At 46.1% G+C, this 142,248-nt stretch overlaps 4 protein-coding genes and 1 non-coding gene across 7 annotated transcripts in view; 3 read left to right on the forward strand and 2 right to left on the reverse strand.

The window, feature by feature from the left end:
* Positions 1 to 1,370: 1,370 nt before the first annotated feature.
* PSMA3 (proteasome 20S subunit alpha 3) lies at positions 1,371 to 13,087 on the reverse strand. The gene is made up of 11 exons (XM_058806846.1): positions 13,035 to 13,087; positions 12,107 to 12,189; positions 11,556 to 11,679; positions 8,429 to 8,530; positions 8,261 to 8,334; positions 7,635 to 7,707; positions 6,648 to 6,713; positions 3,704 to 3,750; positions 2,120 to 2,187; positions 1,910 to 1,974; positions 1,371 to 1,559 (listed from the first exon to the last, which is right to left on the reverse strand). The coding sequence occupies exons 1-11, from the start codon at positions 13,053 to 13,055 to the stop codon at positions 1,515 to 1,517; spliced, it is 768 nt and encodes a 255-aa protein (XP_058662829.1). The 5' UTR covers positions 13,056 to 13,087; the 3' UTR covers positions 1,371 to 1,514.
* A 103-nt stretch (positions 13,088 to 13,190) lies between these two features.
* Positions 13,191 to 13,263, forward strand: TRNAK-CUU (transfer RNA lysine (anticodon CUU)). The gene has a single exon. It is a non-coding gene; the product is annotated as a tRNA-Lys (tRNA).
* A 1,953-nt stretch (positions 13,264 to 15,216) lies between these two features.
* ACTR10 (actin related protein 10) lies at positions 15,217 to 28,101 on the reverse strand. The gene is made up of 13 exons (XM_058806947.1): positions 27,992 to 28,101; positions 26,484 to 26,556; positions 25,143 to 25,225; positions 24,147 to 24,255; positions 22,320 to 22,427; positions 22,075 to 22,142; positions 21,722 to 21,801; positions 20,212 to 20,247; positions 18,862 to 18,941; positions 18,690 to 18,763; positions 17,419 to 17,500; positions 16,614 to 16,815; positions 15,217 to 16,097 (listed from the first exon to the last, which is right to left on the reverse strand). Exons 1-13 carry the CDS (start codon positions 28,066 to 28,068, stop codon positions 15,916 to 15,918), a joined length of 1,254 nt encoding a protein of 417 aa, XP_058662930.1. The 5' UTR covers positions 28,069 to 28,101; the 3' UTR covers positions 15,217 to 15,915.
* A 10,204-nt stretch (positions 28,102 to 38,305) lies between these two features.
* On the forward strand, positions 38,306 to 102,266 carry ARMH4 (armadillo like helical domain containing 4). 2 transcript variants are annotated; one of them, XM_058807496.1, is made up of 8 exons: positions 38,965 to 39,011; positions 44,736 to 46,209; positions 47,018 to 47,230; positions 48,916 to 49,134; positions 62,761 to 63,015; positions 94,615 to 94,646; positions 100,437 to 100,571; positions 101,352 to 102,266. In XM_058807496.1, the coding sequence occupies exons 2-8, from the start codon at positions 44,787 to 44,789 to the stop codon at positions 101,418 to 101,420; spliced, it is 2,346 nt and encodes a 781-aa protein (XP_058663479.1). In that variant the 5' UTR covers positions 38,965 to 39,011; positions 44,736 to 44,786; the 3' UTR covers positions 101,421 to 102,266. The 2 variants fall into 2 exon arrangements, with proteins under 2 accessions (XP_058663480.1, XP_058663479.1); XM_058807497.1 differs by lacking the exons at positions 38,965 to 39,011; positions 62,761 to 63,015; positions 94,615 to 94,646; positions 100,437 to 100,571; positions 101,352 to 102,266 and adding an exon at positions 38,306 to 38,367 and having other exon boundaries at positions 48,916 to 49,249.
* Positions 102,267 to 131,615: 29,349 nt separating this feature from the next.
* Positions 131,616 to 142,248, forward strand: part of SLC35F4 (solute carrier family 35 member F4) — a 120,873-nt gene continuing 110,240 nt past the window's right edge. For both annotated transcript variants that reach the window (XM_058807486.1, XM_058807487.1), the window contains exon 1: positions 131,616 to 131,718. In XM_058807486.1, the coding sequence (XP_058663469.1) occupies positions 131,616 to 131,718 (103 nt within the window). The remainder of the gene's footprint in view (positions 131,719 to 142,248) is intronic.

The raw sequence follows: 142,248 nt of genomic DNA on the forward strand, positions 1-142,248 counted from the left end.
TCAGGAACTTCCCTGCTGCCATTGCCAGGAGTAGCAGGTCCCCTCAGCTGATGCTTTAAGGTGCTGAGGAGTTTCCTGACTGGCCCTGGCCTGTGACTCCAGGAGCTGAGTCAGCAGGAAGCTGCAGTAGTAAATTCATTCTGGAGCCCTGGAATTCCAGGAATTCCACTGCTGACTCAGTGCAGCAGCTGCTCTGCTGCCTCAGGAGGTGGCACTGACAGAGGCTGCCTGTCCTGCCCCCTTCTGTCCCACAGGAGCTCAGGGAGCCTGAACTGACACAGTCAGAGCCACCTCCCTCTGCTGCCCTTTCCGTGTCACAAAAAGGAAATAGAAGCTGCTCTGTAATCCTGGTACAAAGGAGACTGGAGAAGGACAGGTATTTTCCAAATTAACTCTGTAAAAATCAACCTGTAAGGGAAAGCTTCTGTTTTTAGGGCTGGTGAATATGAGTGTGCAGTCCTAAACTGAGGAGTTTGATTCATTACACAAGTATGCATTTTAGATTAGCAGGGCCATTAGAATTTTAACTGCATGTGCAAACAAGACTTCAAAATTTAACTGAGTTGTGAGGTGGTGAACAGAGCAGTGTATTACCTTATAGAATCATATGGGTCAGAATGGACCTGAGAAATCATCTCATTGCTCTCCCTTGCCATGGGCAGGGTCCCCCTCCACCCACCAGACCAGGCTGTTTCAAAAGTTTGAAGTGACTAGAACAGGCAGCCTGTTTTCCTAGGAGGTGGGGAATGACAGCAGCAAAGCTTGTTTTTCTCTTCTGGAAAGGTCAACAATTGATGAAGCTGATTCAGAAGTGTGTTAAGATTAACTACAGCTGAATAAAAGAGTTTAAAAATAGTTTGCCTCTTCAAGCATTAATTCCAATTACATTGCTTAATAGATCTCACAGCTTTAGAACTTAACACAAGCACTGTTTTAAATTGAATTAGTTTTTAATTCCTCCTACTCCTCCACTAAGCCTAGGCTGAGTACTTCAGATTAACATTCCTTTAGCTGCACTCCTGTTGTTGCATAGGCTGTTAGGGGCTGTGAGCTGTGCACATCACCCTAAACTGGGACCTGCTGCTGGAGCTGGCCCTGTCCTCATCTCTGCCAAGAGCAGGCACAGACTGGCTGTGAACAACCTGCACATTGTGCTGCTGGTTAATCAAGGAAGAGCAGAGTGCTAATTTTTAATATTAAACTATGCAGCATTAACAAGAGACTTGGCTGGTGTATAAACAGATTGTTTTTCTGTGCATTGCCTGGCTCAAATGGAGTGCTTAGGAAGCAACAGCAGCCTGATAATGTCTTTCCTTTTTTTCTCCTTAGATACAGTTGCTGGCCTATACATTTTGAAATAAAAGCTAACAGACAGTAAAATGGAAAATTTATTAGTGCAAGTTGGTCGGTTGGTTTCTTCCAACAAGAACACAACAGCATCCCATGCATAATGCATTATAAACAAACCTGCTCTAAGATAAGAAAAGTTGGACTTGTTTTGGAGTAACAATGTGTTACATATTGTCATCATCTGACTCATCTTCCTCTTTCAAAGATTCCTGTTTAAAAAAAGAAAGTATAATTATAGTCTAACAGTTGTTTTATAATTCAGCCTGCAATAAACACAATGAGTTTGCTGCAGCCTCACACCCCTCTCACAGACCCAAACCCTTGCAGGCAGCAGGACAATTCCCATCAGTACAGACCTTTAAAGGAGAAAGACCCCACTTGTGGCAGGCTGTGAATGAACAGTTTCTGAGAGCAGAACCATCCTGGGTTACACTGTAGCCTCCCCTCCTGTCCCTTCCCATAACCCAGCTCACACTGAGGGACGTGGGATGATACATTTTCCAGGCAGCTCGGCAGTTTGACACTGAAGCACTGCAACAACACCAAAGTCATAACTCACCTTGGCATATTTTTCTGCTTCTTCTCTGATGTCTTTGGGAACAATTTCATGTTTTCCATTGGTTACTGCCAATAAAAAGAATATGTCTGAATTACAATTCACACAAGGACCTGACATACAGAGCGAATTTTAAGAAGCAATGTTTTTGCTTTAGTTACAAAAAGTTATAAATTTTCTGGAGTGCTTATAGAAATTATAGAAATGCATTACTTTCTCCAACCCAGCTGAGTTCCAGCTCAAAAGCTTTATCCTTTACTTCATCGTGAACTATGTAGATTCTGAAAGGAACAGACAAAGAACAGATTAGAACAGACTGACCAACAGGCTAAATATACTTTGTTCCTGTCCCAGATTTCTTCTGTTCAAGTATTCTCATGATTAATAGAAACTCTCCCTGTGCCTCCTCCCCCACCAAAAACCATCAGAGAATTTTCCAAGCTTAACTGCTAATCTAACAACACCTTAAATCATTACAGCAAGATGCAGGTTGAGATGTCCAAGTTGCTCTAACTGGAACAAACATGAAGATTTAGATGCTGCAGAACCAAGGCTGCATCATCACTGCCTGCTTCTGCTAGACCAGTTCTAATGCAGCCTGGAGTGTCCTGCATTTCCCCTGCAAATCCTACTGCACTTTACACTTAACACTAAATCCCAAATCAGGCACAGTATCTTGTGTCTAATCAGAAGTCTGTACAGAAGATTTCCAATGTGGTGCTCATGGCAAACATGGAAATGGGAATTGAAACTCCCAAGTGGTATCACAGCACACACAGTGCCAGCCAGAGCAGTGATCACTGCTTAGCCTGTGGGACAGAAGTGGTAACACTGCAATAACAAAACTGATTTGATTCATCCTGTGGCAGAACATGCAAACAAACTGGAACAATTCTGGGCTGAGACACTCCAAACAGCAGGACTCACAATAACCTGTGGCTTCACTGTTTAAGAAGCCTGTATTTTGTATTTCGTAGTTTGCTTCAGGAAGCACTAAGTCAGAAGTTGAAAAATACCAGCAATTCCTATCCAATGTGGAAACCCTGGAGACAGTGGAGGAAGGCAGGACACCTTCAGCAGCACTTTCAGTGGAATTATTGTGAAACAAATGTAAAGACTGAAGTGAAACTGGTGTCCAGGAAAATGCCCCTCTGTGCTTACAGAACCCCCTGTCTGCTAGCTGAGGTGATCTCCAGGCCTTTCTCACGTTTCAGCTGGTTACAAACCTTTTGCCACCTTCACAGGCTCCTGAAGAAATCACTGCTCTGGACTGTGCCTACTATTTTAGGTTTAAAAGTTATTAAAATCTTTGCTATCTTGCTCAGTGCTAATAGGGAGCTGAATTTGAGCTGTGAAACAGGACCCTGTCTAGAGCCGCTGCTGAGTTTGAGCTGAAGCAGAACTAGAACAGAAGTATTCTCATTATCAGAAATTATTTTTATATGTCTAATGATAATAAATCTATACTGAATATAGTCCTTTTAAAAAGTTCTAGTTTGCTTCTGTCCAAAGCATTTGAGTCTTTTTTTCAGGCTGGGTCCAAGATCTCAGCATCACTTGTGGGCAGCTCCTCTCTGAAGCACCAGGTCATTGTTCAAACAAGTCCTACTTCAGAAGCAGCACACCAAGAAGTTGCCCTTCATCTGTCACTTGGTTTAAATATTTTAAAACCAGGGATTAGAGTCAGACATTTCAACACACAACACCCAATTGAAAAGGAACAGCCTCAGTTTGAAACCAAAGCAAGCTCACCAGGCTGGATTTTTGTCAAGTTGGAAAAACAGGTTGCAGACTTACATTTTTGCAACTTCTTTAACAACATCACGGCACGTCATCTCCTTCATCTGCAGGCCAAAGACATACAGAGATGAGATGTTTAATAAAAAAATATAAATCTTCCACAGAGTCAGAACAGGAGAGGCTGTGCATGTGCCTGATGAGCTTTTTTTCATGTTCAGTAGTCAAAGGAACAGAAAAAGCCAAAACTAAATTTCTTCTCTACAATGCATCTTCCAGCCTGCTCTATGCAAGTCATTCTTCCTGGGAAGAATCTTACAACTGAAAGATTCTAGGAAAATAAAACTACTTGGAAATTTCCCAGTTTAAAGCACTCATCAGCTGAAATCTTAGCAGCTACACTGGTGATTCTGGCATCCTCAAAGCTTGGCTTGTTCCTGGATGCTTTATGCTCAACTGATATAAAATAGCCACATATATTCACATGGAATATGGGCATTCCTTCTAGGCAGCACAGGAATACTTGTGGTCTTACCAACATTTTATGCAAGTCATTTTGGGTTTTAAGTAATGCCCCAAGAGGAGAATATTGTTTTACAACCAACTGCCTGCCTGAGCAAGGCATCAGCATCTCATTTCACATTTTCTCAGTTTTTTGGCAGCTTCACAGTTCATCAGAACAAAGGCTGGTGCAAATTTCCAGGACATAATAAACTTGTGTTTTATAGCTCAACTTTTCTGGTCTATGAAGCAGTAATATATTTTCCTATATTTCATTAATGCAATTTACCATCTCTTCCCATTCCCAAAACATTTTCAAACTCTCTGTGTGGCAGGCAGTTGTAAGGCACTGGTGAAGGGATTAAGATGACAAGAGTTCATGTGGAATGTCACAGCCCTTTCTGGGGTGAAGCAACAGGCACAGAAGAAATGCCCATGCCTGGTTAGACAAATGTGCCATCACAATCTCATCTGGAGAATTCCCTGAACAGAGAGCCACTGCCTTTGTGACACTCAGTCCAGAACAGAAATGTAACTTGTGTCACACAAACATTTAAATGATGAATATTCATGCATATAAAGTGAGCAGTCAAACAGGAAACCCAAAGCTCTACTACTGTCATGCATATTTACAAGAAAGAAAACTGAAGTCAATTTAATTTCTGCCATTATCCTTTTCCCATCCCAGGTATGTTAATTCTGCAGACAATGAAAGCAAACAATGTGAGCAGTTTTATCCCAGGAGTTAATCATGATCTTGTCCATGTATCAAAAACCTATAACAGTATCAGAGCTGCAGAGATGAAGAGATTAAAGCAGTCTCTGCACAACTACAAGTTTTCCCACAGCTGAGTTTGCAGACATGAAATGCAAAGGATGTGATCAATGCAGGGTTGTCACCCTGGTTTTCTAGGATTTTCTAAGCCTTCTGATGTTGACATTCTTGTAGTGAACTTTCCCACACACTTTTTCTGTAAACAACTCATTGTTTTTCATTCCTTTTGGAGGAAGAGAGATTTGATGGACTGTTGGTTTGACCTGTGGCATTGCAGAGGTGGTACTGTCACCTTCCAATCCACTGTCACCCTTGTAAAACTATAAATAGTGGAGTCAGAGAATAAAACTGCCCTTTTTTCCTTTCACCTGAGAGCGGTGTGTGCCTGTGTCCCTTCGTGTCGATCTGCGACATCTGGATCAGAAGGCTGCGTGTTCGAATCACGTCGGGGTCACCAGATGTCACCAGAAAACCAGGGTGTTCTTCTTGCCCCCTCAGAGTTTCACAGAGTGTATCCTCCCCAGCCAGAGCTGCTCTGCAGCCCCCCAAGGCAGGGATGAAGTCCTGACTCCCTGCTTGCCTCTCCCTTTCCACCTGCACTCATCTCTCCCAACAAACAAATCCTAGCTGGCCATCAGCTGGATCACCCCACAAAACCTTCTGTACTTCTGGTATTCCCACCTTAGCTTTGACAAATTCACCTTGTCAAAATCAGCTGTGACCTGCAAACCTGCCCAGTCCACAGTGGACAAAATTTATGGGCAGGTGGGGCTGGACTGAGCCCACAGAGCTGGGGCAGGATCCCACACTTCATTACTGGGGACCCCCTAAATGATCACCTCAGCAGGGCCTGTGCCACACCTCTGTTACAGTGTGCATTTACAGCTCTGCTGTCCAGCTCCAGGAATTCACATCAGAAACTGCAGAAGTTTTGGAAAATTTCAGCACTGCACAAACAGAAAATGAACTATTTGGAGTAATTTGTGTGTTACCAATGTGCACACACAGGAACTGAAATGATGATTTCCCAGGTGCCACAATTCCAGTATAAAGATCAAATGATCATGCAGGCCTCTCACCTTTCATTTGGTGTTCAAAACTGAGTGAATCAAGTCTAGAACATTCTCATTTTTCCTGTAGTTTTTCAGTCATGATGCTAAAGCACCATAAATAGGCTATTCTTAAAATTATAACAATCATATAAAGTCTGAACCTTTCCTTGAACAGCTGTGACATCCCTCTGCAGGCCAAAAATATATTTATATTTTATCACATAACTTCATGAGACAGACCAGGAGAAGGATTTGGTTCCATGTTGTTTCCAAGGGTGTCAGATATTAAAACACATGAGGAAAACAGAAATCTTTCAAGATTCTAAAATAATTTCAATCAGCTAAAAGCACACTTCAATACTTTTTGGTTGTCTTCTCTCCACAGACCAGTTTGTCCTTAGCAAGAGCAGCCTTTGTGAACTTGTTAAACAGAAGAATCATCTAAAACCTTTGGGAAAAAATAAATACAGCACCCTGCACAATGCTGCCATATGGTTTTCATTCAGAATTAAAAACTCATTTATACTTTTATATTGACTCACTTGGCTCACTGGCAAATGTACAAGAAAATATTTCACCTGCTTCTCCTGCATTTTATGTATTTCAGGCACCCAAAAGGTAACATGGTAAGGCAGGAATATTTGTCTTGAGACAGCACAACACTGTTACACCATACCTGGAGTTTTTCAATCTCTGTTTTTGCAGCCTGCCTGGCTTTACCAATGGCACAACCCCAATAACCCTAAAAAAAAAAGAAATAAACAATATTAAAATCTAATTAAGTACCAGACCCTCTACACCTCTTACTGTCACTTAGCACATGACAACCCCACCTTACTCATAATGAGAGGCCAAAAAAACCTTGGTATTGTTCTGTCTTGGGGCACATGCCCAAATTGTTGAATAGAGTCCAATTACTACATCAGTACCACCACTATTGATAAAAAAGTGTTCAGTAATTCCTGGAAAGAAATTTATCAGCTCAAAATGTTGTAATAGGTTTTTTAAATTGCTGTTACAAAAATGTACGAATAAACTAGAATTAGTTTGAAGAGAGAAGTTAAATATGAGCTACAGAAGTTCTACAGGATCCAAGCAAACCCCAAGCTAAACCCACCTAAATGTATTTGAGTGTAAACACATAAAAATTAAACATTTCTATTTCTCTCAACAGCCATGGTACTGGATATACTGCAAGAAAATTTTAGGAAATCCAGCAGTAAGAGTGTGCATTGACTTTGTGTAACACACAGCTGAAAATGCAGCACTAACAACAGTTAATAACAATTCTGTTTTGCTTTGGTTTGCTGCTGGCAGGCAGTGCCAGAGGAGCAGCCCTCTCTTAGCTGAAGCATTTAGAGAAGGGGGCATCACTGCAGTTCTTGCCTTTCTGGAGCAGTGCATGGGAATTCTCACTGGACACAGCCACGTGCATGAACTCCCAATTTCTGACAGACAAGCTTTAAACTCATTTCCCAGCTGCACTTGTAAGAAATACACAATGTTTGTTTAGCAAGGATGGGCAAAGGGGCAGCAGTGATTCAGCAGAGATCTCCCCAGGCAAAAGGAGAAAACAACAGCAGCTCTTTGGGACCAACACTCACTATTTTCCCAACTAGAAAAGGAATTTATGCTAAGATGGAAATGTTTTTGACACACTCACGTATGAAACTCCTGATGGATCAATCATGTACAGTTGTGCACCATCATCACTGTCATAGGACCCCAACATGAAACTGGAGGAGAAAAGAGAAATTAAAACCTTTCCTTGCACCAACACACACAGAACTAGAGAGACTACACCAGCTTGGATTTCCTACACCCTTCCTGGAGCAGAACTCCTCCTGTCCTCCTACACTGTTGAGCAATTTGCCTCACAACAGCACCTGCACGTTGCCAGAAGCATTTTCCTGATCAGTGGCCTGGCAGCAGGTCTCTGTTTATCAGCCCTTTGCACCAGAGTCACACAGGAGCTGTACCCTGCTCTTTGTCAGGGCAAGCAGGGGGATTGCACAGGGAAGTTCAGCACAGACTGACTGGCACAAGCTCTCAAACTTTAAAAACCTGGGACAAATAACCAGCTCTGTAGAAGGCTGGCAGAGCCTTATGGGAATATAAATTTCTCACCTGAGGTGTCAGACACACACAAAAAGAAAGGGAAGGGATTCTTTAGGACAGGAACTGTAGGTTACTAATTCCAGGTTCCAAAAAGAACTCAGACAACTGAAGCAGCTCCAGCAACTGTGAAGCAAAAGCTATTTACAAACAGAGTGTGTGTGCAAGACTCACCTGCAGCCAAAGGGCCTGACAGCACTGTACAGGGTGTAGGCATGCACGTACATGGCCACTCTGTCTGCAAGGTGCTGTGTGCAAAAAAAAGGAAAAATAAAACAAGGAATAAAATTTCATTCTCATGTCAAGAATAAAAGGCAAAAGCCCTGAGAGCTGCCCTCTCACCTTCAGGGGGATGTCATAGCCATAGTTAGACCTGAAGTTGGAAGCCTCTTCACGGGCAATGTCTGCCAAGGAACGCGCGTCAGCCAGGAGCCCGGCCACGGCCTGCGGGGAGAGAACAGCTGCTCTGACACACAGACAGACAGACAGACACACAGACAGACATGGCCTGCGGGGAGAGAACAGCTGCTCTGACACACACACAGACAGACAGACACACAGACAGACATGGCCCGCAGGGAGAGAACAGCTGCTCTGACACACAGACAGACAGACACACAGACAGACATGGCCTGCGGGGAGAGAACAGCTGCTCTGACACACAGACAGACAGACAGACACACAGACAGACATGGCCTGCGGGGAGAGAACAGCTGCTCTGACACACAGACAGACAGACAGACACACAGACAGACATGGCCTGCGGGGAGAGAACAGCTGCTCTGACACACACACAGACAGACAGACACACAGACAGACACACGGCCTGCAGGGAGAGAACAGCTGCTCTGACACACAGACAGACAGACACACAGACACACAGACAGACATGGCCTGCAGGGAGAGAACAGCTGCTCTGACACACAGACAGACAGACAGAGAGACACACAGACAGACACACGGCCTGCAGGGAGAGAACAGCTGCTCTGACACACAGACAGACAGACAGATACACAGACAGACATGGCCTGCAGGGAGAGAACAGCTGCTCTGACACACAGACAGACAGACAGACACACAGACAGACATGGCCCGCAGGGAGAGAACAGCTGCTCTGACACACAGACAGACAGACACACAGACAGACAGACATGGCCCGCAGGGAGAGAACAGCTGCTCTGACACACAGACAGACAGACAGACAGACAGACAGACATGGCCCGCAGGGAGAGAACAGCTGCTCTGACACACAGACAGACAGACAGACAGACAGACATGGCCTGCAGGGAGAGAACAGCTGCTCTGACACACAGACAGACAGACAGACAGACATGGCCTGCAGGGACAGAGCACAGCTGCTTACACAGACAGACAGACACAGACACACAGACAGACACACAGCCTGCAGGGAGAGAACAGCTGCTCTGACACACAGACAGACACACAGACACAGACACACAGACATGGCCTGCAGGGAGAGAACAGCTCAGCACACACACAGACACACAGACACGGCCTGCAGGGAGAGAGCACAACTGCTTACACACCCAGAATTGCTCACACACACAGAGCTGCTCACACACACACAGCACACACCCACAATACACACACAGCACACACACACACACAGAGCACACACACACACAGAGCACACACACACACAGAGCACACACACAAAGCACACACACACACATAGCACACACACACACATAGCACACACACACACAAAGCACACACACACATAGCACACACACACACATACACATAGCACACACACACACACAGAGCACACACACACAGAGCACACACACACACACACAGAGCACACACACACAGAGCACACACACACACAGCACACACACACACAGCACACACACACACAGCACACACACACACACAAAGCACACAAAGCACACACACACACAAAGCACACACACACACAGCACACACACACACAGCACACACACACACAAAGCACACACACACACATAGCACACACACACATAGCACACACACACAAAGCACACACACACACATAGCACACACACACAAAGCACACAGCACACAAAGCACACACACACACAAAGCACACACACACACATAGCACGCACACACACAGAGCACACACACACAAAGCACACACACACAAAGCACACACACACACATAGCACACACACACACAGAGCACACACACACATAGCACGCACACACACAGAGCACACACACACATAGCACGCACACACACAGAGCACACACACACACATAGCACACACACACACAGAGCACACACACACACATAGCACACACACACACACAGAGCACACACACACACACAGAGCACACACACACACATAGCACACACACACACACAGAGCACACACACACACATAGCACACACACACACACAGAGCACACACACACACACAGAGCACACACACACAAAGCACACACACACACATAGCACACACACACACACAGAGCACACACACACACATAGCACACACACACACAGAGCACACACACACAGAGCACACACACACACATAGCACACACACACACACAGCACACACACACACACACACACAGAGCACACACACACAGAGCACACACACACACACAGCACACACACACACACAGCACACACACACACACACAGAGCACACACACACAGAGCACACACACACACACAGCACACACACACACACATAGCACACACACACACACACACACAGAGCACACACACACACATAGCACACACACACACACACACACATAGCACACACACACACACACAGAGCACACACTCACACAGCTGGCAGGGGCTCAGCCATGCCCTGCCATGGAGCAACCCACACTGCCCATCTCCCCGCAGCCTCTGAAGGTGCCAATGCCATCATGTATTGAGTTTTCCTCTAGGAACACCAATAACCAAAGTTATCTTCATTAATTATCATCTCCTGATTGACCAGACTGCACCAACCCAAGCAAGGCTGCACATCCCCTGCAGTCACAGCTCCTCTCACACCGCAGCACTCCCTGGCACCACTCACACCTACTGTGGACAGCCCTGTCCTCCATACACAACCTGTAGGGAATTCAGGTGATTTCCACACTGTTGAGAAGAAACCACCACAACCTCACGTGCAGCATGTTTTCCCTAAACACCTTATCTGGTAACTGTGTCAAAAAGCACCATTTTAACACTTGTGTTTATACTTACATACAAGTCTGAACAACTGGAAAAACATTCCTAAAAATTTCAAACAGCCTCCGTCTTCTACTTTAAGTTTGGATTTTACTTATGTATGTTTAAAAGAATAAATAACAAAAAACAGTAAAACCCACTGGCATTTCTGACTTTATACACAGACACATTAACATTACCTTCTTAATCTACTTATTTTTGATTCTCTGATTGATAAATTGATCCTTTTGAGGGGGTCACCTCACAATTTCTGCAGTGCCTTACCATCCCCACGTGTCTGTCGACATTGAAGAGGCGTTTATTGGAGCCCTCCTCGTAGAGCTTGGACAGCACCAATTTTTCTACTCCAAACACAACTCCATCTTTGCATCTTATCCCAATTGCTGTACTGGAAAACAAGAAAAATGTCAGTTCCTCACAAGGTAAAATACTTCACAGACAATTATCAAGACAGAAGAAATAAGATTTCTCCCAAGGTAGGTTGGTCACAACTCCAGCACTGAAAACAAGGGGGTGCAAAATGGTCTTAAAGGTCCCTTTCAACCCAAAAATCATCCTGGGATTGTGATTCTAATCCTGATCTGGAGCAGACAGAGCCCTGGGTGACCCTGGCAATCCATCTCACTGCCTTTCCAGTTCCCAACATTCCTTCCCACACACTCCAGGGAGCAGAGACACTCCCATCCCTAAAATGGGTTTTTAGATCAGAACTCATTTTACCACCCCAATTTTACCCTCATGTTTCTCTAGCCCAACAGCACTGCTGTAAAAGAGGCCAAAAGAGCAAATATTTGATACAGACATTTGTATTTTACCTGCTATTCTCCACAGCTTTCATAGCATATTCCACTTGGAACACTCTGCCATCTGGAGAAAACGTGGAGGCTGACAGGTCATACTGAAGAAAAAGACACAATTTTCAGGAAGAAAAACCCACAAATTATCACAACATTTTCAGATTCATTTAAACCTATTCATTTAAAAAATTAAGCCTATTCATTTAAAAAATTCAAGACTGTCACTGCCAGAGATGGTGGTAAATACCCAAAGCAGGCTGAGCTCTCACATAAGATACAGAAACAGAAGAACACAGGGAAAAAAAGCCAGGAGAGGCCATTTCACAGTGCTGGATGTGAAATCACTGAGCATTACACAACACTCCAAACCCACGGGAGATTTGTCTGCCTTTACATTTCACAGAATCCCAGCGTGGTTTGGTTGGAAGGAACCCTCGGGATCATCCAGTTCCACCCCTGCCACGGCAGGGACACCTTCCACCATCCCAGGGAGCCCAAGCCCCATCCAAGCTGGCCTTGGGCACTGCCAGGGCCCCGCGCCCTCATGGTGTGAATTATTTGCCAATATCCAACCTCACTTTGCCCTGTGTACCCGCATTGCTCTCTGCCACATCACTGCAGCTCCCGATCCACAGTCCCTCCCCTGCTTCCCTGCAAGTCCCCACTTAATTCAAACGCATGGATCACAGGAATATATTAGAAATGCACAATGTAGATTATATAGAGGAGTATAAGCAGTGCATTATCCCCGCCCCGCCCCGCCGCCGGTTCCCCGGGCCTGCCGGGCCGCAGTGACTCAGCCGCCCGCAGCGCCCCGGAGCCGCCGCGCCGCGCTCGCCGCGGGCCCGGTGAGGCCGCGGGTGGGGCGGGGGCCGGCGGGGGCGGCCGGGCGGGCGCGCTGTGCCCGTGGCGGCCCCGGCCCCGCCGCCCCTCACGCCGCACTCACCCCGGTGCCGATGGAGCTCATGGCGGCGCCGCTGCCAGCCCGTCCCGCGCCCACCGCCCAGCAACGCGCGCTCCCATTGGCCGCCGCGCTGCTCGCACGGGGTGACGTCATCATACGCTACATTAAATTATGTGTAACGAGATGAGCCTCCACAGCGCCCGGCTAGCTCAGTCGGTAGAGCATGGGACTCTTAATCCCAGGGTCGTGGGTTCGAGCCCCACGTTGGGCGCATTAATTTTGAACTTCTTAAAACGTTCCAGGCGGGAAACGCCGACTCCTGAGGGAAAATCGTCGGTAAATACCTATGAAAATCAGTTTTTGTAAGTGACCTACATGCAACAATGTCACGTGCATAACAAAATAGAAGCCGTGAGGAGCTGGGTAGTGACCACTAAACACCGCATCCCATAACACTTTATTTTTTAATAGACAATGCAGAAAACAGGTGTTCATCAAGTAGGAACTCTGGGCTCCCCCACAGACAAAAGAGGAATTACAGAGATACCTGGATAAGGAACGGAGCTGGAAATGTAACAAGAGCCAGGGTGGGATTCTCCATCTGGGATGTGGCAACCCTGGTTAAACACAGGAACTACAGGAGAGCAGCCCCAGGGGAAGGGAGCTGGGGGGTTTTAGGGCAGCAGGAAATTCACCCCTGTGAGTGTGTGGGGCCCTGGCACAGGGTGCCCAGAGCAGCTGGGGCTGCTCCTGGATCCCTGGAAGTGCCCAAGGCCAGGCTGGATGGGGCTTGGAGCAGCCTGGGATAGTGGAAGGTGTCCCTGCCCATGGCAGGGGTGGAACTGGGTAAGGTTTAAGGTCCCTTCCAACCCAACCATTCTGGGATTCTGTGGTTTGTGTTGGTCCATCACTGAACAGGATCTCCGGGGAAGTGCTCCCAGCCAGCCAGAGCTCAAGGAGCATCTCTACAATGCTCTCAGCCATGGGATTTACTGCATGTACTCCTGCAAGGAGCAGGGAGTTGCACTCCAGGAGCCTCAGGGGTCCCTTCTGACTTGAGACAATCTGATTCCACCAAAAGGGAGAGGGAACGAGACAAAGCCACTTTCCCCAGGGAGATGCAGACCACAACGGGCTCATGAATATTCCAAAATCCTCCTCCAGTCAGGACTCACCTGGAGCTGTCTGCAATTGGCCAAACCAGGCTGCTGGAATGAGGAACCTCAGAGGGAAATCCTCCAGTCACTGCAGGGGTTTGTGTCTGTCACTGTCCTCCTGCTAAACCAGGCACACACTGTCAGTTTGTCTGCTGGGAGGATCCACAGATCCCACAGCTGTGCCAGGGACAGAACTACAACAGCCAGGGTGAAAACCCAGCCATTTCTACACCATTACACATTTAGGGTGTGATCTCTGAGGGCACACCATTAAGAGAGTTTCTCGCTCCTTCAATGAAATAAAAATCTGCCTTAGCAGGTCCTGGGACTCTGCACTTGACCCAGCAGGAAATGGGAGTTAGGAATTCTGTCCCTGCCACGTGGAACAGAAGCAGCTGAGGCTGTCAGTGATGCAGAAAGCCCACAGGAGGAGATGTGAGTGGGCAGGAGGAGGATGAGGTGGCAGAACACGCCGGGAGAGGTCCCAGGGTACGTGCACAGAGCAGCACAGAAATACCCCTGAAAAGGAAGGGCTAAGAATATCCTGAATTTCCTCAGCTGCAGTCTGCTGCAGTTCAGGAAAATGACATCATTGCACCACCACAGGCTCTGTAGGAGTTCCAGCTCCTGAGAAGGGAAGGAGCTCCCAGCTCCATGGGACTCGTGCTGATGGCAAATTCCTCTCTCAGGAAGCTCTGCTTCAGCTCTTATTGAGGTAAAATAAAACCTGCACCCCAAATTTCCCAGATTGTGACTGAAAATGAGCAGCACAGCCAAGGCTGCATGCTCTGTACACCTCTCTGTGCCTGGCAACAAGACTCTGTCTGTTTATCCAGCCTGGAGATGATCCCTGAAACACCAACCTCACCCCACAGCTATAAAAACTAACAGCACCTGTTAAGGAAAAACACAATGACAAAGCCATGCAGGAGTTACTGGAGTGCTGTAGCACATTCCCTGTGCCAGGGTTCACCAGAAGAGGATTTATTTAAATATCTGTTTGACTTGCAGAGTCGTGCTTCAGGCACAGAGCAGGTGGGCAGCAGGGGGAGATCTGTCACAAAAAGCATGTTTGTGCCAATGAAAGGCTTCACCACCCCAAAAAATGTTATATTTATTTCCCAAATTTGAGACAAAAATTGCTCTTCAGAGTAGGATTTACACCTCAGTCACCGTGAGTCAAGTATGACTTCAAACCTGTTTATAATTCATTTATAATCTTACACTGCTGGAATTTTTCTTGGAGGTTTTAGCTCAGCACTATGAGAGGATTACAGGCAGAATTCTCTACTAAAACTCTTAAAACAAGGGAAATAATGTTCCACTACCCTTGCTAAACAGCCCCAAACCATTTCTTCACATGTGACTCAAGGGTAGAATATTTTAATACAGAAGTTGGCACTAAAAATTCCCACAGATGTTTCCCTAGTGCTGTTCATTCTTCTCAACATGCTTGAAATAAAATATCTTAAACCAAATTCTCTCAGCAATGCCATTTACTATACAGATAAATAATAAACAACTCAGTAGGGAACAGCTCGTGAGGGGACAGAATTTCTCCAAAACAAGACAAAAGAGCAGAGGAGCTGCCAGAGTTAAGTCTGTAAACTATAACTGGACAGGGTTTTAAATAGTGTTAGTGCCTATACCCTGACAACACCCACACTGTTCATATTTAATAGTGTTACACACAAATTCATGAACAAAAACCAAAGCACATGGATGCAGCTGAAATGAGGCAGAATCCTTGTGTGGAATTTAAGTGCTTATTTTTCTGTGGAAAAAGCTCTTTTCATCAGTGGTGGGGGTGCTTTCCCAACATCAAACATCATTTCCAGGGGGGGGTTGTTGAGGCAGCACCAGTCGGGAATGCGGCCGGTCTGGCTGTAATATTCCTTGGACACAGAGCGGCTCCCAAGGATGTCCTGGAGAGCTCCAAAAATTGCTCCTGCCAAAGAAAAAGAAAATCTGCATTAATTCCATGGAGAATTTCTCTTTCTGCTTCTTCCCATCAAGAATCTTAACTGGGATATTTCAGCTCTGCCCCTAAATTTAAAGGGATGAATGGATATTGCTGCTTTCCTCCTCAGCAGCCCAGCTAGTCCCAAACTGCTTTATTTATATCCCAGGAAATTAACTGAGAACAAGGAATCATCTGCTCTCTGCTGACAGCAAACCTGGCCTGGCTGACCCACTTCTTAAAACAAAGTTGATATTTGAAGCACTTCAACCAAACCCCATTGTGTTCAGGGCAATTTTTACCCCCAAAAAGTTGCACCACAAATTCCCACCAGCTGTGAGAAGATCCAGCCCACAGCAGCTGACCAGGGAAGAAAAGCACCACAGAATTTGGTGCACATAAATTGTTCTGGTTTGTTAACCCTAAAAATACAAGGTTTTACTCACAAATCCCACTTGGAAGGGTTTTTTTTCACCCCCTCTTCCCAGTTGTTCCCATTCTTACCTCCAAGCCAGGCCACACAGTTGGATTTGGCAGGGGGAGTGTGAATCCTGAAGGTTTTGGTGGCAAGAGCTTCCTTGTACTTGGGTTTCTCCACCAGGTGTCTGATCTCAGCCATGAGCCTGTGCAGGAAGCCCGGCAGCATTGCAGTGCCCCCGATCACCACCAGGTTCTCTGCCAGCTGCTTCCTGGTGTCTATGGGGCACTAAGGCACACAGGGACACAAAAAAACCAAAATAAATCAAACTGCCTGAGCTGGAAGCCATTCAGAGGTCTCTCAGAAAGTCAGCCCATTTCTATGCCCACCATATTTAGCTGGAAAATAACCAACATAACAAGAGAAATGCAAAGGAAATGCCTGGAGGTGCAGAGGTGAAGGCTCCAGGCACAGAACTTCTTAAACAATTTGTTTTCATAAAGGATTCTAATTGAAATGTTTGTCATATCAGCCAAGTCCATGGCTCTCCAATAAATTGCATCTCAGCAAACTTATTTAAATGGCATCAATAGCTACAGGGAGCCAATTTTAATTAACATATATACACCACCACATAATGAAAATTTCCATTTATAGTGGTTTTCTAATGCATTTTTTTCCTAAATATAATAAGAAGTGAAGCATTTGTATACACCAAGAAAATATTCTGCACTAAATTTAATATACTGCCTGCAATAAAGATGTCCAAATTAATTTTCTTCTAGCAAAGGTAAACCAGCAGCCTGCAGGACTCAAAGTCTGGAGTCATTTTTAACTGCAGGTTGTCTAAGGCTGGAGGCATTCCCTAAACTGTTTCTAATATAAAAGTACCTGAACCAGTGAATCCAAGATCAAAGTGGCAACAGATGTCTCCTCATTATCCTGCTCAAAGAGGATTTCCACCACGGAGTCTCTGTGGCACAGACAGAGGGGAGTGAGTGTTAATGAGTGAGTGTTAATGAGTGAGTGTTAACTGGGCTGAACTGGGCACAGCAGAGCTGCAGATAACTCCAGCCCTCTGCTCCAACATTTGTCACTCCTGTCACACAGCAGTGCCAGCAGGGAGGGGACAATCATGGGCTCCTTGGGACAGTCATGGAATCTTTGGAAAAGAGCTTTAAGGTCATTACATTCAGCCCTCAACCCAGCATCAGCACCTTGCTCACCCCTAAGCCACGTCCCCAAGTGCCACATCCACACTTGGTGTGTTATGAACACCTCCAGGGATGGTGACTCCACCACTGCCCTGGGCAGGCCCAGTGCTTTACAACCTTTCAGTGAAGACATTCTCCCCAATACCCCATCTAAACCTCCCCAAGTCAACCTGAGACCCTTCACCCTTGTCCTGCCCCTTGTTCCCTGGCTGCATCCTCCTGGCAGGAGCTGCAGAGTGAGGCTTCCTCTGAGCCTCCTTTTGTCCAGGTTCAAATGCCCTGTTCACATCACTAAACCTGTCCCTCTTATCAGGCTTTGACACACATTTCTCTTCCTCCATCCTGCCAACCTCTCTGTTCTCACCCTCTCTAGGGGCTCTGGAGAAGCCACCCCCTCCCCTGGTGGGTTTGCACTGTGCCCAGCACACAGCTTTCACTTTAGAGGCATTAAAAGCATATGCAAGCGTCTCATTAAAATCCAATTTTATGAAAACTTATGTGTGATGGTGTTCACAGGGGTCTGAGGATGAGGGAAGAGGCAAGAATGTTGCAACTCCATGTTTCAGAAGGCTGATTTATTATTTTATTATATATATTCTATTAAGACTATACTAAAAGAATAGAAGAAAGGATTTAATCAGAAGGCTGGCTAAGAATAGAAAAGGAATGATAACAAAGGTTTGTGGCTGACTGAGACAGTCTGGACAGCTGGGCTGTGATTGGCCATTAATTAGAAACAACCACATGAGACCAATCACAGATGCACCTGTTGCATTCCACAGCAGCAGATAATCATTGTTTACATTTTGTTCCTGAGGCCTCTCAGATTCTCAGGAGGAAAAATCCTAAAAAAAGGATTTTTCAGAAAGTATCATAGCTACATTTATGTGCTTTTGGAGTTGAAATATATCCTTGTTATGACAAATACTCTGCCATGGCATTTCTCACCTGATGGGCCCAACTACATGGAGAATCTTTTCTCCATCCAAGGGATAGTCCACGTCTGGAGGTGGTGAGGGACGCTGGAACATAACCAAACTTGTATTATTATTATTATTTCAGAGCCCAAAAAGGCTGCAGCCACCTCAAAGGAGCAGGAAGAGCTTCCTCCTCCACTCACCTGAGCACTGCCATCAATGTTGAACTTGGCTGCCTGGATTTTCAGCCCCCTCTGGAGATCACTGACAAAGCAAGTGCGGACTGAGCAGAAGGGAAGGAACAGAGGGGCAGAGTGAGGCCCTGGATCCTTTCATCACCAGCAAAACCAATAATTTTCTTAATTTAGAGAAGAACACACACTCCAGGCCCTTGCTGGTCCAAGGTATTATCAAATAAATGCAAAGAGAAGCAATCTCTACACCCCAGCAGAGTTCAGGTGCTCTCTAGATCACAAGTTAAACAAAGCTGACACTAAAATCATGTTGGAAATCCTGCCTGTCCTTTCTCACACAAGATTTAAAGCCAGAGGGATGCTCTTAATGGTGCCTCAAGGTGCCAGGGGCTGTATCCTGCCTTCACTGCAGCCTTTGCACCACAGCTTCAAATGAGGCATTGCTCATTTCCTAAACAAACTCCTGCCATGCAACATTTTCCTTCCTGCAACTCTTCAACACCCTGAGAACTCCAGAGGGGTTTTCTGTTCCAGACAACACTGACAGAGCCCAGCCTCATTTGTATCCCACTGTTATTGTACACTTCATTATTGCATTTGGCACAGGTGAGCATCTTCCCCATGACATGCTGTCACAAAGGAACAACCCTTCAACACAGACAGCAACAATTTCATCCCCAGCCTGGGGACTCTGCTTCCAAAAGACTGCACAGAAAACACAACTTATCAGAAAAAGTGTGCAAGTCCAGGAATCAGAAAAGCAACTTCCATTTCCAAAGCACCAGCTGCATTTATTTTGCATTTGACTGAAGGATTTCTTCCTAATTTGACCCAAGGGATACACACTAGTTACAGTTTTCTTGAAAACACATCTTTTTCTCTCTGTTGCACACGTAACAATCACATAGGAATTCACCCAAGTTCTCCCAAAGAAAGAATCTACTTTTTCTGGTGTAGTAAATGTAGTTCTTGTCTCCTCTTGCCTGCCTGAACACCCCAAAACATCTTTATAAATACTTTTTTTTGAAAAATTTACTTTAAAGCAAACTGAGCCTTTCTAGTTAATCTATAAACAACACTACACAACAGTGCAATCCTCTTTCTGTGCCCACCTATCAAATATATCTAAAAGTTGCAACTCAACAACACAGAGGTTAAAGTGAAAGAGGAATTCAAAACCTGGTTTTGGTTTTGCTTTCAAAGAGGAAGAACAACACAAGTTCATCTAAGGTAATAAATACAGCAGAGAAGAGAAATAAATTCCTAAATGTAAAATATTTTTAATTCCTAAATGTAAAATATTGCACACTTGTTATTATCACACTCCACTATAGAGATATACAAAGCAAACAAATTTACCTTTTATATCCTCTACTATGTCTTCTGGGACTGAACCTGAAATAAGAAAAAAAAAACTTAGTTTCATTCTTAAATTCTCTTCCTGCTTAAAAAAAACTTTTGTTCTAAGATTGAATTACATTTAATAGATTAAACTTTCACTCTGACAGCAGCTTTCAAAGATTTCCAAAGTAGAAAAGATATTAAGAACAGAAATAAGTTTGCCTTTGCTCAAAACTGACTGAAAAATTGCTGCAGAACTTTTATCTCAGCTTTTATTCAAAACTGCTGGGAGAAGAGGCTTGTCATAAAAATAATACACTTGTGAAATTACAGAATTATAAGGTTGGAAGAGACCTTCAGGATCATGGAGTCCAACCCAGCCCCAACAGCTCAGCCCCGGCACCCAGTGCCACATCCAGGCTTTGTTAAACACACCCAGGGATGGGGACTGCACCACCTCCCTGGGCAGCCATTCCACAACTTTCTCACCCTTTCTGTAAAACACTTTTCCCTGCTATCCAGCCTGTATTTCCCTTGGTGCAGCTGGAGGCTGTGTGCTCTGGCTGTGTCAGTGCTGCTGCAGACAGAGCCCAGCCCCAGCTGAGTGCAGCCACCTTCACCTTTCAGGGAGTTGTAGATAAAATCAAATAACCCAAAGTCAGCTGAAGGTTGGATAAGCTCAAGACACGGAACTTTTTAAGGAAGCTGATGCAGATTTGGGTCTGAACTGGGAACTGCAGCACTCACTGAGGAGTGTCAGAGCTGCCTTTCACCTGCTGAGGATGGGATTTGTTGCATTCCTGATCCAGGAGCTTTTTGTGCTCCTGCCTTTGTAAAGCAGAGCTGGCAGAGGGTGCCTGGGTGTCCGGGAGGGAGGTGCTGCTGCACCTTGGCTGCCCTGGGAGGCTGCTCCTGCTCAGCTCCAGCACCCAGGCTCATTCCCTGGGCTTCCTCATGGGCTGACACCAAAGAAATGCAGGCAAGGTGCTGGAATTGTGAATTATTCTAACCCTCCTTGGGAGGCTGCTCCTCCAGAACTTTCTCACCCTGTCTGCAAAACACTTTTCCCTGCTATCCAACCTGTATTTCCCCTGGTGCAGCTGGAGGCTGTGTGCTCTGGGTGTGTCAGTGCTGCTGCAGACAGAGCCCAGCCCCAGCTGAGCACAGGCACCTTTCAGGGGCTGTGCAGAGTGATGGGGGCAGCCCTGAGTCTCCTTTTCTCCAGGCTGAGCACCCCCAGCTCCCTCAGGGCTTCCTCACAGGGTTTGTGTTCCCAGCCCCTCTCCAGCCTTGTTGTCCCCTCTGGACATGTTCCATTGTCCCAATGTCCTTCCCAAAGTGAGGGCCCAGAGCTGGGCACAGCACTCCAGGTGTGGCCTCAAGTGCTGAGTACAGGGGAACAACAACCTCCTGCTCCAGGCCAGGATGCCAAGACAGAACTCATGCAGGCAGGCCACAGCAGACACAGAGAATCCTAAACCCATTTTATTTTCTGTTCCCAGCACAGATTGCCCACCCCAGTCCTTACCCATCACAGAGGGAAGGCTTTGTCCCTTGGCCAGTCCTGTATCCACTGTGCACTGCTCCAGCAGCTGATACTCCAGCTCCCTGAAACAGAGCACAGGAGGGTGGGAGAGACATCCATGAACCCAGGGACAGGATTTATTCCTTGCAGTTACATCCTTGTAAATATAATCCTAAGGACACCCCATTCCCACAGATTTTACCACATCAGCTACAGCTGCACAGTTTTAATTTAAAAAATTTACAGCACGATGTTATAGCAAGTTATGATTTAGAAAAGGAATTTTTGCTCATGGTCAAAGAGGAACTTTGACATGTAAATAATTTGTAATCTGGAATGGGTAACTATGAACTTACTTGTGGATGGCCTTTCCTCCCAGGGGAAGGGAACCCCAGCAACTTAGGATTGGAATTCCCTCATAGATCTACAGAAAGTTCAGGAAAATCTCTTTTACATTAGCTTTCAATCTGCTGGAATAAAATGCCTTTTCCCTTCTACAATCCCTTGCATCTGCCACCTTCTAACTGCTTTTGTCCAAAGTGAATTTCTAATCAATAAAAATCTCATGTTTCATGGCAGCCCCACTGAAAAGAAAGGATACAGGCAGCACCAAGCTTTCTGCATATCCACAGTCCAGCACCATGGCAGAGTTGATCCCCAGTGTCAGGAGAGACATCAGGTGGCTTGGAGCAAACAAAACAGAAGGTACCTGCACAGAAACCAAAAGCAAAGTTGACAGAAGAGGGGAAAAAGGAAACAAAAAAGAAACAAAGCACTGATGCCTTTCCTGAATGGCATTTTAAAAGCAAAACCAAAACAACTTGAATTATTCCAGTAGTAATCTAATGAACAAATACAACAGGATTCCAGATTCTGTGTCCATCTTCTTTGTGGTGCACACCAGGTACTTCAGTAATGATGGATTGCAAGAAAAGCAAGTGTTGGCTATAAAACTCATGTCCACTTTCTTATTGTTATTGAAAAAATGAAAGAAGCTGAAATATAGCCACTTCAAAAGCTGTAAAAACTTGAAGATGTGAATAAAAGAGCTAAAAAAACCATAAAAGTGTGCTTTATTATAAACACTGCTGCATCCAAACAGAAGAGGCTGTTTGAAACATTCTCATAAAAACAATGTGGAAACTCAAGTTGAAATTACATGAGAATTACTTCCTTCTCCCAGAATTCCATCAATCAAGTTTTCTAGAAGCAACAGTTCCATTAAAAGAACACTTTGAAGTGTGAATTAAATGAGAAATTTCAATAAATCCTGCACTTACAGGAACCATACTGACCCTTAACCCAGAGCCAGAAGGCAAAATATTGACCCTGTATTAATAAACCACTCTTTGCACCAAGCAGAAAATAGAAACCAGAGAGAATTCAATTTGTATCAGTGTTAACTGGCTTCTCAACATTACAAAGTCTCTCCATCAAAATATGACTGAATACCTGAGCCGTTTTCAATAAACCATGTTGCATGGGATGTGCTTTAGCTGAGACATTTTATTGCTGCAAAAGGGATTAGGAAAAAAACCACAAAAAACCAACTGAAATCTTTCAGCAAGGTGAAGTGATCAGAAAATTTTACCAATATTCTGTAAATATTGGTAAAATTCTGTAAGAAAGAATTATACAGGAGTTTGAGCTCAGTTGGTAACTGTGCTGTGGAAGGACAGTGAAGTCAAACTGCTTTCATTAATTTTATAGAAAAACCTTGAACTTTTTCCTGTCTGAACTGAAGAAGCATGGAGTCACCTTTTAAAGCATTTTATGTTACAACTACACAAGAATTAGGTTCAGACTTTTCACAGCATCCTTGACTGGTTGGGTGGGATGGAACCTTAAGGACCATCCAGTTCCACCTTTCACTGTCCCAGGCTGCTCCAAGCCCCATCCAGCCTGGCCTTGGACACCTCCAGGGCAGCCACAGGTTTTATTACCCACAACTTTTCTTCACAAAGGCTGATTAGGCAGAGCACTATTTGATTTCAGGTAAGTTCCTCTCCAAATGGGCTCAGCCATGTGCTGGGCAGATATTGACTGTGGCAGAAATCAGGAGATTTGCTGACAGGGCACTAAGAAGTGTTTAAATAGAAATCCTGGCTGCAGGCAGGGCTCAGTGGGGATTATTGGATCTGTCTGGGACAGTGCACTGTGAGCTGTGTTATCCACAAGGCAGGGAAACCTTGCAGAGCCTTGTTAATTGCTGCTGCTGCTTTGTGGCCTCATGAAGAGTCAGAAAGGAACAAAATGGTCTTCAATTCAACTTCCATGCCCTACTTCCTCACACCATCATCTGAATTTTCTTTTTTATGCCTCTCACTCTTTTGCCACTATTTCCATTTTTATTTCCCACATCTGGTACTGACAGCAAAATTCTTCCTGGCAAGTGGAGCAAATGTGCAAATTTCTGTGCAAGACTCACCTCAAAATGCTTGAAAAGGACCCTGGTGAGGGTGTCCCTGAAGTGTGAGGGGCACAGCACTGACTCTATGATCACAACACGCCTGTCCCTGGGATTCACCAGCAGGTGCCTAAAAACAGACAAAGATGTGCAAAATAAAATTGGGAAGTTTAAGTAGATATTATGAGATCTGTTCTACAGTCATATTCCATTTTCCTCAAAAATCCTAAAGATTTGCACTTAGATACATTTGCTACAGCAGACCCAAAGATTTTCACAAACCTAAAAACCTCAGTGCTTTCCTAAAAGGAAGTCAGGGAATTCATTATACATTTCTAAATCAATATAAAATAACACAAGAATAAGACATCAATGGCTTGTCCAGTGTCATAAAGCACATAAGAATGATGATACTCTGATGCTCTGATTTCAGTGGAAGAGGATGAAATTGTCCAGATTCCAATTGCAAAGTGTTGGTCCAGGACAGGAGAAGAAAACAACCCAGCCCACAGCAGATCTGAGGCACAGAAATTAAATCCTGGTTTCCCTGTGATGGTTTTCACTGTGGAAAAATATGGATTGGAAGCAAAGAGAAAAGACCAAGCTCAATTTCATTATTCACTAAGGGTACTAAAAACAGAATAAAGGGATGTACTGCTGAGGTAAAAACATTCCACAGGTAAAGATTCCTCCTTCCAAACCACTGTGGGGAGAGTTCTGCACTGACAGGAGCTTCAGCCCTCCCAAAATCAATGCAAGTCCTGAGGGAATGCCTTCCCCTCCTCAGGCCCTTTATAACCCCTCAGCTCAAAGGTCATTTATCAAACACCTCCTGCTTCAGCAGAGCAACTGCTGCTGCAGGACAGGAACTCTCTGCGAGATAACCTGGATCTCAGCACCACCACAGCCTGGCAGCCCCTTGCACAGCCTTATCTCAGTGTTCTTATCAAAGCAGGCAGTGCCCATCCCCTGCTCACAGCCTGGAAGTGCTCAGGGAAGGCCTGGAAGGTCTCTTACCTGAAATACAGCATGTGGATAAACTCCTTCAGGTAGGAATAGAGCTCCTCTGTGTTGATGTTGTACTGAACCACCTTGACAGGCTGGGAAGGGAAAATACGCACAGTCAGCTCCAATGCTGGGCAGTAATTATTTATATTTCTATATAAATAATTATATAGAAATAAATAATTATTCTATATAATAATATACATTATTATAAGATATTATTATAAAATTAGGTTTATGTATGTATATAAAATAATTTTAAATATAAATATATTATATATAACATATATTGTATATAATATATAAATACATTTATAAATTTATAAATATATATTTATATACTTATAGAAATATATAAATTGTATATAAAATAAATATATATATATTTATAAAATAAATATTTATAATATATAAATATAGAATATGTATATAATATATAAATATACAATATATATTGTATACAATACATATATTTTTATATAATATAAATATATAATAATTTATATAAATATATATGTTTATATAAATATAAATATATTTATATATTATAGACAATATAAATATAATATAAATATATGATATGATATGATATGATATTATATATATTGTATATAATATAAATATCGTGCATATAATATATAATATTTAATAATACAATATTAAATATTTAATATATATATTATATATTTATATATTATATATAATATATAAATATATTATATATATGAAATATTTAATATTGTAATAAATATAAATATATACTATATAAATATAGTGTATATAATATATAAATATTTATATATTTTATATATTTATAATATATAAATATTTAAATAAATATATTATGTATATAAAAATATATATTATATATATGTATGTCTATATATATTCATATATTCACAGGATATATAAAGAAATATATAAAATACATAATATATATTTTATCTGAAATTATATATAAATATTCACTCCTGCCTGATTTGCTCTTTGTCCTTAAAACACCACATAAACCCACCCTATAACTGAATTCCAGTTAATTAATGCTATTTTTTCATACAGGCAGCTTAGAATTAGTTTTCCAACCTCTACTAAATGAAAAGAATTATTATTATTATTATTATTATTATTTCTCAATAAATGCCCCAAAACACAAGCTCCATGGTCAGTGAGCACTGGCATCACACTTACCTGCACCTACCCACAGTTTTTAAATGCAGCAGTTAAAATAATGAAAAATGTAATAATAAAGTTTCAGAATATTTTATTCAGGCAGTGAAAAATGGCTTGTGATGGACAGAAAAAGCACCTGCAAATTCTTTCTATGCCATAACAAACAGCATAAAACCAGCTCACCTTTGAGGCATCAGGTTTCTTGATTTCACTGGGGATGATGCACCTGGGTCCTGTTTCTCCTGCAAACCCACACCTGAAAGAAAATGTTGATTTTATTAAATTATTTAAAGTCATCACTTGACCCCCTGGGCCTGGGGACCATCACAGAGTAATGAATTAGGGAATTCTCCTACTGCAGAGAGGGGTTTTGCACACAGTTTTCCTATCCAACCACTTGAAGATAAATTTAAAAATTTAAATTTAAAAGTTTTGTATCTTTTTTATTGACTCTCTCAACAAAAGGATTAAAAACAGCAGCAACCCCAAATCAAACTTTCCAGAAACCCACCTGGTCTTCCTCAAACACACAAGAACTCTGTACTGAAGAAAGGAAGTTAAAAGCAAAATAAATTCAAAGTTTGTTCTAGCCACAGTGCCTGATATTTGTTTCACCCCTGTCCCTCCCAGTAACTACAAATCTCTGAGGAAAAATACAGTTTTCTGCAAAGATGCTGGACTTGGAGCACTTTTAATGTAAAAAGTCAATTAATGCTTGACTGGGATTTGGCAAGTGTAAACATGTTGGACCATTTCAGAAAAATAAAATCTTGAAGCAGAATTTTGAATTTCTTGAATTCAGAATTTAATTTTCTTCTTCTGTCTCAAACAGAAGCTTGTGCAGTCCCAGTGTTTTCCTTGAACTTTCAGCTAATTTCAGCCTTATTTGCAACAGAACAAACATTTCTCATACAATTCAGCTCCTGTTACTTCTATCAGAATGAAGGCTGGAAACAGATCCTAGAAACACACTATTCAGGGAAAAGGCATTTCCAAAAGAGGGTTTTATTGGATAAACAATGGCCAAGGAATAAAAGCTCACAAGCACTACAAACTTGGGAAAAGCTGTCAATGTGAATCCACCCATGGGAATCACCTGTCCCCATCCATGTAGGCTCTGTTAAATCCTCCCATTCCCATGTAACAAAGCTTTTGGCCCACGAGGTGAAATACTAAAAAAATAGCGAGAATTCCTGCTTCAGCACTAGAGCTAAATCTTGTTTTAATCTAAACCACAACATTAAAAACGTAGGCTGTTCATTACCAGCTCCACACCACACAGATCAAGACAGAAAGGGGAAAACCTCACATAATTATTCTTGGGATGGGAAGGGGACTTAGAAACCATGGTCAGGGACACCTTCCACCATCCCAGGGTGTTCCGAGCCCTGTCCATCCCTGGTCCTGGACATTTCCAGGGATCCAGGGGCAGCCACAGCTTCTCTGGGCATCCTGTGCCAGGGCCTCACGCCCTCACAGGGAATTATTTTTTCCAATATCCCATCTAAGCCTGTCCTCTGTCAGCGTGAAGCCATTCCCCATGTCCTGTCACTCCAGCTCCTTGTCCAAATCCCCCTCCAGGACTCTCAGAGTCCCTTTAAAGCACTCGAAGGAGCTCTGAGGTCTCCCTGAATGTTTCCCTTCCGCAGACCGGACACCCCCAAATCGCGGCCTCAGCGCGGGGCACTCACTTGGTGAAGGCCTGTCCCAGGTCGATCACCACGGCGGTTTTCTCCCCGCCGCTGCCGAGCCCCTCGTACAGCGGCATCGCGGCCCGGCCTCCCTTTCTCCCTCCCTTCCTCCGTTCCCTTCCCCGCTTCCCTCCCGTTCCCCTCCCTCAGCCGCCGCTACCGGGCCCTTCCTGCTCCCGGCGCGCCGGGCTGCCCGCAGCGCCTGTCCGCCCCTCCACGGCCCCGCTGCCTCTCTTGGGCCAGCACCGCCGCTCCCGCCTCATCCTGCAGGGCTCCAGCACAGCCGGGAGCGCCGTGGTGCCGGCGGCGGGCGCGGTGCGGGGCGGGCTCCCCTCAGCTCCGCTCCGGCAGCACTACGGGCAGCTTGGGCAGCCGCCATGAGGGGCCGGAGGGGCGGGCCCTACCTGAGGGCGGCGGGGGAAGCGCGGCCGGGGCTGCTCCGGCTGGAGCAAAATCGTGAAAATAACAGAATCATTTAGGCTGGAAAGGCAGCCCAAGGTTATCGAGTCCGTGAAAAACGCCAGTCACTTGTTTTTAAATTTGTTTAAAGTTTAGTAATAATAAAATGGTTATTAAAAATAGTAATACAATTAAAGTAATAATAATTTGGACAAATTGAATTAGGACAATATGAGATAATAAATACAAAGAGTTACGGACGTCCGGGTACCTTTTCTGGGCAGCACGATCCCGAAAAAGGACACCTGTTAACAAAGCATTAACCCTTAAAAACAATAACCTGTTGCATATTCATACACCTCATGCATGACGCATAAATTCCATTCAAACACAGGATTCTGTCTGGTCATCGTCAACTTCTTCCTTCGACTCCTATCAGCGCCTTCGAGGCGAGAAGTTCCTTTCTTCTGATAAGAGAGCAATAAATTCTTTTTCTCTGAAAGATTTAGGTGTCCTGTGGCTGCTATCTCGCTGTGAGTCCTTTCTTTGAAAAAAAAGTATCCTACATAGCATAGTTTCTATTTTAACATTTTTTTATAACCTAAAACTATATTTAACACAGTACTTAAGAGAATTAATACAGCATTACTTTCTAACACAACACATATAATATTCATTTTAATATTTGCGAAAAGCCAATCATAAAATACATGCATTTTTCACAATCCAGCCATTGCACCATTAAACCATGTCCCCAAGTGCTACATCCACATGGCTTTTAAATTCAGCCAGGGATGGGAACTCCATCAGTTCCCTGGGCAGCCGGTGCTGGGACTGCGCAGCCCTTTCTGTGAGAAAATTTTCCCCAATTTTTCAACCTAAACTGCCCATGGGACAGCTTGAGGCCATTTCCCCTTGTCCTGTCCCTGTTCCCTGGGGACAGGACAAGGGGACTGCACAACCCTTTCTGTGAAGAAATTTTTCCCAATTTTTCAAGCTGTGAAAAATGCATATTTTATGATAGGCTTTTTGCAAATATTAAAATGAATATTATATGTGTTGTGTTAGAAAGTGAAAAGTGCTGTATTAATTCTCTTAAGTACTGTGTTAAATATAGTTTTAGGTTATAACATAATGTTAAAATAGAAACTATGCTATGTAGGATACTTTTTTTAAAGACAGGACTTGCACCCAGATAGCAGCCACAGGACACCTGAATCTTTCAGAGAAAAAGAATTTATTGCTCCATTATCAGAAGAAATTAACTTCCCGCCTCAAAGGCGCTATTAGGATTCAGAGGAAGAAGCTGACACTGACCAGACAGAATCCTGGGTTTGAGTGGAATTTATGCATCATGTATGAGGTGCATGAATATGCAACAGGCTGTTGTTTTTAAGGGTTAATCCTCTGTTAATGGGTGTCCTTTTTTGGGCTTATTTTGCCCAGAAAAGGTACCTGGACTATCCATAATTCTTTATTTTTATTGTCTTATATTGTCCTAACCCTAACTGTCCAAATTTTTACTAGTCCAATTATATTACTATTTTTATAACCATTTTATTACTATTAAATTTTTAAAAATTTAAAAAACAAGTGATTGGCGTTTTTCACACTTTCAGCTCAGGACCTTCTAGGAATCCATGCTTTCAAGACTGGGTGGCCTGAGACAGGGGATCAGAGAGGCAGGAGATCAGCTGGGCTCAGTAGAAAGAACCTAATCAATAAAAAGTGTTCTGATGAATATTGTTTCTGGTATGTGTCTCCCTGTGACTGGATCCCCTGGCTGGGAAAAAGGAATTTCTAACAGATTTTGCTCAGTGTAATGCAAATTTGGGATAATTTGTGGAAGAGATTCCAAAGGTAGCACTTGCCCCACTCCCAACAACCATCTTCTCTCCCCTGCCAATCCTGCCCTTCCCCACAATGAGCACACCTGTAAAAGCTGCTGCTCTTCAGGCCGTTGTCATGTCCAGGAGTGTGACTGTGGCCCTGCTCACACCCCCAAAAGACGAATCCTGGGTATTTATTTCAGCCAAGTGCACAAGACCCATTTCTTCTTCAGGGAAGAAAAACAAGCATTGAAAAAGCAATTAACTGGGGAGTTGGGTCTAGAGATTTGCTCATTGCCAGCCAGGCCAGGCTGAGAGCCTGAGGGTTTGTGCAGAGGAGGAAAAGGGTGCTAATGAAGGCAGAGGATTTCAGGGAAGGCTGAGGTGACACTGCTGTGCTCTGTTGTCACTGAACACAACCCCCCTGACCCGTGAGCTGCTCAGCAGCTTGTGGAGCTGTGCTTTTTGCTGTGTCCCACATCCACACTTCCTATTTGCAGCCCCTGAAGGTGGAGGTGTGTGGGAGCTGGGTGATGAGTGGGAGTGATGTGAGACACCAAAAGCTGTCACTGCCACCATCTGCTGTGTTGCCTGGGCCAGCCCCCTCACTAGCCCATGGGCTAGCAGCTCTGCACAAATGCTTTCTCTGCTGCTCCTGTCACAGCTTTGTCATGTTCCTCCCTTCTGGTCACCCTAAAGTCACCAAGGCAAGGTCAAGAGGCAGCATTGAGAAGAGAAGGTCCTGGTGTGTGTGGAGCAGAAGTGCAGACTGGGGGAGCTGAAGCAGATCCTGGAAGGGATCTTGGAGGACACATGAGGAATCCAGGCACTGCAGAGGGAATGCAGGAAGGGTGTGAAGAAGGGGAACTTTGCAGTGACAAACTCAGGGAGACTTCTCTCAAAGCAGAGATCATAATAAACCACAATCCCTCAGAAATCCCTGCTATCTCTCCTTCAGGCACCATCCCACAGCTCCACAGGAGCCCAGGCACTCTTAAACAACCCATCAGCAGCTTCCCATCCTCTCCTAGGAGAGGAAACTGAGGAGCAAGGACAAGGCTGTAGCGCTGATGTGAGACACAGAAACAGTGATGGGACCAGCACACACCCAGTGGATTCTGGAGGAGGAGGGATCATTGCCAAGGCAGCAGTGGAGGATGCTGATACGTGAAAAAATAAACAAACAAACCTCTGCAGTGATTTAACATTGTGACACCGACTTCAACTTGCCTTATGATTTCGTGTGGTGTTATGTTTTAATGGCTTTTTAAATTTTTTTTTTATGGTTAGTATTTTATGGCCTTGCAGAACATGGAAATGTACCTGAACTTTAAAGGATATGCAAACAACAAGGCATGAAAATATGTTCAAATGTCATTTCCACAACAGAACCTTAATTCTGCCCTGTTTGAGCAATTCCCCAGTGCACCAAGAACATGCACGCAGTGGTAATTACACCTGGCTGAATTATATTCAAGAAACTTTTCTGTATTTGGTTTTTCTGTCAGGGAAACAATCCCAGAATTTCCCAAGTGCTCCTGGAGAGATTCTGTTCAGACATAAGGTAAATTTTTCACAATGAGAACAATCAGCCATTGGAATAATCTCCACAGGGAAGTGGTGGATCCCTCAACACTAGACACTTTAGGATTCAGATGCAGAGCGCTGGACTATCTTATTTCAACTGTGATTTTGCCAAGAAAAGTTGTGTCAGATAATCCTTGAGATCCTTTCCAACCTGGTATTCCATGATTCTGGGATAAGTTACTACCTGGAATGCTGTCTGCCCTCTCTGTTCAAGGACAGCACAGGGAAGCTCTGCAGTCACTGCCTGGTGAGAATGTGCTCTCACTGGAGTGTGAATATTCCTCCTCTCAAATTCTGTAAAATCCTCCTGAGAACCTGTGTTATAGGGGTCCTATAAAGACATAATATACTACTATACTTCATGTTGTTGCTCTTGAAATACTTTAGGTGTAAAAATTGGGGTAATTTAGTTAATATATGACTAAAGTCTAAGCGTGATGTTTGCATGATCTGTTTTCATCCCCAGATCTCACCCATTTAAATCTTTCTGTGCTATAATTACGTATTTATGTCACTATGCTTATGTTTTAAATAGAATGTTTTATATAAAATGACTGCTTAGATATGTTGTGCAAAAATCAGGGGCCCTAGTTGAATCCACAGCCCATGGCTTCCTCCTGAACATATTATCCCTGGGTTAGGAATGATCAGAGTTTCCTGCTAATCACATCACCGTCTTTATAGTCCATTGGAAATCTCCTCTTAAATTACGTTAATCAATCACAGTTAACACGAGTTCTGAAATGCAAGCTGCAGCTTAAAAGTGGCTTAATTTAATGGATGGGCTTTTCAGAGTTATTGATAATAGGAGCCTGAGAGTTAGAGATGTGCCAGGGTTTCATAACAAAATCCATCCACGCCGGGCTGGTTTAATCAAGAAAGCTGCTTGCATAATGTGAAGAGCACTCGCTCTCCCCCGAATATGTGACTGTTGAGGAAACAGATGGTGATGCTAACCCAAAAGAATCGGGTTATAAATACATTCAGGATAACAATATAAATGGAGATAATTATTCACAGTCTAAGGAGACAGTGGGACAAATTAAGCCAGCTCGTAAGCAGAATGTCCAGCAAAGTGAAAAGCAGGATTTCCATAATATAATAAGAAATTATTCCCTGAGTGCAGCCAGTTCATGAAACTCTTGGGAGCGGTGCTACCTCTGACAGGCAAGGAAGAGGTTGCATAAGGACATGAAAATACAAGAAATTAACAGTAGCCCATTGAAATCAGTGAAAATTCTTATATCATAAAATCATAGACTGGTCTGGGTTGGAAGGGAGCTTAAAATTCATTTAGTTCCACTCCCTGCCATGGGCCGGGATGCCTTCCACGATCCCAGGTTGCTCCAAGCTCCATCCAGCCTGGCCTGGAACACTTCCAGAGAAGCAGGGCAGCCACAGCTTCTCTGGGCACCCTGTGCCAGGGCCTCACCTCCCTCACAGCCTGGAATTTCTTCCTAATAACCCACCTAAACCTACTCCCTTTCAGTCTGCAGCCATTCCCCCTTGTCCCATCACTCCATGCCCTTGTAAAAAGTCCCTCTCCAACTTTCTCTCAGCTACCTTGAAGCAGTGGAAGGCCACAATTAGGTCACCCCAAAGCCTTCTCCTTTCTTTCCTGGCTGAACAATCCCAATTATCCCAGCCCTTCCTCGCAGCAGATCTGCTCCATCCACCCCTCTGCTCATCTCGGCGGCCTCCTCTAGACTCGCTCCAACAAAACCAAATTTGCGGGACAGTTCCTTTTGCCTAACGCTGTCCTTTTTTTCTCCCTTTTTTCGGGATTCTGTCGGTATTGAAGCCTCTGGCAGAAGAAAATCCCATTTTCGGATGTCCTGCGGCCCCGGCATTGTCACAGCGAGCGCAGCGCTGCGCTCTCCTCCGCGCCGCCGCCTCGAGGTGGCAGCTGCACAACCCGCCCGGAGGCTTAAAAGGGAAAATTTCTCATAAAGAAAATCACTTTTCTGTGCTCGCCCCGAAACGGGCAGCTCTCCGCTGAATTAATCCCCGCGGAGCGCTTGGGAACATTGCGAACATAAAGGAATGTGTCCTGCAGCACAAACACGGCACGGAGCAGCACGCCCAGATAATGCTGCGCTCTCTGGAAGCCAAAATGCCTGCCCGGACCCCTGCAGGGACTCGGATTTCAGCTGGACCCAGGCAGAGCTCAGAAGCACAGCATTATTATTTTTAATTGGTCATAAAATAAGCGCTCTTTTGTGTCCTTGCGTTGGCTGGCTTAGCCTGTGTACTTGCCTTTAGCTCTCCCTAATCTCTAACTCTCTCCCTTTTAACTGAGGCATGGACCCATCCCCTCCTCACAAAATCAGGGAATTGCTTACTTAGAGCCAGATTTAGACCTTCTGGAGATCACAGAGTGCTTCCCACCCCTTCCCAGCTCAGGCATTGAAGGATATCCACATATCAGCTCTCTGAAGGGAGAAAAAAGATGAAAACCCCCTGCTTGGGGTTCTGCTAACAGCTGGATCTGGTTCCTGCTGTAGCATTTTGGCTTAATTAATTTCAATGTTTCCAAAACAAAAAAGTGTATTTCTCTGCTCTTAACCATCCTCAAGGGGAAAAATGAAAACACTGGTGTTTTCTGGTGCGTTGCTGTTTCACTCTAAAAGTCAGTGGGATCCCAATTCCATATGTTATCCATGGGACGACCCCAAAAGTCTCTGTGGTGGGAGTTTTCAGCCCCTCTTTGCTATTTTAGAATGGGTAGGGATGGACTGGCAGTACTGACACTGCACTTGTTTAAAACCTGTGGATTTGGGGGTTTAGTTTAACCTCAAGTTTTGAAAAGCAAAAGAAAGCTGCAGTTTCCGAAGTCCCTCTGGGTATATTATGTGTGTGAACAACCATATTTCAAGTTGGACTCAATGATCTTGGAGATCTGTGTTTGATTCTCTCTTTCTGTGAATCTGTGAGGCTGAGGTTTTAATGTCAGAGCAGGGCTTAGGGGCATCCTGCTTTGGGGTGGTGGGTCCAGTGCCTTTTTTTATTGTCAGCCTAATTTTATAGTGGAATTTTTAGAATGGTGGGGAAATGTCCAAGGGAACTGACAGATGGTTCATGTTTTAGCTGAGACTCCAATATGCTCGTGGAGGGTTTCCTCAGCACTTTACCTCTGGGAAATTGTAATATGTGGTGCACCTTGGCATTACAGCATCGATTTTGTTGAAGGATATGAAGAAGAGCGAGGGCTGTGCTGTGATTCTGTTATGGATGTGAGCTCTGGCCCTCCTGGGCTGCATTCCCAGAGCAACTGCAGCAGATTCCAGCGACCTTGGGCCAGTCAGCAGGAGCCTGGTTCCACTCTGAAGAGTGAGCGTGTAAAAATGGCATTTCCTACTCAGCAGATCTGGGCTCTGTGTGCTCTCCAAGTCACATCTGCTGACTTTGGTGACAAAAATAAGTTCTCATGGCTTTCCTGCTCTGTGAGCACTTCAGGAACACGAGAGCTGGGAAGCAGATGCTGGATCCTGTGCCTGCTGGTAGGATTGATTACTGTAAATCCTAGCCAGCAGTGGGGCTGCACTGGCACCACTTGGCCTTGCCCAGCTTTCCTGTTAGTGCCAGCAGTGAGATACATGGAAGAAAGGAATCCAAATAGATTCTCCTGACTGAGTTTCAATTGCAGTTGACATTTACCAGGTTTGCAGATGGAGGAAGAAGAAATCTGTTCATCCATAACATGGTTACATTCAAAATAATTCATTGGTCACAAAACTTTTTCAATTGGAGTTGTTTTAAACAAACTTCCCTCTCTGTGGCAGGGGATGCTGCTTTCACTCCCTGAATTACTCATGGCTACTCCATTCCAGTGACTGCTGTTTATTAGGAAGAGAGGGCCCCCTTAAAACAGATGCTACCAGCTGGTGCAAAGGTGAGTCTTGTGATGGAGGTGTGCACTGATTTGTGTGCTGGATGTCCCCAATATTCAATTTGGGAAAGTCATTCAGCAGCAAAATTAACGGCAACTATTTTAAAATTGCCTTTACCTTCTGTGGCATGTCCTGACATACTTAGGAGAGCTGCTACATCTCCTCACAGGTGCCAGCAGTAGCAGCATAAGGTGCAGCATTCTGCTGTCAGGACAGTGATTTTTTAGTTCATTTTATACAGGCAAAATATATCTTCATATAAATTTTTATGTGACCTAGTCTCTTAATTAGGATGTGCTGTTGGTACTTTTTGGGTTCTGCAATAAGGCGGTGACAGGAATATCACCTGCGAAAGAAATCTGATGTATCATTACTGTGTACAACAGAGCCAGCTGCTGTAATAATACACAGATTTTACAAGAGGCTCTTACAAAAATTAGGTATTGTTATTTTACAGAAGAAGTGGAGGCTGAAAGCAGTGAAATTCAGTTTGAAAATCCTCTAAAAAGGCAGAGCTGGGAATGGCACGAGTCCCACTCTTTCCCAGCTACGCTACCTGCATGGAAGAACGAGCCTGCTTACATCCAAATTTAGACTCTGACTTCATCTCAGGTGAGAAGTTCTGAAGCACAAGACCAATAGAGGATTGTACTGAAATGTCTCAACCCAGAGCAAGGGTGACAGGGGAGAGGAATGGATGTTTCTTAACTTGCTGTGGAAGTGGGGCCTGTTTTGCTTGGTTACGAAACAAATGCTGCATGGCATACTGATCTGAGTTAAAAATCAGTATTTCCAACTAACAAGCCATACAAAGGAATAACAAGAGAGTGCTCTCTGATGATTTCTGATTTCTGCCTCTTTCATCATGCCTCTTTCTTACAGCAGCAGATATTTTTGTTGATAACGCAGAAGCCTCTGATTTTGGCAGGTTATGCGGGGAAGAGAAACTTGCAGCGTACAGGGAATGTGCAATTTTAGGCAGGGAAAAAACCACAGATAACCAGCTATTTTGGTTCCAGTGCTTAGGAGTGAAATATTTAACCTTGAGAGGACACAGTGCCAGTCTGGGTTGGGAGTCGATGGCAAAGGGGGAAGTGAAAACCTCTCCAGTCTATTAAGTGCTCTGCATCCTTGGAGAACATTAAATCATCCCTTCCACATGCTTTACATTTTAAGTAACTTTCCCAATAATTATAAAGGTTAGATAGAAATGGGGGCTGAAAACAGTCAAAGAATCACAAAGTGGTTTGTGTAGGAAGGAACCTTGAAAATCACCTCATTCCAACCCCCTGCCATGGGCAGGGACACCTTCTTCTGGAAAATCCCTTGTTCTGAATTCCAGGGGAGAAATGTGCAGCTGCTGAAGCCCAGCCCTGGATTCATCCCTGGGCTCTGATTTCTGCTGGAGTGGTCCCTGTTTTCCTGCCCCTTTCCCCACACAGGAGTGACTGAACAGCTTGGGAAGCAATCCCAGAGCCACCACAAGGTGCAGTGCTGCTCTTGAGAATGGATTTTGGTCTGGAAAATCTGGCTGCACCTTTATCTTGGGAGGTGGCACCTCCTGCATGGCTGAGCCACCCTCTCTTCTCAGCCAGAGCCCTTGGCCAAAATGAATTGGCCAGGACAGAAGTTTAACCTGTGAAGAGTTCTGAGTCCCTGTTCTGGGAGTTAATGGTGTTTAAAACACATGAAAAATGCAGCTTTTACCTCTTCCTTGCATCACACCCCATCTCCCCTAGAGGAGAGAGGGAACATCCTTTCTTGTCACAATGATAGCAGTAGTAATATTGATTAATGAATAATTTGCCCGGATTTTACAGTTCAGAGAGGCAAAGCCAAAAGGGACTTTCCCCATTGTTTTAAGTGACCATTTTCTCTCCCAAGCCTAACTCCGAAGTTCTTTCTCATGCCTTTTGTCACTGACTGTGTTTATTGCTGACACAGGCACTTTGACACTTTATTTTCAACTCATGCAGGGGTTAGCAATATTTCCCTGAAAAAAACCTGCCCTAACTTGCAACAAATCTGTCTTTTGAAAGTTTTAATATTGGATGCACAGTGCTACAACCAAATGAATTGGGTTGGATCCAGTTTGGTTGGAATACAGTGGAAAACACACTGTTTCTCTAAAATTTAACAGGTAACACTTTGAGGTGTGTTTAGAGACACTAATATAAATGTTATTACCAGTAGCACAGTGAACAGAAAGAAATAATGAACAATTTGTTGATAAGGAATAGCTCATTTTCTTCCACCAGTTCTGTTGTTTATTTTAAGAGCTGAGTGACAGCAGGTTACATGTGTAGAAAAAAAATTCATTTTGTAGTTTGTTATCATAACTGGAAGATTCCCTGATTTCCTTCGTGGTGGTAGAGTATGTTCATTAGGAAGCCAAGATTTTAACTCACCTGTCCCACACCTTCCCTATAGTCCTTCCTAGCAATTTCTCTCCCAAAATGCCCCCACCCCAGCCATTGCCTCCTGTGAGAGATCATTATTTTTGGTCTGTCCTCACCTGTCCCTGCCCAGCTCAAACTCCTTGCACCTGTGCAGCCCTGCCTGGCAGGGTGTATAAAACCCTCTGTGAGCAGCAGGGAGCCCGTGCTGCCCCTGGCACTGGGGTTAGGGGAGCAAGAGGAAGCTGAACTCATCTTTTGGGTTTGGAGTCAAGGTAAGGGCTTCTGAGTTGCTTTTTGGTGAAATGATTTGATGTGTGAGTCAGGACCTGATGGCGTAAAGGTTTTCTTCTCTTGTTAGTTATGGGGGTTTTATAAGAAAAAAATAGGTGGGAAGAGGAAAGCACAAGTAAAGCTGATTACCCTTCTCTGTACTGGCCAAATAGATTCTTAAAACAAAGCACCAAAAAAAAGGGTAACTGACTAAAGCTCTTCTAATTCGGCTGTTGTTATTGAAGAAGTTTTCCCCTTTGCGGAGGACGTATTAGGGGAAGGTGACCTCTGCAGCTGAAAGCACTGGAGGACAATCTGTAATAGATGGAAAACTACTCAAGGGTGCCTTAGGCCTTGTTTTGGAGCAAAGAGCGGCATCTCCTCGGGTCAGGCGCTGAGGCGGAGCTGGCTGCGCGGCCCCGGCGCTTGGGATGCTCCAAGTTCCCCTTGCAGGAGCAGCAAACGCCAGGGGCGGCTGCGGGCGGCGGCTGCGGGTGCCGGGGAGCCCCCGGAGGCAGGCGGGGTCGGGCGGAGCGGGCCGGCCCCCGACACCGCCCGCCGGTGGGCGGCCCGCTCCGCTCCGCCCGTGCGGCCGCGGGGCTGGGGGAGCGCGGCGCCGGCACCGGGCGGCGGCGGCGGGAGCCAGGTGAGGCCGGGACACACACACGCACACAGCCGGCATCGCGCCCCACCCCGGGCAGCGTTCACCCCGGCGGTTCGCGTTTTCCATCGATTCGTGGCTTTTCCCAGCGATGCTCGGCTGCCCGCGGGGCAGCGCATCCTCGGCGCGGCTCTTTGTTCCCGGCCGGTCCCTGCAGCCCCGGGGGATGGGGAAGGGGCAGCGGGGAGAGCGGGCGGTGCTGTCCTGCCGGGATGGGGGTCCTGCTGGGGTCCCTCGGGAAGTCTTTGGGGGTGCGGGTGTGTTTGTCGTGCGGGTGGTTTGGGGGTGACCGCCGCTGTCCGTCTGTCCTGCTGCGGGCCTGGGCAGGAGGAACCCCCGGCGGGTGCTCGCACTTGATCCCTGCCCGGTGGGGAGAGAATGCAGTTCTGGGGTGTAAAGTCACCTGTAAATATGACTAAGGAGGGCATCAGGGGAGATGGAGCTGTGCTGGCTGTAATCAAGCCTTGAGCCAGCCCTAATCCCCTTCTCTGGACCCCAAGGCAGAAGGGCCGGACAAGGTGCGTTTAATCTGCTCTTAAACCTTCACCTGCAGGGACTCGCGATCCTCCCGCTCTCCTGTGCGGTGTTTCCGTCAGCCTTAGGTGAGGCGCTGGAATTGCGGAGCGTTTCTTGCTGCTTGGCATCCCAGTGCCGTCCCTGTGCTCCCAGGCAGGCTGGGGAGCGGCGTTTCTGTCCTTCTGCTGCCTGGAAACTGCTGCACCCTTTGGCCTCATTCTTCAGCACCCCCTCCTCCCTGGCTTAATCCCTCAGGAATTCGGTAGACCTTAGACTTTTGTGATGCCGGGGACCTGGCACGGGTCAGAAGCCACGGGGAACTATGCAGCTTTTACTGGCAAATCCAAGCAGGGATTTCCATAGGTGGTCCGTGTGCCGTTCCGAACAAAGCTCGGTGGCTGGGGGAATAATGCCTAAAACATGTCGTGTCTGTGGCTCTTCAAAGAACTCCGGCTGGAATGCCGAGGCTGGAAGTGGAGGTGATGTTTTATGTATTAAGGTGCCTCACTGGGACTGGCGGGAAGCTGGCCATACAGAATATTAATACCTCATTTGTTTGCTTTTAAGGATGCATCCTCAAGGGTAGGCGAGGATGTGCCCCTCTGCTGTGTGCTTGTCTCGACGTAATTTTTCTCACCTGACTTTGTGTTGGTGGCTGGTGTGGAGTTGTGTCACTGCTGGGATTTCACTGGGGTGGTCGAGCTGGTCGAGGTTTGCTTACCTGAAGTGTGTGCTGGAAGGGCATCAGCCTCCCAGTTCACTCGGTTGAACTGGGCAAGGACATAAATGATGGCATTTTTCTCGGCTTGTGCACAAAAGTAGGAGCTCTGCAGTGTATTATCTGCTGCCTTTTGTATTCAGCACAAGTAATGAGGCTTGGATGGCATACATTAGCACCCTGTAACAGAGCACTTGACGGCTGGCAGTTGTTTGACTTGTATGTTTTGGCTAAATCTTCACATTAAAAGATTTGCTGCTTTTTTTTTTTTTTTTTTTTGGTCCGGTTCCCCTACGAATTGTGGGTGAATTTCAATTCTCAGTGAATTCCGGAGCTGAGCACACCCAGGACTGTTCGGGCAGCCCGGGCTGGCACCACGCTTGTGCTTGGAGGTGTGAGGAGCTCTTTCCAAAGGCGAGGCAGGTTTGGCTGGGGCTGACCTGCTCGTCTCCTGCTCTCCGCTTTATGATGCGTGCAGAGTGTCCTCCCTGTGTCAGAGGGATTGTTAGAGCAGAGTTATCAATTCGAGGGAGTTTAAAACTTGGTACTTGTTTTTATCATACTGTTTCAACAATTTGGGTGAAAACATAGCCATAACTTGTGAAAGATGGAAAATAACAGCTAATTATTTTTTGGGGGGAGGAGGGAAGGGAGTTGTTTTCTCTAAGTGAGCTGGCTGGATGAAGCTCTTAAAAAGCTCTCAGAAGGAGTAGCTGCACACAGCTGGGACAGAGGGGGAGCTTAATCCTTTGCAGCATGTCTCCACAAACCACTGGTCCATGCAAGGAGCAGCTATTGAAGGAGAGACATCTGCTCTGCCCTGTGCTGCTCCCCTGCAAGCCTGCCCTGCTGGAGTGGCCATAACAGGCTGGGGCTCCTCCTGAGCTGCCTTTTGTTGGGCCCCCCAAGAGCTGATCTCAAAGAAGCCTCCAGAATTCAGAGGGGTTAATGGTTTAATAACTGCTGCAAGGGCTAATTGTATGGAGCAGGCAAGCAGCCCGGCTCAGAAAGATCCAACCGAGTCTGAGACTGCCTCAGCTGGTGACCAATTTATATTTATTGTCCCTCAGCTTCCTGACTTCCCCACGGAGGTAGATGGTTCTTATTCTTGTGGGTAGCTCCTGGAGATGTCCAGTTTTGGCCTGTTTTCAGCCTAGCAGTTCTTTGTGTGGTTTTTTTCCCAGCCTCCCAGGTGTTAAAAGGAAAGTTATTATTTTCCATGCTGAAGATAAAGCTCCCTGGCTGCCTGCAGTCGTGCTGCCTTTGCGGCTGGAGGAGCTGCATCTCCTGGGATTTGCTGTTATTGAGTGCAGGGGAAGTAGCTGGCACTGCCTCTTGCCCTCAGTGTGTGCTTCCTATTGGAAGCAAGGATTAGTTTTTTCCACAGAGAGCTTGGCCAGTGCTTGGCAGCTGCCTCCAGGGCTCTAGCTCTGAGGATGCCAGGTGAAACGTGGGATCAGGGAGTTCCTGCAGTATGAAATATTGAGTTACTGCCTTGGAGCTGCTCACAGGAGAGCTCAGCCTTACTACAGAGGAGGTGCTTGGTCAGGGCAGGGTGCTCCAGCCTGGCTATAAAACAGCCAGATGGGAGGAGGAGAAATGTGGCTCGGTGCAGCTTTGCTCTGCAGCTTCTGCATTCAGGGGAAGCGCTTCAGCAAGGTGTCAAACTCTGCTTAAGGAGATAGCCAGGTCACTGCTGTTCATACACTCTCTAATCCAGCCTCTTCCTAAAGCTAAGCAGCTCTTAAGCCCTGACTAATCTTCTTTGAAGTGTGAACCTGTGCCATTATCCTGCAGCAAGCTCTGGGCCGCTATCTCCTGCTTTCACTGAGTGTGAAGGTCTAGGTTAGGTTGCATCTGCCTGTTGTGGATTTCCTGAGCAAATAACTCTCCAATATGGGTTTTTGCCCTATAGAAATGTAGGATTATTACCAGCAGGGCTTTTCAGAAACAATATGAAGCTGCTCTGAATGAACCCAGGAACTCTTATCAGGCTGGTATTGTGCCCATGTTATCTACCCTCCAGAAGGAGGAAAGCTTCTAGTAAATATGGAGTAACCTTGTTGAGATATGAGCATTTTGGTGGTTCTGCTAACCACATCCTGAATATCGTGGGCTATTGGAGAGCCTAGAGCTAGAAAGCTACAAACTATCTGTCCAGATGTGTATATACATATGTATAATGTATATGACTGCAGGAGAAGTGCTTTTCAAGTGCAGCTGGAGTTCTGTTTGTGTTTAAGCACTGCTGAAAGCATTTGTGCCACCTAAATGCTCCTGACTTCTTCAGAAGCTGTATTTAAAGCCAAACTATCTTTTAAATAGAGAAAACCCAACTTCTTGATGTTTCAATAAGCTTGCTCTTAACAGGCACTTGCTGAAGGGGTATTGAGGTGAACATGATTTATATTCCTCTGCATGGTGAGGCAGATGCATGGAGTTAGGCACTAACAATTTAACTTGCATAATGCATTCTTAGTGCTTTTTAATTACAGAAGTGCATCAAGAATTAGCCTGGGAAAAGAGCTAAATATTGTCAGTTTTCAGCTATTTTTTTTTAGGGAGGGGATATGGAAAATGGATGGGTAGCCACCCATCCTTCAGAGATGCTAAAAATAAAGGGGAAGGTGTCTGGGTTGGTGAAGAGTTTTTGGTGGCTTCTGCTTGTCCCTGAGCACCTGGTGCATGTGTGTGGCCTGTGATGGGGAATTATTCCAGCAGCTCAAACTGCTGGGATGAGGCTTCAGGGAGCATGGAAAAAGTGACTCAGTGTGCCCTGAAGGCTCAGCCAGATGCTGGAGCCTGCAGTGGTTAATTCTGAGCTCTGTTGCTGCAGTCTGTGGGTACAAATGTGAGTGATACTTCTGAATGTGCAGTCTGGGTGGGGAAATGAGGAGTGTGGATAAATTTAGGGATTTATCTTGGTGCCCATGAGCAGTGGCACTGCACAGAGTGACCATTGCTGTCCTATGGAAGGCTGAGGGTGGGTGGTTCTGACAACCCCAACCTCTTTCCTTACTGATATTTGTTATTCCTGCAGCCCAAAGGGACAAGCAGTTCACTTGGGAATGATAAAATCTCACCTCATTCCACACCCTGCCATGGCACGAACACCTTCCTCTATCCCAGGCTGCTCCAAGCCAATCCAGCCTGGCCTTGGACACTTCCAGGGATCCAGGGGCAGCCACAGCTTCTCTGGGCAACCTGTATGAGGGCCTCATCACCCTCAGTCAATAAATTATTCCTAATATCTAATCTAAACCTAGGTGAAAAGCCATTCCTCCTTGCTCTGTCTCTCCATGCCCTTGTCCAAAGCTCCTCTCCAGCTCTCCTGGAACTACTTTAGGCACTGGAGGATGCTCCAGTGTGGCCCTGGAGCCTTCTCTTCCTCCACCTTCCAACTCTCCCAGCCTGTAACAGAGGTGCTCCAGCCCTGTGATCTACTTGGTTGCTCTTCTTTGGATTCATCCTAAGTCTTTCTCACATTGGGGGCCCCAGAACTGGAGGAACACATGAGGGAAGGAACTTGAAGCTGCTGGTGCCTGGAGACCCTTGCATGGGGCTTGTCTGTGCCCTTGAGTAGCTGCCAGGTCTGCTGTGACAGAGATGTTTGTGTCATGGCACTGAGTGGGGCTTGAATGGGATGGTTCTTTGCTCTGGGATGGTGGCACTGGAGAAGCAAGGCCAGGGCTGGGGCACGTGCCCAGGAAGGAGGCTGGGAGCTGGAGCTGTGTGCCTTGAGGCAGCAGAGCTTGCCAAGGGCAGGCTGTCAGCTGGCTGCATCCCTGCTGGCCTCAGGTTCAGTGCTCTCTTGGAAACCCTGGGTGATTGTGGACATGAGGCTTTCTGGAAGTGCCTCCATGGTGCAGTGCAGCGTGGGCACTGTGCTAGTGCTGCAGTGCTGCTCTCTGGGCTGGAGCTTCCTCTGTGGGGCCAGGGAGCTCAGCCAGGACCTGATGCAGCCCTAAAGCCTCTTGGTGTGGCTCTGGTGCTGTGCTGTCCCCCACAGACCCATCTTGTTCTCTGTGCAGGTTCCTTGGCCTCCTCCTGTGCCAGTGCACAGAACAGGGCTGGTCAGGACAAGCCTGAGACTTCATGGCCCTGACAAGCATCATTTTTGGAGTTGGTTCAGGACCAACATGTTGATCCAAACCATTCCTTGCAGGTCTGATGCTTGCTGGGTAGAGCATAGCACTCTTACTGGGGAGGAACTGGGTGGGAGCTGGGCAGGGTCTTGGGGCTTCAGATCCTTGAAGCTCCCAAGTCCTGGGCTTCAGATCAACATTTGGTTTTTGTCTGGCACCTTCAGGTAGGGTAGGCTGAGAAGAGTAAAACAGATGGGGGAATTCATTGCTTGGAATGTGTGGTGGGGGTCTTCTCACAGCTGGCCATAGTTTTGGTCTCCCATGGTTTAAGGCCCTGGGTGTGTGGTTGGTTATGGGTTGTGTAATCTTGGTTCTTTTTTCACCTTCTAGGTCTCTGGATTTGTTAGCCTTGCAGGCTTCTGGCCACATCTCCTCTCAGCCATGAGGGGATCAGAAGGATTTAATCTCTGTGTGCTCACCTGCAGCATCCTGCTCTTGTCCTCCAGCCTGCCATGCCTGGCCCAGCCTCTGGAGGAGGAGGAGGATGTCACAAAGGTCCAGCATGGCCCCTGGGCAGGGAATGGGCTGCAAGATGAAAGGACAGCCATGGTGGGCTTGAAAAACAACCTGGGCCCTTCTGAGCAGACAGCTTCTGAGGAGCCCTGTGCGGTGTCAGCACAGCCATCTGGGACACCCTTGGGTGGAGGTTTCACTGCAGGAGGAGCAGCCCTCCCTGAAGGTTTCACTGCAGGAGGAGCAGCCCTCCCTGAAGGTTTCACTGCAGGAGGAGCAGCCCTCCCTGAAGGTTTCACTGCAGGAGGAGCAGCCCTCCCTGCCAGCCCCAGCCATGCTGTACCCCACAGCCAGGGCCTGCGGGGTCCCCCCTCTGCTGGGGCACTGCCTGCCGGCCATGAGGAGGAGCTGGCTCCCACTGAGCCTCAGCTGCGTGAGGATGAAGCCCTCAAGGCCATGCTGACCACAGCTGTGACCACGCTGAGCCCTCCAGGCCAGGAGGAGTCTGGTGGCCCCGTTGGTGAGGCCACAACCGAGGGTGGGGTGGCAGTGGAGCCCAGCTCTGCTGGCCCCTCAGCAAATCCCCTTGCTGGGACCACTGAGGAGGAGGAAGCAGAGAGCAGCTCCCACCCCTCAGCTGTGCCCCAGCCCACACTGAGCCCCAGCTCTCCCAGCTGGGAAGCAGCAAGTGACCTCCCTGTCATCATCCCGAGTCCCCAGGCTGCAGGTGTCACCTCTGGGTTGGGAATGCTGAGAGCCCACACAGGGAGCCCCCTGAAAGCCCTGGCTCCGCCAACATCTGTGGCTGCCAAACCTCCCATTGTGGCAACTGAGGCCTTCCTTCAGCCAGAAGCTGGGACAGGTGTCACCCAACAGGAGCTGCCCTCTACGGCTGGCACTGCCACCATCCCCCCCATGGACACTGTACCACCTGACTGGGATGACACCAAGCTGGGGGACATCACTCAAGGGAGAAGCACATCTCATGAGGAGCTGGGGACAACAGAACCATCCCAGACCAGCCAGGGAGGTGTGGGGGAGGAAGAGGATGCCACCAGAGCGGTGCCCTCCCCAGTGTCCCCTCCTGCAGCGCCTGAGCTTGCCAAGGAGAGCAACTGTACAGAGCCAGTGCAAGGGGAGGAGCTGCCAGCACCTTCCCCAGGCAGCAGCAGCTCTGCTTCCCACCCTGGGAGCCTGTCAGAGGCAGGCACAGCTGATCTTGGCTTGCTGGAAAACATCAGTGCAGTCACAGCAGAGGAGGAGAAGAGCGTCCCTCCGTCACAGCCAGAGGCTGCTGTGCTGACAGATACCCAGCCTGAGCTCTCTCCTACTCTGCAGAGTTCATGGAAAGGTAAAACTTGCTTTTACAGACACTTACCTCTCATTTCTGGGATTTCAAGTGAGCTGTGCCAGCAGCCTGTGAGCCACTGCTGCCTTAAATGCCTTTCCAAGGGTGCTCAGAGAGCAAACAAACTCCTGGGGCTGTCTCCTCACCCCATGGTGGAGCTGGGGCTGCCCAGTGTTTGTCCCCACTCTCACCTGCAGGCAGAACTTTGTCCTCACTCTTACCTGCAGGCAGAACTCCTGGACAGCCTGAAGGTGTCACCTTGCCCTGCACATACCCCCAGAGATGCCACCTTCAGCCTCATGACAGCATTCCTACTTGGTGTTTAAAATATAAAGGAAATGCTAAAAAAAAGGCAGGTCAGGTGTTGGGCGTGTTTCAAGGTTGATGAGGAGTTGTTAATTGCTGGGCATCTTTATTCTTCCCTCTTTGGCTGCAGATGTAAAAGGATGAATTCCCTTCGCTGCACCCACAAGACCTATTTTTTTTGCAGTGAAAGAAAGGAAGCTAATTGCAGGCTGGTGCTGCAACCTGACTGATTAATTTCTAGATTAATTTTTAAGCACTTGACTTGTCAGCAGGCTGCCTCTCTGCTGTTTCCCAGATGCTGGGGAAACAACACTGTCTATTAAGGCTTGTGCCACAAAAATCAACCCTTGTGCATGGCTGAGGCTTCAGTGGGACAGGCCCTGCTGCTGGCCCTGTGGTTCTGGAATTAATTCCTGGAGTTCTGTTCTTTCATACTGCTTCAGATGTGTGCTCTGCTGCTGTCAGCTGTCCTGTGAGCCTGCCCTGACCTGTGTTCTTGCTGTAGGTGCTGCTGAGGAGGTGACAGCAGCTGCCCAGGAGGCTGCTGCTGCTGTGCCAGCTGTGCCAGAGGTGCCAGGTGCCACCCAGGGAGCGGGGGCTGCCAGCTTCCCTCAGGAGAACAGTGGGGAGGACACCCAGATGCTGACAGCTCCCAGTGCCACCCAGGTGCTGCTGGCAACTGGGGCTTCCTCCACAGGGAGCCCTGTGGATGCAGAAGGTAGGATTCTGCTTCAAGGGCACAGGGTGGGGTGGTACCTCTGGAACCAGTGTCACACTCCAGTCTCAATGCAACATCCTTGTTTAAGTGACTCTTTTTATGCTAAACTTCTGTCCTCCCCTCTAAACCTGGGCTGCCACTGCTTTCTGCCCATGCCATGAGATCCACCACACTGGAATTTGCCAGCATGTCGATTTTTTGCCCCAAATAAGTGGAGTAGAGATTAAAAAAATGCCCCAAACCAAACAAGCCCCCTGTCTATCCTTGCTAGCAAGCTGCCTTTGGCTTTAGACACTTGAGCAATTTTTTTTATTTATGGAGGGAGAATTTTTACTTCTGGAACCCAAGGCAGTCACAGATTGGTGATGCTCAGTCCAGAGGACGGAAATGTTTCACCAGGGTTCCATGGGAGTCAGTGGTGAGGGAAAGACCCTCCTGCAGGAGCCTGGCAAGCCCTTGGGTGTGAAGGCTGCAGTGATATTCACTGAGAAATGGGGGATTGTTCTCAGGCTGCTGTAGCTCACACAGAAATGCTCCAAGCAGTCCTGTTCCTGGAGCTGCTGCCTGCTGGTTTGGTGTCACCTTGGCAGGTGAGTGTTGGAGCCTGTTTTCCTGACAGGAGTGTAGCAAGGGCTCCCTCAGCACCAGGCTGGCTTTGAGCTGGAGTTTCTGTAGTACTGGGGACCATTGTAGTGAAAATGCTGCTGGGCAGCTTTTCTGGCTGTCCTTGTGTTGCAGGGCATCAGAAGAAGAAAAGCTGTTTGCATTGTAACTCTGAATTTAGGGTCTGTTTGTAAGGGGGAGAAGGTTCTTCTGGCAGGTTCCGCTAATTGAATTTGCTTCTGGGATTTAATTATAAATTCAACCAATTTTTATCTTTGTAGTGAGCTGCTAGATCTGTCACTTGGCTGATTTCTCAGCTGGTGGCTTGGTGCTCTGATCATGCCAGGGTGTGGTGATGAGTAGCCCTTAAAGCAATGAAATTAAAACCTTTAAGGGTTCCCCCCTCATCAAGGGGACCCTCCATTGCTGGCTGCCCTTGAGGAGAAAGTTTCACTGCAGCAGAGTCACTTCTCAAAGGAAACAAAAGTTTAGTGACTTCCTTTGAGTTAAATTTTCATTAAGGAGTTTCTTGGGGTTTTTATAAAATCTTGTTATGCTGAATGGTTGCTGTGTGGTATTTTCAGGGTGGCGGGAAGGAAATGATGACTCTGACTCCATGTTCTTAGAAGGCTAACTTATTATTTTATGCTATTATTTTAAAGAATACTATACTAAATAGTGTAGTATACTATACTAAATAGTATATATTTAATGTAGTATACTATACTAATTATATACTATATATACTAAATAGTATGTATTAGTATACTATACTAAATAGTATAGAAAAAATAAATAGTAAAGAATAGAGAGAGGCTATTTACAGAAGACTTAACAAGATACTAATGAAAAACTTGTGACTCTCTCCAGAGTCCTGACACAGCTGGATTGTGGTTGGTCATTAAGTCAAAACAATTCACATGTTGGATAAGCAATCTCCAACCACATTCCAAAGCAGCAAAACACAGGAGAAGCAAATGAGATAATTGTTTTCCTTTTTCTCTGAGGCCTCTTAGCTTCCCAGGAGAAAGGATTTTTCAGAAAATGTGACAGTGACAGCTGCTCTTTCCTGTCTCCTGTAGATCTCACCGATGGGATCCTGGTCACCAGTGAGAAAGCTCTCCCAGCCCCTGGTGCGATGTCTTCTACCCCAGCTGGACAGACAGAGGAGCCAGCCAGCAGAACTGTGGTCCTGGTGACCCCAGCATCAGTGTCCCCCTCTGCCAGGAGGACAGCTGTCCCCTCTGCCAGGAGGACCAGCACAGCTGGCACCTATGGGCTGGAGCGCCTGGAGTCTGAAGGTACCCCTGGGCCCCAGGGGCAGGGGGGCTCCTGTGGGGTGCCAGCCCTGCCCTGACAGCCCCAGTCTGTCTGTTTGTCTGTGTGCACATCTCACTGTTCCAAATAAAGGTGTTGGATGGCCTGTGCTCTCCCAGGAGGCACAGGAAGCAAGCAATGAGCAGTGTCCTGGAGGATGCCTGAAATTCCAGTGCCTCTGGTGGATGGGGTGGGTTTTTCCTGGCTGGGGAGCAGCAGTGGTGTTGCTGTTGCAGCAGGGTCTGGCTCTGCACACCTGTAATGCACCCACCAAGGGGTGCTGAGGCAAAGCAGATCCTGGGCTGCAGTCCTGATCTGGCTTCTGTTCACCTCACCCACAGTTTTCCTGCAGAGGAACTGTTCCTTGCTCCTTTTCCTACTTCTGCTTGCTCATCCATCCAGTTCTGTGCTCCAGTCTCTGGCCTGATAGCACCTGGCAGGAATTAATCTCCCTGCCTGTTTTTGCTCCCCTTCCTTTATCTTGACCTTCTCTTGCCTTAGTGTTTTACTGCAAAGGTTGGCAGCTCTCCAGGGGTGGCACTGCCAGATGGTTTTTCTCCTCTGAGTAGAGGTGGGGTGCTCCAGACAACAGCTCATCAGCATCTTTTCTCTGCAGGAAGCAATAACTCGCTCTCCTGTGGAGTTTAGAGGGCAGCAGAAGCTGGGAGCCTTCCCCACTGCATGTTCCTGGCTTGCTGCTGGCTTTGAAGCCTTCCCTGAGCTCTCTGGGGCTCCAATTGCAGCATTTTGCCCTTGCCAGGATGAATTTTGGATGTCTCTGGCAAGGCAGGGATGTGGTGCTGATGGGAGAGTGGCAGCAGGGGAGGGAAAGGTTGTGTGTGTAGGGAAAAGCTGATCCTCCAGGCTGGGAAACAAGGTCTGTGCTTAGCAAGAGCAGTGTGATTCAGGAGGCTAAAGTGTTTTATAGCCCTCTGGGACCTCCTTTAGAAGCCTGGGTTTCTGCATGGGAAGATAAGAGGGATTTCAGTTTCAGCTGAGCATTGGTCTCTCAGTTTAATGAGACCTGCACAGATATTTTAAAAAAAAATCTTTCTGCTCCAATACAGGACTGATGCAACTTTCTTGGATTCCTTCTGCACTCTTTTCTCTGCTCTGGGCTCCTCTAAAGGCAGATGTGGGCTGTAGCTGAGGGCTCAAGTGGAAATCTGGGTTTCTTGGCTCTGTTCTCCAAGGGACATGGGGCTCTTTGTGCATTTGACAACTGGCACAGCTCTTGTGGTGTAAATCTCTTCTGCTCAGCCCAGACCTCTGTGCAGGGAGCCAGGAGGTTCCCTGGTGCTGGGGATGATGAATCCACATCTTGTAAAATGGGACAATTACAATTATCATTTGGGGAAAGGCTTTCTGCCTGGGGATGCTGCTGCCCCAGTTAAGCACAAAGGAACATTTTTGAGCCACAACTCTGCTCTCTCAACATCTTTTTTTGCTTAAAGGCAATTGGGGGGTATCACATCCTCATGGTGGAGTGGCATTTAGGAGCTTAGCTCCCAAAATTACAGTTCCTGCTGTTTACTCTCAGAATATCTTGATGCTGCCAGATCCAGGATGTTTGGGGGTGCTTTCCTTTAAAGCTCCATGGAGCTCCAGCCCAGGACACTCAGGTTTTTGGGGGATGCTGTTGCAGGCACATGACTGGGTCCCCAGTGAGGTATCTTGGCCCTTTGGGGAGGGGCTCACTGTTGGAAGAAGTGCAAGGAGCTGAGTGAGCTCTGCTGCCCTCAGTGGGGCCCTGCTGCCTTGCCTCACTGAAGGGCTGGCTCATCATTAAATACCAACCCCTGCTGCTCAGCTCCCTCTGTTTCTTGGGGACCATCTGTGCCAAACTGCCTGTGGTTAATTGCATCTCTGCATTCACCTGCCTGGCTTGGATGCAAAAGTGTTTTAAAAATCAAATTGCATGGGTAAAATGAAAATAATCCTCCTCTCTGGTGGACTCTGGAGGGATGAGCTGGGGAACAAATTTCTTCCTGCCTTGACTCCTTGGTGAGCTTGGTTCTGCTTTGCCCTTCCTAGTCAGAGAAATCCCATAAAGGGATTATAGGATATGGGGACAGGACACAGCAGAGGATAAGGCTTGCTTGTCTGGGGGAATTGATTATGTGTTTTTGTCTCTGTGCCTGGAATTTGTATGTCTCTCTAGCAAGCTGAGCACTGCAGCTTTCTCTGTAGGGTACAAAGAGCTACTGGTGTTGAGGTGGTGAGGTCTGCAGGACGAAGTGAGAGATGAGATTCTGACTCCATGTTCTCAGAAGGCTGATTTATTATTTTAGGATACTAGATTATATTAAATAATGCTATACTAAAACTATGCTAAAGAAAAAGATACAGAAGGCTTAACAAGAATGGTGATGAAAATTTGTGATTGACTCCTTAGTCTAACACAGCTGATGGTGATTGGTCATTAAGTAAAAACAATTTACTTGAAACCAATCAAACATGCTCCTGTTGGTAAACAATCTCCAACCACATTCCAAAGCAGCAAAACACAGGAGAAGCAATCAGATAATTGTTGTTTTCATTTCTCTCTGAGGCTTCTAATCTTCCCAGGAGAAGAAATCCTGGCAAAGGGATTTTCCAGAAAATATGACAGTGACACTACTGGCTCAGCTGGCTTAGGACCACTGTGGGAGCCTCCCAACATCCTTCAAAAAGTGACTTTTTGGAAAGAAACCACATTGCTTTTCAGCTTGGTTCCTGTGCTGTAGCATCTGCCATGCTGTTGGCAGAGGTGGCTGCACATCCCCAGCCTGGCAGCCTTTGGCAGGTGGCACTTTCTGAGGCGGCAGAATATGTGCCATGCTCCATCTTCTGCAAAATCTGTGCAGCTTCCAGCTGGAACCTGCTGGGTAGAGCTCACCAAACTCTGGTCCTGCCACTGTGGGTGAGGCTGAGTCTGTATCTAACCCTGCAGGCTCAAGGTTTGCTTCTCTTGACTCTCTGTTTCCAGCCCCTGCCATGGCAGGGACACCTTCCACTACCCCAGGCTGCTCCAAGCCCCATCTAACCTGGCCTGGAACACTTCCAGGGATGCAGGGGCAGCCCCAGCTGCTCTGGGCACCTGTGCCAGGATCTCCCACCCTCCCAGGGAGCAATTCCCTCTGCTGTCTTGCTGGGAGTGAGCTGCTCACACAGCTCAGGGGTCAGGAGAGCTGTGCAGGCTGTGGAGGGTGCTCTGAGCTCTGATTAAAGCAGGAGCTGCTGTGCCTGTTGTGTGGTGTCAGGAGAGCCAGCAGCTCTGAAAATGGCAACTTAAAATCAGTTGCTCCAGAGGAGGAGGCTTTAACCAAGTAGCTCTTGAGCATGGAGTGTTCCCAATTAATTAGGATGGCTCTCAGCTGGCAGAATTTGGAGTTTCATGTGCATTTGCAGCCTGCTTTGAGCTGTTTTGTGTACCACAGAACAGCTGAGGTTGGAAAAAACCTTCAGGACTGAGTCCAACTTTTGACCAAACACCTCTGTGTCAACCAGACCACATCCAGTCTTGTCTTAAACACCTCCAGCCATGGTGACTCCACCACCTCCCTGGGCAGCCCCTTCCAATGTTTAATCACCTTTTCTGTGTAGAAATTCCTCCTGAATACTTCACAACTTATAGCCATTTAACCATTTACATAAATTTATAAAAGATGTTTCAACTTTCAACTCCCCATTTTTCTTTTCATCTGTGGCACAGTACAAGGAGCTTTTTTTTTTTCTTTTTTTGGATGTGAAGGGTATTTTTCCCAGGAATTAAGGCTGTGAAGGGGATTATTTGGACCTTGACTGTATGGATTAAGATCTGCCTCATTAAATCTCTACAACCCTGTTAAAAATTTAAATTAGGATGCAGAGGTGTAAATAAAACAGGCACTTAACCCAGCATGGTTAACTAGCCTGATATTATAGTTCCTCACCAGCTCTTTGGCTATCAATTAAACTGGCAAGGAGCAGAAGGCTTAAAGCATGTGCAGAATGAATTATTAAATGGTTTTGGTCCACACTTTCCTCTTGTATCTTGTTTATTGCTCCCACTGAAATGGAAGCTGCTCTCTGTTGACCTCTATCATCTTCTCAGCAGGTGCTGGCTCATCCCTCCTTTTCCTTTGTAGCAAGAAATGATGAAAAAGTGACAATTTTTTGTATCAAACCCACCTTTTTTTTTTTTTTTTTTTTCCCCTTCTCTCTCTTCTGGAAGTGTTTGATACATCCACAGTTTTTCTGTACAGCCTCAGCCTCACTCCACTCATGGGCAAGAATAATCTCCAATCTTACCCTGCCCTCTGTCAGGTTGGAGCCATCCCTCTTACCCTGTCATGCATTGATCCAAATTCCCTCTCCAGCTCTCTGGGACCCTTTTTAGGCACTGGAAGGGTCCCTAAAGTTTCTCTGGAGCCTTCCCTTTTTCAGGCTCTCTGTTCTTTGTGATGTTCTGCCACTCTTCTGCCTCCAGCAGGTATTTCTTAGTCTGACCCACCTTGATCCTGTTCTTTTGTGTGAATTATGTGATTTTTTTGGGGGGTGAATTTTGAACTGTATGTGAATTTTGAACTGTATTAGATGTTTCCAATACAGTTTTAGATGTTTAGATTTGCCCCCCCAAAAAAATGAGAGTTCACTTAAATATCCCTTCAGTGCTGTAGCTTATCTCCAAGCTTGGACAAAAATAACAGATAAACCCCCACAGCTGCTATTATTGCAGTGTAACAGGCTGTGTGAGTGAAAGTTTTTAATGAGTTTCTGTTTGTTTTAATCTGAGGATTAAGCAGTTTGCCCTCCTGGCCCCAGGGAGGTGGGTGCAAAGAAGCAGGAACATTTTCTGCTGGAGCTGCTCATGCCTGGTGTTGCTCATGGGGATTTTTGGCAGCTTTTGGGGTGCTGCAAGAGGGGGATCAGGATGGGGAAGGAGCAGGAAATTAGACAGAAATGAGCTGAATGAACACTCAGTCATTTTCCCTCTGGCTCCTCTTATTCCTCACAGGATCTGAGTTAAAACCCAGAGACTGTAGCCTATAATGACAGACCTGCTCCCCAGTATTCATCATCTGTGATGGTCCAGCCTGGGCTTGTCTAGAAAATAAAGCTGAAATTAAATGTTTTCTTATCTCTTGGCCTGTTGGTTGTTCTGTTCCCAGGCAGTGGGGTTGAATTGAATGCTTTTCTGGAAGAAAACACCAACAGCTTTTCCCAATGAAAATGGCATTAGTGTCTCTGCTGGTGTTTTTTGGGTTTTTTTTTTTTTTTTTGATTGTTTGGGGACTTTTTCTGTGGTTTAGAAAAAAAAGCCCTATGCCCACAGCCCTTTTCCTGGGGAAGCATTTTGTTACAAGATGATGTAAACTCTTTATCTGCCTTCATCTCTCTTGTTCTGCCCTGTCCACTCTCAGGTCATGGTCATTAAATCTGCACTGATTTGGGTGCCCCTCACTTGATAAATCACCACTTTTTGTCTTCATTTTTATCCTGATTGGTCCAACAGCATCAAGCCAGGGAGCAAACTGGTTATTGCACATGCAGTGTGTTCTGCAGCATTTTGGGTGGTTTTTCCCCCTTTAAAATAGTCTTGTGTTGCTGAGCTGAGTCTTTAGCCTGGCTCAGTGTGAGAGCAATCTTGAGGTGAATGCTGCTGGAGAAACAGTTTGGTTTTGTTTTAGGCAGAAATCCTTCAGTTTGGATAAGAGAAAACAACCTTAAGTTTGCCCAATGAAGATTTAGATTGGGTATTGTAAAACCCCTGTCCCAGGGAAGTTTTTCAGAGATAAAAATCCAATGCCTATTTTCTCTTGGCTGCTTTTCCCACCCAGTCTAAGGAAAAGCTCTGTTCATGTTCCTCTTTGGTGCTCTGGTTGTTCAGAGTGTCTGCTGGTATTTTTTGGGATTGTGCAGCATTTTGGGTGGGTTTTTTTTTTCCCCTTTAAATTAGTTTTGTGTTGCTGAGCTGACTCTCTAGCCTGGTTCAGTGTGAGAGCAATCTTGAGGTGAATGCTGCTGGAGAAAGAGTTTGGTTTTGTTTTAGGAGGAAATCCTTGATTTTGGACCAGAGAAAATAATCTGAAGTCCACCAGGGAAGGTTTAGGCTGGGTAATAGGGCAAAATTTAATCACTGAAAGGTGGTGGTGGAGTCAGCAGCCCTGGAGGGATTTAAGGGATGTTTGGATGTGGCACTTGGGGACATGGGTTAGGGTGGCCTTGGTAGTGCTGGGGCAGTGTTGGACTCAGTGATTTGAGAGCTTTTCCAACTTTAATCTGTGATGTGTAATTCTCTCCTATAGGTAAGGTTATGTCGTCCTGCTTTGTGTGCAGGGTCTGACCCACCAGGTTTCCTCCCAACATCCTTCCCCTGTCTCTGTGCATTGTCCAGATGCTGAAACATCCCAAAAGATTGATTTTTCCAGAGCACAGACAACACCACACCCTGCAAATCCCTTGTGTGGTTTTGCAGTGCAGGTGACTGGGCTTGCAGAACCCATCCCAGGGGGGTTTATTCTGATTTTTGGCAGAGTTTCTGTGCCTGGGTTGTTGCCCCACCATTGTCGCAGACATCTTTTTGTGAAAATCCTGTTCTAGGGATTTTTTTTCTTCCTGAGAAGCTGAGAGGCTTCAGGAACAAAATGTAAACATTGATTATCTGCTGCTGTGGAATGCAACAGGTGCATCTGTGATTGGTCTCGTGTGGTTGTTTCTAATTAATGGCCAATCACAGCTGGCTTGGACAAAGAGCCTGAGGCAGCTGCCTTTGTCATCATTCTTGTCTTTTCTATTCTTAGCTTAGCTAGCCTTCTGAGATGAAACTTTTTCTTCTGTTTTTTTTTACTATAATTTTAGCGTGATGTGCATCATAAAATAATAAATCAAGCCTTCTGAACATGACATCAACATTCTCATCTCTTCCCTCACCTGAAAACCCCTGTGAACGCCATCACACACCATGGCCCAGCTCAGGAGCACTGCTTGGTGAGATCCTCTCCACCTTCCCAGCAGCTCTGTCCTTCCAGGCTGCCAAAGGGGCTGCTGGATGGTGACATTGACTGATCACATGCAGGCAGCACATTAATAATGAAGGATTTGTCCTAGAAAGGCCTCCCTGCCTTGACAATCAGCTGGGATCACAGAAGCAGTGCAGAAAGTGAAGCTCAGTGGAGAAAACCCTTGGCAGAGGCTGCTTAGTGCCACAGACCGCCCCATCCCTGATCCTGTTGGTATTTACACAGCATTATTTACACATTTACATGGTGTATTAGCACACAGGGTCACCCTGCAGCACTGAGCACCACATAAAAACACAGCTAAAACTGGCAGGGATCTCTGCAATCCTCTGTGGTGCCTTTGAACACCTTCATCCCCTGAGTTTGGTGTGAGGGAGGGAAAGGACAGAGCAAATGACAACTGCAGGTTTTGTCCTGCAGCTTCTTCCCTTTTTAGTTTGGGTTAGGTTGGTTGTTTGGGGGTTTTTTGGGATGTTTTTGTTTTGTTTGGTTGGTTTTGGGGGTATTTTTGGTAGGTTTTTTGGGGGGATTTGTTTTGGGGTTTTTTTTGTGGGTTTTTTTTCTTGTTTTTTAGGGGTTTTTTTGAGTTTTCTTTTTGTTGGTTTGTTTTTGGTTTTTTAGGGTTGTTTGTTTCTTTGGGGTTTTTTTGAGCTTTTTTGGGGGGTTTTGGGGATTTTTTTGGGTTTTTTGGTTTTTTTGGTAGGGTTTTTGGGGGGATTTTTTGTTGTTTTTTTTTTGGGTTTTTTTTGGTTGAGTTTTTTGGGTTTTTTTTGAGGTTTTTTTGGATTTTTTTGAGGTTTTTTGTGTAGTTTTTTTGTCTTTTTAAAAATTTATTTGGGGTTTTTTGTAGGCTTTTTTGGGGGGTTTTTTTGTTTGGTTTTTTTTTTGTTGTTTTTGTTTCTTTGGTGTTTTTTTTGGTGGGGTGGGGGTTTTTTGTACTTTGAATTCACTTTGTGCCTCTGAGTGAATCTGTCACCTTCCACTGAGAGCTTCTGGCTGCTCAGGGCACAGCAAGATCTTTGTGCTGCTGTGTGCTCAGCCCGACAGAACGATGCTTTCCTGCCTCTCCTGAGCAATCCAAGTGTTTGCAAACATTAATGGAAAATACCTAAATATAGAAACATCACTCTCCAGTGAAGGTTTCTCCAGCTGCAAACCTGCTGTAGCTCCATTGCCTTCAGCAAGGTTATGAGCACAGTGGCTTCAGCTCCACCTTCTTCCAAGCCATCACATGCCCAAAAATTGATTTTTGAGGCTTTTACCTGCTGGATGCTGCTGGTTTGCTTCAGATTCCACAGGGTGTGGGTTCCTGCTGGGTCAGGGAAATGCCTCACAAGGGAGGTGTGAGGGGGTCTCAGTTCTGCCTAAACCACAGAAATCATTGTGGATTTGTAGCCTCACTTTTGGAGCAAGCACAAGGTGAAAAAGCAAATCCCATCCTCTGGATCTCACCTGTGTCAATAATGGATCCATTCAGAGTTGCATGATAAACCCACTGGTGGCTGTTTCTATTAATAAAGCTGGAAAAACTCTGCTTAAAATGTGTTATTTTATATCAGATCTTTCCTTGGGGCTCCCCTGCAGCTTCCCCAGGTAACAAATGACAGGACAAGGAGAAAGAGCCTCAAGCTCTGCACCAGGGGAGGTTTAGGTTGGATATCAGGGAAAATTTCCTTAATAAAAGGATGGTCAGGCATTGTGCCAGGCTGCCCAGTCCCCATCCCTGGAGAGGTTTAAAAGATGTGTGGATGTGGCACTTGGGGCTTAGTGCAGGATTAACAGTTGGACTCTAATCTCAGAGTAAAAATCATTCCATGTCACACAAAAATAGTTCACACTGAGCTGCAAATGAAACTCTGGGTTCCTTCTGAATCTGCTGGGCTTTGCACTTTCACTCCTTGTTGCATTCAGTCTTTCCCAACTGAAAGGGGAAAGTTTTCTTCAATCTGCTGCTGAGGCCTTTTGCAGGCCAAAAGGTGCCAGTTTAGGAGGAAAAATGTGGCTTTTGTAGGAGTGTGAAGCACAAACCTCCAGCCTGAGCTTTGGCTCCGTGCTGCTCACTCCCATTTCCCACCTTATGAGTATGCCCAGCCTTCTGCACTCTGAGTTGTGCCTCCTCTGCTGAAATCCCACATTTGGGAAGTCTGTGGGTTTTTTTTTTTTTTGGAAGTGCAGCTTCCTCCTTGTGACCACCGAGTGGTGCTCTGCACTGCACCTTGCAGCAAGGCAAGCTGCTGGCATTTCGGGATGGGGCTTAAAAAGCTGATTTCAGATGCAGGAATGAGGCAGGGAGGAGAAGGGAGCCAGCTCAGAGCCTTCTCCTTCCCCCTTTGCAGGGGCTGTGCTGCAAGGATCTCATTACTCACAGCTCTCTGCTGTGCCTGCCTGCTGACTGATGGAGCTTGGTGATCATCACGTGTGATAAGTGGTCTCAGCACTTTCAATTCGGGCGTTCAGCTTGGCTGCCTGCAGGCTCTGGAGACAGGGAGATGGCTATCTGTGCCTTCAGCACTTCATCCTGGCAGGTGTGTGTCGCTGGGATTGCTAAAATCACAAGGGGCTTCTAAAACCCTTGTCTCAGAGCGGTTTTTCAGAGATGAAAACCCAGTGCCTGATCTCTCTTGGCTGCTTTTCCCACCCCGTCTAAGGAAAAGCTCCCTTCATATTCCTCTTCTGTGGTTCTGGTTGTTCAGAGTGTCTGGTGATAAGTATTTGGATTGTGCAGCATTTTGGGTGGTTTTCCCCCCTTTAAAATAGTTTTGTGTTGCTAAACAGATCTCTAGCTTGGCTCAGTGTGAGAGCAATTTTAAAGTGAATGCTGCTGGAGAAACAGTTTGGTTTTGTTTTAGGAGAAAATCCTTGAATTTGGATTAAGAGAAAGAAACCTGAAGTTCCACCAAGCAAAATTTAGTTTGGGTATTCTAAAACCCTTTTAGAAGTTTTTCACAGATAAAAACCCAATGCCTGTTCTCTCTTGGCTGCTTTTCCCACCCAGTCTAGGGAAAAGCTCTGTTCCTGTTCCTCTTCTTAGGTTTTCTGGCTGTTCAGAGTCTCTGCTGGTATTTTTTGGGATTCTGCAACATTTTGGGTGTTTTTTCCCGCTTTAAAATAGTTTTGTGTTTCTAAACTGAGTGCCTGGCATGGCTCAGTGTGAGAGCAGTTTTGAGGTGAATGCTGCTGGAGATACAGTTTGGTTTTGTTTTAGGAGGCAATCCTTGAATTTGGATAAGAGGAAACAACCTGAAGTTCTACCAATGAAGATTTAGATTGGATATCCTAAACCCCTTGTCCCAGAGCAGTTTTTCAGAGATAAAAATCCAATGCCTGTTCTCTCTTGGCTGCTTTTCCCACCCAGTCTAAGGAAAAGCTCTGTTCATGTTCCTCTTTGGTGTTCTGGTTGTTCAAAGTCTCTAGTGGTAAATTCTGGGATTGTGCAGCATTTTGGGTGGTTTTTCCCCTTTAAAATAGTTTTGTGTTGCTAAACAGAGTCTCTAGCCTGGCTCTTGAGGCGAATGCTACTGGAGATAGATACAATTTGATTTTGTTTTAGGAGAAAATCCTTGAAATTGGATAAGAGAAAACAACCTTAAGTTCTACCAATGAAGATTTAGATTTGGTATTCTAAAACCCTTGTCCCAGGGAAGTTTTTCAGAGATAAAAATCCAGTGCCTGTTCTCTCTTGGCTGCTTTTCCCACCCAGTGTAGGGAAAAGCTCTGTTCATGTTCCTCTTCTCTGGTGTTCTGGCTGTTTACATCTCTGCTGGTAAATTCTGGGATTGTGCAACATTTTGGGTGTTTTTTCCCCCTTTAAAATAGTTTTATGTTTCTAAACTGAGTGCCTGGCATGGCTCAGTGTGAGAGCAATTTTGAGGTGAATGCTGCTGGAGATACAGTTTGGTTTTGTTTTAGGAGGAAATCTGTGAATTAGACAAGAGGAAACAACCTTAAGTTCCACCATGGAAGATTTAGATTGGGTATTTTAAAACCCTTGTCCCAGGGAAGTTTTTCAGAGGTAAAAATCCAGTGTCTGTTCTCTCTTGGCTGCTTTTCCCACCCAGTCTAAGGAAAAGCTCTGTTCATGTTCCTCTTCTCTGGTGTTCTGGTTGTTCAAAGTCTCTAGTGGTAAATTCTGGGATTGTGCAGCATTTTGGGTGGTTTTTCCCCCTTTAAAATAGTTTTGTGTTTCTAAACTGAGTCTCTAGCCTGGCTCTTGAGGTGAATGCTGCTGGAGAAAGAGTTTGGTTTTGTTTTAGGAGAAAATCCTTGAATTTAGACAAGAGAAAACAACCTTAAGTTCCATCAAAGAAAATTTACATTGGGTATTCTAAACCCCTTGTCCCAGAGCAGTTTTTCAGAGATAAAAACCCAATGCCTGTTCTCTCTTGGCTGATTTTCCCAGTCTAGGGGAAAGCTCTGTTCATATTTTGGTTTTCTGGCTGTTCAGGGTCTCTGCTGGTAGTTTTTGGGATTGTTGATAGCTGTGCTTCTCTCAGCAGAGGGAAAAGACCTGTTTTCAGTTGTCTTTGCAGTGAGCACTCTCCAGGTGCCACTCTCAGCTTCACAGCTGTGTGGTTTGTATGACAACATTCATTTTGACAGAGAATTCCGATTTGATTCTAAATGCTGGGCACATTACAATACAGAAACTGCCTCTAAAATGCAATGGGAATTTAAGGGGCTGGCTAGCTGTGTCCCTGGGAGCTCCATTAGATGCTGTAGGAATGATCTTTCCAGGCACCAAAAGCCAGTCTCTAGCAGGGTGATGCAGCTGAATCCCAGCAGCAGCAGCTCATTTGTATGGAATACAGGAATGAAAGGCAGCACTGGGATTGTCTTGTCTGGTGAGCTGAGGAAAACATGCAGTGGTTGGGAGCAAATCCTTGAATTCCAGGGCAGGGAGATGCCCTGGCACAGCACAGTGGGTTTATAGCAGCCACTGATTTCTCATATTCCCATCTCATGTGATATCCCAAATTTTGGAAGCCATTTAATCCAGGTTGGATTGCCACCAACCTATAGGAGCTACAACTACAGCAGAAATATTTGGGTGACAAATATAACAAATAAAGGATTTGGTTAACAAAGGGTGGTTTGTTAGTTTTTAATGCCTGCATGCAGGGTGACTACAATAGGATCAGGGCTGAGCAGAGTTGGTGTAAATTAGATAAAAGTGCATAAATACTGTGTTTCAATTCTCAGCCTTGAAAAAGGAACTGTGAGAAATTCAAAGCATGCCATTGTTCCAGATATTATCTTCCCCTGGTGGGTGGCTCCATCAGCAGCTATTAAATTGCTCCAATGCAAATTCTGGCAGAGGATGTCCCTGAGACTTTGGTAACTATAACTTGGGAAAAAAACCCCAAAACTGTGGGAAGACTGGCTCTGTATTTGCCCTGCTCTAGACTTCCTTCAGCATCTGCAGCCAGTTGTGGTTGGAAATAGGAAAAAATAGAAAAAAAATAGGAAAAAGCCTTTGGTTTGATCCCGTAGAGTGGTTCCTGTGTTGCCATTTTAGTGATGAAATACTGACTTAAATATTTATTTTTCCATATGTTAACAGTACAGACAGTTTTGGAATAAATGGGTATCTGCTGTAGCAGAGAATTCATGGAATCACAGAATGGTTTTGGTTGCAAGGGACCCTAAAGATCATCTTGTTTCTACCCCCACCTTCCATGGGCAGGGAGACCTTGCACTGAATTCACAAGAATTTCATCAAAGTCTCATTTATCAGCTCTCCTGTGAAGTGTTGGCTATGATGCCTTCTTCCCAGCCCTTTCCAAAGCCAGATGGGATCTTGGAGCAACCTGGTCCTGAAAGCTGTGCCCTTTCCAGAGCTGGGAAAGACTCAGTCAATCAGTTAAACACTGAACCAACTCATTGCTGCGTCCAAGATCAGAATTCAGGGGAAGAGCATCTCTCTGTGATGGGTTAAGCAGGGAGCTCTGCAGTTACAGAAACCCAGGTGTTGTGCACATGCACATCCTTGTTTGCACCCTGCTGCTAGGAACTAAAAATTTACCATATTTCCCACTAATTTGAGAGTCTGAGACGACATCTCGTTGTTCCCCAGCGAGCTCCAGTGGTGATGAGCTCCTCCAGATGAAGCCCTGTGGGTGTTTTTGCTGCCAGAGAACAGGGACAGGTTCCTGCAGCTGCTCTGCTCTGGAGGAGCTCAGCCTGGTGCTCCCCACAGAGATCTGTGACCCTTCTGCTTCCCACTCCCACAGAAACTGTTGTCCAGTTCAGAAATAAAATGATCAGCCACAAGATTTCATTTAAAGCTTTGAACATCAATGCCAAGGAATCCAAACAATTCTGTTTCAAGATTTTGTTTCTCCAGGGTAAAAAATTGCTTCTAGGTTTGGACTCTTGTCCTTGCACGTTGTCGTGCTGAATTACAGGGAGATGCTGTGGGGCTGAAGTTTCCCCATGTTAAGATGTGAAATCATCTCCTGTGAATTGCAACTTCAGTTTAAACTGCAATTGCATAAACTCTTAACCATAAGGAGAATATATAGTACAGTTACTACTACTGCAGTGTGTCTGCTGACTCAAGTTTGCTCTCCTGTTTTGAGCTCTAGTTCAATATGTTCCCTGACATTTCTTTTCTGTCTCCCTGGCCAGAGGGTGAGGAAGAGGAAGAGGATGAAGAGGAGGAGGAGGAAGAAGAGGAGGAGGAAGAGGAAGACGAGGAGGACAAAGACCTAGACCTGATGGATGAAAGCATGGAGGGTGACACGGACCTGCCAGGCTTCACAATTCCAGGAGAGACCTCCCAGGAGCCCCTGGCTGGCCTGGAGAACCCTGTGGCCCAGCTGGCTGGGGTGTCCTACCAGGTTCCTGACACCATTGAGTGGGAGCAGCAGAACCAGGGGCTGGGTAAGAGAAAATCCCTTTCCTCCTTCCTTTACCCTTCACCCCTCCTGCTCTTCACTCTGCGTGAGACAATCCCTCATGCCAGCCATGGGTTGGCTCTCGAGCTGAACACAGAGCAGGGTCATTCCTGAGGAATCCCAGTTCACCAGTGACAACTGGGAAAAACTGGGATGTGTCCCAGACAGCGTGACCTGACTTGTCATTTTGGGGAAAATATGGATATTCCAATCCTGCTCGTTCATTCCCAGAGCCTAGTATTGTCTTGCTCCAAGGTTGGACAATAAAAGACTTCTCAGGTGAGATTCCTGGGCAGATTTCAGTTCCCTTTGCCCAGGATGGGTTGGTGCAGGGATGTTTGTCCTGTGGAGACAAAGGAGTTGTGTATTTGCTCATCATCCTCTTTGCTACTTCAGAACATTTGTCTGACTTTTCTGACATTTTAAGAGGTCCATTTATGGTCCAGCCATGGGAAGCTGTGCTGGCAGTGTAAAGACAAACATGCAAAGCCTCTGTAAAGCTTTATAAATTTATTCCTGCTGTACCTGCAGGCCCTGTGTTTAATTTCTAGCCTTACTCCCCCTAGGAGTCAGTGTTTGTATGTGTGAAGTCCTTGAGATGCAGGTCAGAGCTGCTGTGGGACAAGGGAGATCTGAGAAAGGAACTTCTCCAGCTTGGCAAAAGCTCTGGAATAATTTCCCAGCATACTCAATTCCCAAGCCAAACCCTCTCAAACACAGTGGGAACATTCCAGGTGAATTTGTGGGAGCTGAACCACATCTAGACAGAAGGTCTTTGTGTGTGACTGTTAGAGTTAGCTGTTCTGAGATGCCCATCCAATAAAAAAACCTCCGTCTTTTATATATTGTCCATCATGTCTACCTATGTGATTTCTATCACTTCCCTGGAAGCATAATTCTGATTTTACCTGGATGTTCTCCTCAGTGATGCTGTTTCCAGCCTGCTTTAGTGATCTTGGCTTCCTTGGAATCAAAGATTGTGTTTCAAAAACTGTGTGGGAGGTTTGATTTCCAGAGCTCTGTGGGAGGGTTGGCCTTTGAAGGGGAGATTGAGTTTGCAGCAGGACTGATCCCTCCCTGTCACACTAAATCCTGCTTGAAAAGCACTCTGTTGGGTGGTGGCTGTGTCAGGGCTGTCTCACATGTCCTGCTGTCCCCCCAGGAGTTGTGTGAGAGGAATAATTTGTGTCCTTAAGGGTTTCTGGTTGTCTTTGGCAAGCTCAGTGAAAGAGATGTGTGGTGCTGCTGTATGTGACAATGTTTGCCATCAACATGCAAAGAGTTGTATGTGACAATGTTTGCCATCAACTCTGGGGTTACAGAGGAGGTTCTGTGCCAGACACAGCTCATGGTTTGTGTCTGGGCTGCAGTCACAGCTGCATTTCCAGCTGCTGGAGGAAGAGGCTCAGGGCAGGAGCTGCAGATCTGGTGCAGCAGGCAGGGGAGAAAGCAGTGACCAGGTGTCACAGACATCTTTTCTGAAAAATCCTTTCCTTAGGATTTTTCCTCCTGAGAAACTGAGAGGCCTCAGGAACAAAATGTAAACAATGATTATCTGCTGCTGTGGAATGCAACAGGTCTGTGATTGTTTGGTCTCATGTGGATGTTTGTAATTAATGGCCAATCACAGTCAGCTGGCTTGGACAGAGAGCCGAGACACAAACCTTTGTTATCATTCTTTGCTATTCTATTCTTAGCTAGCCTTCTGATAAAATCCTTTCTTCTATTCTTTTAGTATAGTTTGAATGTAATATATATCATAAAATAATAAATCAAGCCTTCTGAAACATGGAGTCAGATCCTCATCTCTTCCCTCATCCTAAAACCCCTGTGAACACGGTCACAACCAGGGGCTGGTGCTGTTCCTCAGACCCCTGAAAGGGCTTCTTTGCAGAAGTTTGAGACAAGGAATAAACAGACTAGGTGGTAAAAGGCAGGATTAGTCCCCCCACCTTATGTTTTATTGACTTCCCTGTGCAGTGTGAGCTGGGTCAGCATCACAGTGATGGCTCTGAGCACCTGCAGCACTGGGCAGATGAGGATTTTGGTCTTCTCTGGAGCTCACTAGATCCAAGTGGTTGGGATTTCCTTTTGTTTTTAGGCTGCTCCAGCCAGTACAACACCCATGAGGGCGAGGATGAGGCTGTGGCTGAGCTGAGGTCATTTTTAAGAGTTAGGTGGGACTTTTGTGCAGTGCTGTGCTGGCAAAAAAGGAGGGGACACAGTGGGATCAGCCTGTCTGCTTCTGACTCAGCCCTCTGATTCCAGCAGGCAGGCACTTCTGTAAAAAGCTATTTATTCTTTTCCTGTCCAGGTGACCTCAGTGCCTCAGTGTCACAGGAGAGTGACCCTGCTCCTTCCCCATCTGCAGTGTGCTGCTGCTCACCAGTACTCCTAAGAGAAAGGGAAATTATTTATGCTTTAGAGGCACAAAGGAAATGGAACTAGATGAGGAGATGGGAGCTAAATGATCTTTAAGACCCCTTCCAACCCAAGCCATGCATGATTCTGTGATTCTGTGAAAACCAAAGGCTTGCATGGGCTCACACTGATAACCTAAATCCATGGAAGGAGCTGAACCCAGGGGGGGAGAGCTGATTTCCTGGCAGTGAGTGAGCAATGGGAGATGATTCTGCAGGGCTGCAGCCCTTGCCCTCTCCAGCTTGTGCCAGGTGAGGATTTCTGCCCTGGATCCCAGCTCTGGACTCGTGGCACACATCAGGCTGCCTCTGTGTCCATGCCTGCTCCTTGATGGAGAGGGTTTGGGAGAACAGGAAAGATGGGAAAAGTCACACAGCTTGTGTCAGCACAAAGTGGGTGGTTAAGAACAGAAGAAATCCCCCCAAAACCTGGCAGGAAGCTGGAGGAGCTGCTCCCATTGTTCTGCTGGAGCACCTGGAGACACCAGACTCACTGTAAAAGACTTGTTAAGCTTTAGATCTGCTGGCTGGGCTGTTTTTTCATTGAAACCCTTTTTCTTCAGGTGATTTTCATCTTTGAAGATCCAGTTCTTTTAATTTGGGGACTGCTTGGTAACTGCTGGACATGCCCAGAAGAGCTCTGTGTGTCTCTTCCTTCCCTAAACAGCACTGGGATGTGAAGAATTTCCCTTTTTGTGTAAATTAAGCAGGGTTTGGAAGGGGAATTTGTTCTGTTTCACCTGGGATACAGCATTGGAAAGGGAGACCTGAGGGAAGGTGACAGCACGCAACAGAGGGGACAACATCCAAGCACCAAACTTTTACAGCTGCCATTTTCCATTCTTAAAACACTTTGCACACGTTTCTTCCTCCTGGGGATGCTTCTGTCCTCTAGCCTTCAGAAATTTGACATTTAATGCTAAAATCTGTGGTGCAGAAGAGCCCAGAAGTGTTGGAATAGCTGTTCTCAGGCCAGTTATTATCCAGGCTGCTTGCTCTGATGGCTGACACAACTGCAAATCCCTGGAGAACGAGGAGCTTGATCCACAAAACAGCTTGGCAGAGCAAGAGACAGCTTGGATTTTTGTAGTGGTCAATAAGAAGGCACTGGAGGAACAAAATCATTAAAAATGTCAGTTCTGGGCAGTCAGATGGTCCCACATTAATTCCAGCTGAGCAAAAGCCATTTATTAGTGCCAGTAATGAGACTGACAGTTTTACAGCCCATCAACTGGCTCTCTAACCAGCAGTATAAAGGCAAAGAGTAAAGCAGAAAATGAGAAAATCTGTGCATTTATAAAATAGAATTTCACCCTCCAAAAGCCATCCTGGCACCCTGCAGCTCTGGGGGAGAAAGGTCTGAATGTGATTTGGGATCTGGTTTGGTGTCACAGGTTACCAGTGAAGGGCAGAGCAGCACTTTTGGACCTCTCTGCATTCCCTGTGAAGTGGCTTTGGTGTCTCTGTACTTGTTTCTTTATTTATATGTAGGTGGTGTGTGGTAGGCAAACACTGAACACCTGGAGAGCATCAGAAGAACCAGGTGGATTAATGTGAATTTTCAGGGAATAAATAAAAATACCTGATCTTCCCCTGCTCCCTCTTTTGTGATGCATTACCAGAGAACTGCAGTTGGCTGAGGTGGGTTCAGACCTGGTGAGAAGTTTATGGTCGTTTAGTTTAGTTTAGTTTAGTTTAGTTTAGTTTAGTTTAGTTTAGTTTAGTTTAGTTTATGGTCCTCCTGCATCTCAGAGCAGGTGGATTTTGCTGTGCAGCTCCAAGGAGCTCAAACCCCTCTGCTCTGTTGGTGGTGGCTTCTTCCCCCCCTTCTCAAGAGTGTTTATTCCCTCAGTTCTGTGAGAATTCCTAATTTAACAAGAATGAGCCAAGAGGAAAATGGCCTCAGACTCCCAAGCTATTTCCTGATGCCTCAGTGCTGCCTGTCCTCCACATCCCAAGGGGAATAACTCCTGCCATCCACAGTAGGTAATGTAGGAGATCTAGGGCAATTTACCAAGCCTTTAATTTTACCCCATTGGGGCATGCAGTAGTTTGCTTTGTGCATTTAATATGTATGGAGTTGGTGGTTTATTCTTTCTCCATTTAGGGTGCACTTGATGTAATATTTCTATGTTTGCTAACTTGGCTTTACACCTTTGTCTTCATCAACCTGCAGTTCCATTTTACATCTGGATTTACTCTCTGTGGTGGCTTGTGTGTATGCTAGGTGCTATTTTGTATTTTCTCTTTCAACCTAAATTAATTTTTATCCAGGTCTGCCATTCTTTAGCTGACCCTTTGGGGTTTTCTTTGCATCCACCTGTTCATGGCAATTCCACATTACAAGGTTGTAGCTTGTGAGAAGGTGCCTGGTTCCACAACATTTATTTTTGATTTCCATCTTCCCGTGGAGGAATTGCACACAGGGGAGTTTGGACCATCCCTGTGGATAGGATTTGGAGATTAAACAACAAAAAAAAAACCAAAAAAACAAAAAAAAAAACCACAAAAACAACCCAAAAACAAACAAAAAAAAACCCCCAAACAAAACAAACCAGCAATTTAGGAAGAAGTTATGAAGTGTGACAATGTAATCCTCAACGTGTAGTTTCCAAAATAGAAGCCACGTCTGTGTTTCATGTACTGCTGTGGGTAGGACATCAGTTCTCACTATAATGGAAGGTTGTATAACTCTCTCAGGTAATGACAAGGCACTTGCATAATAAACACACTTTTGGAATGTGAAATTTTATATATTTTTTTATATAAGGGATAAAAAATATTTGCAGCTCTGAGCAGCTCCTAACAGAGAAAATAGCTCTCATTGTGTTGCAGATCTGTGGTCACAAATTACACTGCATAAACCATATAACAGATGCCTCTGGTTAATGATGGGGAGGCAGAGGAGCAGAAGGACAGTAGTGGAAGATGATGAATGTTTGAAATGTCATTTTTTACAGGAAGATAGGATTAATGCTTTTATGGGCAAAAATAACCAGCATTAGGAAGGCAGGAGCTGAGACTCAGAAATTAGTAATATGTTCTTTAATTGCTGCCCCAAATGGATCTATTTTAAGTACTCTTACAGCTCATGGCAGTGGAACATTGGAGTGCCTTTTAATCTTTAATGCATTTATCTCCTTAATCACCCTGGGAAGGCTCATCTGTGCTTTAAAGGAGGTGAGAAAACCACAGAGAGCCCCAGTGACCCCTCTGGTTTCACAGGGGAGCCTTTGCAGAGTGGGGATTTGAAGGAGGGGAATTAAATGAGTGCTTGGGCATTGCCTTTCCCTTCTGGGGGCAGGATGTGCACACCTGCATTTCTCCTGGGATGGACCCTCAGAGTCACCATCCTGACAACCCACAGAAATGCCAGGTGGGAGAGGCTGGCAGGAGCCAGGATGAGCAGTGTAACCAGCAAATTTCCCTTCCCCACATGCTCCAAGGGCAGCTGCCTGCAGCAATCCTCTGTCCAGGTATCTATGGCAGTTCTGCGGCCGTGCAGGCCCTGGGTTCCACATGGCTGCAGACAGAAATGAGCAGTCTCACGAACAGAGATGATTATTCTTCCTGTCTTTTCTGGGTGCTCCAAATAATTTATACAGTTCCATATGTTCCTTGCTAGCTCCCTTTTCCTCTCCCAAGCAGCAGGGAAGCTCCCACCATCAATCTGTGCCTAACTCAGGTTTCTGTCCCTCGTGAGGGATGTGCACTCCATTTGGAATTGCTTCTTTTTTACTTAAGAGATTGGTCATGGCTGCATCTTAATCCTGGAGCAGGCTCATATTTAATCAGGTTTGTCTTGTCCAGGGGAATTGCGCATGCTGTGTGTGAGCAGTGAGGATCCTCTCTGCCAGCTCAGGGTGACATTTGCTGTTACAACAATAAAGCAGCTCCCAGGAGGGGACAATTCACATCTGAGATGGCTTTTGCTCCTTGTCAGATCTAATTCCAAGGTGGTTTGGGGAGTGTGTCTCTCTAATATTCCTTATTTCTTCAGCCTGCACAGCCCTGTGCTGGGATCTTGGTCAGTGGGACCCTAGAGGAGACACAAAACTTGGACAGTTCTGAGCCCTGTGGTCCTGACCCACCACCCTTTGGTGCTCTTCCCTTTTTCCATCCAGCACAAGACTGTTGTGCCCTTGGGAATGAGGCCAGTGTGTGTCAGAGGGAATGTGATGGTGTTCACAGGGGTCTCAGGTTGAGGGATGAGACGAGGGCATGTTTCAGAGGGCTTGATTTATTATTTTATGATATATATTACATTAAAACTATACTAAAAGGATAGAAGAAAGGATTTCATCAGAAGGCTAGCTAAGAATAGAATAGCAAAGAACGATAACAAAGGTTTGTGGCTCAGAGAGTCCGAGCCAGCTGACTGTGATTGGCCATTAATTAGAAACAACCACATGAGACCAATCACAGATGCACCTGTTGCATTCCACAGCAGCAGATAATCATTGTTTACATTTTGTTCCTGAGGCCTTCTCATCTTCTCAGGAGGAAAAATCCTAAGGAAAGGATTTTCCATAAAAGATGTCTGCGACGGGGAAGACAGGAGCAGTGTGTCTGCTCTGTGAGCTGGGATGGGGAGATTCCAACCCCAGAGTGTGGTATTTGCTGGGTCCCCAGGAGGAATTGGGAATTGAGAATCTGACTCCAGGTTCTTAGAAGGCTAATTTATTATTTTATGGTATTATATTATATTAAAGAATGCTATACTAAACTATACTAAAGAATAGAGAAAGGATACAGACAGAAGGCTTAACAAGATACCAATGAAAATCTTGTAACTCTCCAGAGTCCTGACACAGCTGGACTGTGGTCGGTCATTAAATAAAAACAATTCGCCTGTTGGATAAACAATCTCCAACCACATTCCAAAGCAGCAAAACACAGGAGAAGCAATCAGATAATTATTGTTTTCATTTTTTTCTCTGAGGCTTCTCAGCTTCCCAGGAGAAGAAATTCTGGTGAAGGGATTTTTCAGAAAATGTGACAGTGACAACAGAGCATGAACCCCTGATGAGCTGGAGCCACATCCTTCCTTTTGGAAACGCCTCAGCTCTTGTCCTCAAGGCAGAAATCAAGGCTAAGGGAAGGGATGGAGATGAGGGAAGTGGTTGAGTCCCATCCCTGGAGGGATTTAAGAGCTGTGTGGATTTGGCTGTGTCCATTTGAGGACATGGCTTAGTGGTGGCCTTGGCAGTGCTGAGGAAATGGTTGGTCTTGATCTTTGAGGGGCTTTTCAAACTAAACAGTCCTGTGATCCTAAGAGTAAATCAGAAGATTAGAGGCTGTCTTGGTTAATCCCAGCTCAGCTATCAGAAACAGGTGACACAAAGCTGCTGCTCACAGCAATCAGGCTGATATTTTACCCTGACATTTTTGTTGGAGTGTGTTGGGAAGCAGCAGCACTAAAACATCCTTGGATATATTACTTTGAAACACCAGCCCTTCCACAATGTTTATGCACCCAGTTAAACCCGTGTCAGAGGAAGACTAAGCCCATTTGTTACCAGCCATTAAGTGCTGTCTCCAGGGGCTGGGGAGGATTTAGAGGCATTTTCTCATTTTTGGCTCTCCCTGCCCACAGAGAAGATGGAACCCCATCAGACAATGTATTAACGTGAAGTTACTGGCTCTTGCAGGAAGGAGTGAAGAGATCCTGTCCATCCACAGCTTTTCTGCTTCTTTTCCTTCAGTTTGGAGAGAGTTGGAATCTGAAATGCAGGGAGCTCTCAGAACTTTGAGCCTGTAAAGCCAAAGCTTAGAATTAAACACAGGATTTGATCTGAGACCTTGGAAGAGGCTTCCAAACTCAGGGGCTAGAAGTGAGAATGTGGATTTGTAGTTTAAAGCAGAGACATATTAAGTTAAGAAGAGGAAAGTTTAGAGTTTTAGAGTTTAAGATATAAAAAAAATAAAAGCAGTTACAAAGGCAAAGAAGGAATTTAGAATGCAGTACTGTAGGTTTGTGTGTCATAACATGATTGGCTAAGAAAGCTTACACCATAGCATGAGTCCATAAGACAAAATATTTAAGGATTGGGTAAAAACATAAATATCCTTGTTGGCAGTGTTTCATGGGTCAATAAATCCCTAAAAAGTCTTGTAACTACAAATCTTGTGACCTTCTGAGCCATGCAGAAAATATGTGAGCCAAGCTCACCCTTCCTGCCTATGTGGAAGAAAAATAAATCACATCATCTAAAAAACTCAGAGGTCCCATCTCTAAATCATTCAAAATTCCTTCAGAAATCCCCACCAAGAGAGTTGGCATGCAGGCATGGAGAAATCATCTGCCAGGCTGTGGGAGGAAAGAGGGAATTTTGGTCACCATGGTTGGTGTTGGAAAGTTTCTAATGGATGAATCCAAGTCTGAGGGCTGCTGTGAATCCTGCCTGCCCTGATCCCCACTACCCTGTTAGGCAAAAATTCTCTGAAATACCTGCAGGGAGGATTCAGCAGCTTCTCTGGTGGAAACATCTGTGGAAGACTGTTGGAACCCTGGATGCTGAGAATTTCAGACTTTCTGTGCTGACAGGCACTGAGCCCCAAGAGAACACTGCATTGACCTGAGGCCATGGAGAAGGCTTCCAAAATGGAATGATTGCACTGGGATTGTGGGTGTGTAATTGGAATAGAAGTGTGTAATATCACAGAGTGGAAGACTCAGAGTTTAAAGTTTTAGAATATAGCAATATATATAAAGCAAGATGGAGGGTTTAGGGTGGAGGCTGCTCCTTCTTCTTCTCCATGTGTTTGGGTGGTTTTGTGTAATTGGATAAAAAAGTCCACACTGCAAGCCACAAGTAATTAGTTACTGAGTTAAAAGTAAAAATAATTTAAGTGTCTTTTCTTACTTGGACAGTTTATCCTTATAAAGCCTTGTAGAAAGAGAAAGATACAGCTCAATTTTTAGTTTCTTAGACTGAAGTGCTGTAGAACTCACAGTTTGTGAAACTGTAATATAGATAAAAACTAATAAACATCTAAATACAAACAAGAAATACCATCTCACACAATTAATCCTAACCCTAACAAAAAAACCACCCAAAACTCAAGAGAAGACTCCCCTGCACAGCTCAGGTAGGGGAGCCTTGGGTGATGTTTGTGTACATAGAGTGTTAGGGAATGTTTAGTAAGGGGAACCCTTCACCAAAAGTTGTCAAGTCTAGGGAAATTACTGTGTCACCAGCCCTGGAAGTGTTCAAAAAACTCCTGGATATGGTTTAGTGATGGAAATGGTGGTTGGTGCTGGGCTGGTGGTTGGATTTGATGATCTTTGTCATCTTTTCCAGTGTTAATGAATTTATGAAATTCTCCCTCCTCGGCTTGCTGCATAGCACAGAAGGGCAGGTGCAGCAGCAAGGCTGCTGGATTTCTGGATTTCCCAGCTTCTGGATTTCCCAGCTCAGGAAGACTCCTAAAAGGCTTTCTGCTGCACCTCCAGTTGCTCCTGTCAGCCCAGGAAAGCAAAGTTGGAAAACTCAGGCACGTGTCTGAGCGTTTCTGACCTTCCCCAGCTGTCTGCCTCTATCCATCTGTTTGACACTTCCTTTAAAGTCAGCATGTGTCACAGTTAGTACCTTGGAGCATGACTTTGCATTTGCTGCTCCAGGTGATTTATCTTGGGGTGTTTTTTTTGCCTGGATTCAGGGATGGGGTCCATTAGCCAGCTCAGGGCTCCGTGCTGCAAAGGCTGGGCTGCATCTGCTGCCCAGGCACCATCTGGGTTCCTGCACAGCACGGGGAGGCAGAAATCCTTCTGGGCTGTCAGCTGCCTTGGACTGCCTGTCCCCTTGCCTGTCAGCCCCACTGGAATGTAAATCAGGTGGTTTTGCTCTCTCTTTAGCCTGCAGTAATCCTGTCCTTTCCCATCCCTGCAGAGTCACATATTTACGTGTGTCACTCCTCGGTGTGCTTTGCCCCTTCTGCCACCCTGCAGTTTCAGAAAACTTGGCTCCATTTAGGCAGAGGAGCTGGTTTTGGGCCCCTCTCTCCTTTCAGATTTCAGCAGTCACTTTGCTTGATTGAAGAGCCCAGGGCTGTGCCTTCCCTGGGTGAGAGTTGCTCATTTTCCCTTTGTGTGCCTGTCTGGGTGGCCTTTGCCATGTCACAAGAGGCTTGTCCTTACACTGGAGAAATCACATTTATTTTCTAATAGTGATCTAACTGCACTGCAAAAACCTGTCTGTTTTCGTGGCATCCAGAAAATGGAGAGAGGGGAATGTGAAGGTTCAGCAGTCTGGAATTGCCTCTGTACTTACAGGGATTTACATCAGAGGCTGAGCTTTGGGGTTAAAATGCCGGCCCATGGCAGAGCTGGTGAGAGAAAAATGGAGGATAAGAGCTTTTTGCAACAAGTGGCAGGGACAGAGAGGGTAATTTATTGAGAGGGTAATTTTAAAATGTTCCTTCCTAATGAGAATGTGGATGCGCTTTCTGCTTGGAAAGTGCAAACCACAAATGACTGATGCTAAACCTGTCTCCCCTCTGGTGTATGGTGCTCAGTCTGATTAAGACTCCTTAAGAATCAAAGGAGATCCAAGTTATTTCCTGGAAGGATGCTCTCTCTCTAAAAAAAAAAAAAAAAAAAAAAAAAAAAAAAAAAAAAAAAAAAAATATATATATATATATATATATAAATATATATATACACACATATATAAATATATATATAAAAAATAATCTATATCTGTATCTATATCTCTCTATATATACACACATATACATATATTTATATATATACATATACACATATTAATATATATAAAAATAGATTTTTATAGAAATTATATTTGATAATTAAATATAAATATAAAAATATAAAAATTATAATTATAATTTATATTATTTATAATTTTTATATATATACATATGTATATACACGCACACACATATATATATATGTGTGTGTGTGTAGAAATTCTGCTCTACCTGAAGAGTGAGTTAGGAGCATATATTGGAAATAAGCAAATTGCTCACATTTTTGTCTGACAATAAAATAATTACCACACACCTCCAGCAGTTGTTGTCTTGCAAAGATGCTGAGTATCAACATGAATCACAGACAGGGGTCGATAGGGTGAGCATTACTGGAGGCTTTTGCTTTCTTTTTTCTTTTTTCTTTTCCCTTCCTTGTTTTTGAGTAATTCTAATCACAGCCTCATCCGAGCCTGGGCTGTAATAAAGAGTTTCAGCCAGGCTGTTCCCTGATAGCCCATCATTTATTTTAATATACCAGCAGCACCATCTGTGCTTGAGGCTTTATCACTGTGAGTGAGGCCAAGAGGTTCTCCAGGCTGAGTCCTTTTTGAGGCCATTTTTCCAAATCCCCTTTTCCCTTCTGACCACTCAGGTGTGTGAATGGACTGGTTTTGCAGGAGTGGCTGCTCACCCTTGTGTTTCTTGTCCCTGTTTATTTAGCAGTGTCACGTGTCACATGTTGTGCCATATAATATAATATAATATAATATAATATAATATAATATAATATAATATAATATAATATAATATAATATAATATAATATAATATTATAATATATTATATAATATATTATATATATTATAATGTTATATTATAATATAACATTATATTGCTATACTAAAACTATACTAAAGAAAGAGAAAGGATCCATCAGAAGGCTTAACAAGAATGAGAATGAAAAACTTGACTGACTCCTCAGTCTGACACAGCTGATGGTGATTGGTCATTAAGTAAAAACAATTCACATGAAACTAATAAAACAAGCACCTGTTGGTAGACAATGTCCAGATCACATTCCAAAGCAGCCAAGCACAGGAGAAGCAATCAGATAATTATTATTATTTATATTTTTCTCTGAGGCTTTTCAGCTTCCCAGAAGAAGAAATCCTGACAAAGGGATTTTTCAGAAAATATGACAGTGACACCCCTCAATGGCTTTGGTGTTGCTCTGATTTAGGAGTGAGGAGATCTCAGTGTCTGCCCCTCCAGTCCCACCAGGAGCTGATTTTTCCTGAGAATGAGGGAGTTACTTTGCCCTGCTCTATCCTGGCTTTCCTTACAACTACCCATAAGAAAATTCCGGAAAATTATAAGATAGGGGTCAGTATAAATATCCTGTCAGGAAAATAACTTCCTTGTGGGTTTTGTGATTTTCTGTTAAACCCAATTAAATTTTCTGGTTAAATACAGTCTCTTTTGATTTTTTGGTTTTAGGGAGGGTTGGGTAGAGGATCAAGTATCATGTTAGACCTGGTGAGTATCCTGAGGAAGCTTTCTGGTTATATCTGCTCTCCCATAGCCAGAACATGTTCCTGTGTGTGCTGTTTCACCTCTCAAGTCACAGTTTGCACTCTCCATGGCGAGTCAACCCTGCTCCAGTACAGCTGGATGGATTTTTCCAACCTCAACAATCCTGTGATTCTTTAATTGCAGTCTGGAGCAGGAGAGGCAGGGAGCTAATTGAACTTTTGGTAGACAGAGGCAGCCAGGAGCATGTTTTGCTGAGATCTTAATGGAGCAAAGTCAGAATCTCAGCTGGCAAAACTCAGCATTGCTCTGGCGAATGCTCTGATGCCACAGCCTTGGAGCTGCAGAGGGATCTGGGATCTTCTCTGGGACCATCCTTGTCTGATTTCAGCCTTTGCCTCCTGACAAGCTCAGAGCAAGAGCCCCAGAGGTTGTTTGGGCCAGGTTGGATGTCTCAAGCCCTGCCAGATCAGCCCTGACAGGCCCAAGCAGCCAGAAATGCCTCTGGGGCAGTGCAGGGCTTGGGGTGCAGCTCCAGGATCCTTCCCAAGGCCCTGCAGGGGATTCTGTCCCCAGAAATGTCCCTGGAGCTGTGGCTGCAGCTGGTGGGAGCTCCCGGGGCAGGGCATGGACATGGCCTGGCACACACAGTGGGATTTGATGATCTTAGAGGTGTTTCCCAGCCCTGCTGGTTCTGTGGGATGCTGCAGCACCATCCCTCCAAACCAGAGCAGGCAGCCCCAAACTGGAGTCAGCTGCAGGAGGAAAAGCACATTCAGTGGGACTAATTAGCAGCAGCAGTGATTAGTTATTAAGGTTTGGTTAGTCACTTCTGTGTGGGCTCTGAAGATGAATATGAGGGTTTAAAGAACAGTGGGATTTTCCATTTTCTTAATATAATCTGAATGTTCTTCAAGCTCCTGCTTGTTCCATCAGTATCCAGCAGTTCCCCTGGATATAATACATGGTGTGGGTGGGCAGGAGAGTTTCCCTGTCCTCATCTCCCTGGGATGAGCCAGCAGAGGTCTGCAGCTACCTGGATTGCTCCTGAGGGTGCTGGAGTCCCCTCTGATGGCCTGGCAGCTCAGGTGTTTCCCTCCTCTGCTCTTCACTGCCCAGAAGTTAGGTTGGGTATTATGAAAATATTCATTAACCAAGGTATTGTCCAGCACTGGCACAGCTGCTGCCCAGGGAAAGGGTGATGTCCCCATTCTGGAGGGATTTAAAAGATGTGGATGTGGCACTTGGGGACATGGGTTAGGAGTGGCCTTGGCAGTGCTGGTTGGACTTGGTGATCTTAGATGGCTTTTCCAACCTTTACAATTCTATAGTTGTATGATTCTAAAAGCAGATTTCACTCCAGGGTTCCCAGTTGATGAGTGTTGGAGCCATCCTGCCCTGAGCAGGGATGCAGAGATGTTCCCCACCTCTCATGTTCCCCACAGTCCCTCTAAGCTTGGGATGGGTGGGTGTTAATGCTCAGGGTAAATAAATGAGGAAAATAGGGTTTATTTGTGTCTGGGTAAGAAGGAAAGCCTGGATACTGTTCCTGAAATTCTGGAGAAAATCCAAGGGGCAGTCAAGTTTCAGGGGGAAATTTAGGCTGAGAGTTGTTTTTGTTGTTAGTCCTGTAATTTGAATGGCAAACTGGGGACTTGTGGCAAAAAGGAGAAATTAAAGCAAAGCCTCTGCTCCAAATCCTTATGAGAGAAAGGGGAGGATGATACAGTAGGACAACTGGCCTGGAGGGATGTGGGGGATAAAGAACAGAGAGAAAAATAACAACCAGCATTTTAACTCTGAATGCTCTGTGCCATTCTGCCCCTCTGTGCATCTGGAAAGGGACACAGCAGAGATGGGAAGGGTATGGGGAAAAAGGAGGATAACAAAAGGATAAATTAACATGGATGGAGAGGAGAAATTGGATTCTGTGCAAGGAGTGACTGCAGAGATCTTGTCCAGAGTGCCAGGAGGGTGTGCAGGGGAAGTGTTGCTGTGTGCTGTCCTGTGCCATTCACACTCTCTGCAAAAATCCCTTCCTGGGAAGCTGAGAAGCCTCAGAGAAAAATGAAAACAATTCTTATCTCATTTGCTTCTCCTGTGTTGTGCTCACATGTGGAATGTGTTTGGAGATTGTTTACCCACAGGTGATTGTTCCATTGGGTTCTGCTGTGAGTTGTTTTCACTCTTTGGCCAATCAGGGCCAAGCTGTGTCGGGACTCTGGAGAGAGTCACTAGTTTTCATTATTAGCTTTTTAGCATTCGGTGAGTATTCTTTCTGTATTCTTTAGTATAGTACAGTATTCTCTAATATAATCTAGTATCATAAAGTAATAAATTAGCCTTCTGAGAACATGGAGTCAGATTCATAATTTCTCCCTGCCACAGGGATCCCTGCAGATACAATACTGTCCCATCCATAAACTTTTCCTGGAGAAATGTTCTTGTTCACTCCATCCTCACTAAGCCAGCCTGGCCTTTGCTCTGGCCCAAACTGCCCCATCTGATTACAGCCAGTGTTGCTTTTTTATCTGAATCCTGGAGCAAATCACTTCCCCACCCTGTGCCTGAGTCCTGGTGTTCACAGGTGGGACAATTCAGTGTTCTGTGGGATTTCATTCTTTTAGCTGCTTTTGGGCAGATACTGACTCTTCTTTACATGTTTGTAGAGCATTTATCACATGTGTGTGTGATCTCAGGTGGCTTTTCAGCTCTCACAGCAATAGGAGTCATAACAAGAAATTCAGTCTCTCCCTCCTATATTACATTTTGCTCATTAAATGCTCACAGTTGCTGGGACAAAAATCTGCATTGAAGCCCTGGGTCAGCAGTGAATTGGTGCAGGCAGGAGAGTGAGGAAGGGCAGTATCAGCTCTGTTTGCCTTTCTCTGGGAGCATCTGCCTTCAGGGATGGGATGTGGGGCTCAGCTGATCCAGTACAACCATCCTAAACTTCTCTTCCTTTGGCAGAGGTTCCCCCTGCAGCCCTTAACCACATGCTGGGGACAGAAAACCCAAAAACTCTCTGGTTCTGCAGACTGGCAGGGAGCTGTGACTCAGGAAGGGAAGGGACCTTCCAAAGCACTTTCAAATTCACCAAGTGAATTCCCACCCTTTCATGTCTTTGTACAACTTTACAACACAAAACTAACCAATATTTTGTTCCTAACACAAAACACCAATTTTGTCAGATTATGCCTTTTTCTGACCCAGAGATGGGGCAGCTGAGAGGCATTTTAAAAACTTTTATTCCATTTTCAGTCTCATGTGAAGGGTGAGACAATGCAGATGTTATAAATCACACCATCACAATCAGAAGCCAACTATTTATTAATTACAATACATTATAAGCATTTCTTGGCCTATCAGCTTTAGCCACACCATGCTGTAAATTCCTTAAAGCCAATAATCTAAAATTACCCATGTGGGTCCTACTACAATGCATCTTTCATAATTCTGTTTCTCCAAAGTATCCAGTCTTATTTGCAAGGCCATCCTTTGACACTTGTTTCCAGTTCCATTTCTCTCCCAACAATGTCTCTCCTGTTCCATGGCATCTCTAAGTCAGCATTTCTTATCTCAAAGTTTACAAATACATACTGTGTAAGCCTTCTGTCAAACTTGAACAATGCTCTACAAATCCATTTCCCACAACCAGGCTTCACATAAAAACCACTTTTATACTGAAATCAGAGATGTGACCTTGTCAATAATTTAACTGAGGGACCAAAGTCGGGTAGCTGAGTGCGGATTTCAGTGGAAGTCTGTGTCTTCCCCTTCCCTGGATGAGGATTTTGCTTGTTTTCTTTTGTGATCAGGCTGCCCTGCAGCTGCTGGTGCTGTTGGGCTGAGTTAATTTCCCCCCTGCATGATTTTATCTCAGGCCTTCAAGGCAGAAAAGCTGGTGCAGCAGCACAGAAAGTCAGTGCATTTCCAGCAAGGCACCAGGTCTGCTCTGCTCACCTTCCCAGGGTCTTGTTTGCTGTTCCCAGATACCAAATGGGAATTTTCCTGAATGCTTAAATTAACTGTGGGTTTCCAAAGCTGGTTATGGGTCCAACAGCTCACATTGAAATGTGGGCGTTGCTGCCTCTTTGGCTTTGGTGGATCTGTTTGTCTCTTTGAAATGACTTTAAAAGTGAGACTTCAGCTCCTGTGTCCCTTTGGGTTCAAGTGGACAAATAGCATTTCTCAGTCTGGAGAGATTGATAAATCAGGATGTTGTGATGAACTGGTTTAAGTCAACAGTTCTTTGGGTTTGTCACTCAAACCTGTAACTAGGTTATTCATTATTGCCCAGATCTGTCAACTGATTCACAATATTACAGGGTAAGGTCAGTCAACCTCTTTTAATGTTTAGGACTAAATTTCAGAAGTGCTCTGGTGTAGGTACAGAAAACAATGAAACTGTTCCTGAAAATGTAGGATCAGATTTCAGGTGGCCCACAGAGGTTTTGTTTGTGCTGTGGAAAAGGCAGGTTTTCCCCTGGGAGTTCCCTGTGCAGAATATTTACACTTAAAAACAAAAACATTGCTGCCACTTCTTTAGAAGACTAAGGAGAGATTTTGACAACCCCAACCTCTTTCCTTGCTAATATTTGTTAGTCTTTCAGCTAAGATAAGAGCAGTTCACTTGTGAATCACAGACTCTCATCTTGTTTCACCCCCTAACATGGGCAGGGACACTTTCCATTAGAGCAGGTTACTCCAAGCCCCATCCTGTGGTGTTGTGATGTTCTAAGGACGAGGTGAGAGATGAGAATTTGACTCTGTGTTCTCAGAAGTTTGATATATTCTATTCTATTCTATTCTATTCTATTCTATTCTATTCTATTCTATTCTATTATCTACTAAAACTGTACTAAAGAAAGAGAAAAGGTACATCAAAAAGCTAAAACAAGAATAATAATGAAAACTTGTTACTAACTCCTCAGAGTCCGACGCAGCTAGCTGTAATTAGCTATTAATTAAAAACAATTAATGTGTTTATATACACAATCTCCAAACCGCATCCCAAAGCAAGAAAACGTGGAGAAGCTGAGGCTTCTCATCTTGCCAGGAAAAGAAATCCTGGCAAAGGGATTTTTCAAAAAATGTGATAATGACACCATCCAAGCTGGATTTAACATTCCAGGAGTGGGGCAGCCTCAGCTTCTCTGGGAAAACTTTATCAGTGCCTCACCATCCTCAGCATCAAGAATTTCTTCCTGACATCTAATCTAAATATCTTCTTTAAAACCACAGTGCAATCAGGCCACTATAAAAAATGACTTTAAAAAGTGTCCACTGCTTATTTCCTCCTTATGGTTTGTCAGTGATTTCTTTCTGTGTCTCTCTCTGCAGTTTGTCTTCCTAGAGGTCTGAGACCACCCTTGCCAAGCCAACAGAAAATTTCCTGGCCCCTTTGGTGGTCTTTGGAAAGCCAGCAGTTCCAAGTGGCCCTCAGCACTGGGATCATAAATAAACATTTGCTGCTGCTTTGAAAGCAGATTGGCCTCTGAGGCTTTATCCAGATAATGTTGTGTGGGTGCTCTTGCATCCAATTGTTTCTTCATTATTTGAACAGATGATGGCAGCAAAATCAGGAGTTCACTCGAAACATCCTCTTAGAGCCACATCATATCAGTGTCCTAATCAGAGAGTGGGCTCTGCCCTGCTCCAATCAGGGTAATGCCCTCTCAGGGTAAGTAAATTGGTGCTGATTATCTTAATCTGCTTGGAGAAATGCCAGATTTATTCATTTCTGAGTGGAAGGAGCGGGATGGGAGGATGCCACAGCTCTGGGTGTGTGTTTGGGATATATTGCTGTATTGCATTGCACAGACTGGAGTCCCAGAGGAGCAGTGCTCTGTGCCATGTGTAAATAAATAGGAAGTGTGGATAGCAGAGCATCTGAGGATAAATCAGCCCTTTCACTGCAGGGCTGTGCAGAGCTTGTCTGGGAGGTGGTGGTGATTTTATCAACTTCAGTGAGTGGCAGCAAACGTCACCAAGATTTCGGGAAATTAATTTGTCTGCAGATCCTCACCCATAACTGCTGATAGGTGCTGCAGAGCACAGAGAGGTTTTGCTGCACAGCAGCCTCTCCACTGCAATCAAACATCATACATGAGGACCTAGGTTGGTGGTACAAGACCAGAGGGATGTGGAGGTAGAGCTAGTGCTTATTTATGGGGGTTTTTGAAGGAATTTTGAATGAGCTGGAGATGAGACCTCTTGAGTTTTTTTCGACAAAGAGATTTATTTTTCTTATCTTCTACATAGGCAGGAAGGGTGAGTTCAGCTCACATCTTCACTGCATGGCTCAGAAGGTCACAAGACCCTTAGTTACAAGACCTTTTAAGGATTTATTCACCAATAAAACACTGCCAACAAGGATATTTATGTTTTTGACCCAATCCTTAAATATTTCATCTTATGGACTCACGTTACAGTCATGACACACAGACCTACAGTGCTGCACTCTAAACTCCTTGTTTACCTTTGTAACTACTTTTCTTTTTTTATATCTTAAACTCTAAAACTCTGCCCTGGAAGGGCAGGGACGGGGCAGCCACAGCTTCTGTGGGCACCCTGTGCCAGGGCCTCACCTCCTTCACAGGGAAGAATTCCTTCCCAATATCTAATTTAGCCCTGCTCTCTGACAGTTTGAAGCCATACCCCCTTGTCCTGTCCCTCTAGGTCCTTGTAAAAATTCTCTCTCCACCTCTGCTGTCAGCTCCTTTCAATGAGGGCACCCCAAAGCTTCTCTTCTCCAGGCTGAGCAGCCCCAGCTCTCCCAGACTTTCCCCACAGCACAGGGGCTCCATCCCTCTGAGCATCTTGTGGCCTCCTCTGGACCCATTTCCACTGGTCCCTCCTGTGCTGGACACCCCAGAGCTGGGTAGATTCTGTTTTTGGTTTCTCTGGGTCTGGACTGGAGGCACTTGAGACAGTAATTCATGTTTGGGCTCAGGTGTTTGTTATTTCTTATCAGTAAAACAGTCTCACTGCTGTGAGTTCAGCAGCAAGGCACAAAATGGTCAACAATCTCTTGTTACAAGGTCTTTTAAGACTGAACTATCCAATTAACAACTAGATTATTTCCCCTTTTAACCCAATAACTGATCCCAAAGAGGATCAGTTGCTAACAGGACAAATCTTATCCCACATTCCTCCTGCATCCAGAACTAGGCAAAATTCCCTCTGGGATTCTCTTGGGATCAAACACCAAATAGAGCCTTAAAGTTCCTTACACCTGTCCCTGACTTCTTGTGTAACTGTGGCCAAGTCAATTGATCTCTTATTCCATTTTCCATCAGAGTATCAGTCAATGGGGACCCTTCTGCCCAATTACAAAATGCCACCCAAACCCATGAAGAAGGAAGAAGAAGAAGGAGGAAAAAGAAACCCAGGACAACACCCTGTGCCCTCCATCTTGCTGCCATCCACAACACACTAAAAATCCCAAAACCTCAATTTCTCACCAAGTGACACACCTGCACTGCTCTCTATAATCTATTTCACACTTGTGTGGATTCCAGTCTATTCTGGAGTTTAGGAAACTTTCTCCATGGATGAGAGTCACAGTCAGTGCTGCCCTGTGGGTCAGGACACCCCAGAGCAGACAGAGAAATATTCTCTGGGTTTCCACATCCTGCCAGTGCTGTCAGCTCTGGATCCCCAGCCAGCAGATGAAGATGTTTGTTTATATTAGAGAACTGTTGTGAGTGCAATTAATAAAGCTGAAAAGTAGTTGAAGAGCTAAATATCATTACATAATGAGACCTCCTTCCCAGTAAATGATGTGAAAAATGATTTCTTGCAAAGAATAACAAATTGCTGTGGCTTTTTACCCTAATTGTAGATGCTTGATTCTAATTTGTTGTTTGTCATTTCCATGTAAATGAAGAGTTTTAGCTATAATTACTGCATTTATGGCAAACAAGATACTATCATTTTCCAATGCTCACAAAGCACTGGCATGTTTAGAGATAGAAGAAATGAATAATTATCCCCCCTGAGCAGCTCCAGGGAGGGGTCTGCAAGTCAGAGTATCCAAACAGGTCTTGCACAAAGGCAGCTGATGCCTTTTAACTCTCTTCTACACTTGGGGAGCCAACTCAGAAACATGAAGTGACTTTCCCAGAGCACTCAGCAGTGCTCCAGGTGCCCAGATCTCTGTGGACAGCATCTTCTTGTCATCACTCTCACAGCACAAAAGACAGCAGAGCCATCCATCATTTTGGTTGGCACTGAATTTCCTGGTTTGTCCCACTTACCCCAGTTCAGAGACGCTTGAAGTGGCTGTCCCTGGATCCCTGGCAGTGTTCCAGGCCAGGTTGGATGGAGCTTGGAGCAGCCTGGGATAGTGGAAGTTCCTGGGTGGAACAGGATGCTTAAAATAATGGCATCCTAAAGAACATTTGTTTCCAAAAAACCCCATTTTACTGTGATTTATTATTTGTTTTATTTGGAGGTGTTACAGTAGGGGATATTAAACTATGAAGGAAGAGGCTCTGACACAAGGAAAAGAAACACAACTGACCTACTAGATGTGATACTGGAATAATTTACCCAGTGAGGTGGTGGAGTCATCATCCCTTGAAGAATTCAAAAAAAGACTGGATGTGGCACTTGCTGCCATGATCTAGTTGAACAGTTAGAACATCAGCTGGACTTGATGATCTTATAGGTCTCTTCCAGTCTTGAACTTCTGTGATCTATTTTATCTTTAATATTCCCATAGCAAGGATGGAAAATGGAATGAGAGACCAATTTACTTGCCCACAATTACACAAAAAATCAGGGACAGGTGTCAAGAACTCTAAGGCTCCATTTGGAGTTTGATCCCAAGAGAATCCCAGTGGGAATTGTTGCTCAGTTCTGGATGCAGGAGGAATGTGGGGTAAGACTTGTCCTGTTAGCAGACACAAGCAAGTTCATTTTCCTTTTGTGGCTGACACTGGGCAATGCTGCTCTTCCCAAGGATTTGAAGGAAAATGAGTCTCTGTGATATTCAGATCTTATTTTTAGCACCTAATCGATGCTCGGGGCTTTGTGGTTTAATTAGTGGAATAATTGTTGGCTGAAAACACAGTCTAATACCTGTTTTTTCCTTCAAAGGTCAACTCCATCATTTTTGTTTCCAACCATTTAGTCCTTTATTGATCTTTAAGTCATTTCATGGGGAGTGCTGCATCTTGACAGATGAAATAAAGGCCAAAACTTGAAATAAGAAAAATATATCCTTTTTCTTAAACACAAAAATGGAAAATTCCCCATTTCCGCCCTTGCTGCTGGCAAATCCTTCATAGTGTCCCCAGAAAATGGGATTCTGAAAATTACTTTTGTTCTTTATGGAAGGAAAAAAAGCAAACCAGGAATCTTCTCTGATCCTGATTAATATCAGACATAGACTGAAGCACAAAAAGAAATTTTGCAGTGTAGCTGCTGATCCTTTAAAGTAGATAAGGCCATGAGCTCTGCCAGGAGGGCAGGAAGATCTCTGGAGTTTGTATTTAGAGAGGGCTGAATGAGAAATGCCCTCTCCTCTCAGTACAGGGGAGTACCATGTGGCTTCAGCTGGAGCTTTGGAAGGTATTTAATCAAATAACTGATGCCTTAAGTTTTGGCTTTCATATTTTCCAGATTCTCTACTGCCTTAGAGTGTGACTCTGAACTTCATATGGAGTGTTAGCAAGTTCTCCTCAGAGTTACTGAGACAAAACAATCCTTTTCCAGCCCTAGAACCAAGGACACCATTGCAGCTTCAGCCCCAAAAAGTGCAAATAACAGAGAATTGAGGAGAGCAAACTGGGACTGCATAAACTGGAGCTGGAATTGGACAATTAAACCCAATGTGGAAATGGACCAAAACTTATAAAAGTGTAAAAACTCGTGACTTGGGGTCCATCTTGGGTGTAGCCCTGGCCAGGCTCTTGTACTGCCCAAGGTGAATCCTTTTAAAGCCCTTAAATAAATCCCACTTTTATTCCTTAAATAAGGAATATTTAAGGAATATTAAGTATTCTGCCCAGCCTCTGTTCCAAGTAGCCCCTCAAGGCATCATAACAGCCACACCACCATTTTGCTGCTGTCCTCCAGCTGGAATGAGGTGTTCTTGGAGCAGAGGGAAGGATGAGATGCTCTCCACCTGCAGCTTTTCCACCTTTTCCACCCCTCCCATCACTGCAACCTGACATTTAGTTTTTAATTTGCACAAATCTATCCTGTCTTTGCCAGAATCTGTTCAGTCTTGTAGCAGAGTATGGGAGAGGCTGCTGGGTTGTGGAGCAGAAAACAGGCTTGGAGAAAAATGGGCATTGAAAGATAGCACGGGACCAAATTCCACCTTGGGGTAAATTTAAAGGGTCAAACCCTCCAGCCATCCCTCAAAACCAGCAGTGATTTTAGGGGGATTTGGTGCCAGAAAGAGCTAAAATAGTGGCTTGGTGTAGGGATAGAGATCCCCACAGTGTTTGTGGGGCTCAGCTCTGGTGGCTGGGGAGGGGTGGTGCAGTTTTCCTCCAAGACCTGTTGGTTCCCTCTGATCCCCCCGGGGATTTGGGCAGACTGACAGCACAACACAGAGCCTGCTGCTGGCAGGAGGAAGGATTTCTCTTCCAGGACCACATCCTCAGCTGCTGTAGTGTCATTTCCTATACAAATCAGGAAATTAAGGATCTGCAAACGAAGGATCGCAGTGCACCTCGAAGCTTCTCCAAAAATCAGCCAGTAAGGGTTGAGATAATGGAATTTCAGAATGGTTGGGACTGGAGGTGGCCTCAAAGACTCTCTCTGTTCACAGCCCTGTGCAGGGTGGTGACCAGAGACACCTTCCACCAGCCCAGGTGTCCCCAAGCCCCATCCAACCTGGCCCTGACAGCACTTGCTGGGGAAGGGTGATGTGTCCCCTCAAGGCATTGCCCTGCAACTCTGCACAAGCCATGCCAGTCATTAAATTGGTTAGATATATATTCTGTTGTGTTCTAGTTCTTGATAACTTAACCAAATTTTAACTTTTTGGACCAAGATTTTTTCCATGGTGCTTGTCCCAGACTGTTTAAGAAAACTTTGGCTGATTCATCACCTGCTCCAGTGGATGAATAATGGGAAGAATAAACCATTAATTAATTTTTTACTGGAGACCTCTGAGGAAAAAAAAATTGTGCAGCAAAATTTTAGAATTGAGAGTGCAGGGATCAGAAGAACTCTGGAAGAGGAGGTGTATCAGTGCTCTGGAAAAGCCTGGAAGGATTCTTTCATAGAACCTGGCTCTTCAGCTGCTGCTTCTAGGTAGTTCCATTTGGATAGTGGTGTGTAAATAAACAGCACACAAATGCCACCTTAAAAAGGTTATTGAAGCTGCAAAGTCAAGGCTCATGAGTAAAGAAAGATTTTTCATCTTCAGCAGGAGACAGCTTTGATGAGGAACCTCCAGGGAGAGCTCAGAGCCCTTTCCAAGGCCTCAAGGGGCACCAAGAGATCTGGAAAAGGACTTTGGACATGGGCAGGATGTGACAGGACACAGGGAATGGCTTCACACTGCCAGAGGGCAGGGTTAGATGGGATTTGAGAAGGAATTCTTGGCTGTGAGGGTGCTGAGGCCCTGGCACAGGGTGCCCAGAGCAGCTGTGGCTGCCCCTGGATCCCTGGAAGTGCCCAAGGCCAGGTTGGATGGGGTTTGGAGCAACCTGGGATGGTGGAAGGTGTGGGGATGGAACAAGCCTGTCTTTAAGGTCGCTTTAACCCAGCCCAGTCTGTGTTTCTCTCACAGCTGGTGAATGTGAGCATTTCCAGCACACAAGAAGCTCATGAGCTCCCTGTGTTGCTCCAGGAGCTGAGCCAGGGCAGGGTGAGGCAGAAGCTCATCCCAGCAGAGGTGTTGCCATTTCCATGAACAAAGTTGGCCTTTCCTCTCCCAGAGCAGACACAGCTTTTGAACACAGTGTGATCAGTAAATATTTAATCACACAACAAATTGTAGCAGCCAGTTCACAGCAACGTCCTGCTGGTGCCTTTTTGGATAATGGCAGGTTTTGTACCTTGGCTTGGCTTTAGCATCTTGTGCCTGTCTGGAGCCACTGAGGGAGGAACAAATGGTGTGTAGATGTCAATATTTGTTTTGAAGGCCCCACAGAAGAAGTGAGTTCACAGAGAAATGCCAAGGCACAAGGGCAGTGCCTTTGCCAGCCTCAGCAAGGGGCACATAAAGTGGAAAATGACTTAAAAAGTGCAAGGGAAAGGGAAAAGGAGGAGCCATACCAAATGCCATGGGGAAAGGAGTGTCAATAGGGCAGGAAAGGAGTTGGGAAGCCCAATTTAGTTCCTGCTTTCTGGGTGAGTGTGCTGAGTTCTCCCCCCATCTCCATTTCTTTTCCAGGAGATTTCAGGCAGGCTTGAGTTGCAACCATGTCGCAGACATCTTTTATGGAAAATCCTTTCCTTAGGATTTTTCCTCCTGAGAAGCTGAGAGGCCTCGGGAACAAAATGTAAACAATGATTATCTGCTGCTGTGGAATGCAACAGGTGCATCTGTGATTGGCCCTTGTTGGATGTTTGTAATTAATGGCCAATCACAGTCAGCTGGCTTGGACACAGAGCCGAGTCACAAATCTTTGTTATCATTCTTTGCTATTCTATTCTTAGCTTAGCCAGCCTTCTGATGAAATCCTTTCTTCTATTCTTTTAGTATAGTTTTAATGTAATATATATTATAAAATAATAAATCAGCATTCTGAAACATGGAGTCATGTTTCAGACTCATCTCTTCCCTCATCCTAAAACCCCTGTGAGCACCATCACACAACCAGGCTTGGGTTGCAGCTGGAGAGGCAGGGAAAAGGGTGTGGATGGTGCAGTTCAGGGACCAGACAGTGCCATGGTACCTGTTAAAGTTCACTGGGTTAATTCAAAGTTCACCCAAGCAAAATTTTTATCTGAAAACATAAATGGTAATTGTCAGATTGACATTTGTTTGATTATCCAGCTGTTCAAGCCTTCTCCAGTTGGGCAATTCATGCATCAACATTCCCATCAGGTAGGTGTAGTTGTTCTGGAATTAAAAATATGCTGCCTTCCAGGCAGATGCCATTTTCTTTATTATTTATTTGTGCTAGTAAGTAAATTGAAAATTGCGCTTTTTTAAGGGAAAGGAGCAGATGCACCCTTGTGCCATTAAGTTGTCAGAGCTGAGCAGATGAAGCACGAAGCATTTCTGCAAAATTGTTCTCACAAGTCTCATTTGGGAAAAAACAAAGTTTAACCTGCAAGAGAAAGGGATGAAATCTGTAATGGAACAGGGCAGGTTGGTTGGTATATGCAGACTGATTGAAAGTAATCAATCTTTTCCTTATTTCCTGCACTTTAACCAGCTCTCCTTTGCTGAAAGAGTGCAGATTTGGAGTAGATATTAGGAAAAAAATTCTTGACTGTGAGGATGGTGAGACAAAGAAGTTGAGAATCCCCCATCCCTGGTCTGGGGGTCGTGGTAGAGAGTTTTTGAAAGGAAAGGTGATGGATGAAGCTCCATCAGTAGCAGGATGGAGTTCTGGAATGAAGCTGTAAGTGCTGGATTTGAAAACCAGGCAACATCTGCATGGATGAGTGATAATGTGCCATGGAAAACCAGAATTGCTTTAACTGATGATTAAAAAGGAGGATATGATTAAAACAAGCTGATTAGATGAAACCAAAGTGACAAGACAAAGCAGCAGGGCATCCAAGAGGGGAGGGGGAGAGACACAACTGATGGCAGTGGGGCATGAATTATTGATTGAGATCTCCACCAGAAGTCTCTGCATTTTCTTATCTGGGAAGGGAGAGAATGAATGAGAAGAGAACAGAATTATTAAGCAGCTTTATCATTGCATTGGAGTGGATAATTAGGCAATTAGGATTACTAAAAGTTGGCAAAGCAAGAGGCCCTGAGGACTTGTGCTCCTGATTTCAGAGCAGGGTGGGGAGGGAAGCAGGGAAAAGCCTTTGGTGGGAGATTTGGGGGTGCCTTGGGGTGGGTGAGGCTGAAAGGCAGAGCCAGGCTCTGGCACCCAGCCCCTGCAGCTGCCAGGACAGAGGGGGCACAGGAGACCTGGAACATGAAAATGAACTTGTCTGGGGATGGACAGTCCTTGGAACAGCAGCAGGGAGGGAGATCAGGAGTGAAGGCTCAGCATAAAAAGGGATCTGGACCCAAGTGAGTGCAGAGGAGACCACAGAGATGCTCTGAGGGCTGGAGACAGGCTGGGAGAGAGGGAGGTGTTCATCCTGGAGAAGAGAAGGCTCTGGGGAGACCTCAGAGCACCTTCTTGTCACAGACATCTTTTTGTAAAAATCCTTTTCTTGGGATTTTTTTTTTCTTCCTGAGAAGCTGAGAGGCCTCAGGAACAAAATGTAGACATTGATTATCTGCTGCTGTGGAATGCAACAGGTGCATCTGTGATTGGCTCATGTGGTTGTTTCTAATTAATGGCCAATCACAGCACAGCTGACTCGGACAGAGAGTCTGAGGCAGCTGCCTTTTTTAACATTCTTGTCCTTTCTATTCTTAGCTTAGCTAGCCTTCTGAGATGAAACTTTTCCTTCTATTCATTTTAGTATAGTTTTAATGTAATATATATAATAAAATAATAAATCAAGCCTTCTGAAATATGGAGTCAAATCCTCATCTCTTCCCTCATCCAAAGACCCCTGTGAACACTGTTACACCTTCTGATTTTGGGCATCCAGTGCCATGTACCCTCAGGTGTCACCTGCTGTCCCCTCCTGAGCCTCTGCCTGCATTGCCAGAGCCAGAGATCCCAGAGGGGTTTTGCTCACAGGGAATTATGAGTGTCCCTTTGCCCACGTCCCTCCAAAAGGGCCAGGGAGACACCACAGGCTGCTGCTGACCTCTGCCAATGAGCCTCACTTCTTCAGCACCAGAGCTTCTGAATTATTATAATAATGTGGCTGCACATTTTGAAGGGGAAAGCTGGGTAAAACTGCCTAAAAATAGCACATGAATCCATCCTGGGCTGCTCTGAGGCCACTGCCAGACCTGTGTGCTCCTCCTCTGTGCTCCTGACTGGCTTAATCTTAAGCTATATGTTATTTAAAATTAATTTGCAGAGATGCAGACATTACATAAGTCACTAAGGAAATGTCAGATTATATATGTAATTTGCTGAAGTGCTCCACTCTCATCTTACTTAGCTCCCCATTAAACCAAGCATCAAAATTAAGCTGAGGCAGAGTTTGGAAAATTAAGCTGAGGCAGAGTTTGGACCAGTCCCAGTCACCATCCTGGAAGTGCTGTGGAAGATGAGCCAGCACTGCAGATACTTGTTGGTAATTCACACCCAGAGAGACTCTTGGAATTTCTTCAGGACGTTCAGTGATCAGAGAAAGGAGGAATAAAGGGGATGATGGAAAATACATGGACTAGTGTATTTTTTACTAATTATTTGCTTGCCCTCATTGGCAAGTCACCTGGTGTTCTTGGAGAGAGCTGCATTTTCATGGGAATGTGCCAGCCACAACCTTCCTTTCCCAAGACCAAGCCAGAATATTAATTATGGATTCTGTTGCATAATTAGAGTCTGAAGCCCAGAATTAATTGAGGGTAGCTGCTTAGCATAGATATCAATTCTGCCTTGAAATAATGCTCTGTTTCCTATCCACACACAGAGGGGCGAATCACTGGGGCAGTGAGTGCTCAGTTTTGGTGACACAGGGGCTTGTGATCTCCTGCCAGCTGCTAGAACAATGCATTGGTGACATGAGAAGTGTTTGTAATTCATGGTAACCCTGTGCTCCCTGAGTTGTCCTGGCCCCAGCCTGCTAGGGCTGGGACCTTGGCTGTGACAGCTTGTCTTGGTTTGGAAAGACAGGAGTCTGCTGAGGAAGGCAGGAGCCTCCCCTGAAATGGAGAATGTAAACCCTCCCCACACCTCTGAATTGCTATAGATTTTAAATTAAGGGGCTCTCAGGCAAAAAAATGGGAGCAGGAAATAACAGTTCTTTAATAGGGAAAAGAAAAAAAAAAAAGGATAAAATAAGCAATGCAATACACTAGAACAACACTGACAGAGTCAGAACCAACCTGACACCCTGTGGGTCAGGGTGTTGGCAGCAGTCCCATTGGAATTGTGGCTCAGCCCTCCTGCAGGGTCAGGGGTGGTTCTGCTGGAGCAGGGATCCTGTAGAGAAGGATGTATACTTCCTCTGAAGATCCAGTGGGAGAAGAGGCAGCTGCTGTTCCTCTGGGGAATCCAGTGGAGAAGCCGTGCTGGTGTTCCAGAATCTCCAGATTATATCCAGGTAGGAATGCTTGGCTCCTCCCTCTGGGCAGAGCATCTCCCAATGGGATGCTGTAGTTCTTATCAGCCATGCAGTGACATTCAATAGCTGTTATCAGCAATGTCCCCTCCTGAGGGAGATGTGATTGTGGTCACTCAAAGAGAGAGATAAGGCAAACTGCCCACTGACAAAAGACAACTGCCATACAGATGGTAATAGAAAACATCTTGCATTGCAATCTTCATCACAGCTCCACTCTCTCTGCTCCTTCCCAGTGCAGTCCTGCCAGGACATTGAGGGGTTTCTGACCTCCTGCCTGAATCTCATTAATTTGGGGCCACTATTTTCCTCTAGCAGAGGTCAGAGGCTGTGGCTGCATTAGAGCATCCACTGGAGAGGCACCTGGTCAGGGAGAATCATCTTGGGTTGTTTTTCCTGTGGCCTGGGTTGATTTCCAATGGCACCTCACAGCTGCAAGCAAGGCTAGGTTTAATAACAAATGTGTAACAGCAAATAAAGATTTGTAGTATGGAGCTGCTGGGTGCTGCTGTTGCTTGGTGGAGCACAGGGGAACAAAGCCATCATCTGTGTTCATTAAAAATAGGTAATGGAATATTCTTAGCTCAGCCCTGCCTCTGCCTTGGCAGAAATACTCTGGAGTTAATTGCTGCTGTTGTTCAGCTGCAGCAAAGTGGGTCAGCTATTGGTGAGATCACTGATCCCATGGAATGGTTGGGAGAGGTGTAAAAATAGGCTTTGTGCTGTGCTCAGCTGGGGTTTGGGCCAGCTGAGCCCTGCAGGTGCAGGTGGGGATGCTGTCCCCAAGCCCTGTGGGTGTGAGCCACTGTCACCACTCCTGGCAGTGTCACACCTGGAAACCCAGCCCAGGGCAGCCAGGCGTGTCCTTCCTCTCTGGGATTCCACTGGGAATCCGCCCTCAAGCTGCACCAGGGGAAATACAGGTTAGATATCAGGAAAAAGAAATGGTGATAAAGTTCTGGAATGGCTGCCCGGGGAGGTGGTGCAGTCCCCATCCCTGGGTGTGTTTAACAAAGCCTGGATGTGACACTGGGTGCCAGGGGTGACTTGAGCTGTTGGGGCTGGGATGGACTCAATGGTTTTGAAGGTGTCTCCCTACCCAACCCAGTGATTCTGTAAATTCTGTGATTCTGTGAATCCAGGGCATGCAGGCTTGGGCTGGCAGAGGAGGATTGTGGTGGCACCTTCATAAACTGAGTTCTGTATGTCTTAGCCTCTGCAGGCCAGGACTAATGGTGGGAAGAGCTGATAAAACAAGATAAAACAAGATCTGTTGTGCTCTTCTAGTGCTGTGTGTGTCCCTCTCCTGGATAATTAATCTTTTTTTCTCAGCTCCCCATCAGAGATAAGCACACCTGTGCCTCCTTCACAGGTGTTCACCTTTAGCTAATTTGGGATCCTTCTGTTAGGTGTTATCCCTCTGAAGGTGTTATGTTGCTAACACTTCAAAGGGAGTATTCAAATGTCTTTGAACTTGTGTTGTATCTGAGACATAAAATAGCCATTTGCTGCTGGCCCTCCTGTGCCCCCTCACAGAAAGGCTCCCCCTTTCAAAAGGGTGCTCTGAGTGATGCTGACACTGATGTTGCTAATTCAAGCTTTGAAGGCATGTTTCATAACAAAGCAGGCTTGGAGATCAGGTCTAAATCCATAAACTTTGTGTTACATTTGGAATTTAACATGCCCTGGAGGAAATATCCCTCAGAAGGACATCGCTGCATCCAAGAGTCCCCTGTGCCTTTAGCATTGTCCTCCTGGAGAGATGAGAATCCTTGAAAAAACACACTTGCTGAGCCCCCAAAAACCCCAATATTTAACTGTTTATTGCCTCTTACCTATGAGCAGGAATTTGTTAAAATCCTGGTGGATCCTTGTGGGTATTTTGCCTTGGTGCAGTGCAGACACACCCAGAGCCCTGTGCTGTTTGTGACCCCTGCACCCACTGCTGAGCCCTTGCAGCTCTTTGAGATCAGTGAATATTCCATCCCAAAGCACCTGCCATTACACAGTTTTAATTCCCACCTGTCATATTTCATATTTTATATTTTATTTAACTGTCAGGAGAAGAAAGTCGCAGTGCTGGCAGTACAAATTTGCTTGGGTTGGTGATTCAGCCCCTCCAGTGCCATCCCAGCCCTCTGGAGGCTTCCCAGAGCAGGCAGGGACTATTCCAGAAAAGCAGGGCAATAAAAGGCAGTGAAAAATACATTTTTAGCCATCATTACAGGCTATACAAAATACAGGGCAGAATATCCACATAGAGGAGGCCAGGGGAAGGAAATAACTGCACTGAAAGGTTTTCTCCTGGTCAGACACCCTGGTGCGTGTATGAGAAGTGATGGTCAAAAACCCACAGCCTGAAATACTGGTTTTTATTTTCTTTTTTAAATCACTCTGAAGATGGGAATTGCTCAGCCAAAGGTGAGCTGCTTGCCTGCCAACTCCAAGAGTTTCTTGTGTTGATTTGCTGCATTTGCTTTTTCTCATGAATGAAGAAATAGGAAATCTAATGTTCAGCCTTATCAGCTTGTCAATTTAATTGCTGTCTATTTTAATCTCACTATCATTTGTTACTAATTAATAGAAGCAACATGATTGCAGCTTTTATTTTTCCTTATTTTTCAGTGAGAAGCTGGATGGAGAAGCTGAAAGATAAGGTAGGAGGCTCAGTGTTTCAGTTCCTTTCAAAGCAAAACCACTTTAACTTGCAGGAATAAATAAATTCTTGTCAGTACAGTTCTTTATCTCCATACGGACAGTTGAGAAAGGGCTCAAAATTTTCTCTGTGAGGCAAATGAGCCAGGTGCTGCTGGTATAGAGTGGTGTGAATGCACAAAAAATCCCTGATGGGTTGTAACTAAGGGCAGGAGGGACAGAAGTGTTTGATTGATTTCTCTGCACCAGAAAATGACCTTGTCAGATAACCCAAGTTACTTTTTTTTTTTTTTTTTTTTAATTTCCCTTTAACTTATCCTAGAATAATTTTGGTGGGAAAGGACCTTTGGAGGTCCATCTAGCCCAGCCCCTCTGCACTGAGCAGGGATATCTTCACCAGACAGGTGTTTAGGACCCTGTCCAGCCTGACCTGGAATGTTTCCAGGGACCCCAAGGTAAAGGACTTAGTTCCACCCCCTTTCTCTACGTGCTGAGCTCAGTTCTGGATCCAAATCAAGAGGTGCTGCTCTCTGGTGAGAGGCTGCCTGCCATGCCAGTGCCTCTGCATGAGGCCTTTCCACCTCCACGTGCTGCAAATCCCTGCAAGGAGAATGATCAAACACAGCAAAGCTGATAAACAAGGTACCAGACCCTGATCCTTCCTCCCTGGCATCCCAGGGGCTGCTCCATGCATCCAGGAGCTGTGCAGCCACAGGCACTGATGGCTTTTTAGGCTCTGCTGCCCTGGAGCAAATATTGACATTTCAGAAGGGTTGTGAAGCTTTCCAAGTGCTGTGTTGCTGACAGCAGAGCCATGAAGCTGGAAATGAGGTGACAGCAAGAACATTTTGTGACTCAATAGGCCTTGGAGATTCTTGAAGAGGGTCAGACTCAGTAGAAACAAAAACCATCACAGGGAGTGGAAGTGATGCCTGCAAAGCCTTCCCTGAGCTCAGGCAGACTCACCCAGCCAGCCCAGCCCTGCTTCTGTTCCACACCAAATTCCAGCAGCACTTTCACCATTTACCATCAGGTCAGAGCAGAGAATCAGGGCCTGGGTGTCTGTTCTTGTCTTGGTTTGGAAAGACAGGAGTCTGCTGAGGAAGGCAGGAGCCTCCCCTGAAATGGAGAATGTAAACCCTCCTCACCCCTCCCAATTGCTATAGATTTTAAATTAAGGGGCTCTCAGGCAAAAAAAAAAAAAAAAAATGGCAGCAGGAAATAACAGTTCTTTAATAGGGAAGGAAAATAAAGGATAAAATAAACAATGCAATACACTAGAACAGCACTGACAGAGTCAGAACCCAACCTGACACCCTGTGGGTCAGGCTGTTGGCAGCAGTCCCATTGGAATTGTGGCTCAGCCCTCCTGCAGTGTCAGGGGTGGTTCTGCTGGAACAGGGATCCTGTAGAGAAGGATGTATACTTCCTCTGAAGATCCAGTGGGAGAAGAGGCAGCTGCTGTTCCTCTGGGGAATCCAGTGGAGAAGCCGTGCTGGTGTTCCAGAATCTCCAGATTATATCCAGGTAGGAATGCTTGGCTCCTCCCATTGGCTCACATCTCCCAATGGGATGCTGTAGTTCTTATCAGCCATGCAGTGACATTCAATAGCTGTTATCAGCAGATGTCTCCCTGGAGGGAGGAGTGATTGTGATCACTCAGAGAGAGATAAGGCAAACTGCCCACTTGACAAAGATAATCTGCCATGCAGATGGTAATGGAAAACAACTTGCCTTGCAACCTGGAGCAGTTCTGCAGGACTGGGGGTGGGAGGGTTTCACTGGGCTCCTGCCCAGCCCTGCTGAGTTGCCTTTCTGCCTGCACTAGGAAGGAGGCAAGTCTAGAGCCAGTCTAGAGCCTCCTTGGCCTGGGATTCATCCAGAGCAGATGCTGAAAGGACAGAGAATGGTTTTCCCAGCCAAGGTAAAGAGCAGCTGAGGCTGGCTGTGTGCCTGGAGGGGTTGCAGCATGCACAGGGCACTGCTCATGCCAGCACGGGGCACAGCACAGCCTGGGGACATCAGTGGCTTCTCCCTGAAGCTTGTCTTTCCTCTTGTCACCTTGTTGGCCACCTCTGTCCTTCCCTGTTGCATGTTCCTGTCTCCAGCAGAGCCCTGCAGAGCCTGAACTTCTTGCAGGCAGAGCCTGGGCTGTGGCAGTGCCCAGCTATCACCAGCCAGGGGCTGTGCACAAATTCACAAATGGGATGGGACTGCAGGGAACAGCCTTGAGCTGTTTTATTTTCCAGTATCAATTTTATTACATGGTTTTGACAATGGGAAGATGACATCAGCAGACCAAGAACTTAATGTTACAACTTACTTTAAAAGTTTTTCGACCAATTACACAAAGCAAAAGCACATTGCCAGTAGTTCCATCCAACCACTGTAAGCACAGGTACCTTTGGTTAAAAAATGCTTGCTTATTTCAAATACAATACCTGCTTGTAAGCCTTAAAACACAAGGCACAGAGCTCCATTATTAAGCTTACAACTTCCTAATATCTCACTAGATAAAATTTTCTGCAGCTTAAGGAGTTATTCTAGACAAGCGTTAATACACAAACCATTGTTCTATTTGTCCTTACTTTTCTACATTTTACATAATTTTTCTGCTGACCAATCTGCTTAGCTCTAATCACAGTTCTGCTGCCTCCAAGGCCTGCCTTTTGCAGCTTTCCCAAAACCCTCTGATTTTATGGATTCCCACACCCAGCACAAGCACTGCTGTCACTGAGGATCCACTGGTGTCCATTTCCACTCACTCCTGAGCCACCTCCCTCCTTTGGGATCTTTCACCTGGCTCATGTTTTTCCTTAGAAAAGCCCAACAAAAAACACTCCCAACCAGTTGCTGGTGTCACAAATCACTTGCAAATAAACGTGTTGACCCCATTCCTTCCTATTCCTAATTGAGTTTTTCAGCACCAGCCTGTGTGCCCCTCTCATTTGCCCATCCTCTGTTTTATAATCCCTACACCCAGACAAGGATTCCAGCACATCTCTGAGAGAAATGTCCTTCCCTGTCCCTCAGGTGGGGCTGTGGGACCAGGAGCACAGGTCAGGGACTGATTTATGTCTGGTTTCCTGCAATCACTGTGCAAATGCTGCATTTGGTGGGGCAAATAATGGACAGGGAGTTCCTCTCAGGTTCTCTTGCTGTTATCTCAAAGCCCAGCAGGGCCAGGAAGGTCCTGGGCATGGATTGGGTGTATTAAAAGCTAAAGAAGCTACATCTTCTTTCCCATAAAGGGGTGAAAATGTGGCTTTGGCCTGTGAAATGGGGTTTTCTGTCTAGAAACTGCAGTAGCCCTCAGAAGTTGGGCTGCAAGACACAGAAGGGATGGATTTGCATCACATCACAGGTTTTTGGGGTGTAAAACACTGATCTGGGGGCTGGGGGAAACCTGTAAAAGGCCACAGGCTGGTCAGGTGTGGTAAAGGCTCACAGAGAGGCTGAGGAGCTCACTGTGATTTCTGACATGGAAACTCAGCTGGGCAGCAGCTCAGAGCCATTTGCAGCCTCCCCTCACTGCCCATGCCAGCAGCAAAGTTCCAGAAATAGAAAACCCCACGCTGCACTAATTAGGTCACCCAATTAAGGCACCTTAATTGCCTCACAGAGACACGGCCTTCAGCTGTGTCCTTTTTTGGGAGCTGGGCTCAGGCTGCAGCCCCTTCCCAGCACCTGAGCTGAGCAGGGCTGGCTGTTCTGGGAGGGGGTTCAGGGAACCTGAATGATGCAGCTGAAGATCCCTGAGGCTTTGGGATCCACACACAGAGGAGCTGTTGCTGTTTAAAGCACTGAGTAGGATCTGGAGGGGCTTGGGGAGCAAACCAGCTCTCCTTGGGGGAGGAGGGAGCAGCCCCTGATGGGGGTCCATAGAAAAGGATCTGGTGCTGCTCTAAGCCAAAAATCTAGTCTAATCTAAAATTCTAATCCAAACTGTGGCCCAAACCCTGATCCAATTCCAACCCAAACCCTGACCCAAACCCTGATCCAATTGGTGCCTGCCCCAGATCAAAGCAGTTATTTTCATTCTCCAGGTAAGTGTACACAGGCAGGCTAGTGCACCTGAAGAGCTTTTTAAATTTTTTTTTAATTTCCTCCCACTCAGTGGATTATGGGAGAGAAGTAATTATGGTGTGTGTGCTGTGTTGTGTTTTGAGAGCACAGATGAAGGCAGGTGGTTGTAAGCAATGGGCTGAGCCTTGCTGGGAGCTGTCTGATACTCCTCACAATTGGTGCCTGTGTCCCTTGGCAGGAAAAATTCATTTTTGGGGGTGTAGCAGGCAGAGGGTGAAGCTGTACCTGCCTCCCTTGCAATGCTGAGCCCACCTGCCCAAATTAGGTGAGGACTCTGAGACAATACTTTAAAACTTAGGTTCCTTTTCATTTAAAGCAGTCAAATATAAAATAGCAAGAATTTGGGAATATTTTCCTAAGGATTTAGAGTGTTTAGATGTGTAATTTTAGATTAGCCATGCTGACTGTATTTTTTGTTTTAATGGGCAGTGCAAACACACTGATCACAGTGATTGAATTAGGGCTGGTTAATTTTGCTGGGCTCCTCTTAAAGCCACCTGAGGGTGTGAGTGTCCTCCCTGTGTCACCATCCTGGTGCCGAGCAGGGGACCTCTTCCCATGTGTGAAAAACACCAATCACTTGTTTTTAAAATTTTAAAAGTTTAATAATAATAAAATTGTTATAAAAAATGGTAATACAATTAGAATAATAATGATTTGGATTAGGATAATATGAGACAATAGAAACAAAGAGTTATAGACAGTCCAGGTACCTCTTCTGGGCAAAATAAGCCTGAAAAAGGACACACATTAACAGAAGATTAACCCTTAAAAACAACAGCCTGTTGCATATTCATACACCTCATACATGATGCATAAATTCCATTCAAATACAGGATTCTGTCTGGTCAGTGTCAGCTTCTTCCTCTGAATCCTAACGGGATCTTCAGGACTGAGCAAGGCGGGAAGAAGTTCATTTCTTCTGATAATGGAGCAATAAATTCTCTTCCTCTGAAAGATTCAGGTGTCCTGTGGCTGCTATCTCAGTGTGAGCCCTTTCTTTAAAAAAAGTATCCTACATAGCATAGCTTCTATTTTAACCTTATGTTATAACCTAAAACTATATTTAACACACTCCTTGAGAAAATTAACACAGCGTAACTTTCTAACATAACACATGAAATATTCATTTTAATAGCTGCAAAAAGCCAATCATAAAATAGGCATTTTTCACACCATGCAAAGCCAAAGTGTTTGGCTGAAAGATTTTGAGTACAAAGCCGAGAAGACCTCGAGATCACCTTCCTTCGGCAGCCACGGTTTTCCTTCAAAACAAAAAACACTCCCAACCAGTTGCTGGTGTAGCAAATCACTTGCAAATCATTGACCCCATTCCCTCCTCTTCCTAATTGAGTTTATCAGCACCAGTCTGTGTGCCCCTCTCATTTGCCCCATCCTCTGTTTTGGAATCCCTCCACCCAGAAGAGGATTCCAGCACACAGTGGCCCATCTGAGAGAAATGTCCCTCTCCTAAAGGCAGGCAGTGCAGGATGTCAGTAAATGTGTGTCAGGAAAAGCTGAGTTGTGCTGGTGACCAACTGGCTCCTGGAGTGGGGAGTCATCCTGTGCAGGCAGGTGATGGGGGCTCAAATCCAGTAAACTTTGAGGAAATCACCTTAGGGTTACATTGCAGTCTTTGGCTGGTGAAAATGGCTCTGGAAGGATGGGTTTGGGAGTGATGCTCTGCTCCTCTCTCCTCCATTTAGGCAGGATACATGTCAGGGATGCTGGTTCCTGTGGGAGTTGGAATAGCTGGAGCTCTCTTCATCCTGGGAGCGCTCTACAGCATCAAGATGATGAATCGCCGGAGGAGAAACGGCTCCAAGCGGCACAAAAGGAAGGTATGGAGTGTGAGAAACGCCAATCACTTGTTTTTAAAATTTTAAAAGTTTAATAGTAATAAAATGGTTATATAAAATTAGTAATACAATTAGAGTAATAATAATTTGGACAATTTGAATTAGGACAATATGAGACAACATATACAAAGAGTTATGGATGTCTGGGTACCTTTTCTGGGCAGCATGAGCCTGAAAAAGGGATCCACGTTAACAGAGGATTAACCTTTAAAAACAACAGCCTGTTGTATATTCATACACTTCATACATGATGCATAAATTCCATTCAAACCCAGGATTCTGTCTGGTCAGTGTCAGCTTCTTCCTCTGAATCCTGACAGCGCCTTCAAGGCAGGAAGAAGTTCGTTTCTTCTGATAAGAGAGCAATAAATTATTTTTCTCTGAAAGATTCAGGTGTCCTGTGGCTGCTATCTCGCTGCAAGTCCTTTCTTTAAAAAAAGTATCTTACAAAGCATCGTTTCTATTTTAACAATTTTTGTAACCTAAAACCATTTAACACAGTACTTAAGAGAATTAATACAGCATTACTTTCTAGCACAACACATCTAATATTAATTTTAATATTTGCGAAAAGCCTATCATAAAATACATGCATTTTTCACAGGAAGGTATGGAAACTCTGAACCCTCCTGGCTGGAAACCAAGCTCAGCCTGGCTGGGGTCTATCTGACCTGGGGCACCTCGATTACGGGATGGGGGCACCCAAATTCTCTCCATTTGGTTCCTTTTTGCCGCTCTCTGATGTTTGTTCTCCTCCCCCAGCAGAGGGAATTTAACAGCATGCAGGACCGAGTGATGCTCCTGGCCGACAGCTCTGAAGATGAATTTTGAGTGGAACTGCAGTGCCCTTGGGAGGGAGAGCCCGTGACTTTCCAGAGGAGGGAGAGAGGGGGAGGAGAAGAATGAGCGACTTTTGTGCTGCTGCAGCGCTGCTCCCTCGGCTGCCCCGGGCAGGGGTGCGTCCCCAGCCCAGTGACAATGACAATGACAATGCTATGCCCTACGTGTGCCACCCGTGGTGTTTGTTTTGATACAGTAGTGGAGATCTCACACTCCCTCATTCAGAGCCACAGCTGGAGCTGATCCGTGTGGATGATTATTTTCCTCTTGCCATGGTGTACTGTTTTGGTCCTGGCTGGCAGTAATCTAATCATAACAATAGCTCTCACCCATCCCAGGAATGGAAATCTTTACTGTGAATGACTTCTGTCCAATTCATTTTAAATGTTACATTACCTGAGCTAGCGTTCCTTAGTGCTAAGATTAGCTGCTCTGCTTAATTAATGAGTTGTAAGCCTGGCCTGTACCCCTGGCTGCCCGAGAAGTGCCCATGTACAGGGTTCTTGATACAGTTTGAAGCACATTTCTGCCCTTGGGTGCCCTCAACTCTCACCCCTTTCTTCTTTCAGCTCTGCTCCACACTGCTTGGAGACACACAGGAATGGCCTCAGCATTGATTCCACTCAAAATTCCCTGTCCATGTCCAACCAGCACTGTCTGTTACAGCACAATAAATACCAGCACTCATCTACTGATGGCTGCTCTTGCCTTTGCATCTCTTGGCTTTTGCTCAGTGTGCAAGGAGGTGACAGAAGAGGCAGGTCAGAGACTTCCCCAGCTTCTACCTCCTCTTGGAAGAACACCAGCTCCAGGTTCTTCTCTTTCCAAGGCTGCATTCCCACAGGGATGAGAGTGGAGCCTCTGAACCCCTTTACCCCACTGCAAAACGCATTTTCAGCCCCTGAAAGCTGTGTGAGCAGCAGCACCCTTGGGGGATCTGCATGGGTCTTGTCTCACAGGATCACAGAATGGTTTGGGTTGGAAGGGACTTTCAAGGCACCTGGTTCCAACCCTGACACCTTCCACTATCCCAGGTTGCTCCAAGCCTCGTCCAGTCTGGCCTGGAAAACTTCCAGGGATGGGGCAGCCATGGATTCCCTGGGCCACTGGTGTCCAAACCATGGAATTCAGAAAGGCTCTAAAGCCCGGGGAGAAGGTGCAGTCACTGTTGAGGGATTTGTGGCTAACAGTGGGAAAACAGCAAGAGCTGCAGAGATGTCAGATGTGGGGGGTGAGATGGGGACCCTTGGTGTGGGGAGAAAGGTGAATCCATGGCACAGATGGGTGCAGGGGGTTGTGGAGGTGCCCTCTTAGTCCTGAGTACTGAGGGACACAGTGCTTGAGGTGTCACAGGCATTGAGCAGGGGAGAATAATGCAGCTTTGCCCAGAAATGCTGTCAAAATAACCAGGAAAAGCCTGCACTGTTGGGCTGTGCTTCCCACTGTGGAATTACTTCAATCTGACATGAAAAACATCCATGTTCCTGAGGAGGGAATCCATGTTTCTGAGGTGGGAATCCAAGTTTCTGAGGGGGGAATCCATGTTTCTGAGAGGGGAATCAATGTTTCTGAAGGAGGAATCCATGTTTCTAAGGGAGGAATCCACATTCCTGACATGGGAATCCATGTTTCTGAGGTGGGAATCCATGTTTCTGAGATGGGAATCCATGTTTCCATGTTTCTGAGTTGGGAATCCATGTTTTTGAGGAGGGAATCCATGTTTCTCAAGGGGGAATCCATGTTTCTGAGAGAGGAATCCATGTTCCTGAGGAGGGAATCCATGTTTCTGAGATAGGAATCCATGTTTCTGAGGTGGGAATCCACATTTCTGAGGGGGTAATCAATGTTTCTGAGGAGGGAATCCATGTTTCTGAGGTGGGAATCCGTGTTTCTGAGGGGGAATCAATGTTTCTGAGGGGGGAATTCATGTTTCTGAGGGGGGAGTCCATGTTTCTGAGGTGGGAATCTGTGTTTTTGAGGGGCAATCCATGTTTCTGAGGTGGAATCCATGTTTCTGAGGGGGGAATCCATGTTCCTGAGGTGGGAATCCATGTTCCTGAGGTGGGAATCCATGTTTCTGAGGGGGGAATCCATGTTCCTGAGGTGGGAATCCATGTTTCCATGTTTCTGAGGGGGGAATCCATGTTTCTGAGGTGGGAATCCATGTTTCTGAGAGGGAAATTCATGTTTCTGAGGTGGGAATCGCTGTTGTGTGGGGAATCATCCTTCCTGCAAGGAACAGTGACTGTTGCCAGAGGGGAAGTGAGCAGAAAAGGGCAGACCCCACATGTGCTGAAATTCAATCCCCCTGAGCCTTTGGAGAATGGGAGGGAGGGGAGGCTGAGGAGTGGCAGGAGCAGGATTTGGTTCCCTGTGGAGGTGGAAAGGCCTGTCAGATGGTGGGGAAATGTCTTGTGGAAGTGTCAGTGGGATTGCAAGGCAGGGAGGACTTCCAGGAGCCCCTCCTGAGGTGAGCTCTCTCTTGAGAGGCTCAAGGCCACCTCTGGGCATTAAATCACCAGATGTGATGGTCAGCTCTGAAAAACCAATGTTCACCAGAGCCCAGGCATTCTCCTATGAGCCTGTGACACCCCCTGGGTCACCTGGACAAGGACAGGTGGGACACTGGTTCCAAAATGCTGCTCCAATGCTCAGTCTTCCAGTCCAGCAGCTGTGTGTGGTACCTCAGTCATCCATCCTGTGGGTGCATGGGGAGCAGGCTGGGGAGACAACATTTTTTGGGGTGGGGGTCTTCATACCCCCCAGCCAGGGCTCCACAGTGCATCTCTCCCTTTTTGTTCCTGAAACATCAGCCAGGAGGGTTTTGCCTTGCTAAAAAGCAGCCCCACATCTTTAAGAGGCACTGACTGGCAGTACACCATGAAATCCAAAATTCAGGCCTCTCTCTCACTTGGTCACTCCAAGTTAAAATGAAGTTTTCCCTCCAGATTGATCTCTCCCTATTTCCTGCTGGTTCCTAAGTCTGTTGGAGCCTGGAGGTGCTTGGAAGGTGTTACCAGTCCAGGAATCATTCCTTCACTATTGGGGATTGGGAAATACTGTCCCTTGGGCTCTTTGGTGATTTATTCCTGGTAAGGTATGGTGGGGATTGCAAGGTGGATATCTGATAAAACATCTGATAATACACAGAGCTGCTGGGTCAGTCAGGAGGAGGACCAAGAGGGATGGCTGAGGAAGGCTGCTGGTTTGAGTAGCCCAGCTGTGGCAGCTCAGGAGGATCCTTATGGATGGGCTCTCAGTTTGATGGATTGGGAAGGTGGGTGGGGAGGTGCTGTGGCCTTTTGTTGTGCTAATAAATCCCCACTTTGGGAAACACTGCCTTTCTGCAGGGGCAATCAGTTTCCCTGTCTCTCCTCTCCCTCTCCAGCATAATGAACTTGAGGAATTAAAGGCAGCACTGCCAGTCAGAATGATGGAAGTGGGGTTTTACTGCATCTCTGGGGTCCCTGGTGTCCTCAGAACCAGAGAGGACATGGCAGGGGTGGCTTGGATGCTGCAAGTCCACAAGGAAGGGAGGCCCAGCTGCATGCACAGCTCAGTGTGGGCTCTCTGCTCTCTGCTGGAGACAGGCTTAGGAGTTAGGTGGGTTTCCCAAAGGTTTTTCTTGTGATCTGTCTGCACTGCCAGGCCTGACTCTGGCTCTGAAATGCTTCACCCAAGGATGGGACCTGAGCACTGCTGGCCATTTTAGAGGGAAGCTTTCTGTGGAATAGTTGGTTTTGGTCAGCCCTGGAGGGTCCCCAAGTGTTCAGCTTGAACTGGAAGCAAGGAGGGCAGTCAGAGCCACCTGTGGCTCGAGGGAAGCTTGGGGGAGCCTTGGGAGCTCAGACAGAGTTTCCTGCAGTGCCTGCAGGTCCTTGAAGCACCAGCACCACTCAGCCCCTTCCCTTCTCATCCAAGGCCAATAGACTTGGGATTGGGCTCTTAAAAATGTCCTATGCACAGCTCCTGGAGTTGGATTCATTCCCTTGGAATGACCAGGTGGCAGTAGGGAGGGGATGGGGGGTTCAGGTGGGAGCTGGAGCTCCAGTGGCCTGACACTGCTGATTGAATCTTCACCTCTGCCTTGCCAAACCAGCAGCTTCTTTTGGAAGAGGCAGGACAAAGAAAGCAGCCAAGAAGGGCCCTTCTCATCCTCAGTGCTGGGTGAACTGCAAGGCCCTGAGTGCTGAGGGTGGTGGCATTGGCACAGCAATGTCCCTGCAGCAATAACAACCCCTGGACTCCACTCAGGACCAGCCACTCACCTCCCTTTTGCATTCTCCTGATAGGACAAGGCAGAATTTCCTTGCAGGCACTGCACAACAGCTTTGGCATCTCCAGCCCCACTTCTGACAGGAGGAACCAGCCTGCCTGGCAGCTCTTGCCCCCTTGGAATGCACCTCCACCACACAGCTGCTGATCCCCAAAGGTGTCTCTGAGGCCAGATGTTCACCCTGGTGAGGCTGCTCTGGACTGCTCTGCTTCCACAGAGAGCTGTGAGCAGTCCTCGTGCTTCCCTGTGGTTTTCTCTTGTGGACAGGAGCAGCTCCTCATCCTGTAACTATGGAATGTAGCACTTTGTTAAAGGAAAACATTGGGAAATAAAAAGCTGTCCATCAGAGCTGACTCTGAGTGCCTGTCTCCCTGATCTTTGGCTCATTCAGTGTCCCAGGCGAAGCTGTGAAGTGATGCTTGGAGGATTTGGGTGTTGTGTTTCTTTCTCCAGGCTGCATGGTCAGTGCAAGAACTCAGGCTGGGCTTGCAGGGGTCACAGGAGCCGTGGGGAACCTCAGGCTGGCACTTTTTGGGAGGATTCACCTGCAAGTAGGAGTTTACCATAGGCTGTGATGACCCCTAAGTCCCTTGGTGTTTTGGTTTGAAAAGCCAGGTGTCTGCTAAGGAGGGTAGCAGCCTCCCCTGAAATGGAAAATGCAAACCCTCTCTCTCTGAATTGTTATAATTTTGAAATTAAGGGGCTCTCAGGCAAAGATATGGGAGCAGGAATAACAGTTCTTGTGGTATTTGCAGGGGTCCCCAGGACAAGATGAGACATGAGGAATTGAGACTCTGACTCCATGTCCTTAGAAGGCTGATTTATTGTTATATTATATTATATTATATTATATTATATTATATTATATTATATTATGCTATACTAAAACTATACTAAAGAAAAAGATACAGACAGAAGGCTTAACAAGAATTAGAATGAAAAACTCGTGACTGACTCCTCGGAGTCTGACACAGCTGATGGTGATTGGTCATTAAGTAAAAACAATTCACATGAAACCAATCAAACAATGACCAGTTGGTAAACACTCTCCAGAACACATTCCAAGGCAGCAAACAAGGAGAAACAATCAGATAATTGTTGTTTTCATTCTTTTCTGAGGCTTCTCAGCTTCCCAGGAGAAGAAATCCTGGTGAAGGGATTTTTCAGAAAATATGACAGTGACAAGTTATTAGGGAAAAAAATTAAATAAACAGTGCAGTAATACAAAACAACACTGCCAGAGTCAGAATACACCTGACAGACCCCCTGTGTATCAGGGGGGTGTCCCAGCCCCATGCCATGGGGGCTCAGCCCTCCTGCAGTGCCAGCTGTGGCTCTGCTGCAGCAGGGATCCTGCACAAGGGGGGAGTTTTCCTCTGCAGCTCCAGGGCTGCTGCAGATGGGCCTGGGCCCCTCTGGCAATGCAGGGCAGCAGAAAGCTGCTCCTCTGGCAATGCAGGGGGCAAAGGCTGCTGGGGTGTCCCAACCCTCAGATTGGATCCAGGTAGGAACGCTTGGCTCCTCCCCTGGGCGGAGCATCTCCCCATGGGATGCTGGGATTGGATCAGCCCTGCAGGGACACTCAGTGGCCATGGACAGCAGAGATCTCCTGGAGGGAGGGTTGGCTGTGGGAGAGATAAAGAAAAAACTGCCCCATGAACAGAGATAACTGCCCCACCACTGACAGATGGTAAATAAAATACACAGCCCCATTTCCCACCTCAGACACCTGGTTTGCAGTGGCAGGAATGAGCCCCAACAGTGACATTTCTGTGCACACCAGGACATTTTTCCTTTCTGTTTTGTCCTGTTTCTGATTTCTCTGTGCCCAGATTTTCCAACACCCCATACCAGGGTTTCTGCCTGCCCTTCTCCCACCTCCCCCCACTAACAAAAGGCAGCAAGAGCTATTTGTCACCGTGTGTGTTTTCTCTAATGGAAAATGGCTTGTTCAAAACAAGAAATTCCCAGGGAAATAGCTGCTTGGGGATTGCATGAACACAATCTTTGCTAATTGGTAGTTGCCAAAAACAATCTGTATATTCATGAAGCTGTTTGCTGCACTGCTGGCTTTTTCCAATGAAATACAAGACCTGCTGAAAGAAGATAAACAATGACAATGTTTTTATTTTTTTTCCCTCTGGGTCTATTTCCTTAGGAAATTACTCTCTGTGATCTCCCTGCCTCACTCTGAGCCTCTGTCCATCAGCTGGTCTCCTTCTAATGTCCCTGACTGCCAACCAAGCCAGGGGGTTGTGAAAATGGGGAGAGAAAAATCTATAATTAAAAAAAAAAACAAAAAAAAAAAACAAAAAAAAACCAAACCAAAAAAAACCCCAAGAAAAGTGTGTGTGTGGAGCTGCTCTGAGGCTGCAGAACTCCTGCATTTTCAGCATTTATATGTGGTTTGATGGAGAGGACGAGCTGGATGTCCTGGAAATCATTGGGGTTCCTGCCCTGTGTGGGTTCTTTGGGGATGAACAAAGCCCAGGGATGAGCCTGGCACAGGGCTCAGCCAATTTCAGTCACAAGCTGGACCCTGACTGTGCAGAGCAGCACTGACAGCCCAGCTTGGGGTTGTTTTCATCAATATATTTGGGAAGGACAAACCAAAGGCATTCCCTGCATGTTCTGCTGCTAAAGGCACACACCAGGATCTGTGCTCAGGGCCAGGCACACAAAAACCTCCTTTATTTGAGGCAGATCTCATCCTCCCTCCTGTGAAACCCCTGCACATTTGGAGGGGTCACAAGCACTTTAGGGTGCACAGAATTTCAGTGCACAGTGAATTTCAGTTCACTCTCAGCTCCTTTAAGGCTCACAGAGGTTTCCCCTTTTTTCCCCCAGTGGTGATGCCATCCCAAGGGAAGGGTTTGGGTCTCAGCCATCAGCAGGGAGTCAACAGAGATGTTCCCAGCAGAAATGTTTCCTTTCTTAATGATAACTGCTGGGCACCCAGTGCAAATCCACATGGTGTTTGCAACCCAAGTTTTCCACCTACCAGGCACTATGGTGTTTTCTGATTTACTTTAAGTCCTTTTGGCTTAGCTCTTAGTCTGATTTTCTGGTAATAATATCCTCCCAGAGTGATGGAAATGTGCCATGCTCTGCTTCTGTCCAGAAAAACCTTCTTAGCATGGGCTGAAGGACCTCGTTCAGCAGATGTCCAGGCAGGAACATTCATGGGTGAGGAGGAGTTGTTCTCTTCCCCCAGGTAACAAGGACAAGGGGAAATGACCTCATGTTGCACCAGGGGAGGTTCAGGTTGGACATTAGAAAAATTCCTTACAAAAAGAGTTGTTAAGCACTGGAACACACTGTCCAGGGCAGTGGTGGAGTGCCCATGCCTGGAGGGATTTTAAAGCCATTTGGATGTGGCACTTGGGGACAGGGGTCAGTGGTGGCCTTGGCAGTGCTGGGGAAAAGGCTGGATTTGATCTTTTCCAAAAGCCCTCTGGGCTCCTCTGGCCATGCAGGGCAGCAGAAAGCTGCTCCTCTGGGAGTGCAGTGGGCAAAGGCTGCTGTGGTGTCCCAAAGCTCAGATTGTATCCAGGTAGGAATGCTTGGCTCCTCCCCTGGGCTGAGCATCTCCCAGGGCCCTGCATTCCCAGAGGGAGCCCAGAGGGCTTTTCCAACCTAAAAGATTCTGTGGTTCTCTGAAAATAAAAAGTTGCCAAAGACCTGAGCAGCTCCTGGCAGTGCTGGGCTGTGCAGGGACATAAATGGAGATTAATGGCAGCTTTTGGCTGTCCTTTCCCAAAAATATCCCCAGAAAACTCCTGGGTCTGCACATGGTGCATGAAGAGGAGTGTTAACCTCTGTGTTGGGCCAGCATTTGGGAGCAGAGCTATGATTTTACTAATTTTCCAAATCTTTAATACAAAGTGACTGGAAGGGCAAAGTACAGTCAATGAGACTCTTCACCAAGGATTTCATCTGAGGCAGAGGAAATGGAACTGGGCAACAAAAGAGGCTGATGTTAACAGATTTTATTTTATTTTCCTTAATTGGAGGGAAAATTTGTAGTGTGTTAAAAAAACTAAATTCCTGCAAAAAAAGTGATTGTACTCATATAAAAGGAAATTCAGAATTAAATCAAGACTGTCTGATGTAAATTTAAAACATCTTCTCTTACACAAGCAAAGTCTCAATAATGAAAATATTTGCCAGGATCAGGCTGTAACCTGATCTGGGATTTGCAGTCAAAATATTTAGATCACTGGATTTAACTGTACTTTAAATCAAGAAGCTGAAAAATCCTTATTTTAAATAATTTGTCAAGTAGATATTTTTTCAATTTTAGCTCTTTTCCCAAGGTTCATTCTTGCTGGTCAATATGCCCTTTAAAAGTTATTGATTTGCTTCTGGAAATCATCTGCCCATGGAGCTGTGCTTTATTCTTGCCATAACTTAATCTGCAATTATGGGAAGCAATATCAGGATTTTGGATTTAATTTTTTCCCCCCAGATTGCTTATACTTTGCATTTTTAATACTAAAAAAATAGCAAATAGCAGTCTTCCATTCCCCTGACTTATTGCATTACATTCCTGTCTGGTTAAATCTCACTTGGATACAGGCTGAAAGTCAACTGAAATACCCAGAAATTGGATTTTTGTTACAGGGCTGCAGAATGGGAGCTGCACTGTTCTGTGAACATCCAGCATGGGCTGGTGGTGACAAGCAAGGTAATTTGGGCCCAAGGAGCTGTTTGTGAGATTAAATAACACACCAGCAATGTGAATCCTGTATCCCAGAGGAGTTTGGAGCTGCCCCCACTTCAGCAGGAGCAGGAGTGAAGAGTTAACCAGAAAAAAATTGATATTCAGGACACAGCCAGGGCCAAGGAGACCTGCATAAAAAAATACTCTGCGCTTGGATTTAGAATGGAAAGGAGGGAGGAAGTAAAATGCATCATTGAATCCAGGCTGGAACGAGGGAAAGCTGAGCTGTGCCTCAGTGCTGGGCACGTGGAATTCATTTATGGGCAGCAGGGTGCCAGGTCTGCAGCTCCTCTGGGCCATGGATTGCATGAGGAATGGTGGCAGAGCTTTGTTGGGTGCTCTGTCCTTGCTGGAAGTGACAGAAGAAGCTTCCAAGGCCACCATGGCTGACAGGATCTGGGCAGAGGTCACTGCCAGGGGGCTGCAGGAGGGGATGCACAGTCCAGGGAAGACTTTCCTCTAGAATTTAAAGTGAAAAATGTGGCTTAACAGCATGAGAAACAAAGGGCTAATCAAGGGATTTGGCTGCATGCAAGCTGTACAGCAGCTATTAAAAATAAGTATTTAATTGGATATTTGTTTTGCTGTCAGCAGGCTGGGCTTAAAAATATATAACTATTACCCTGAGACATCTGAGTGTGGAAAGAGGATGAGGCTGTGGAAACACTGAGGCAGGAGATGCATGGGGGATTTTTTTTGGATAGCAGAGCACAGACTTTTAGGAGACAGGAAATAGGAAAAAGAGATTATAACTCACATTTACCTGGTGAACCAGAGCAGGGCTTGTGGGGCTGAACAGCATCCACATTATTAGAGTCTGCACAAGGCTCTCCTGGACACCCCAGCCTGACAGAAACCTGGAGCTGAAATTTCACTGTGGATTGCTTGGGAGCTTCACTGCCATGGCAAACCCTGAGCCCTGGCACTGGTGCTCATGAGAAAACCACAGTTTGGGAATTTTCTGTGGAAGAGGGATCTCAACTATGGAAATGAAATGCTAGAGTGGTTCTGTGGGCTGAACATTGAATCTGAAGAACAGTGAAGTGAAGGAAAGGCTCTTGCTTACCTGGCTGTTCCTGAGGTTATAAACCCATGGCCACTGCTTGTAAGACAAAATTGAAGCAGTATATGTAATTTTGGGTCTAATCAGCCACAAATGAGTGTATAAGGCATCAAAAATGGATGCAGTGGAGAAGGAAAGTGGTGCAGTGATCAGTCTGGATTTAGCAAGTGAACGTGAGCACTGGAAATGCTGCAGATTAATTAAAATCTGCATCCAGCAAAGCCAGGGACATTGCCATGAAGCTGGCTGGACCTGCCACACTTCAGGCAGCAATGGGAACATTTATGGCCATGTAACTACAAGAGGCACTGCAAGTGTGAAGTGTCTGGGCAGGGACACCTTCCACAAATCCATTTTAAGATGATTGAAGAGATGGGGAGGGCATGCCCTGGATAGATGAAAGTACCTGACAGAGATTTGGTCATGGCTGAGTATCCTGCAGCTCTTGTGCCACCCGGGAGGAGGGAAACTGATTCAGGAGAGAAAAGGATGTCTCTGCTTTTAGGAGAGCAGCAGGGTTGCTCATCCCAAGCCCTGGCTGGGATGTAGAGACTGAATGTCCCATGCCCCAGGATTGCTAGGTGGTCCACTACCAAATTAATTTCATCAGCCTTGGTTTTTCCTTTTTTAAGAGGAAATGTCCCCTGCTATGCTCATGTCCATCTGCCCACGGCAGTCAGTGCTGCAGGGTGTTTTTCCTAAATGGAAGTGTCAAAAGACAAAAACGTTTTTCTCTGCAGTTTGTTTCTTCCTCTCTGGTTTATTGGAGTGTCCAAAGACCAAATTGGGCCCAGGTTGATTTTTTTTGTTTACTAAAGCAAATAGCCAGCTCATCACAGGGTGGGTGAGGTGCAAAACTCTGCACCTTGAGCCCCACACCTTCCTACTGTGCTTCCTCCTGTGAATAAACAGCTGAGAGCTGGGCACAGCAGAGCCCACACTCGTTTCTCCAGGTCCCTTTGCCCATTTACCTCCACCCTGCAGATCATTCAGCATGAAGAAAGCAATTTTTTGCCTTTGATACTGAGAGCAGGGAGAGGGGTAATTGGAGCCTGGGAGGCTCAGGAGCTATGGAGCCATTTCAGCCCTCCCAGGTCTCTGATGTGCTGTAAAAGCAGAGAGCAGTTATAATTCCTGCCCATTTCTTGCCCAGGATGATGATTTATCCTGTAGCCACATGAAAGCAAAATTCCTCTGATCTGGTTCTTTTTTTTTCCCCCCCTGCACCTGATCAGGATGTGTCATATTTCAGATTAAAGGGATTTTCTTTGCCAGTGCTGAAGGAAAACCTGTGTGTAACATTTACTTTTTCTGTCCTTTAAAATAATGTCCCCTGTCAGAAGGGAGTTGTTGCTGTGCTGGTGTCCTGAGAAATTGGATGCTAAAGTGGATACCTGGAGCATCTCATGAAGAACCAGAGAGAAAGTGGTTTAGTGAATCTTTTGTAAGCTCCTTTGGAGGGGGAATGAAGATTCATTTGTTGAGGAGTGACCTGGGATGCAGGAAATGAGGCCTGAGTTTATTCTGTTGCTGCAGGAGCAACAGGAAAATTAATTACAGGCAGGACAACAAATTTGGTGGCTGTCCTGAGATGTGTGGCCTTTGGGATGCCCAATGTGGGAAATGTCACACAGGGTCAGAGCCATTCACCATCCCCTCCCTGTGCTCTGGTCAACAAATGGCACTTCAGGAGGAGATCTGGGGGACCCTGATGGATAAAAGGAGCTAAATGGGGAGCTGCTGCCTTATTCTGGGATTTTTATTTTTACTCAGGTGACTCCTCGAGAGCTGGGTCCTGAACTGCTGCTTGGGAACAGGCAGCAAGCAGCCTCTAGTGCATGTCATCTCAGCTCTGTAATAGCGTTGCACCTCTGGAAATAGCCAAGATGTTCTAAAGTTGACATATTCCCTTCTTTTCATGGAGTATAATGGCACATCAGAGGCGTGGGCTGCATGAGAAACCCTCCTGGCAAGCGGCAGTGCCGCCGATGGGGAGGATGGTGCCTGTGATGTCTCTTTGTCTGCTGCTCCCCTCCAACTCCTCTCTATTAACAGATGCTTTTCAAGGCAAAGAGAGAGGCTGCACACAACCTGAACTCCCACTGCTTCAAGGCAAATCAGGCCCTTTTCTTTCAGCAGCCTTTGGAAGTGCAAGTCACAGCCTTGCCAAGTCTCCCTCACAGAGCAGGGGGAGCTGAGCTGCCTCTTGCTTCTCCCCCTGGCTCATCCAGCAGCCTTCACTCTGTCAGGAAAATTAATCCACAAACATCAGTGATTTATGTCCAAAAAGGAGACAGAGGAGTCCTTTTACTTTATTCAAATAAAGGGAGAGGCCATGGGGCATTCCCCTGGGGTGTCTCAAATTTTTGGAGGACTCAGCCTCCTTTTTATCCCAATTTCCCAGCCACATTTCCCTTCTCTCTTTCCCCATTGGCTGAGGTACTTGAGAGGTCCAGACTTCCCAGTATGCCTGATACCAAAGATTCCCCTCTAAAGTACAACCCTCCCTTTTAATTTTTAATTCTTATGGAATTCAGGGTTTTCCCCCATTGTTTCTTTCATCTTTCAATGCCCAATTTCATTTATAGGCCAACCTACAGTTTCTCTGTAAAGTCAAATATCTTTTTGGGCTCTGTGCCAGGGTCTCTGAGCCCCCTGGCAGGGTCTGGGCTGCTCAGGACAGCCAGAGGGATGTCCTGGGTTCTGACACCCTCCTGCTCTCCTGAAGAAGCTCTCATTTGGGATGGGGATGTTGCAGCAGGATGTCACCAAATGCTGTCATGGCCACATTGTTCACACTGTCCCTGCAGCCCCTCTGTCAGTTTGTGGTGGCTCCTGGTAAGGCTGGACGCTGAACCACTGTTCCAATGGTCTATTGAAAAGCACACCGTCCTTTCAGAAATAGTAATGGCCACAAATGAAATAATTTGCTGGGTACAGACAAGAAGAGGCACTAACTGCTCATAAAGCACAGGATGTCCACCAGCATCTCTAGAGTCCCCAGATGAAATGCTGCTGTGACCTGTGACTGCTGAGCATTTCCCTGAGAGCATGTACATTACATTTTTTAAAATAGATATGGCTGTGCCAGCTCACAGGCAACAGGATTTTTTTTTTTTGCTGCTCTTAAAAACCTGCCAGGGGAGTCATCACCACCAGCAGCAATGCAGCTTTTCTCCAAAGAGATCAAGCAGCAGTGTTTCATGACTTTATTTAGCTGTATTTATGAAAGGGCTTTGCAGAGAACAGGATCCACCCTGGGAGCACCTTTGTCACCCTCATCCCACCTGTACAGCTCCCAGGCTTTGGTTTCTCCCAAGAATGGAGGAGCCTCTCCAGTGTAGAAGTCCATCCGAAAATCCTTCATTTTTTGCCTCACAATTGTCATGAGAAAAGACTACTGAAGAGTTAAAACTGCTGAGCCGGTTGGGAAAGAAAGTCTCCTGCTTATCTAGTGTGTTCACAAGTGATGCTTGCAGAACACGCCATGCTGTACTCGAAGGGGGCATGCTGCCCTTTTCTGGACAATTGAACTGGACTTTCTTCCAAACTCCTGACCTGGCTGGACTGAGCTCTGGGGTGGCTCCCCCCCGCTCCATGAGAAGACCCCTCTTGCCTGTCTTCAACCACCGTGACGGACCAACAGAGATGCGAATCGCCTCATCAAGGAACCAAGAACCCCTCTGGCACCCTATTGGCACCCCCATGGCACACCCCTGGCAACCTCCTTCCAGAGACTGGGACTGCACTCCCTCCCAACTCAGGGAGGGGGAAAACTTAACGTACCTGTGAGCATTCGGCCATGAAAACAATGGACTTCTCCCCTCCATGGAAACCTAATTTCAGTTACCTTCCCCCAACCAAGAACAGTATATATATTGGGGTTCGGTCCGACTGCCCTTTGAGATCTCCCCAAGATGTGTACCAGCGAGTTTCGGCGGCGGGACCCTGAAGACATCACGTTTTGGTAGCTATACCCCATTCCCTGACCTCCTTTCCTCCCTTTTTCCTTGTCTTACCCTTCTTTTCCCCGGATCCCTTAACCAAACGCATATTTAGCTGTGGTTATAATCAATAAATTGCACCTTGTTGATTTGTTACTGCAAAACCCCTGTGCCTTGTGTTGGTTATTTTTGCACCCAAAAATCATTCGTCACCCGTTTATTTCGGGCGGACCTTCACATCCAGCAGTGGAACCTGGTGAGTGTCTGCTGGAACACCCCCATGGACCCAGCTTAGGGAATTACCTGGGTAAGAAATAAACCTGAGGACTTGCAGATTCTTCCCTTGATCTACTGCCAATCCTTGGAGTGTTGGTGGTCAGGGCAGGGGGGAAATGGTAAAAATAAAGAAAGATAAGGTTTGGCTCTGCTACAGGAAGCATCTCATGCCACCTTGAGCAGTGTAAATGGGGAGAGAAAAGTCTGCTCAAGTCCTTGCAGTGATTCAACAGGACAATTCAGGCTAATAAAGGCTACTCTGGGCTGTCCTGCAGGGTGCTCTGCATTACCTGAGCTGCCATGTCCTATGGGTTGTAAAATATTTCTTTTATTCTACTGCTCTCACCACTGGTCTGTGTGACGGTGTTCACAGAGGTGCGAGGATGAGGGAAGAGATGAGGATCTGACTCCATGTTTCAGAAGGCTTGATTTATTATTTTATGATATATATTATATTAAAACTATACTAAAAGAATAGAAGAAAGGATTTCATCAGAAGGCTGGCAAAGAATAGAAAAAGAATGACAACAATGGCTTGTGACTGACTGAGACAGTCTGGACAGCTGGACTGTGATTGGCCATTAATTAGAAACAACAACATGGCCCAATCCCAGATGCACCTGTTGCATTCCACAGCAGCAGATAATCATTGTTTACATTTTGTTCCTGAGGCCTCTCAGCTTCTCAGGAGAAAAAATCTTAAGGAAAGGATTTTTCATAAAAGATGTCTGTGCCAGGTCTGTGCCACACTCCTGGTGCTGGGAGGGATTTTTGGTGGGTCCCTGTGGGCCCTGCTTGGGACACAAGCAGCAGCCCCTACTCTCTGAGAGCTCAGCCAATACATGTGTTTTCCAAATGCCATGGGAATGGAAACAAGTTGGTTTTTTTTTTTTTTTCACCCTAGAGAGCAACTGGTGCAGCTTTTCCCCTTGAATAATGCTTTGGAAAACAAATGGTTGGAGGGCTGTGGCAATTTTCTTTTTTTTTTTTCCTTTGCTTTCTGGGTGATTGCTGAGCAGACCTAGAGAGGAAACTGCAGGAGGGGACCCTTGGATTGTTATTTCCAAAGGAAACAGTGCTGGGATCAAAACATCTCCAGCAAAATCTGCCATTCCTGCTCCTCAGATCCTCATCCCACAGCTCTCCCAGGCTCCCCTGCCTGCTGGGTGACAATTCCAGCTCCTCTCTGGCATTGCCTTGGCTGGAGAATGGAGTTTAAAATGCTCCCAGCTGTGGGAATTTCGCTGTAGCACTGTCCCTGATTTATGAATGGAGATGGATATGAAAAGAAGCCCAAACCTCCTCTCCAAGCCCGTTTTCATCAGACCCTGGGCAGCATCAGGCCCCTTCCAGCCCCTGGCCAGAGTGAGGAGGAGCTGGGAAGATGAGGACCTGGGAAGCTGCCGGGGAGAAAGAAAGCAGAGTTGGCTTTGGCCAATACTTGACCTCTCAAGTGCTTCTGCATTTTCCAACCCCTGGGTTGTAACAAATCTCCTCACCCTTGTATGAATTCCTAGGAACTGCAGTTTCTCCACGTTTCTTTGGGCAAAGGAACCAGCACAGGCTGGGGCTGCACAATTCTGGAGGGCTCTGGAAGTACAAGAGGAATTTAGTATGGTCACAGAGCCTCAGGGCCTTTTGGAACTTGAGATTTCCACTTAGAGACACTTCTGACTCCCTGGGATGAAATGTCTTGAACAGAAGGGGTAGAGCATTGTCTTTTCCAGGGGAACATATGGAAAAGTTCAGTTCAGCTGGATTGTGAGGGGTTGAGGTGGCAGGAGCAGCAGAGGACTCAGGTCAGGACTCTGTCAGTGCTGAGCTTCACCCACGGTGAGAGAAACAAACTGATCCATGCTTGTGAGGGCAGGGAGCTGCATTTTGAGGTCACCTCTCATGGTTGAAGGTGTGGGGGCTCCTTGTAGGGCTGGGACAGGGTGGGTTTCTCTGTCCTGTGGTGGCAAAGGGAAACTGTGGAGAATGAACAGCTGCTGAGTGAACGTGCTGCAATTTCAAATCACCACTGTGGAGCCCAAACTGGATTATCATGGTGAAACAGAGCAGGCAGCAATTTATTTTTCATGGGATTGATTTCTGTAAGCTGCAATCTTATGGATATATTTTTTCTTTAGAATGATTGGAGATGCATCTTCTCTCCTGCTGGGATTTTAGCATAAAAACTTCACCAAGTTTGTGGCATTACTCGTGATTACTTTGGCTGAGGGAAAAGGAGAGGTGGCTGCAGCACTACCAACACATTTCCATTAGGCAGCCTTAGGTCTCCAGCTGTTCATAATTGGAAGTGAAACCATTATCCAGATTTTTCAGATGGAGGCAGTGAGTCCCTTTTTGGTGAAAACATTGTCAAAGTTTATTTGGCAGAGGTGGAAATAGCCCAGTGGCTTTGCAACAACATTGCAGCAGCTTATATGTGTGCAAAGCCCAAGAATATCCAAATGTGAAATTAAATCACTGCTGTGAAGAGCTCAAATTCAAGGAGTCATAGCAGTAAAAATCAATCAAGGACCAGCTTTATTCATATAGTAACTGGAATAGGCATAAAATTGCAAACAGGTTCTTCAGAATGTTGTCCAGGGGTGGTTACATGCTGTGATGATTGATGGGGTTGAATTCTTAATACTCCCTTTGGGTTTACTATAAGCTGCTCACACTTATTATAGATCTACTATATTTAATTTTGTTACCAAGTTAATTGTATTTTCCCTAAGAGCTCCAGTAGCCTGCTGTGTATTTCTGTGTCTCTGCCAATGAACTGCTCCACTTATTGGCTAATAACTGACTGTAAGAATTTTTCTTTATAACTGCAGTGCCCTTAAATGTTTCTGGTAATGTGGTCTGCATAAGTATTCTTCTGGCTTCTCTTTCAGTTTGCCTTGCTCTGAGCACAGCAATACTTTGAGCTACTTAAAGGTTTAGTGCCCCTTTGTCATATTTACTATCAGGATGTGAACTGCAAATAGAAAAATGACTGCTTTGTAAAAGCCACTCTAATTGCTCCCAAATCTCCCTTAGTGCAAGTGAATCTTGAAACAAAGGCTTAGAAAGACTGAGTTTGTCAAACTGTGCAGTGTAGCTTGGAAATATCAGGGGAATAGCCAGGGAAGCAAGGAAAAACACACTTTCCATACATAAAGGGGCTACAAGGGAGCTGGAGAGGGGCTTTTGACAAGGATCATTGCTGGATCTGGCCTGGAGATCCAGTGGTTTATCCTTCCTTCACATCCCCTGTTCATGTAACTTGACCCTTTGCTGCCCAGGCTGCTGGAGTGGGTAATTAGATGTGAAATGAAAAGCTATAACGGATATAAATTATCCTCTGCAGACCTACAAGGTACTTACAAAGGAGAACAAACTTTTAAGGGAGTCTATAAACTTAGGTTTATGTCCTGGCTCAGCTTTGGATTCAGTAGGAGAATATAAGGTTGAATTTTATGTTTTTCCATGGTGACAGTAACTGTCCCTTTGGGAGAGTCACTTTGATATCCTCCATCAGGAGAAATCTCAGAGAGACAGGAGATCACACTGAGGACAGGCACGAGCTCTGGCAGCTGAACCTGGGAACAGCTGGACAAAGTTCCCTGGCCTCTGCCATGCCCTATAAATGCATCTTTTGTTTCACAGCTGAGGAAGCCTGAGGCAAGAGGAGTTGAAATTTGGCCTAAGCTCACACTGGCAGCCAGACATTTCCCATGAGTCACAAATCAGGGGAATTATTGTGATGCTTTCTATGACTTTTGAAATTTTTTTTTTTTGTTTAATCTTCCTTGAAGTACCAGTTAGGACATGATGCTGAGTGACAGGCATCTATTCAGGGTGTCATCAAGGATCCTTCCCTCAGGGTGGTTGAAAGTGGAGAGGAAATGGTAAGGAAAGGATCTTGAGATATTAATGAAATGATAAAATGCAAGCTGACATTCAAAGGTAGTATGTACAGAGGAATATTATCTTACAAAGCATTTATACAGAGAAGCCGTGAGCTGGCTGCTACAATCCAGAAAAGAAATCTTAAAAGCTGTGGCAATACTTCCAGAGGTGCTCAAAAATGAAAACAGCATGGGAGGGTTATTAGTAAGAGCAGATAACAAACCAGAAACCATCACTTGGCTTTTTGTGCACATCCCTAGTGTCTGCATGAGGCTGTGTGTGTGCAGTGCTGCTCCCTTGGCTCAGAAAGGACATCTCAGATAAAGCAAACCAGAGAAAGGCACAGTGAAGGACACCAGAGATGGCCAGAGATACGGAACAACTTCTGAACAAGGAAAAGGGAAGTAAATAACACCCTTCAGCCTGGAAAAGAGATTAACAGGGAGAAAATTGGATGGAGTCATGTGAAAGCAGAAGGAGCTGGAGAAGATTTAAGGGAGCAGTTCAACACTGTTTCTCAGAATGAAGAGACAAAGGGGGCACTATCAAGTGGTCAAGTGGGAGGTTTTAAGGCAGCAAAATAAATTAACTTTCACAATATGCATTTTAAAGTGAGGCACTTCTTGTTGTAAGACTGTGTTTATAGAAATGCCTAGAGGCATTCAGAAAAATCAGGGAAGCAAAGTCCTTTCAGATGCAGCTTAGCAATCACAGAAAAACATCTTGCCACCTGTGTGAGGCATTGGAATTAGGATGGGATGAAGCACCCTATGGAACTGATTATCTTTCTCCATTAATTGCAGCAGGAATGCAAAGGTTCAGTTTAGACTTGACAAGGATGTTTGGAACAGCTGAAGGAAGGTGTGATAATTCTTCTCACCCCTTCTGACAAGTTCTCCTTGGAACTGACTTGCACAAGGCTTGTAGGAAGATAAATCCTTCCAGGTACAAGTTGATGAGCCCAGCTTGTGATCAAGTCAGCAAAAAGCTGGATTCTGAGGCTCGGTGTTGGAAAAGCACAGGAACAGCAGCTGGTGTCCTGGAAAGATAAGAAGCAGATCCAGGAGGGAGCAGAGGAAGGTGGAGGGGTTCAGAGTGGAGGTGGCACAGGAGGAGGGACAGCCCAGCCCTTTGGTGCACAGCTGGCATCCATCCTTGCCAGGAAACATTCCTGGCATTCCATCACTTCCTTGAAAAGGAATTACAAGTGCTTGAAAGCCACGAGTGTTCCCTCAGCTTCCATAATAATTCTGTGTATTACAGTTCCCTCTGGGTTTGGTTTGATGTTCTTGTAATCTCTTAAGTAGCATTTTGAGGCTACTTTTCTAAGTGGCTGCTTGTATTTCTGTTTGGTTTTGGGCTGTTTTATTAATTTTTTTTTTTAACACAGACAGGATGTGTCTTTGCCTGCACCACATAATTCTGGTCTGGTTTCCCTCCTGTATCTCACTGAGTGATACTGTCCCAGAGGTTTTGGTCTCTCAGGTTCTTTTAAGGAGATTGATTTTTGTTCCAAGAAAGCAAAGCCTTTGTTAGTGTTTCATTGCCAGGCAAGGCAACCAAAGCATGAGGAGGGATGATAAGCAAGTTCCTTATCCCCTGTGCTCAGGGATTATCGGTGATTTGTTTTCTGAGGTCCACTCAGACACGCAGTGGGTTTGATTTGGGGATGGCTTGAGCTCTCCAAGCCACTCCTGAAGACACTGAGAGCTGTGCCTTGAACATAGGAAGTGCTAAACCACAGTTAAATACCTGGAAATTGGTACTTTCGTCTCTACACCTGTGTGTAAAATGAGGGCTTTCCATGCCAGTTGGGAAGTCTAAAAAGTGATATTTTTTTGCAAAACTCCCAGTTTCTCCTGTGCTGAGCATCCCAGAGGGAATAATTCATGTTCAGTTCAGTGCACAGGTTTGGTGCTGTGTGGGAAACAGGGGCTCAGCTCTCACACAGAGCATGGAAAAATGATCACCTGGTTCTTGTCCCCACTGTGCCAGCAGGTAAGAGACTTGCAGGGAAAAATAGTGTACAGTAATTTCATGGAATGTGGGCTTGGGTTTGGGAGGAGAAGTAAAATCCAGTTTTGAGGCTGGGCTACTTTTTAAGCCTTGGAGATTTGAGGGGGATGTGTGTGGAAGGAAGGAGGGGATGGCTCTGTGTCCAAGACAAGGGGGGAGAAGGGGATGAAGAGGAAGAGCCATCCTTCAAACTGGGCATAAATAACTTTACCGTAACAGGATTTAAACACAGATTTTGGAAATGGGGCAGCTGCACAGGGCAGGGGGAGCTTCATAACAGCAGGGTGGGTACCAGGAATGATTTCAATGGTAAAAGCCCACCCAGCACAGTCTTGATGGCACAGACAACCTAAAGCCTGGTGCTTCTGACCCTTTTAGGGCTTGGCCTTACAACCTTAACCTTAGTAGTTCCTGTTCTTGATGTAATAAATGGAGAGAATAAACAGATACTCATGACATCTCCTTGAAACAGAAACATTTGATTTATACTGCAACTGAATAGCTCACAGGGAGACAATTTATTAAAAACAAAGGGAAATGACTGGAGACCAGTTATTCTTCACACCAAATGATAGGAAATGGTTGTTTCTTCTCCAAATTTCAATAGTATCACAGTCACAGCCCTGAGTTTAGTAAATTCATTTCCCTTGGAGATTATACAAGAAAATGTGTCACCTCCACATTACACTCGAAATAGAAACCCAGCACTGCCCTGGCTGGCACAGGAGAAAGTTTCCTGCCCTAGAGTGTGCCTTCTGACAAGTATTATATTAAAAAATTAAATTAAAATAAAATAAAATAAAAATAAAAAACCCTTCTACAGAACCAGTGCTTTGTGGTACCCTTTCACGTAGATCTCAGGGCCAGCCCAAATAACATTTTTGTCATTGAAAAATGATGCTGCCAGCAGTGTTGGGGATGAATGTTTTTTCTTCTTGGGTAAAGAAAAATTATGGTGTTTTTTCTAAAGATAAAGATTCACATATGGCAAGAAGGAGCAGCAGAAAATTAATCACCTCCAGACACTGAAAACATTGTTCATGGTAAGTTTATATTACTCTGGAAAACAGCAAGAAGTGTTACAATTTAAAGGTAATATATTTAGCTAAAAACAGTAGCAGCTGGCTCTGTTCTTGATGAAAGGTTTCATAATTTATGTGATGAATAGCAATCAGTTTGGAGATTTTCTGGATATTTCAACATTACAGCTCGTTCTGGCTGCAGAACAGGTTGGTCTGGGCTGGTGTTTGAAACACAAGCCAAACTCTGATCACTGTGAAGACCAAAGATCCCATTTAAATTATTTCAGTGTAATGTGTGTGATCCCTAAAGGAAGAACCATATTGCCATTTCCCCCAGGCAATTTCAATTTAAAAAATAAAAGTGTGGTATCTGGCAAACACAGGATAAGGGGCTTTGTTATAAATAAGAATATCAGATAGAAAGGTTGCCCAGGGCTTGTTGGCAGTCTGGAAGCTCTTCAAGTAAAATATCAGTAAGAAGGTGCAAATGAGATATCTACACTGGATCCTACCTCTGAGGGCTCAAGCAAAGAAAGGAACCAAGCAGCAGACCAGGAGATCTTGAAGGAAAAAAATAAAATTAAATGCTTATGGAAGCAGGAAAAAATACCATCAGAAAAGTTGGGTAGCAGCAGGAATCTCTGTGGACACAGAAATAAATCTCCAAATAGAACAGCTCACACAGAAATTTCAGAGACAGCCATAAGATATGCTGGGAAAAAGCCTGGATTTCATTAGAAAACTGTTTGCAATAGAGACCTGCTGCCCCTCCCAAGCTTCCTCCTTGGACACAGGACAGATCCCCAAGGAGCAGGGCCAGGTGAGGCGCTGGAGAACAGCACTGGAACGGCTTTGCCTTTGGGACACGGCAATGGCTGAGAAGTTGTACCAGCAGAGGGAGCGGGACACCAGATTTCTTTTCCTACACAAGTGTCTAGTCCAAGGAGTTTCCGGAGAGAAACCAGACTCTGAAATGCAGGCTTTACCCACTGATCCTTTAGAGAAAGGGTCAGTTGATTTAGGTTTTTTGCCATGGCTAGGAAGTAGCTGCAGAGGCAGAAGAATAAAGTTTCCAAATATGCTTTGCATATTTACAAAGGAAATGAGGAAAAAGCTCATGATATCTATAATTTTAGGGCACTGGTCAGACTCTTCCAGTGCTGTTTTTAATGTCCTGCCCTGAAACATCTCAGCTTGGAGGCAGATGAGGTTCAGGAGTGAATACTCTGGGCAGTGGGGCTGCAGTAAGTGATGAGACCTGGACAAGGACACCGGGTCAAGTTCCTTTGGGGGAAGGGAACTGCGTTCCTCTGGCAGGGATTTTGGGATGCAGTGATGCAGTGCTGCTGCTGGGGCCACACACAGAGCATCACAGTAGGTCACAAGTCCTCATTGTCCCTTTGTGAGGCAGAAGAGAGGTGACAGAGCTGGGCTGCAAACCCAGCGTGAGGTGTGCAGGGCTCCAGCCAGATCTGTCACAGGGCAAAGGTGCAAAAAGGTGACAAACCCCACGGGAGCACACCCAGGCCATCTGAATTCATGAGGGGTCAGGGATGTCAGAGCTGCTTGGCAGTGTGACACAACCAGCAGGCTGGGGCTGGGCACTGAGGGTTGATTGTGATCTGCTTCACTTAGCCCAGCACAGCAAACAGATGGAAAGCAAAGGATAAAAACCAACCTCACCTCCACAGGCAGCTCACGCCATAAAAACCTCATTCCCAAGATCAAAAAGGCTCAGCTTGCAGCTGTACTGCTCCAGAGGGTGATGCACCATCCTCCTGAGGCTGGCAGGGAAAGCAGAGCACAGCTAAAGGTACCGCCCCCAGCCCGGGAGCTTTTCCTTCTCCACATATTTATCTTTCTGATTGACCAGAATGTTTTGAAGGGAGATACACACACACACACACACACACACACAGACATTAATCTGAGTGCTTGCCCTGAGCCTCTGTTGAGTTGTGCTGCCCTATCCCATCCCAGATACAATTTGGATAATTCAGAACAAGCAATCAGCAAATCCAGCCTTGGGATAAAGCTCTTGTGCCCCCTGGAAGTGACTCAGGATGAGCCATCCCAGCCCTCAGAAGCACCAGGATGATGTTTTTTCCCCAAGCCAAGCCACTCAGGTATTTAGTGGTGGCACTGAGCGTTTCACCCATTCAAAACTTCAGAGCAATTTTGGATGTGCTCTGGTTCAGTCTTGGACATCAGAAGGAGCTGAACCTCCATCCTTCCACAGGATGATCTGAAGGACTGTGAAGGGGACAGGATTCATTCCATTGCTGGGGCCAGGTCACATCACTTGTTTCAATCTCCATGTTTTGAGAGTGTGTGTGGAGAGATCCCTTTCTCCAACAGCACAACATACTCCAAAAAGAAGGAGGCAGAAGGGGAGATCTTTCATCTTGGCTTTACTGTCCAGAGTGTGGAGCAGCCTGAAGGAATTATCTGGTGTAGGCAGGGAGAAGTGTGGGAAGGAAAGGCTGAGGATAATACCTTATGTATCACTGGGAACTCTGAGGAACTACAGAACAGATCTGAAGACACCAAACCCTTTGCAGTGATGGGAGATGATCAGGCCTCAGCCCATCAGCATCTCTCCTGTGTACACAGACAGGAAATCTCTGCCACCAGGAGGTGGTAGAGATTTCTGAGGTTTTCATGCTACTTTTCGTGAACTTTTTATCTCCTCAAAACACCACCTGGGAAACTCCATAGGTGCAGATGTATCAAAAGAAAGCTGCCTTTAGAAGTGCCCAACACTGCAGATTTCTTGTGTGTGCTCCATTGTGGGTCCCGCTGATGTCAAAAACCATTGAAAAACCATCACAGAAAATCTCAGAAGAGATTTCTGACACCACATCATGAGCTCAGTATTGACCACCAGCCATCCATCCAGACACTTCCATGTCAGTGCATCTGCCTGTTTACTTCCAGCCTCTAGACCCAGGGCCAGGGATAAATACACAAAATCTTTACCAGGTGCTCAAAAAAGTGGTGTGGGTCTCATCCCAGCTGAGTCCTGAGCCAGTGTAGAACTCCAGTTCCAAAGACTGCTCAGGGATCAAGTCCTGGTTTGAATGGGAAGGGCAGAAAAGCAGTTCCTTGGAAATACCAGCACAGATTTATTCCAAAAAGTACCCTATGTCCTGTACAAATCATGATTTCATTTTCCTATCCCTTCCACTGCAGTCACACTGGAATCTGCAAGTCCAGCAGGTTTTGTCAGTCTCCATTCTCACTACACCCAGGAAAGCTCTGCTGCTGCACGTGGCCACAGCTCTACTGAAAAGAGCAGAAGATTTTAGTTGTGGTGGTTCATCATTCTCAGACCCAGCTGAAGAAGGGGGAGTTGAAAAAGTACAGCAATGGATATTGCTGTGTATCTCTGGCTGCTAAAGAGAAAGGCAAAAACATGGCCAGCACTTTGTAAAAACAGGTCTCAGCCCATCCCAAGTGATGCAGAACACAGTGGCCATGTGCTATTTGCATTTATGTGGAGTTCTGTAACTGTTAGTCTGATTTTGTCATTGAGACTGAGCAGTCTTGGATGGCCCTCAGGGAGCAAATACCTGCAGCAACCTGCTGCAATTTCTGAGTCTCTTCTCTGCTTCCCTCCCTTTGAAACAGGCATCAATACATTGACAGTGCTACTGCTAAATAAATGTTTCCAGGAAATGTTTGAGTGTGGGCTCTGAGGAATAACTACATCCCCTTGCTATTTGCAAACAAAAATGATGAGTGCCCTGAAAGCTCCTTTCTTGCTGCCTTTAGTTAGAATGAATGCACTGAGCTGGGGATTTCATTTTGATACAGCATGGGGGAAATTGTTAATTGCCCCCCTCAATTCCTGGTGTCCCAGGTGGATCAGAGCATGGATATATCCATACAAACTGCTTGGGAACATGCAGACTGCTCTGGCAGCTTTCTCCTCTGTCCTTATTGCCTTCTTTGTGTCATGGTTTTGGAAAGAATTGGAATTGATTGTTTCTTGTTCTGCCTCCCATCAATGAAATCAACTGGCATTAAAAAAGCTGCCTTGCTCATTGCCAAATCAGATCCTTTTAATATCTGGTGATGCTCTGAAGTACGTTGGAACTTGGTTTCAATTTTTGGTCCAAGCTGGAATCTCCCCAGTGTTCAAACAAGAGGGGGGGGGGGGAGGACAAGCTCTTAAAACTGAGCTGCCAACTTGAGGCATCTTTACACTAAATAATTCCATATTGTCAAGGAGTCCTTTCGACCTTGAGCCCATCCTTCATCCCTGGTGTGCACGAGGCAGATTAAGCAAGAACTGGCTTTGCTCCAGTGACTTTCATGGTGCCACTTCAGAGGACACTAAAGAACTTCAAACACCACAGATTTTCTTTTCCCTATCTGTGGGTCCAGCTTCTGCATGTTTATGCTGGTTTTACACCAGTGTGACTTGTCTGAAAGGAGAACTGGATCCATAACACACAAAGAAATTTTCTCCAAATGACAGGAGAGAAGTCCTCATGGCCATGACTTTTTAAAGGTTCTTGCTGAGATATAATCCAAGCCAAAATGACACATTCTTGTCTCAAAAAACAGTGTATTAGAAGGATGAAAAGAGCTAATTTGGAATGATCAACTTGTAATTAAGATTTCACTTAAAACTCTCACTTGGCATTAAACAATCCTCTCTGTGTGAGTGCTTCTTTCCCTTTTTCACACATTCACAGGCTCACAGGTAAGCTGCATGACATACCACAGCTGCCTGTTGTTTTTTCTTTTATCTCTCAATCCTCGAAACAACACAGGGCAGAACCTCCTCAAGGATGAGATGACAGGATTGGCAGCTCATGGTGAAAAATCTCCCCTTTCTCTCAGCTCAGGTGGACTGGGGAGGTACATGGAGGATGACAGAGCAGGAGGAGATGGAATTGGCATGGGAAAGAGGAGAACTGGGTTGTGTTCCTCAAGGACTGTGCTTGATCTGCTAAGGGATCTCAAGCAACAACTTCAACATTCAGCATTTTTTGCCCCCTGCATCTTTCACTAAATCCTAAAGTCCTCAGGCTCTGGTGTGACCTTATTGAAGCTTTCAGTACCTAAAGGGGCTCCATGAGAGCTGGAGAGAGAATTTGGATGAGGGCATGGAGTGACAGAACAAGAGGGAATGGTTTCACACTGCCAGAGGGCAGGGTTAGGTCAGATTTTAGGGAGAAATTGTTCCCTGTGAGGGTGCTGAGGCCCTGGCACAGGGTGCCCACAGAAGCTGTGGCTGCCCCTGGATCCCTGGCAGTGTTCCAGGCCAAGTTGGACAGGGCTTGGAGCAACCTGGATAGTGAAAGGTGTCCCTGCCCATGGCAGGATGTGGAAAAAGATAATTTTAAAGTCCTTTTCAACCCAAACCATTGTCTGATTCTCTGATGTCCATGACCCTTTGGGCTGTTTGTCCAACATGGGGAGCTCTGAACTATCACCTTTGGGTCCTTAGGATATCTTGCAACACAAATAAGGAACTGAAGGAGGAAATGATGCCTCTTGCCTCAGAGAGAACAAACCAGAGGCGGTGTGGTGAGAAAATGGGCAGATGAGGAAAGGTCTGCCCTTCAGGCTCTGCTCACATGAGGATACTCACGGTCTCATGACAGCCCCAGCCAGTGGGGTTTGAGAAGCAGCTGTGAAGTACACCCAGACTCTTGTTCCTTTCTATTTGGGGCTGTCTGGGAAAGCTGTGAGCAGCAAAAAAGACACTGGGGCTGTCTGCAGAATCAGCAAGATGATCAGGAGACATTTACATTGTTCTCTCACTTGAGAAGTTATTTTTGCAAACATATGGCCTGGAGTTAAGTGTGGTTTGTTTCTTTTTTTTTTTTTTTTTGAAAACACTGTGGCCAAATTCTATGGCCAGTAATGGTGTAAAGCTTTTTTTTTTCTTTAAGAGAAAGACACCTATTTGTGAAATCTGGTGGAAATTCATCCTGTACAATAAACTACAGGTTAAATTGATGCTTTTAAAGCTCTTTTCTGGATCAACCCTCAAATATAAGTCAGAAAATGGAAAATACACAAATCTCTTTGCAAAATCACTTCAGCATATTTATGCAAATAGTGACTTTGATGGCCTAGTTAACTTGAAGAGAGGAAACAAATCTCCATTTGCCCCTCACCATGTGTCTTTTTCTTGGTAATAAATGTAGTTAATACATCTTGCTCAGCAAGGTTTCCTCTGCACACCTTTAACTGTAACTTGCAGAAAGCCCAATTGCAGAGAAGGTAATTTGCTTGATCTTTCTGAAAAGAAAAATAGTCAGCATAGTATGAATTCAGAAACAATACAGAGCTGCAATTTATTATAAGCTTTAAAGCAGACAGAAGGTATCACTGTGCATCCATTGCACTGAGTGATGCTGCAAGGGAACCACAGGCAGGAGCAATTTCAAGAATGGCTTTGCTTGTATTATCATCTAGTGATGTTTAAACATGCACAGCATGTCCTTGAAAGCCTAGGGATAAGAGGAGGAGAGGAGATGAAAAATTAAGCCTGAACTAAGGTGTTTGGAAAGCTTGAAGCTTAGAGTTGTTTCTGGGTGCATCAGTTTAACCTTCAAATGAACCAGCCATTCCTTTCCTTCTCTTCAAAGTAACACTTTTAAGTCCAAAAATTTGACTTTGAAGCTGAGATCAATGCTGGTAATGTTCTCATAACACCAACTCCCACTGGAGGTGAAATTGGGAAGGGGGGGACTTGTGGTTTGTTCAGAGATTCCACACAACACACCAGGCAAGTGATTTTTGCATCAACTGTGCTTGCCTAAGTAGGACAGGGAATTTTAATCCTGCAGAAGAGCTTAGAGCCTCACCAGCTCCCACTGACCCAGCAACTCTCAAAGCCAATACCTGGTCTGGGTCTCAGCTGCTCCGTCCCATGGTCTGGGAAATCCTGCAGGGGTGAGTGCTGCTTATGGCACTCCACAGATTAGAAGTAAAAGCAAATATCAATTGGTGTAAATTTGCCATGCAGGGGTCTGTGCTTCTGTTGGAGAAATACAAAAAAAAAAAATCTATACATTGAAAAAGCATGAAAAGTCACTGATCTTGTTTCATAGCCGGCTTAAAAGGGGATGGGGAAACTGTGAAATGAGCTGTGCCTTGAATTCCTGAGTTATTTTGGTGGTTTGATTTATGGCTGATTTGTAACTGCCCTTAGTATTAGCCAGCACCAGGGCAAGAGACAAGAAATCAAGATCAAAAGGGTATTTAATATTGCAAGTGCATTTTCATATCTGCATCCACACACCAGAAAACCTTGATCTTCAAAGCACTGTACAAACACTAACCAGCTAATGACTCCCTGAGCAAAGCCACAGCAAGGGCTATTTTTAATACATCTATTATTTGTTTGTGCTCATAAAAGGCAGTTTTGTGCCATCAGCTTATTTAGCCAAGCACAGAACGGAGAAAAACAAATGTGAGCAGAGGAAGAAGCAGAGGATATGGAATGTCTTGACTGGGTTTCTCATGTACCAGTTAATGAAAATGACTGGATGGAAAAGGAGTAAGTGAAGGTAAGTATGACACAGCCACTAAAAAAAAAGAGAAGAAAAAGTGAGGTGATTTTTGGAGAGAAATACATTTTAAAGGAAAAAAGGCTGGTTACTAATGGTCCTTTCAGTCTAGCAGAGAGAAGTGTGGCAAGGACCAGCAGCACAAAAAGTCAAGTAATTCAAAGCCTAATTGTTGCCAGAGACAGAATTAGCTTCTGGAATGAGTACCAAACCCAAATGGTGAATTTGTCACCTCTTTTTTTTTCCAAATGCAGGCAAGGATGTTGTGGACATTGTATGGAGGAATGTTAAAGCAGGTGTACAGCCTGTCTGGGTGGCTGAGGGCAAATATCCCTTCTCTTCCTGAGCTCTCCCAGTGTGGGAAGCAGAGCTGCCACCACTGAGGCATTATTTCCAAGTGACAGAGAGAGATGGGCACCTCTGGAGGGATGTGACAAAGGTGTCAGAGCAGAGGGCTGGAGCTCCTCTGACATGGGGACAGGTTGGGAGGGTTGGAGCTTGGAGAAGAGAAGTCTCTGGAAGGAACTCAGAGCACCTTCCAGGGCTAAAGGGACTCCAAGAGCGCTTGGCAGGGACTTTGGGCAAGGGCATGGAGTGGCAGGACAAGGGGGAATGGCTTCAAACTGCCAGAGGGCTGGGCTAGATGGCATATGGGGAAGGAATTCCTCCCTGTGAGGATGCTGAGGCCCTGGCACAGGGTGCCCAGAGAAGCTGTGGCTGCCCCATCCCTGGAAATGTTCCAGGCCAGGTGGGACAGGGCTTGGAGCAACCTGGGATAGTGGAAGGTGTCCCTGCCATGGCAGGGGTGGAACTGGATGAGCTTTGAGCTCCTTCCCAACCCAAACCATTCTATGACACGCACAGCATGGGGTGGTGAAACCTTGTCTCCTCAGGGTCCGAATTAAAGGACTCTCTCCTTCCTCTGACACCTGTGGGTCAGATCTGAGGGTCTGATCCTGCAGGAGCACTTCAGGCCACCCTCCTGTCCCTCACAACCCGCAGCTCCCGGGGCAGCGCTGCCCGTGCCGGGGTGAGCCCGCTCAGACCCCGGGGCTCTGGGGAATGACGGGGTGACAGCGGCGCTCACACGGCCACAGCGACCCCTGAGGGTGCCGGGGGCAGAATCCGACCCTCCGGCACCATCCCGGCCCGCCTGAGGCCCGGCGGAGCCGCTCGCTGCCTTCCGTGCCCTCAGCGCAGGGCGGGGGCCGCGCTGCGGAGCCCGTCCTGCACCAGGCGGCGGAGGCAGAGCGAGCGCCCCGCCGGCACCGCGAGCTGCGGCGGCCGCGCTCCTCCTCCCCCTCCTCCTCCTCCTCCTCCTCATCCTGCTGCTGCTGCCGCTCTCCTCCTCTCCTTCCTCCCCCTCCTCCTGCTCCTGCTGCTGCTGCTGCCCTCCCGGCTGCGCTCGCCGTCCCGCCCGGCCGCCCCGCGCGGCTCCTTCCCTCTATGGATGGGAAGGCAGCACCCAACGGCGTGGCCACCATCGAGGACAGGATCCTGCGCATCACCGGCTACTATGGATATTACCCGGGATACTCCAGCCAGAAAAGTAAGGCTCCCTCCAGCCTCTCCCGGCCCTTCGGGGGGGTGTGTGTGTCGGCAGAGCCCTGAGGGTGCTGTATCCCCTCAGTGCTGCCCCATCCCTCGGGGTGAGTGTGGGGCACAGGGCGCGGGGTGCCCGCGGTGCCCCGAGGGGACGCGGCGGCTCTGCGGCTGGAGACGGGGGCGGCGGCGCTTGGCCGCGGAACTTCGCGGCTCCCAGCCTCTCCGGGCTGGCGTTTTGGGGTTTATTTTTTATTTCCACCCCTCCCATCCCCATCCCCGCCCGGCTGGGGGGTTCGCTCTCCGCCTGCCCCGGCCCGCCGCACCGGGAAAGTTTCGGTCCCGGTGGGTCCCCCCGGGCGGGCGCTTCGGCTCCTGAATTATTCGTCTTCCTCTCGAAACGAGTGACATTTTTCCAGAAAAGTGGGGAGTTGCCGAGCATGGGGTGCTCCTTCGTGCTTTAATGCCCGACACTTGTGGTTTTGGGGCTTGGTGTTGGTTTGGAGTCTTTCCTTTCTTTGGAGTGCGTTCTATTTATTTATTTCCCTTCATCGAAGAAGCGGAAAATAAAGCAGGTGGTCCTTGCAAAAATTCCCTAGTTTTCTTTCTTTTGAAGTTTTTTAATTAGGAGCAGCGGGTTTCTAGCAGCTGGGAGAGCCTGAGTGGGTTTCTCTGGAATTCTGGCAGTCCCAGCACTCTGTTTGATGGGGAAAGTTTGGCTAATGAAAGAAATCATTCATTTTTACCACCAAGGAAATGTGTGCAATCAGGTTTTACTGTATTTGTAGTTGCTATGCAGTTGGCAAAACTATAACATGTCATAGGTTAATGAATAGAAGAGGAATTGAGGCGAAGTGATGGGCAAAATAAAGGAAAGGCAAGGAGCCCACTTGGGTGAGGTGAGCACCAAGGAGCAGACTTGGTTCTGCATATTCCCCTTGGAATACTCAGCTTTCCAGAACAGCCAGTGCAGTATTCTCCAGCTCCAATGCAATCATAAACCAAAACACCATTAATAAACTGCTAATATCAGAAAAACTCATCTGTGGGCTTTTTATGGTGGAGGAAAGCCATGCATTGGAGCCACTTAATAAATAAAAATTCCTCTGTGCAATAATCAGCTGAAAAATCCGAGTCAAGCCCAGTGATTTCATCCATCTGTTATTTGTGGCATGCTAACAGTATGACAGGTGTTATGGGCATTTATTTGGTGTGGTCACTTGGTTTCTCTGCAGTCAGAGGAGTGGGGAAGAAGCTCTGAACAATCTGGAGGTATGGCTAAATAGTAGCCCAGGGACTAGTTAAGTGTGGGAGCCAGGTGGGACCTGTGTCCCAAATTCTGTAGTGGCTCCAGAGTATCTCTACAGTGTGATTTACCAGGGAAGGATGAGGATTCTGGCTAAATAGTTGGCTGCAAGTTTGCTTGGGTGGCAGATTGCAATTTTTCAGTCTGCAGCAACACTCCCACTCTGTATCAAGTTATAGATCTGAATCCAGTGTTGTCAATCCAAGTGCTCTGTGTGGTGCAGTGGGAATGGCAGCAGAGTGCTGCCTGGACAGAGAAAAAGCTCTCTTAGACCAGGTTCTGCAGATGCTACTGTTCTGCATCTGCTTAAAAACCAGAAAAAGCATGCCAGGAGAGGCCAAGGCTTTCAGAAGTGCTGACTCTTGGGATTTTACTGCAGGTCTCTTGGCCTTTTGTGCCTTTCTGGCTGGGTGCTGAGGCAAAACAAAATGATCAGTAGCTCATGTTTTGCTGTTTGAAGAAAATAAGCAACATTTGTGGTTGTCATGTTTAAAGAGGAAATCTGCAAGTGCGTAAATCAGAGGCATTCCAATACTTCTGTGCCTTTGGGTAGATGAAATACGTGAACCCCTTCTAAGTTGTGAATGCTTTTTAGAGGAATCTCCTAAGTTTTGGAAGCATCATCATGATTTTTGGAGTGCTTACAGTTGGCAGATGACTGCTTTATCCTCGTGTCTGTGTGGTTTGGGTTTGTGAATGCTTCTGTAAAGATGTTCTGGCCTTACCCAAGGTAAAACCAGGCATCCTTCAGGCATCATGAACATAACATCCCCTGGCACTCTTGGAGGTCCAGGCTTGGAGTTCTTGCTCTATTCCTGTGTCTTGCCTTTAAGAGGTACTCCTAAGTTCTGTTGACTGACAGTTCTTGTGGTGGCTAATTGTTCACCCCTGTAAACATGCAAGGTGGGCAGTCTGTAGCTCTAATAATTATGAATGGATTTGATATCTCAGTTTATTTCGGTGAGGGCGCGATTTTTGTCACCACTGTCCAAACTCACTTTTAGTTGAGGTGGACAATGCTGGTGGCACTCAGCACGCTCAGAATTCCAGGCAGGTTGTGTCCATAACCCTCCCCAGTGCCAGAGGGGCCCTTTTCCTGTCACTGCACGTGCTGTCACCTGCTTGTGCTGTCACCTTTGTGCTGCCTGGCTCTGGAGCCTGCCTGGGGATGAGCTGTTGTCCCCAGGATGGCTTTGTGCTCTCTGCTGCTGAGCTGAGAGCTGGCCAGGCACCAGATGGACAGGGGGACATGATTTGGGTGCTGATGGTCACCACCTGCCTTGAGGCTCCTCTTTGTGCCCAGCAGGGACAGAAGGATGCACTGGGGGAAGCTGAAGGCAGCAGTGGGGTCGCTGCTGCTCTGCTCGCTCTTGGGGGTACCTGGATGATGGCCAGGAAAGCCCTGTCAGGTATCTGGCTGGTGGTTTGCATCCCTCCTTCAGTGCCTTGGCTTGTGTTCCGTGGTCCAACAGGAGATCATGGCATGGTTTCAGTGTGGGAAGGCTGAGGGCTGCTCACAAACAGCCATGAAATCCAAAGTTAAAGCACTGTGGTGTTCAAGAGCTCTTATCACAAAGAACTGCAGCATTTTCTACTGACTTGTGCCTCACCATCCATATTTGTGTGCATTAACCTACTTCAGACTTGGGGTGTGCATGTGATGATACTTTTATTAATTTTAAGTCAGGCACTTTTGTGATTTTATCTATCCTTTAAAAAGTTGCTTGAGAAGGAAAATACCTATTTTATTTCTCTGTAAACCATCTGAATGAGCAGAAAAATGTATTTTGGTCTGGTATTGACATCTATGCCTAATGCAAAAAATCCTATATGTATCCATATAGAATCCACATGTATCCATAAAGGATATATATCCAAAATGTATTTTGGTCTGGTATTGACATCTAAGCCTATTGCAAAAATCCTATCTCCTGCCTCATAAGGAAAAGATACAATTTTTTCCCCCCTCCTCTTTGTGCTGAGATGGAAAGGGCTCTTCCTGATCCCAGTCAACTTGTGCCTTGGGATTCAGGGCTTGATCCCTCACTTCTTGCATTTTAAATGTGCAGACTCTGTCTGAGGCATCTGGCTTTTATGGGAAGGGAGGGGGGCTGTGTCTCTCTTCCAGCCAATTTCTTTGGAATTCATGATTTCCAGGGAATTCATGATTTCCAGGGCATGGTGCTGTTGTGGATCAGATGCTCCATCCTCTGACCTGGGGCTGCAGGTGGTGCTCCCATGTAAGCTCCCCTTGTCTCCACATTTCCATTTGGTGCAATTTCATTTGGTCTGATGCAACTTTATCATCTACACAAGCAGTGGGAGACCCTGTTCCCTCTCCTGACCTTTGCTGTGACTTCTCATTCTTCTCTGACTTTTCTGCTGGCAATACAATCATGTTTAGTGTCTGCAGGGTCAAGAGTACGTATGGGGTCTGATTTTTGTGGGTTTTGAGTTTTATTTTTTTGTTTTTCTGTCCTTTTCCCCCCATTCTTTCCAACTGCCACCCCATCTGCCTTTCATCTCAGTACTGAAACCTTTTTTACTTTCACACTACAAAGTTCCTCTCCTTCAAGTCTGTCCTAGCACCTCTTCTGCTGAATTAAAACTGCTCCAGTCAAAGTTTCTCATCTCTGATCTTCATCAGCTTCACCAAATCAAGTTTCTGCCTGTGTTGTCTTTCTGATGGAGCTCTTCCCACCATCCACAGAGCCTGAATGTCTTGCAGGATGCTCTGCATTTCTGTAATGCTGCTTTCTCAGCAGCTGGACGAGCACATCACAACTGCTGAAAATGCAGCAGTTCCTCACGTGGGCCATCACCTTCTACTTTTCACCCTGCTTGGAGAGCTTCTCTTAAATTGTGGCTGGAGCTTTGATTCCCACCCCTGCAGGTTATGAGCACCCGTCTCCTTCAGGCACTTTTAAAGGAGTTCTTTTGGAAATTATCCCCTGCTGGTTGGATCTCCCCTTTTCCTCTCCTTCAGGCCTGACCGGGAGCCATGGACTTGTGTGAGCTGCTGGGAGCAGAAGGTGCTGTCACCAGGCTGTGCAGCAGCAGGGCTGTGACACTGGGCTCGCAGTGGGACATACTGGGTGACCCTGAGCTCACAGTGGATCATTGGGTGACACTGGGCTCACAGTGGGCACTGGGTGACACTGGGCTCACAGCAGGACACACTGGGTGACACTGGGCTCACATTGGGCACTGGGTGACACTGGGCTCACAGCAGGACACACTGGGTGGCACTGGGCTCACAGTGGGACACACTGAGTGACACTGGGCTCACAGTGGGCACTGGGTGGCACTGGGCTCACAACAGGACACACTGGGTGACACTGGGCTCACAGTGGATCATTGGGTGACACTGGGCTCACAGTGGATCATTGGGTGACACTGGGCTCACAGTGGGCACTGGGTGACACTGGGCTCACAGCAGGACACACTGGGTGACACTGGGCTCACATTGGGCACTGGGTGACACTGGGCTCACAGCAGGACACACTGGGTGGCACTGGGCTCACAGTGGGACACACTGAGTGACACTGGGCTCACAGTGGGCACTGGGTGGCACTGGGCTCACAACAGGACACACTGGGTGACACTGGGCTCACAGTGGATCATTGGGTGACACTGGGCTCACAGTGGGCACTGGGTGACACTGGGCTCACAGCAGGACACACTGGGTGACACTGGGCTCACAGTGGGCACTGGGTGGCACTGGGCTCACAGCAGGACACACTGGGTGGCACTGGCTCACAGTGGGCACTGGGTGACACTGGGCTCACAGCAGGACACACTGGGTGACACTGGGCTCACAGTGGGACACACTGGGTGGCACTGGGCTCACAGTGGGACATGCTGGGTGACACTGGCTCACAGTGGGCACTGGGTGACACTGGGCTCACAGTGGGACACACTGGGTGGCACTGGGCTCACAGTGGGACACGCTGGGTGGCACTGGGCTCACAGTGGGACACACTGGGTGACACTGGCTCACAGTGGGACCCTGGGTGACACTGGCTCACAGTGGGCACTGGGTGACACTGGGCTCACAGTGGGACACACTGGGTGGCACTGGGCTCACAGCAGGACACACTGGGTGACACTGGCTCACAGTGGGCACTGGGTGACACTGGGCTCACAGTGGGACACACTGGGTGGCACTGGGCTCACAGTGGGACACACTGGGTGGCACTGGGCTCACAGCAGGACACACTGGGTGACACTGGCTCACAGTGGGACACACTGGGTGGCACTGGGCTCACAGTGGAAGCCCAGCAGTGCCTGGGGAGATGCTGGGCCTGTCCTTGCCATGGGCACAGTGGCTGTCAGGAGCAGGCTCTGTGTGTTCCTGCTCCCCTGCAGAACAGCCCTAGCAAAGGTCTGTGGTTTAATTTGGCAAGTTCAGCCTCAAGTCAGCAATCTGAGCTTAAGCACATACTTAAGTCTGAGCTTGCTCTAAGCCACGGGGCTTTGATAATGCGTTCAGAGTAAAGTCCCTGCTTAATTGCTTTGCCTTAATAAGGCTGGGATTAAGGCATGCTGAGCCAGCATCGAGGCTTGACAATTCAGCTCTTGCTCCCTGTGTGGAGGAAAAGGCTGTGGAGGGAAAAGCTACCCCTGAAACATTGGAGAGAATTTTCTCCTGGCTATCACAGCAGCTGTGCCAGCAGCTCTGCTGCAGTACAAATCACATGGCAAACCCAGATCATCTCTGTGCTTACCGAGCACCCTGCCCTCCTGGTGCCTTGTCACTTCCAGCCAGAGGAACAAAGTCTCCCTCTGTTCACTGGAGGCTCCCAGCTGCTCCTCCAGCATTCCCAGAGCCCCTGGTCAGGCACAGTGGGAACTCCAGGAAAGGTGCATTGAAATTTGTGCTGGTGTTGTTGAGCTGAGTTTGAGGGGTCTGGGAGGGATGGAGGAAGCAGTGTCTGAATCTCTGTGTGAGCTGGAGCCTCAGGGCTGTGCTGGCCTGTACCACTTGTGGCAGTGTCCCAAATCCCTGGTAGCATTTGGGCTGCGGGGACTCAAGATGCAAGGCTTGCCTGGAATGAGCTTTATTTCAAAGCCTTCCCCTTTCTCACTGAGCAAGGGTTTTCCACTGGGGGAGTGTGCAGCAGTGAGGGCTGGATTGCAAACTTCCAAATGAACAATTTCCCCTCCCCAGCTCTGGGGCACAAGTGAGTGTCATGGCACAGGATACAGTCCTGTCATAGCTGCTTTTTCTCACAGACTTGTCTCTCTGTTTGGGTGATAAAAAAAGTATGGCTGTGTATCAGCACTGGTAGCAGTAATTTATGAAGTAATTTCTTCCAGGAAAACAGATTTTATAAATACTCCTTTGCTGACTAATATTGGCAAGACGAGGTTTGTTTTCTCCAGTGGAATAGGGCCAGGCTTTGTGTGGGTTTCTGTTTGCTGGAAGGGGGTGGCCTGGCAGCCTGGCACTGGTAGCTGGAATATGGGACCTTCCCCTCACCTGGGGACATCATTTGCTGTGGAAGTTGAGGGGTCTCATCACCTGGGAGGAGAGGAAACTCCTTCAGCCCTTCCTTTAGGGGCTGATTCATCCCCTTGGGGCAAATCCCTGAGGAGCTGAGCTGTGAAACTGGGCATGGACACAGCTCTGGGCACGGACACAGCTCTGGGCATCAGTGGGCAGGAGGGATGAAGCCAAACTGGGAAGGACACTGTGATGAGCAGGGCAGTGAAGAGCACATCCTTGCAAGGGGAGCTGATAGAGCTGGGCCTTCCCACGCCAGGATGGGAGCAGGGCTGCTGCTCCAAACACATCTTGGGAGGATGAACAAGGAAATGTAGGAAAGAAGAGTTATTTAAACTGAAATTGCGTGTTGGCACGCAGGCAAATGGGTAGGAACAGGCCGTGAATAAATTAAGGCTGGAAATTAGCAGAAGGTTGAGAGTAATGGCCAAAAATCTTGCACAGTCTTATGTATTTAAATAAGAATTATTTCCCAAGCTCTAAAGATGCCTCATAAAGACATCTGCCAAGATTTTGAGAAAAATTACCCCTATTTGGCAGGGAAAATGGAGACAGTAAGATGGAGGGAGTGATGCTAATTTGCCAGAGGTTGTTCAGAACAAGCCATAAGTTTGATGGAGTGATCTCTGCCTCCACTGGTGGCTGCACAGCAATTCTGGTGCTGTAGCTGGCCTGGTGCTGAAGGTGGAGGATGTGCTCTCTATAACTTGGTAGCTTTCTACATGTGCTCTCTGCCTGCTTTTGAGTTCCTCTGCCCTTCTGTGCTCATTCTGGGGTCACCAGTGGTCATCCCAGGACACAGTCTTGGTTGGGCCCACGCCTGTTTAATAACTTTATTGATGATCTGGTTGAGGGATCAAGTGTCCCTTCAGTTTAATAACTATTGATGATCTGGTTGATGGGTCCAGTGTCCCTTCAGTTTAATAACTTTATTGATGAGGGGTTCAGTGTCCCTTCAGTTTAATAACTTTATTGATGATCTGGATGAGGGGTCCAGTGTCCCTTCAGTTTAATAATGTTAGTGATGATCTGTTTGAGAGGTCCAGTGTCCCTTCAGTTTAATAATGTTAGTGATGATCTGTTTGAGGTGACCAGTGTCCCTTCATTTTAATAACTTTATTGATGATCTGGTTGAGAGGTCCAGCATTTCTTCAGTAAATTTGTGGATGACACCAAGCTCTGTGGGAGCGTGGATCTGCTGGAGGCCAGGAGGGCTCTGCAGGGGGATCTGGCCAGGCTGGATCCATGGGCTGGGGACAATTGTGAGAGTTTCAGCAAGACCAGTTGCCAGGTTGTGCCCTTTGGCCACAACAACCCCATGCAGAGCTGCAGGCTGGGGCAGAGTGTTTGGAAAGCTGGAAAAGGAACTGGTGCTGATAACAGAGGCTGGACATGAACCCAGGTGTGCCCAGGGGGACAAGAGGCTGATGGCACCTGGTCTGGGTCAGCAATGGAGTGTCCAGCAGGACCAGGGCAGTGACCATTCCCTGTGCTGGGCTCTGCTGAGGCCACACCAAGAGTGCTGTGCCCAGTTCTGGGCCTCTCATGACAAGAAGGACATTGAGGGGCTGAGAGTGTCCAGAGGAGGGAACAGAGCTGGGGAAGGGTATAAAGAATAAATAATACAAAGAGTGGCTGAGAAAGCTTGGGGGTCTTGGCCTGGATTAAAGGAGGCTCAGGGGAAAAGTTCTCATTCTCAGAACTGGGGGTCAGACTCTGCTCCCAGGGAACAAGGGACAGGATGAGAGATAATGGCCTGAAGCTGCACCAAGGGAGGTTCAGGTTGGACATCATGAGGAATTTCTTCATGGAAAGGGTTGTTCAGCAATGGGATGGGCTGCCCATGGAGGTGGTGAAGTTGTGCATTCAGGGATCAGCTGGATGTGGCACTCAGTGCTCTGGCCTGGTTGACAAGATGGTGATTGCTCACAGGTTGGACTTGATCTCAGATGTCCTTTCCAACCTCAGTGATTCTGTCACAGAAAGTCTTCCTGGCTGCCTGGCCCTCTGGGTGTTGGCTGGGATGGTGGCACAGCTCCCATTTCCCTCCTGCCTCACCTGGTTCACCTGAGGTGGCTTTGACCTTGCTCAGCATCATCGCGGCTGCACGGAGCTGCCCTTCCTTTTCTTGCTCTCCTTAAAAGTGTGGCTGCAGCACAAATCCCAGGGGGACATGACCTGGAGCTGCCATGAGCTCTTCTGGAGTGCACAGAAGGGATACCCCTCATTTTGATTGTCCTTCCAGCTCTGTCTCCTTGACATTGCCTTCCCCATCTACTCAGGCAGGCAGCACCATGTTTGGTCCTGGCTGAATGTGGTAAAATGATCCTGCCAAGTGGCAGATGGCTCTGGCAGACTTTTATCCCCCCAGTGCTTGCATTCCTGTTTTTTTAATAGTGGCTCTAAAGGTTTACAATTATTTCTTCTGCACATTTGGAAATTGATGGGCTTTTGCTCAGCTGGCTGCATGGGAATTCACCCATGAAAGTGAACTTACTGCTTGTGGAAGGATTGGTGGCAGGAATTTTTTCACGTAAACCTGCTGCTGAATGATCACAGCAATGAATAATGAAAATACCTGCAAAAAAAAAGTCAGTGTCTCTTTGTGGCAAATGTGAGAATAGGGTGGGGGGAACAAAAAGCAAAGTGCTTAACTGAGTGGTTAAATTATTTACCAAGTGGACCAGCTCTTACTTAGTGAGACTGAAAATTGTTTTTTCTTGTGGTGAGGTGAAGTGAGACTCCCTGGTGGCCAAGGTTTGGGCTGGCCCTGTGCAGGGTGGCAGATTTCACTGCAGGGAGGTGGGAGCTGTGAGGTCGTGCTGAGCTAATGCCCAGGGTATGACTTTCACAGAGCTTGAGTGAGAGCAGCCAGGCCCTGCCAGAGCCAGCAGTGGATTTATTCCAAGGCAGGATGTGCTCGAGTGACAGGATTTGGTGTGTCTGCCACACAAAGACATCCCTGGTAGTCCTTTAAAAACATATTGATTCTTCCTAGACCTCCCTTGCAAATACTTTTGGTAAAATGGGCTTGCTCTTTCCTGCATTCAGCTGGGCTGGATCAGGGGTAGTGAATGAGAGAGTGAGAAAGGAGCCTCTGATGTCCTGTTTGTGGAGAAAAGGAAGAAAAAGATTATTTGCTCCTGTCCTGGGGCAAAGGAGGAGGTTTTGGCTCCAGGGTGGAATATGATGTTTCCTGCTGTTTCTGGCAATCTGAAATCTTGTCTCAAAGCTGTCCAGTCTCTTTTGTCTAAAACAAGAAGAGCTCCCATGCCTGTTTTGATTCTTGTTTAAGTTTCCAGCTACTTTTTGGGGAGAGAGAAAGGAAGAGGCAAGCACCAGCATGGCAGCTCATGAGTCAGTAAAACTCCACTAAAACAGATCTCCCAAATCCACTTTCAGTCCAGTTTTAGTCCTGGCAGTGAACTCTCCATCCAGAGTCAGAAAGACATTGTACCTTGAGGCCAGCCTGGTGACTCTTCCAGTTTTATTCCTTTTTGCTGCTTATGGCACTGAACTGCTTGAGCAATTTCGTGCAGAAGCAATATCCAGTACAGCTCCCCTTTTTCCAGTGGAGGCTGAGTCTTCTGGGGCACTTCTAGGGCTAACACACCTCTATCATTAATGGGGTGGTTGGCAACCTAATGAAAAAATACACTTTCCTGCTGGGGACTGATTTTTCCTGCAATTCCTGGGATCACAACTCTGCAGGCTCTTTCCAGCTA

Source organism: Ammospiza caudacuta, chromosome 6, assembly GCF_027887145.1.
Source record: "Ammospiza caudacuta isolate bAmmCau1 chromosome 6, bAmmCau1.pri, whole genome shotgun sequence".
NCBI classification, from domain to species: domain Eukaryota; kingdom Metazoa; phylum Chordata; class Aves; order Passeriformes; family Passerellidae; genus Ammospiza; species Ammospiza caudacuta.

Bases quoted from the DNA above. Each gene is read 5' to 3' on its own strand.
- ARMH4 (XM_058807496.1), top strand. From the start codon at position 44,787: ATGAGGGGATCAGAAGGATTTAATCTCTGTGTGCTCACCTGCAGCATC. The intron at 63,016-94,614 runs GTAAGAGAAAAT...CTTATTTTTCAG, and splicing joins GCAGCAGAACCAGGGGCTGG to TGAGAAGCTGGATGGAGAAG. The intron at 94,647-100,436 runs GTAGGAGGCTCA...TCCTCCATTTAG, and splicing joins TGGAGAAGCTGAAAGATAAG to GCAGGATACATGTCAGGGAT.
- ACTR10 (XM_058806947.1), bottom strand. From the start codon at position 28,068: ATGCCGCTGTACGAGGGGCTCGGCAGCGGCGGGGAGAAAACCGCCGTG. The intron at 25,226-26,483 runs GTGAGCTGGTTT...TTCCCTTCCCAG, and splicing joins AGAAACCTGATGCCTCAAAG to CCTGTCAAGGTGGTTCAGTA. The intron at 17,501-18,689 runs GTGAGAAATGCC...TCTGTGCCACAG, and splicing joins CATGTAGTTGGGCCCATCAG to AGACTCCGTGGTGGAAATCC.
- PSMA3 (XM_058806846.1), bottom strand. From the start codon at position 13,055: ATGAGCTCCATCGGCACCGGG. The intron at 8,335-8,428 runs GTGAGAGGGCAG...TTTTGCACACAG, and splicing joins GCTATGACATCCCCCTGAAG to CACCTTGCAGACAGAGTGGC. The intron at 7,708-8,260 runs GTGAGTCTTGCA...TTTCTCCTCCAG, and splicing joins GTCAGGCCCTTTGGCTGCAG to TTTCATGTTGGGGTCCTATG.